Raw genomic sequence first — 144,179 nt, 5'->3', positions numbered from 1 at the left:
ATCAAGTATTATGTATATACAAGACCGCTGATCTGCTGTGCTTTACTGCTCTCCTGTGGGTTTCAGTACAGGGGCCGTTCAATGCTTATGTAGTCATTTACCCGTTATTGAGTTGATTTCATTTTATAGTTAGAATTCAGAGTCTTTTTAATTAAGAAGAATTACAAAGGAAATAGCCTACCACTGCCTGGTTAGTACTGGTTAGTACTGAGTATAATGAATGAGGGATGGAGAGGAAAAGGAAAATACACAATTAGAGGTAAAGAGAGATCACAGCTGCTGCCATTGTGAACAGTGACATATTGGAGATTACAGCTACTGCCATTATGAATGGCTCATAAAAAAAGCCAACTGACATTTATTCCTGATTATTATTTGACCATGCTTGTCACTTATGAACACTTTGAACATCTTGGCCATGTTCTGTTATAATCTCCACCCGGCACAGCCAGAAGAGGACTGGCCACCCCTCATAGCCTGGTTCCTCTCTAGGTTTCTTCCTAGGTTTTGGCCTTTCTAGGGAGTTTTTCCTAGCCACCGTGCTTCTACACCTGCATTGCTTGCTGTTTGGGGTTTTAGGCTGGGTTTCTGTACAGCACTTCGAGATATTAGCTGATGTACGAAGGGCTATATAAAATAAACTTGATTTGATTTGAACAGTGATGTATTGGAGATTACAGCTACTGCCATTATGAACAGTGACATATTGGAGATTACAGCTACTGCCATTATGAACAGTGACATATTGAAGATTACAGCTACTGCCATTATGAACAGTGACGTATTGGAGATTACAGCTACTGCCATTATGAACAGTGACATATTGGAGATTACAGCTACTGCCATTATGAACAGTGACATATTGGAGATTACAGCTACTGCCATTATAAACAGTGACATGTTGAAGATTACAGCTACTGCCATTATGAACAGTGACGTATTGGAGATTACAGCTACTGCCATTATGAACAGTGACATATTGGAGATTACAGCTACTGCCATTATGAACAGTGACATATTGGAGATTACAGCTACTGCCATTATGAACAGTGACGTGTTGGAGATTACAGCTACTGCCATTATGAACAGTGACATATTGAAGATTACAGCTACTGCCATTATGAACAGTGACGTATTGGAGATTACAGCTACTGCCATTATAAACAGTGACATATTGGAGATTATAGCTACTGCCATTATAAACAGTGACATATTGGAGATTACAGCTACTGCCATTATGAATGGCTCATAAAAAAAGCCAACTGACATTTATTCCTGATTATTATTTGACCATGCTTGTCACTTATGAACACTTTGAACATCTTGGCCATGTTCTGTTATAATCTCCACCCGGCACAGCCAGAAGAGGACTGGCCACCCCTCATAGCCTGGTTCCTCTCTAGGTTTCTTCCTAGGTTTTGGCCTTTCTAGGGAGTTTTTCCTAGCCACCGTGCTTCTACACCTGCATTGCTTGCTGTTTGGGGTTTTAGGCTGGGTTTCTGTACAGCACTTCGAGATATTAGCTGATGTACGAAGGGCTATATAAAATAAACTTGATTTGATTTGAACAGTGATGTATTGGAGATTACAGCTACTGCCATTATGAACAGTGACATATTGGAGATTACAGCTACTGCCATTATGAACAGTGACATATTGAAGATTACAGCTACTGCCATTATGAACAGTGACGTATTGGAGATTACAGCTACTGCCATTATGAACAGTGACATATTGGAGATTACAGCTACTGCCATTATGAACAGTGACATATTGGAGATTACAGCTACTGCCATTATAAACAGTGACATGTTGAAGATTACAGCTACTGCCATTATGAACAGTGACGTATTGGAGATTACAGCTACTGCCATTATGAACAGTGACATATTGGAGATTACAGCTACTGCCATTATGAACAGTGACATATTGGAGATTACAGCTACTGCCATTATGAACAGTGACGTGTTGGAGATTACAGCTACTGCCATTATGAACAGTGACATATTGAAGATTACAGCTACTGCCATTATGAACAGTGACGTATTGGAGATTACAGCTACTGCCATTATAAACAGTGACATATTGGAGATTATAGCTACTGCCATTATAAACAGTGACATATTGGAGATTACAGCTACTGCCATTATGAACAGTGACATATTGGAGATTACAGCTACTGCCATTATGAACAGTGACGTATTGGAGATTACAGCTACTGCCATTATGAACAGTGACATATTGAAGATTACAGCTACTGCCATTATGAACAGTGACATATTGAAGATTACAGCTACTGCCATTATGAACAGTGACATATTGAAGATTACAGCTACTGCCATTATGAACAGTGACATATTGAAGATTACAGCTACTGCCATTATGAACAGTGACGTATTGGAGATTACAGCTACTGCCATTATGAACAGTGACATATTGGAGATTACAGCTACTGCCATTATGAACAGTGACGTATTGGAGATTACAGCTACTCCCATTATGAACAGTGACATGTTGAAGATTACAGCTACTGCCATTATGAACAGTGACATATTGGAGATTACAGCTACTGCCATTATGAACAGTGACATATTGAAGATTACAGCTACTGCCATTATGAACAGTGACGTATTGGAGATTACAGCTACTGCCATTATGAACAGTGACATATTGAAGATTACAGCTACTGCCATTATGAACAGTGACATATTGAAGATTACAGCTACTGCCATTATGAACAGTGACGTGTTGGAGATTACAGCTACTGCCATTATGAACAGTGACATGTTGGAGATTACAGCTACTGCCATTATGAACAGTGACGTATTGGAGATTACAGCTACTGCCATTATGAACAGTGACATATTGGAAATTACAGCTACTGCCATTATGAACAGTGACATATTGGAGATTAAAGCTACTGCCATTATGAACAGTGACGTATTGGAGATTACAGCTACTGCCATTATGAACAGTGACGTATTGGAGATTACAGCTACTGCCATTATGAACAGTGACGTATTGGAGATTACAGCTACTGCCATTATGAACAGTGACGTATTGGAGATTACAGTTACTGCCATTATGAACAGTGACATATTGGAGATTACAGCTACTGCCATTATGAACAGTGACATATTGGATATTACAGCTACTGCCATTATAAACAGTGGCATATTGGAGATTACAGCTACTGCCATTATGAACAGTGACGTATTGGAGATTACAGCTACTGCCATTATGAACAGTGACATATTGAAGATTACAGCTACTGCCATTATGAACAGTGACATATTGAAGATTACAGCTACTGCCATTATGAACAGTGACATATTGAAGATTACAGCTACTGCCATTATGAACAGTGACATATTGGAGATTACAGCTACTGCCATTATGAACAGTGACGTATTGGAGATTACAGCTACTGCCATTATGAACAGTGACATATTGGAGATTACAGCTACTGCCATTATGAACAGTGACGTATTGGAGATTACAGCTACTGCCATTATGAACAGTGACGTATTGGAGATTACAGCTACTGCCATTATGAACAGTGACATGTTGGAGATTACAGCTACTGCCATTATGAACAGTGACATGTTGGAGATTACAGCTACTGCCATTATGAACAGTGACGTATTGGAGATTACAGCTACTGCCATTATGAACAGTGACGTATTGGAGATTACAGCTACTGCCATTATGAACAGTGACATATTGGAGATTACAGCTACTGCCATTATGAACAGTGACGTATTGGAGATTACAGCTACTGCCATTATGAACAGTGATGTATTGGAGATTACAGCTACTGCCATTATGAACAGTGACGTATTGGAGATTACAGCTACTGCCATTATGAACAGTGATGTATTGGAGATTACAGCTACTGCCATTATGAACAGTGATTTGTATTTGTATTTATTATGGATCCAAGCAGCTACTCTTCCTGGGGCAAAATGAAGGCAGTTAAACAATTTTAAAAACATTACAACACATTTACCACAGAATTCACAACGCACTAAGTGTGTGCCCTCAGGCCCATACTCCACTTCCACATATCTACAACACTAAATCCATGTGTACGTGTGTGTATAGTGTGCATGTTATCATGTGTTTGTATGTATGTGTCTGTGCCAATGTTTGTGTTGCTTCACAGTTCCCAATGTTCCATAAGGTATATTTTTTCCTGCTTTTTAAATTTAATTCTACTGCTTGCATCAGTTACCTGATGTGGAATAGAGTTCCATGTACTCATGGCTCTATGTAGTACTGTGCGTCTCCAATAGTCTGTTCTGGACTTGGGGACTGTGAAGAGACCTCTGGTGGCATGTCTTGTGGGTGGGTTATGCATGGGTGTCAGAGCTGTGTGCTAGTATTTTAAACAGACAGCTCGGCCCGTCAGGAAGTCCAGGATGCAGCTGCAGAGGGAAGTGTTTAGTCCCAGGGTCCTTAGCTTAGTGATGAGCTTTGTGGGCACTATGGTGTTGAACGCTGAGCTGTAGTTAATGAATAGCATTCTCATTTAGTGGTTCCTTTTGTCCAGGTGGGAAAGGGCAGTGTGGAGTGCAATAGAGATTGCATCATCTGTGGATCTGTTGGGGCGGTATGCAAATTGGAGTGGGTATAGGGTTTCTGGGATATTGGTGTTGATGTGAGCCATGACCAGCCTTTCAAAGCACTTCATGTCTACAGACGTGAGTGCTACGGGTCGGTAGTCATTTAGGCAGCTTACCTTAGTGACAGGGACTATGGTGGTCTGCTTAAAACATGTTGGTAATACAGACTCAGTCAGGGAGAGGTTAAAAATGTCAGTGAAGACACTTGCCAGTTGGTCAGCGCATGCTCAGAGTACATGTCCTGGTAATCCATCAGGCCTTGGAGCTTTGTGAATGTTGACCTGTTTAAAGGTCTTACTCACTTCGACTGTGCAGAGCATGGTCACACAGTCGTCCAAAACAGCTGATGCTCTCATGCATGTTTCAGGGTTACTTGCCTCGAAGCGAGCATAGAAGGTATTTAGCTCGTCTGGTAGGCTTGTGTCACTGGGCAGCTCTCGGCTGTGCTTCCCTTTGTAGTCTAATAGTTTGCGTCGGAGCCGATGTAGTACGATTTATTCTTAGTCCTGTATTGATGCTTTGCCTGTTTGATGGTTCGTCGGAGGTCATAGCGAGATTTATTATAAGCTTCCAGGTTAGAGTCCCACTCCTTGAAATCGGCAGCTCTACCCTGTAGCTCAGTGTGGATGTTGCCTGATTCTGGTTGGGGTATGTACGTACAGTCACTGTGGGGATGACGTTATGGATGCACTTATTGATGAAGCCAGTGACTGATGTGGTGTACTCCTCAATGCCATCAGAGAATCCCGGTACCCACACTACCGGTCAAAAGTTTTAGAACAACTACTCATTCAAGAGTTTTTCTTTATTTGTACTATTTTCTACATTGTAGAATAATAGTGAAGACATCAAAACTATGAACTAACACATATGGAATCATGTAGTTACCAAAAAAGTGTTAAACAAATCAACATATATTTTATATTTGAGATTCTTCAAATAGCCATCTTTTACCTTGATGACAGCTTTGCACAGTCTTGGCATTCTTCAACCAGCTTCATGAGGGAGTCACCTGGAATGCATTTCAATTAACAGGTGTGCCTTCTTAAAAGTTAATTTGTGGAATTTCTTTCCTTCTTTTGAGCCACTCAGTTGTGTTGTGACATGATAGGGGTGGTATACAGAAGATAGACTTATTTGGTAAAAGACCAAGTCCATATTATGGCAAGAACAGCTCAAATAAGCAAAGAGAAATGACAGTCCTTCATTACTTTAAGACATGAAGGTCAGTCAATATGGAACATTTCAAGAACTTTGAACGTTTTTTTAAGTGCAGTCGCAGAAAACCATCAAGAGCTATGAAGAAACTGGCTCTCATGAGGACCACCAAAGGAATGGAAGATCCAGAGTTTCCTCAGCTGCAGAGGATAAGTTCATTAGAGTTACCAGAATCAGAAATTGCAGCCCAAATAAATGCTTCACATTTAACAGACACATCTCAACATCAACTGTTCAGAGGAGACTGAGTGAATCAGGCCTCGAATTGCTGCAAAGAAACCACTACTAAAGGACACCAATAAGAAGAAGAGACTTGCTTGGGCCAAGAAACATGAGCAATGGATATTAGACCGGTGGAAATTTGTCCTTTGGTCTGGAGTCTAAATTGGAGATTTTTGGTTCCAACCGCAGTGTATTTGTGAGACACAGTGTGGGTGAACGGATGGTTGATGATCGCTGCATGAGTATTTCCCACCGTAAACATGGAGGAGGTGGTGTTATGGTGTGGGGGTGCTTTGCTGGTGACACTGTCTGTGATTTATTTAGAATTCAAGGCACACTTAACCAGCATGGCATACAAAGCATTCTGCAGTGATACGCCATCCCATCTGGTTTGGGCTTAGTGGGACTATCATTTGTTTTTCAATAGGACAATGACCCAACACACCTCCAGGCTGTATAAGAGCTATTTTACCAAAAAGGAGAGTGATGGAATACTGCATCAGATGACCTGGCCTCCACAATCACCCGACCTCGACCAAAACCTTTGAACGGTACTGTATTCCAGCCGGTGCTGCATCAGATGACCTGGCCTCCACAATCACCCGACCTCAACCAAAACCTTTGAACGGTACTGTAAAACAGTCCTGTAGCTTAGCAACTGCTTTATCTGACCACTTTTTTATTGACCGAGTCACTGGTGCTTCCTGCTTTAGTTTTTGCTTGTAAGCAGGAATCAGGAGGATAGAATTATGGTCAGATTTGACAAATGGAGGGCGAGGGAGAGCTTTGTACGCGTCTCTGAGTAAAGGTTGTCTAGAGTTGTTTTCCCTCTGGTTGCACATTTAGCATGCTGGTAGAAATGAGGTAAAACTGATAGAGTGCTAAGGAAAAAAACACAATGTTATATCCGGTCACAACTCGTGGACTTGTTTACGTGCTGCTGTGCGGTTTGTTGCTAACGTTACTTTGCTACCTGCCAACTTTACGATTTTTAATTACCGTTTTATATTTAAAAATTTTCGCTCAACTTTTTCATCATCATCTGCACATCTATCACTCCAGTGTTAATGTGAAATTGTAATTATTTCGCCACTATGGCATATTTATTCCCTTACCTCCCTAATCTTGCTACATTTGCACACTCTGTACATACATTTTTCTATTGTGTTATTGACTGTCCGTTTGTTAATGTGTAACTCTGTGTTCTTGTTTGTGTCGCACTGCTTTGCTTTATCTTGGCCAGGTCGCAGTTGTAAATGAGAACTAGTTCTCAACTGGCCTAGCTGGTTAAATAAAGGTGAAATAAAAATGTTAAAAAATGTACAACTTTTTCACTCTGGACGCTTTATCTGGACGTGGTTCATCAGGACCTCCACCAGCCAAAGCTAAGTAGTAACATTATCAGGATGCCTTCTAATTGCAGTTGCTGTACTCATAATAAATCAAATCAAATCAAATCAAATTGTATTAGTCACATACACATGGTTAGCAGATGTTAATGCGAGTGTAGCGAAATGCTTGTGCTTCTAGTTCCGACAATGCAGTAATAACCAACAAGTAATCTAACCTAACAATTCCACAACTACTACCTTACACACACACACAAGTGTAAAGGGATAAAGAATATGTACATAAAGATATATGAATGAGTGGTGGTACAGAACGGCATGGCAGATGCAGTAGATGGTATAGAGTATGGTATATACATATGAGATGAGTACTGTAGGGTATGTAAACATAAAGTGGCATAGTTTAAAGTGGCTAGTGGTACATGTATTACATAAAGATGGCAAGATGCAGTAGATGATATAGAGTACAGTATATACATATGAGATGGGTAATGTAGGGTATGTAAACATTATATTAAGTGGCATTGTTTAAAGTGGCTAGTGGTACATTTTTACATAATTTCCATCAATTCCCATTTTTAAAGTGGCTGGAGTTGAGTCAGTATGTTGGCAGCGGCCGCTAAATGTTAGTGGTGGCTGTTTAACAGTCTGATGGCCTTGAGATAGAAGCTGTTTTTCAGTCTCCCGGTCCCTGCTTTGATGCACCTGTACTGACCTCGCCTTCTGGATGATAGCGGGGTGAACAGGCAGTGGCTTGGGTGGTTGTTGTCCTTGATGATCTTTATGGCCTTCCTGTGACATCGGGTGGTGTAGGTGTCCTGGAGGGCAGGTAGTTTGCCCCTGGTGATGCGTTCTGCAGACCTCACTACCCTCTGGAGAGCCTTACGGTTGTGGGCGGAGCAGTTGCCGTACCAGGCGGTGATACAGCCCGACAGGATGCTCTCGATTGTGCATCTGTAGAAGTTTGTGAGTGCTTTTGGTGACAAGCCGAATTTCTTCAGCCTCCTGAGGTTGAAGAGGCGCTGCTAATATACAGGAGAACGATCGCCTTATGGCGAGGGTAGCTGTGCTGCAAGCCCAGCTTCAGACGCAATCGTTAGGCAAGGGTAATTTCAGTGTAGGAAAGGATGAAACAGCATCTGCGCCACCAGTAAGTACAGATAGTAGTATAAATCCCCTCGCACAGTCCCCACAGACGGAAAACTTTCTCATGGCTTCTGGAGGCACAGTCCCCACAGCCGGACAACTTTCTCATGGCTTCTGGAGGCACAGTCCCCGCAGCCGGAAAACTTTCTCATGGCTTCTGGAGGCACGGTCCCCGCAGCCGGACAACTTTCTCATGGCTTCTGGAGGCACAGTCCCCGCAGCCGGAAAACTTTCTCATGGCTTCTGGAGGCACGGTCCCCGCAGCCGGAAAACTTTCTCATGGCTTCTGGAGGCACGGTCCCCGCAGCCGGAAAACTTTCTCATGGCTTCTGGAGGCACGGTCCCCGCAGCCGGAAAACTTTCTCATGGCTTCTGGAGGCACGGTCCCCGCAGCCGGAAAACCTTCTCATGGCTTCTGGAGGCACAGTCCCCGCAGCCGGAAAACTTTCTCATGGCTTCTGGAGGCACGGTCCCCGCAGCCGGAAAACTTTCTCATGGCTTCTGGAGGCACGGTCCCCGCAGCCGGACAACTTTCTCATGGCTTCTGGAGGCACGGTCCCCGCAGCCGGAAAACTTTCTCATGGCTTCTGGAGGCACGGTCCCCGCAGCCGGAAAACTTTCTCATGGCTTCTGGAGGCACGGTCCCCGCAGCCGGAAAACTTTCTCATGGCTTCTGGAGGCACGGTCCCCGCAGCCGGAAAACTTTCTCATGGCTTCTGGAGGCACGGTCCCCGCAGCCGGAAAACTTTCTCATGGCTTCTGGAGGCACAGTCCCCACATCCGGAAAACTTTCTCCTGGCTTCTGGAGGCACGGTCCCCGCAGCCGGAAAACTTTCTCATGGCTTCTGGAGGCACGGTCCCCGCAGCCGGAAAACTTTCTCATGGCTTCTGGAGGCACGGTCCCCGCAGCCGGAAAACTTTCTCATGGCTTCTGGAGGCACAGTCCCCACAGCCGGACAACTTTCTCATGGCTTCTGGAGGCACGGTCCCCGCAGCCGGAAAACTTTCTCATGGCTTCTGGAGGCACAGTCCCCACAGCCGGAAAACTTTCTCATGGCTTCTGGAGGCACGGTCCCCACAGCCGGAAAACTTTCTCATGGCTTCTGGAGGCACGGTCCCCGCAGCCGGAAAACTTTCTCATGGCTTCTGGAGGCACGGTCCCCGCAGACGGACAACTTTCTCATGGCTTCTGGAAGGAAATGCTGTAGGAATGCTCAACCGGTGTCGCTCATTCAGCCGATATAAACTTTAATCCAGTTCTCCCCATTAAGCAACGAGTCGGAGTCAGAGGCCGAGCCTTCTCTGGTCTCTCCTCCATCCGTTACAGGGTCTGAGATGCTGAAGCCTCCCACCATTAGCTCTGACAAATTGAAAAGCCTAGTCATTGGTGACTCCATTACCCGCAGTATTAGACAAAAAAATAAATAATAATAATTATCCAGTGATCATACACTGTTTACCAGGGGGCAGGGCTACCGTTGTTAAGGCTAATCTGAAGATGGTGCTGGCTAAGGCTAAAACTGGCGAGTGTAGAGAGTATAGAGATATTGTTATCCACGTCAGCACCAACGATGTTAGGATGAAACAGTCAGAGGTCACCAAGCGCAACATAGCTTCAGCGTGTAAATCAGCTAGAAAGATGTCGACATCAAGTAATTGTCTCTGACCCCCTCCCAGTTCGGGGGAGTGAACTGTTTTCTACAGCAGAGTCTCACAACTCAATCGCTGGATGAAAACTGGATGAAAACTGTCGAAAGCCAATCACCGTATTCTTATCGGCAGACTCAATAGCCTTGGTTTCTCAAATGACTGCCTCGCCTGGTTCACCAACGACTTTGCAGACAGAGTTCAGTGTGTCAAATCGGAGGGCCTGTTGTCCGGACCTCTGGCAGTCTCTATGGGGGTACCATAGGGTTAAATTCTCGGGCTGACTCGTTTCTCTGTATATATCAACGTTGTCGCTCTTGCTGCTGGTGATTCCCTGCTCCACCCCTACGCAGGCAACACCATTCTGTATACATCTGGCCCTTCTTTGGACACTGTGTTAACTAACCTCCAGATGAGCTTCAATGCCATACAACACTCCTTCCGTGGCCTCCAACTGCTCTTAAACACTAGTAAAACCAAATGCATGCTTTTCAACCATTCGCTGCCCGCACCCCCGACTAGCACCACCACTCTGGACGGTTCTGACCAAGAATATGTGGACAACTACAAATACCTAGGTGTCTGGCTAGTCTGTAAACTCTCCTTCCAGACTCATATTAAACATCTCCAATCCAAAATCAAATCTAGAATCGGCTTCCTATTTCGCAACAAAGCCTCCTTCACTCACTCCGCCAAACTTACCCTTGTAAAACTGACTATCCTACCGATCCTCGACTTCGGCGATGTCATCTACAAAATAGCTTCCAATACTCTACTCAGCAAACTGGATGCAGTCTATCACAGTGCCATCCGTTTTGTTACCAAAGCACCTTATACCACGCACCACAAATGCAAACTGTATGCTCTCGTGGGCTGGCCCTCGCTACATATTTGTCTCCAAACTCACTGGCTCCATCTATAAGTCTTTGCTAGGTAAAGCACCGCCTTATCTCAGCTCACTGGTCACCATAGCAACACCCACCCGTAGCACGCGCTCCAGCATGTATATCTCACTGGTCACCCCCAAAGCAAATTGTTCCTCTGGCCGCCTCTCCTTCCAGTTCTCGCCTTTCCTTCCAGTTCTCTGCTGCCTATGACTAGAACGAACCGCAAAAATCACTGAGGCTGGAGACTCATATCTCCCTCACTAGCTTTAAGCACCAGCTGTCAGAGTAGCTCACAGATCACTGCACCTGTACATAGCCCATCTGTAAATAGACCATCCAACTACCTCATCCCCATTCTGTATTTATTTATCTTGTTCCTTTGCACCCCAGTATCTCTACTTGCACATTCATATATATATATACAGTGGGGAGAACAAGTATTTGATACACTGCCGATTTTGCAGGTTTTCCTACTTACAAAGCATGTAGAGGTCTGTAATTTTTATCATAGGTACACTTCAACTATGAGAGACGGAATCTAAAACAAAAATCCAGAAAATCACATTGTATGATTTTTAAGTAATTAATTTGCATTTTATTGCATGACATAAGTATTTGATACATCAGAAAAGCAGAACTTAATATTTGGTACAGAAACCTTTGTTTGCAATTACAGAGATCATACGTTTCCTGTAGTTCTTGACTAGGTTTGCACACACTGCAGCAGGGATTTTGGCCCACTCCTCCCTACAGATCTTCTCCAGATCCTTCAGGTTTCGGGGCTGTCGCTGGGCAATATGGAGTTTCAGCTCCCTCCAAAGATTTCCTATTGGGTTCAGGTCTGGAGACTGGCTAGGCCACTCCAGGACCTTGAGATGCTTCTTACGGAGCCACTCCTTAGTTGCCATGGCTGTGTGCTTCGTGTCGTTGTCATGCTGGAAGACCCAGCCACGACCCATCTTCAATGCTCTTACTGAGGGAAGGAGGTTGTTGGCCAAGATCTCGCGATACATGGCCCCATCCATCCTCCCCTCAATACGGTGCAGTCGTCCTGTCCCCTTTGCAGAAAAGCATCCCCAAAGAATGATGTTTCCACCTCCATGCTTCACGGTTGGGATGGTGTTCTTGGGGTTGTACTCATACTTCTTCTTCCTCCAAACACGGCGAGTGGAGTTAGAGCAAAAAGCTCTATTTTTGTCTCATCAGACCACATGACCTTCTCCCATTCCTCCTCTGGATCATCCAGATGGTCATTGGCAAACTTCAGACAGGCCTGGACATGCACTGGCTTAAGCAGGGGGACCTTGCGTGCGCTGCAGGATTTTAATCCATGACGGCGTAGTGTGTTACTAATGGTTTTCTTTGAGACTGTGGTCCCAGCTCTCTTCAGGTCATTGACCAGGTCCTGCCGTGTAGTTCTGGGCTGATCCCTCACCTTCCTCATGATCATTGATGCCCCACGAGGTGAAATCTTGCATGGAGCCCCAGACCGAGGGTGATTGACCGTCATCTTGAACTTCTTCCATTTTCTAATAATTGCGCCAACAGTTGTTTCCTTCTCACCAAGCTGCTTGCCTATTGTCCTGTAGCCCATCCCAGCCTTGTGCAGGTCTACAATTTTATCCCTGATGTCCTTACACAGCTCTCTGGTCTTGGCCATTGTGGAGAGGTTGGAATCTGTTTGATTGAGTGTGTGGACAGGTGTCTTTTATACAGGTAACGAGTTCAAACAGGTGCAGTTAATACAGGTAATGAGTGGAGAACAGGAGGGCTTCTTAAAGAAAAACTAACAGGTCTGTGAGAGCCGGAATTCTTACTGGTTGGTAGGTTTTCAAATACTTATGTGATGCAATAAAATGCAAATTAATTATTTAAAAATCATACAATGTGATTTTCTGGATTTTTGTTTTAGATTCCGTCTCTCACAGTTGAAGTGTACCTATGATAAAAATTACAGACCTCTACATGCTTTGTAAGTAGGAAAACCTGCAAAATCTGCAGTGTATATATACAGTGGGGAGAACAAGTATTTGATACACTGCCGATTTTGCAGGTTTTCCTACTTACAAAGCATGTAGAGGTCTGTAATTTTTTATCATAGGTACACTTCAACTGTGAGAGACGGAATCTAAAACAAAAATCCAGAAAATCACATTGTATGATTTTTAAATAATTAATTTGCATTTTATTGCATGACATAAGTATTTGATCACCTACCAACCAGTAAGAATTCCGGCTCTCACAGACCTGTTAGTTTTTCTTTAAGAAGCCCTCCTGTTCTCCACTCATTACCTGTATTAACTGCACCTGTTTGAACTCGTTACCTGTATAAAAGACACCTGTCCACACACTCAATCAAACAGACTCCAACCTCTCCACAATGGCCAAGACCAGAGAGCTGTGTAAGGACATCAGGGATAAAATTGTAGACCTGCACAAGGCTGGGATGGGCTACAGGACAATAGGCAAGCAGCTTGGTGAGAAGGCAACAACTGTTGGGGCAATTATTAGAAAATAGAAGAAAATAGAAGAAGTTCAAGATGATGGTCAATCACCCTCGGTCTGGGGCTCCATGCAAGATCTCACCTCGTGGGGCATCAATGATCATGAGGAAGGTGAGGGATCAGCCCAGAACTACACGGCAGGACCTGGTCAATGACCTGAAGAGAGCTGGGACCACAGTCTCAAAGAAAACCATTAGTAACACACTACGCCGTCATGGATTAAAATCCTGCAGCGCACGCAAGGTCCCCCTGCTCAAGCCAGCGCATGTCCAGGCCCGTCTGATGTTTGCCAATGACCATCTGGATGATCCAGAGGAGGAATGGGAGAAGGTCATGTGGTCTGATGATTCAAAAATAGAGCTTTTTGGTCTAAACTCCACTCGCCGTGTTTGGAGGAAGAAGAAGGATGAGTACAACCCCAAGAACACCATCCCAACCGTGAAGCATGGAGGTGGAAACATCATTCTTTGGGGATGCTTTTCTGCAAAGGGGACAGGACGACTGCACCGTATTGAGGGGAGGATGGATGGGGCCATGTATTGCGAGATCTTAGCCAACAACCTCCTTCCCTCAGTAAGAGCATTGATGATGGGTCGTGGCTGGGTCTTCCAGCATGACAACGACCCGAAACACACAGCCAGGGCAACTAAGGAGTGGCTCCGTAAGAAGTATCTCAAGGTCCTGGAGTGGCCTAGCCAGTCTCCAGACCTGAACCCAATAGAAAATCTTTGGAGGGAGCTGAAAGTCCGTATTGCCCAGCGACAGCCCCGAAACCTGAAGGATCTGGAGAAGGTCTGTATGGAGGAGTGGGCCAAAATCCCTGCTGCAGTGTGTGCAAACCTGGTCAAGAACTACAGGAAACGTATGATCTCTGTAATTGCAAACAAAGGATTCTGTACCAAATATTAAGTTCTGCTTTTCTGATGTATCAAATACTTATGTCATGCAATAAAATGCGAATTAATTACTTAAAAATCATACAATGTGATTTTCTGGATTTTTGTTTTAGATTCCGTCTCTCACAGTTGAAGTGTACCTATGATAAAAATTACAGACCTCTACATGCTTTGTAAGTAGGAAAATCGGCAAAATCGGCAGTGTATCAAATACTTGTTCTCCCCACTGTATATATATATATTCTGCACATCTACCATTCATCTGGAGGTTAGTTAAAACAGTGTCCAACGAAGGGCCAGAGGTATACAGAATGGTGTCGTCTGCGTAGAGGTGGACCAAAGAATCACCAGCAGCGAGAGCAACATCATTGATGTATACAGAGAAGAGAGTCGGCCCGAGAATTGAACCCTGTGGCACCCCATAGAGACTGCCAGAGGTCCAGACAACAGGCCCTCCGATTTGACATACTGAACTCTATCGGAGAAATAGTTGGTGAACCAAGTGAGGCAATCATTTGAAAAACCGAGGCTGTTGAGTCTGCCAATAAGAATGTGGTGATTGACAGAGTCAGAAGCATTAGCCAGGTCGATGAATACGGCTGCACAGTAATGTCTCTTATCGATGGCGGTTATGATATCATTTAGGACCTTGAGCGTGGCTGAGGTGCACCCATGACCAGCTTTGAAACCAGATTGCATAGCGGAGAAGGTACGGTGGGATTCGAAATGGTTGGTAATCTGTTTGTTAACTTGGCTTTCATAGACCTTAGAAAGGCAGGGTAGGATAGATATAAGTCTGTTGCAGTTTGGGTCAAGAGTTTCCCCCCCTTTGAAGACGATACAAAAGAGAGGTTGAACAGGCTAGTAATAAGGGTTGCAACAATTTTGGCTGATCATTTTAGAAAGAGAGGGTCCAGATTGTCTAGCCCGGCTGATTTGTAGGGGTCCAGATTTTGCAGCTTTTTCAGAACATCAGCTATCTGGTTTGGGGGAGGTTTGGGCGAGTTGCTGTGGGGAGCGCAGGGCTGATGACCGGGGTAGGGATAGCCAGGTGGAAAGCATTGCCAGCCGTAGAAAAATGCTTATTGAACTTCTCAATTATTGTGGATTTATCGGTAGTGACAGTGTTTCCTGGCCTCAGTGCAGTGGGCAGCTGGGAGGAGGTGCTCTTATTCTCCATGGACTTTAGTGTCCCAGAACTTTTTTGAGTTTGTACTACAGGATGCAAATTTCTGTTTGAAAAAGCTTGCCTTAGCTTTCCTAACTGCCTGTGTATATTGGTTCCTAACTTCCCTGAAAAGTTGCATATCATGGAGGCTATTCGATGCTAATGCAGAACGCCACAGGATGTTTTTGTGCTGGTCATGGGCAGACAGGTCTGGATTGAACCAAGGGCTATATCAATTCCTGGTTCTAAATTTTTTGAATGGAGCATGGTTATTTAAGATGGTGAGGAAGGCACTTTTAAAGAATATCCAGGCATCCTCTGACGGGATGAGGTCAATGTCATTCCAGGATACCCCGGCCAAGTCGATTAGAAAGGCCTGTTCGCTGAAGTGTTTTAGGGAGCGTTTGACAGTGATGAGGGGTGGTCGTTTGACCACAGACCCATTACGGATGCAGTGATCGCTGAGATCTTGGTTGAAAACAGCAGAGGTGTATTTGGAGGGCGAGTTAGTTAGGATGATATCTATGAGGGTGCCCGTGTTTACGGATTTGGGGTTGTACCTGGTAGGTTCATTGATAATGTGTGAGATTGAGGGCATCAAGCTTAGATTGTAGGATGGCCGGGGTGTTATTAAGCATGTCCCAGTTCAGGTCACCTAGCAGCACGAGCTCAGAAGATAGATGGGGGACAATCAATTCACATATGGTGTCCAGGGCACAGCTGGGGACACAGGGTGGTCTATAGCAAGCGGCAACAGTGAGAGACTTGTTTCTGGAAAGGTGCATTTTTAGAAGTAGAAGCCCGAATTGTTTTGGCACAGACCTGGATAGTAAGATAGAACTCTGCAGGCTCTCTGCAGTAGATTGCAACACCGCCCCCTTTGGCAGTCCTTGGCGGAAAATGTTATAGCTAGGGATGGAAATTTCAGGGTTATTGGTGGCCTTTCTAAGCCAGGATTCAGACACGGCTAGAACCTCCGGGTTGGCAGAGTGTGCTAAAGCAGTGAATAAAACAAACGTGGGGAGGAGGCTTCTAATGTAAACATGCATGAAACCAAGGCTTTACAGTTACAGAAGTCAAACAATTAGAGCACCTGGGGAGTAGGAGTGGAGCTAGGCACTGCAGATCCTGGATTAACCTCTACATCACCAGAGGAACAGAGGAGAAGTAGGATAAGGGTACGGCTAAAGGCTATAAGAACTGGCCGTCTACCACGTTCGGAACAGAGAGTAAAGGGAGCAGGTTTCTGGGCACGATAGCATAGATTAAAGGCATAATGTACAGACAAAGGTATGGTAGGAAGAGAGTACATTGGAGGTAAACCTAGGCATTGAGTAATGATGAGAGAGATATATAGTCTTTAGAGACGTTTAAACCAGGTGATGTCATCGCATATGTGGGAGGTGGAACAACATAGTTGGTTAAGGCATCTTGAGCAGGGCTATAGGCTCTACAGTGAAACAATACAGTAATCACTAACGGACAAGGCATATTGATATTAGGGAGAGGCATGCATAGCCAAGTGATCGTATGGGTCCAGTGAGTGGTTGGGCTGGCTTGGGACACGGCGAATCAGACAGTTAGCAGGCCAGGGCTAGCAAGCTAGCAGTTAGCAGACCGGGGCTAGCAAGCTAGCATAAGGGCCTTAAAGGACGTCGCGATGGGGGAAAGTCTGTTTTTGCCTCCTTGTTCGGTGACGTCGATAGACCAGTCGTGGAATTAGTAGGGTTCCAAGTAGCAGATGGGTCCAATTGGTAAAATGGGTATAGTGGTCCAAGAAACTGGCCGATGGATCAGCTGACAGTACAACTAACAGTACAATATGCTCTAGATAGCTAGCAGGCCGCGGTTAGAAGAATGGGCCTTCAGGGGACGTCGAGCCTGAGGGGCCTGTTGGGATCCTCGGGCAGATTCTGTCGGTATTCCAGTCGTGAAGGATCGGCGGGGTCCCGTGTCCCGTACCGGCAGTAGAAGGGGTCCGGATTTTGTTGCCGAGGAGTGGGCTTCAGGAGGAGCCCTAGCCGGGAGATGGGTCTAGCATGGGCTAGCTCCAGGACAGAAACATTAGCCAGGAGTAGTCAACCTGGGTTGCGGTTAGCTAGCTGCGATGATCCAGATGAAAAGGTTTAGAGTTTGCAGTAGGAATCTGGGGATATGGAGAGAAAAATAGGTTCGGTATGCTCTGGTTTGAAACGCGTTGTACGAACTGGCGAAAGCTTTCCGAGCTTAAGGTTAGCTGATGACAGTTAGCAGTGGTTAGCTGACTAATAGCTGGTAGCTTGTTAGCTTCAGTTGAGGTATTCCAGTTCGGAGGTAAATAGAAATACTTTAGGAAAAAAACAGATCCACACCACATTGGGTGAGGTGGGTTGCAGGAGAGTATTTTGAAGTTGAAGTTTAGGAAAAATATAAAAAAGAATGCGAAGAAAAATATATAAAAATATATATACATGGGACAAGACAAAGACAAAGACGTCTGACTGCTACGCCATCTTGGATTTTTATTTAAATCTTGACTGGCTATCATCAAGCTGCCCACTCAAGAAAAAGCTTCAAACTGTAACCAGTGGCTGCAACCTGGTTCAGGTTATCAGTCAACCTACCAGGGTAGTTACAAACAGCACAGGAATGAAATCATCAACATGTATTGATCACATCTTTACAACAAGAAGTGTTGTAGTAATTCCTATGTTACTGATGTAAAGAAGATCAACACACCTCCAAAGAAGATCTGTTGGTCCGTGGTGTGTAATGAGGACCAGACACGGCACTTGACACATTAATGAAAATGCTTATTCCAGTTGCTAATAACCATGTGCACCCATTAAGAAAATGACTGTAAAAACTGTTATATCCCCGTGGATTGATGAGAAATTGAAAAATTGTATGGTTGAGAGGGATGAGGCAAAAGGAATGGCAAATAAGTCTGGTTGCACAACCGATTGGCAAACTTATTGCAAATTGAGAAATCATGTGACTAAACTGAATAAAAAGAAGAAGAAACTACACTATGAAACAAAGATAAATAAAATAAAGAATTATAGTAAAAAGCTTTGGAGCAAATTAAATGAAATTCTGGGAAAAAAGGCAAACTCAGCTCCATCATTCATTGAATCAGATGGCTCATTCATCACAAAACTAACAGATATTGCCAACTACTTTAATGATTTTTTCATTTGCAAGATTAGCAAATAGGCATGAAACTTAGGGATGACATGCCAGCAACAGATGCTTACACGACACATCCAAGTATACCAAATTATGAAAGACAAGCATTGTGATTTTAAATTCCGTAAAGTTAGTGTGGAAGCGGTGAAAAAATTACTTAGGATAATAGCGGAAAATATCACCACTCCTATTTGCCATATTTTCAATTTAAGCCTACTAGAATGTGTGTACCCCCAGGCCTGGAGGGAAGCAAAAGTCATCCCACTACCTAAGAATAGTAAAGCCCCATTTACTGGCTCAAATAGCTGACCAATCAGCCTGTTACTAACCCTTAGTAAACTTTTGAAAAAAATTGTGATACAATGCTATTTTACAGTAAAGAATTTGACAACACTTTCAGCATGCTTATAGAGAAGGACATTCAACAAACACCGCACTTACACATTTTTACTGATGATTGGCTGAGAGAAATTGATGATAAAAAGATTGTGGGGCTGTTTTGTTAGACTTCAGTGCGCCTTTGACATTATCGATTATAGTCTTCTGCTGGCAAAACTTGTGTTATGGTTTAAAAACTTAATATGGCTGCAATCCCGGTAACGGGATCGATATGACAACAGCCAGTGAAAGTGCAGCGCGCCAAATTCAAACAACAGAAATCTCATAATTAAAATTCCTCAAACATACATGTGTCTTATACCATTTTAAAGGTAATCTTGTTGTTAATCCCACCAAAGTGTCGATTTCAAATAGGCTTTTCAGCAAAAGCACCACAAACAATTATGTTAGGTCACCACCAACTCAAAGAAAAATTCAGTCATTTTTCCAGCCAAAGAGAGGAGCCCCAAATAGAGATAAAATGAATCACTAACCTTTGATGATCTTCATCAGATGACACTCATAGGACTTCATGTTACACAATACATGCATGTTTTGTTTGATAAAGTTAATATTTATATAAAAAAATCTGAGTTTACATTGGCGCGTTACATTCACTAGTTCCAAAAACATACAGTGATAGTGCATAGCCACATCGTTTCAACAGAAATACTCATCATAAATGTAGATGATAATACAAGTTATACACATGGAATTATAGATATACCTCTCCTTAATGCAACCGCTGTGTCAGATTTAAAAAAAACTTTACGGAAAAAGCAAACCATGCAATAATCTGAGACGGAGCTCAGAACAAGAGTCAAATTAGCCGCCATGTTGGAGTCAACAGAAACCAGAAAATACATGATAAATGTTTCCTTACCTTTGATGAACTTCATCAGAATGCAGTCCTAGGAATCCCAGGTCCACAATAAATGCTTGATTTGTTCGATAATGTCCGTTATTTATATCCAATTAGCTACTTTTGTTAGCGGTTTGATAAACAATTCCAAAGTCACAAAGCGCGTCCACTATAACGTGACGAAATGTCCAAAAGTTCCGTAACAGTCAGTAGAAACATGTCAAACGATGTACATACATCTTGAATAACGTTCCAACCGGAGAATTACATTGACTTCAGTTGAGCGATGGAACGGAGCTGCCTATCACGTGAACGCGCATGTTGAAGGTCAAAGCTTGGCACCTCATGGCTTTGGTTACTCATTCCTGTCTTGCGCCCCTTCACAGCAGAGTCATCAGACAAAGTTCTATTGACTAGTGGAAGCCGTAGGAAGTGAAAACTCATCCATATCTCACTGTAATTTCAATGAGAGCTTGGTTGAAAAACTACCAGCCTCAGAAAAATTCCAAACAGGAAGTGGAACTTCTCAGGTTTTTGCCTGCCATATCAATCAATCAATCAAGTTTATTTTATATAGCCCTTCGTACATCAACTAATATCTCGAAGTGCTGTACAGAAACCCAGCCTAAAAATGCAGGTGTAGAAGCACGGTGGCTAGGAAAAACTCCCTAGAAAGGCCAAAACCTAGGAAGAAACCTAGAGAGGAACCAGGCTATGAGGGGTGGCCAGTCCTCTTCTGGCTGTGCCGGGTGGAGATTATAACAGAACATGGCCAAGATGTTCAAAATGTTCATAAGTGACAAGCATGGTCAAATAATAATCAGGAATAAATATCAGTTGGCTTTTCATAGCCGATCATTAAAAGTTGAAAACAGCAGGTCTGGGACAGGTAGGGGTTCCATAACCGCAGGCAGAACAGTTGAAACTGGAATAGCAGCAAGGCCAGGTGGACTGGGGACAGCAAGGAGTCATCATGCCCGGTAGTCCTGACGTATGGTCCTAGGGCTCAAGTCTTAAATTCACACAGGATATGAGTTCACACATATGAGTTCTGTTATACTCACAGACATAATTCAAACAGTTTTAGAAACTTCAGAGTGTTTTCTATCCAATACTAATAATAATATGCATATATTAGCAACTATGACTGAGGAGCAGGCCGTTTACTCTGGGCACCTTTCATCCAAGCTACTCAATACTGCCCCTGCAGCCATATGAAGTTAACACCCCCTGCTATATTGTGGATAAAGAGTTACCTGTCTAACATAACACATAGGGTGTTATTTAATGGAAGCCTCTCCAACATAATCCTGAATCAGGAATTCCCCAAGGCAGCTGTTGAGGCGCATTATTTTTTTCAATCTTCACTAAAACCTAAACCTCAACTAAATCTTGTAATAAATAATGTGGAAATTGAGAAAGATGAAATTACTAAACTGCTTGGAGTTACCCTGGATTGTAAACTGTCATGGTCAAAACATATTGATACAACAGTAGCTAGCACCTGACCTAGAATTCCTTACAATCAAATGCCGACCACATAATCTACCAAGAGATATCTTTTCGATTATAATCAGAGTCGTGTAAATCCCCCCAAAGCAGACACCTCGATGGCCCTGAAAGAACTTAATTGGACTCTTTGTAAACTGGAAACCACATAACCTGAGACTGCATTTATTGTAGATGGGGATTTTAACAAGGCTAATCTGAAAACAAGGCTCCCTAAATTTTATCAGCATATCGATTGCGCGACCCGGGCTGGCAAAATTCTGGATCATTGTTACTCTAACTTCCGCGATGCATACAAAGCCCTCCCTCGCCCTCCTTTTGGCAAAACTGACCACGACTCCGTTTTGGTGCTCCCAGCCTATAGACAGAAACTAAAACAGGAAACGCCCGTGCTCAGGTCTGTTCAACGCTGGTCCGACCAATCTGATTCCACGTTTCAAGATTGCTTCGATCACGTGGACTGGGATATGTTCTGGATAGCGTTGAACAACAGCCTTGATGTATACGCTGATTAGGTGAGCGAGTGTATTAGCAAGTGCATCAGTGATGTTGTACCCACGGCGACTATTAAAACCTTCCCCAACCAGAAACTGTGGATTGATGGCAGCATTCGTGCAAAACTGAAAGCGCGAACCACTGCTTTTAATCAGAAACATGACCGAATACAAACAGTGCAGCTATTCCCTACGCAAGGCAATCAAACAAGCTAAGCGTCAGTATAGAGTAGAGTCGCAATTCAACGGCTCAGACACGAGAGGTATGTGGCAGGGTCTACAGTCAATCACGGACTACAAAAAGAAAACCAGCCCCATCGCGGACCAGGATGTCTTGCTCCCAGACAGACTAAACAACTTCTTTGCTCGCTTTGAGGACAATACAGTGCCGCTGACACGGCCCGCTACCAAAACCTGCGGGCTCTCCTTCACTGCAGCCAAGGTGAGTAAAACATTTAAACGTGTTAACCCTTGCAAGGCTGCCGGCCCAGACGGCATCCCTAGCCGCGTCCTCAGAGCATGCACAGACCAGCTGGCTGGTGTGTTTACGGACATATTCAATCAATCCCTATCCCAGTCTGCTGTTCCCACATGTTTCAAGAGGGCCACCATTGTTCCTGTTCCCAAAAAAGCTAAGGTAACTGATCTAAACGACTATCACCCCGTAGCACTCACTTCCGTCATCACGAAATGCTTTGAGAGACTAGTCAAGGACCATATCACCTCCACCCTACCTGACACCCTAGACCCACTCCAATTTGCTTACCGCCCCAATAGGTCCACAGACAACGCGATCGCAATCACACTGCCCTAACCCATCTGGACAAGAGGAAAACCTATGTCAGAATGCTGTTCATCGACTAAAGCTCAGCATTTAACACCATAGTACCCTCCAAACGCGTCATTAAGCTCGAGACCCTGGGTCTCGACCCCGCCCTGTGCAATTGGGTCATGGACTTCCTGACGGGCTGCCCCCAAGTGGTGAGGGTAGGAAACAATATCTCCACCCCGCTGATCCTCAAGACTGGGGCCCCACAAGGGTGCGTTCTTAGCCTTCTCCTGTAATCCCTGCATGGCCATGCACGCCTCCAACTCAATCATCAAGTTTGCAGACGACACTACAGTGGTAGGCTTGATTACCAACAACGACGAGGCGGTCTACAGGGAGGAGGTGGGGGCCCTCGGAGTGTGGTGTCAGGAAAATAACCTCACACTCAATGTCAACAAAACAATGGAGATGATCGTGGACTTCAGGAAACAGCAGAGGGAGCACCCCCCTATCCACATCGACGAGTCAGTAGTGGAGAAGGTGGAAAGTTTTAAGTTCCTCGGCGTACACATCACGGACAAACTGAAATGTTCCACCCACACAGACAGTGTGGTGAAGAAGGCGCAACTGCAAAGGCTGAAGAAATTCAGCTTGTCACCAAAAACACTCACAAACTTTTACAGATGCACAACCGAGAGCCTGGTACGGCAACTGCTCCGTCCACAACCGTAAGGCTCTCCGGAGGGTAGTGAGGTCTGCACAACGCATCACCGGGGGCAAACTACCTGCCTTTCAAGACACCTACACCACCCGATGTCACAGGAAGGCCAAAAAGATCATCAAGGACAACAACCACCCGAGCCACTGCCTGTTCACCTCGCTATCATCCAGAAGGCGAGGTCAGTACAGGTGCATCAAAGCTGGGACCGAGAGACTGAAAAACAGCTTCTGTCTCAATGCCATCAGACTGTTAAACAGCCATAACTAACATTGAGTGGCTGCGGCCAATATACTGACTCAAATCTCTAGCCACTTTAATAATTTAAAATTGGATGTAATAAATGTATCACTAGCCACTTTAAACTATGCCACTTCATATAATGTTTACATACCCTACATTACTCATCTCATATGTATATACTGTACTCTATACCATCTACAGCATCTTGCCTATGCCGCACGCCATCGCTCATTCATATATTTATATGTACATATTCTTATTCAAACCTTTACACTTGTGTGTATAAGGTAGTTGTTGTGAAATTGTTAGATTACTTGTTAGATATTACTGCATGGTCGGAACTAGAAGCACAAGCATTTCACTACACTCGCATTAACATCTGCTAACCATGTGTATGTGACCAATAAAATTTGATTTGATTTAAGATGGGGAGAAGTCTGTCTATAATAATGCGATGCTCTGCCTTAACAACACTGTCAACAAGGTCCTACAGACTAGTCTTGTCACACCTGGACTACTGTTCAGTCGTGTGGTCAGGTGCTACAAAAAAGGACTTAGGAAAATTGCAATTGGTTCAGAACAGGGCAGCCTGGCTGACCCTTGGATGTACACAGAGAGCTAATATTAATAACATGCATGTCAATCTCTCCTGGCTCAAAGTGGAGGATAATAAACCCCAGGAAGAGTAGCTGCTGCCTTGACAGGAACTAATGGGGATCCATAATAAACCCCAGGAAGAGTAGCTGCTGCCTTGGCAGGAACTAATGGGGATCCCTAATAAACCCCAGGAAGAGTAGCTGCTGCCTTGGCATGAACTAATGGGGATCCCTAATAAACCCCAGGAAGAGTAGCTGCTGCCTTGGCAGGAACTAATGGGGATCCATAATAAACCCCAGGAAGAGTAGCTGCTGCCTTGGCAACAGGAACTAATGGGGATCCATAATAAACACCAGGAAGAGTAGCTGCTGCCTTGGCAGGAACTAATGGGGATCCATAATAAACCCCAGGAAGAGTAGCTGCTGTCTTGGCAGGAACTAATGGGGATCCATAATAAACCCCAGGAAGAGTAGCTGCTGCCTTGACAGGAACTAATGGGGATCCATAATAAACCCCAGGAAGAGTAGCTGCTGCCTTGACAGGAACTAATGGGGATCCATAATAAACCCCAGGAAGAGTAGCTGCTGCCTTGGCAGGAAATAATGGGGATCTATAATAAATACAAAAGGTTTTTCTAACACCTACAGTGGGGAGAACAAGTATTTGATACACTGCCGATTTTGCAGGTTTTCCTACTTACAAAGCATGTAGAGGTCTGTCATTTTTATCATAGGTACACTTCAACTGTGAGAGACGGAATCTAAAACAAAAATCCAGAAAATCACATTGTATGATTTTTAAGTAATTAATTTGCATTTTATTGCATGACATAAGTATTTGATCACCTACCAACCAGTAAGAATTCCGGCTCTCACAGACCTGTTAGTTTTTCTTTAAGAAGCCCTCCTGTTCTCCACTCATTACCTGTATTAACTGCACCTGTTTGAACTCGTTACCTGTATAAAAGACACCTGTCCACACACTCAATCAAACAGACTCCAACCTCTCCACAATGGCCAAGACCAGAGAGCTGTGTAAGGACATCAGGGATAAATTGTAGACCTGTACAAGGCTGGGATGGGCTACAGGACAATAGGCAAGCAGCTTGGTGAGAAGGCAACAACTGTTGGCACAATTATTAGAAAATGGAAGAAGTTCAAGATGACGGTCAATCACCCTCGGTCTGGGGCTCCATGCAAGATCTCACCTCGTGGGGCATCAATGATCATGAGGAATGTGAGGCATCAGCCCAGAACTACACGGCAGGACCTGGTCAATGACCTGAAGAGAGCTGGGACCACAGTCTCAAAGAAAACCATTAGTAACACACTACGCCGTCATGGATTAAAATCCTGCAGCGCACGCAAGGTCCCCCTGCTCAAGCCAGCGCATGTCCAGGCCCGTCTGAAGTTTGCCAATGACCATCTGGATGATCCAGAGGAGGAATGGGAGAAGGTCATGTGGTCTGATGAGACAAAAATAGAGCTTTTTGCTCTAAACTCCACTCGCCGTGTTTGGAGGAATAGAAGGATGAGTACAACCCCAAGAACACCATCCCAACCGTGAAGCATGGAGGTGGAAACATCATTCTTTGGGGATGCTTTTCTGCAAAGGGGACAGGACGACTGCACCGTATTGAGGGGAGGATGGATGGGGCCATGTATCGCGAGATCTTGGCCAACAACCTCCTTCCCTCAGTAAGAGCATTGAAGATGGGTCGTGGCTGGGTCTTCCAGCATGACAACGACCCGAAACACACAGCCAGGGCAACTAAGGAGTGGCTCCGTAAGAAGCATCTCAAGGTCCTGGAGTGGCCTAGCCAGTCTCCAGACCTGAACCCAATAGAAAATCTTTGGAGGGAGCCGAAAGTCCGTATTGCCCAGCGACAGCCCCGAAACCTGAAGGATCTGGAGAAGGTCTGTATGGAGGAGTGGGCCAAAATCCCTGCTGCAGTGTGTGCAAACCTGGTCAAGAACTACAGGAAACGTATGATCTCTGTAATTGCAAACTAAGGTTTCTGTACCAAATATTCAGTTCTGCTTTTCTGATGTATCAAATACTTATGTCATGCAATAAAATGCAAATTAATTACTTAAAAATCATACAATGTGATTTTCTGGATTTTTGTTTTAGATTCCTTCTCTCACAGTTGAAGTGTACCTATGATAAAAATTACAGACCTCTACATGCTTTGTAAGTAGGAAAACCTGCAAAATCGTCAGTGTATCAAATACTTGTTCTCCCCACTGTATTGACCCGGGGAGTAGAATACTTATGCATTGACTATACTCTAGTTACACATTTTTTCCCCACATACATTTTAACACAATGTGAAGAAATCCAAGGGGTCTGACTTAGGGATGCACGATATGTAGGTTAACACATCGGAATCTAGTTTAAGGTTGTATTGGACATGTGAGGCATGCACTTCCATGTTTCTGTTCCACTCTCCGTATCTATCTTACCCTGATAACATGACCTTTAACCCGTTAGATATGAATGAAGCCAGGGATATCAACCCTGATAACATGACCTTTAACCCGTTAGATATTAATGAAGCCAACGATATCAACCCTGATAACATGACCTTTAACCCGTTAGATATTAATGAAGCCAACGATATCAACCCTGATAACATGACCTTTAACCCGTTAGATATTAATGAAGCCAACGATATCAACCCTGATAACATGACCTTTAACCCGTTAGATATTAATGAAGCCAACGATATCAACCCTGATAACATGACCTTTAATCCGTTAGATATTAATGAAGCCAACGATATCAACCCTGATAACATGACCTTTAACCCGTTAGATATTAATGAAGCCAACGTTATCAACCCTGATAACATGACCTTTAACCCGTTAGATATTAATGAAGCCAACGATATCAATCCTGATAACATGGTCTTTATCCCATTAGATATTAATGAAGCCAACGATATCAACCCTGATAACATGACCTTTAACCCGTTAGATATTAATGAAGCCAACGATATCAACCCTGATAACATGACCTTTAACCCGTTAGATATTAATGAAGCCAACGTTATCAACCCTGATAACATGACCTTTAACCCGTTAGATATTAATGAAGCCAACGATATCAACCCTGACTAAGGAGTGGCTCCGTAAGAAGCACCTCAAGGTCCTGGAGTGGCCTAGCCAGTCTCCAGACCTGAACCCAATAGAACATCTTTGGAGGGAGCTGAAAGTCCGTATTGCCCAGCGACAGCCCCGAAACCTGAAGGATCTGGAGAAGGTCTGTATGGAGGAGTGGGCCAAAATCCCTGCTGCAGTGTGTGCAAACCTGGTCAAGAACTACAGGAAACGTATGATCTCTGTAATTGCAAACAAAGGTTTATGTACCAAATATTAAGTTCTGCTTTTCTGATGTATCAAATACTTATGTCATGCAATAAAATGCAAATTAATTACTTAAAATCATACAATGTGATTTTCTGGATTTTTGTTTTAGATTCCATCTCTCACAGTTGAAGTGTACCTATGATAAAAATTACAGACCTCTACATGCTTTGTAAGTAGGAAAACCTGCAAAATCGGCAGTGTATCAAATACTTGTTCTCCCCACTGTATCTCTCAACATCATCCATTTTGGATTTCTATTTGCCATATATTTTTCAACTGTGCTGTGATGCTTCACACAAGTACTGAACCTTTCTATTCTCATAGCTTCTACAGATTGTAAATAAAAAATTTAAATTTTTGCTAAAATAATTATTATATTATTGATTGATTGACTATGGCTTTTCAAATCACCCAGTATTGCTATCTGCAGCGTTAGTTCTCGGCAAATGTTGCAATTCTTCAGCCATTCCTGGACCTGTGACCAAAAACGAGCTACATATGGACAATACCAAAATAAATGATCTAATGACTCTGTCTCCTCACAGCAGAATATGCTGAGCTGGGAAGATTGTATCCCCCATATATATAACATTCTATTGGTTGCAATAATTTTTTATAGTAATTTAAATTTAAAAAAATAGAAGTTTTGAATCCGGCGTTGTTTTGGTATCAATTCATAAACCATGTGCCATGGAATGGGTACATCGACAATCTCTTCCCAACTATTTAGCAATTTATATGGCACAGCTGTCAGTTTTTGGTCCTTAAATGAAATTGGTATATGTTTTTATTTATCACACTTTTCTTTAACCATTTATGTTCTTTAATATAGGGCCGACATACAAGTTCCTTACTTTTTCCCCTTCTATTTGCCTCTTCCATTTTTGTGGTAATGCTGCAATTAATTGGTTGTAGTTTTGGGTAGAGCAGACATTTCCATATGTCTGTGTTAGCTACATGTGTGACATAACTCCACCAGTCCTATTTATGATATCATTCACTAAAATTATACTTTTTTTTTTTTATTCTTAGAAAAATAAGTTTTTTTAATCAATTAGTATATTTGAGTTTAACCACAATATTTGTTGTATTATTTGTTCTGTCTTTTCAGGTGGATTAAACTGAAATCGCAACCAACTTTCTAAGGCTTGTTTAAAAAAATAAAGATATTTTGGAGATTATTTCCTTTTCAAACAACCGAAAGTGAGCAGGTGTAATCTGAATAAAGGGGAAAAGGCCCTTCCCTTCTTGAACATAGGATGAGACATTCTTACCAATTTACTAGAGAACCCGTTTGGATTTAAGTATAACTTTTGTACGACTGATGCCTTTAGTGAGATGTCTAATGCTTTAATATTAAATCATTTCTGCCCTCCGAATTAATATTCGTTATATAAATAGGCCCTTTTAATTTTGTCTGGCTTGCCGTTCCAAATAAAATTGAATATTTTTTGTTCATATAATTTAAAAAGCAGGTCACTAGGTGTAGGCAAAACCATAACCAAATAGGTAAAACTGTGATATGACTAGAGTTAATCAGTGTGATTTTTCCACAAATAGACAGGTATTTTCCTTTCCGTGGTAGCAAGATCTTATCTATTTTTGCTAACTTTCTATCCATTTTTGGGGGAGTGAGATCATTTCTTTCTTTTGGGATTTGTATACCGAGTATGTCCACATCTCCGTCAGACCATTTAATTGGTAAACTACATGGTAATGTAATTTGTCATACTTATCACACTTATCATAATTTGGTTTTAATCCAGAGAGGAAAAGTATCTAGATCCTCTAAGAGGCCGTGGAGAGATTCTAATTGTGGTTTAAAAAGAAAACATGAATCATCAGCGTACAACGACACCTTAGTTTTTAAGCCACGGATTTCTATTCCCTTAATATTATTATTTCCATCACTCATCTTGAGGCTTACCTTCAACTCTTTTATATCGTTACTGACTAATTAAAGTATACCCAGTTTGTCATTTATTGATTTTAACAGATCGGTTTCGACCTTTACCATTCCCAGGGGTGAAAATATTAAATCGTCTGTCTGTAGAAGAGTCAAGTTTGCGTTTTGAAATCGGTTCCCCTGTACTCTCCGTCATGTTTGGGTGTTGCTTGTCTTCGTAATATTTGTCGATAAATGTCTCTCGTCTTAAGATTTGTTTTGTGTTATTATCCAGATTGAAAGTTATCACCCACCAGATTGTTTAGTACTAATATTTTATTCTAACTTTCCGATACTGAATATTACGTTTTTATCTTGAGGTGCTCTACATAACTTCGTTCAGTCCACCATTACCTGTCTCAGTCCACCCTTACCTGTCTCAGTCCCGCCTCCAAAGAATGCATCTTTGTTTGTGTTTGCGTGAGAGCAAACATTCAACAACAATGAAACATTCCCTGTCTTAGGTCAGTTAGGATCACCACTTTATTGTAAGAATGTGAAATGTCAGAATAATAGAAGACAGAATCATTTATTTCAGCTTTAATTTCTTTCATCATATCCCCAGTGGGTTAGAAGTTTACATACACTCAATTAGTATTTGGTAGCATTGCCTTTAAATGGTTTAACTTGGGCCTACAAGCTTCCCACAATAAATTGGGTGAATTTTGGCTCATTCCTCCTGACAGAGCTGGTGTAACTGAGTCAGGTTTGTAGGCCTCCTTGTTCGCACACTTTTCCAGTTCTGCCCACAACTTTTCGATGGGGTTGAGGTCAGGGCTTTGTGATGGCCACTCCAATACCTTGACTTTGTTGTCCTTAAGCCATTTTGCCACAACTTTGAAAGTATGCTTGTGGTCATTGTCCATTTGGACAATGACCACAACTCATCCAGAACGCCGCAGCCCGTCTGGTGTTCAACCTTCCCAAGTTCTCTCACGTCACCCCGCTCCTCCGCTCTCTCCACTGGCTTCCAGTTGAAGCTCGCATCCGCTACAAGACCATGGTGCTTGCCTACGGAGCTGTGAGGGGAACGGCACCTCCGTACCTTCAGGCTCTGATCAGGCCCTACACCCAAACAAGGGCACTGCGTTCATCCACCTCTGGCCTGCTCGCCTCCCTACCTCTGAGGAAGTACAGTTCCCGCTCAGCCCAGTCAAAACTGTTCGCTGCTCTGGCACCCCAATGGTGGAACAAACTCCCTCACGACGCAAGGTCAGCGGAGTCAATCACCACCTTCCGGAGACACCTGAAACCCCACCTCTTTAAGGAATACCTAGGATAGGATAAAGTAATCCTTCTAACCCCCCCCCCCCTTAAAAGAGTTAGATGCACTATTGTAAAGTGGTTGTTCCACTGGATATTATAAGGTGAATGCACCAATTTGTAAGTCGCTCTGGATAAGAGCGTCTGCTAAATGACTTAAATGTAAATGTAATGGAAGACCCATTTGCGACCAAGCTTTAACTTCCTGACATAATTTTCCTCCGTCATGATGCCATCTATTTTGTGAAGTGCACCAGTCCCTCCTGCATCAAAGCACCCCCACAACATGATGCTGCCACCCCCGTGCTTTACGATTGGGATGGGCTTGCAAGCCTCCCCCTTTTTCCTCCAAACATAACGATGGTCATTATGGCCAAACAGTTGTATTTTTGTTTCATCAGACCAAAGGACATTATTCCAAAAAGTATGATCTTTGTCCCCATGTGCAGTTGCAAACCGTAATCTGGCTATTTTACGGCGGTTTGGGAGCAGTGGCTTCTTCCTTGCTGATCGGCCTTTCAGGTTATGTCGATACAGAACTCGTTTTACTGTGGATATAGATACTTTGTACCTGTTTCCTCCAGCATCTTCACAAGGTCCTTTGCTGTTGTTCTGGGATTGATTTGCACTTTTTGCACCAAAGTACGTTCATCTCTAGGGGATAGAACGCGTCTCCTTCCTGAGCGGTATGACGGCTGTGTGGCCCCATGGTGTTTAAACTTGCGTACTATTGTTTGTACAGATGAACGTGGTACCTTCAGCCGTTTGGAAATTGCTCTCAAGGATGAACCAGGTTTTTGGAGGTCTCCATTTTTTTTCTGAGGTTTCGTCTGATTTTCCAATGATGTCAAGCAAACAGGCACTGAGTTTGAAGGTAGGCCTTGAAATATATCCACAGGTACACCTCCAATTGACTCAAATTATGTTAATTAGCATATCAGAAGCCATTACATAATTTTCTGGAATTTTCCAAGCTGTTTAAAGGCACAGTCAACTTAGTGTATGTAAACTTCTGACCCACTGGAATTGTCATACAGTGAATTATAAGTGAAATAATCTGTCTGTAAACAATTGTTGGAAAAATTACTTGTGTCATGCACAAAGTAGGTGTCCTAACCGACTTGCCAAAACTATAGTTTGTTGACAAGAAATTTGTGGGGTGGTTGAAAAACGAGTTTTAATGACTCCAACCTAAGTGTATGTAAACTTCCGACATAAACGGTATATCAATAACCTTACTGCTGTGTCTTCTACCATTCCATACTAATCTATATCAATAACCTGACTGCTGTGTCTTCTACCATTCCATACTAATCTATATCAATAACCTGACTGCTGTGTCTTCTACCATTCCATACGAATCTATATCAATAACCTGACTGCTGTGTCTTCTACCATTCCATACTAATCTATATCAATGACCTTGTTGCTGTGTCTTCTACCATTCCATACTAATCTATATCAATGACCTTGTTGCTGTGTCTTCTACCATTCCATACTAATCTATATCAATAACCTTGTTGCTGTGTCTTCTACCATTCCATACTAATCTATATCAATAACCTGACTGCTGTGTCTTCTACCATTCCATACTAATCTATATCAATAACCTTGTTGCTGTGTCTTCTACCATTCCATACTAATCTATATCAATAACCTTACTGCTGTGTCTTCTACTGTACTTCTCATTGTCTTTGCTGATGACACCAATTAGATTTTATAACACAATTTTGAATCACTAATTAATAAAGCTAACTCAGGCATTGCCAAATTTTCTGAATGGTTCCAAATACACAATTCATCTTTACATGTTAAAAAATCCTACATTATTGTATTCACTAGTAAGAATAAGAAATATTGTTAAAAAAAGAGCCAGAATCTCATTTGGTTGGAATGAAATGGAACAAGTCACATCCACTAGATTCCTCAGTTTTAATTGATGAAAAGTTATCCTGGAAAGATCACATTCAGTCTGCAGTAAAGTGATGAAGTGTGTTGATATCAGATAGATGAGTGGTTTGGTTCATCAGGCCTCCTAACTCTATACTAGAGCTTCATTTACTCATATCTCATTTATTGTAATATTGTCTGGGCCAGTAGATATGCCTTCTACCTACACAAATTACTCATCATACAAAAGAAATGTGCAAGACTAGCCACCTCCTCTAATTACCTGGCTCTATCTGCACCTTTGTTTAAGAAACTCAATATCTTGTCTATTTAGGACATTAATGTACACCAATTATGCACTTTCATCAATACTCATATCTCCCAGACAGTTGACCTAAACCCTTCAATGGATTCTTCCAGGTCCCAGTTTACCTAAACCCTTCAATGGATTCTTCCAGGTCCCAGACAGTTGACCTAAACCCTTCAATGGATTCTTCCAGGTCCCAGACAGTTGACCTAAACCCTTCAATGGATTCTTCCAGGTCCCAGTTTACCTAAACCCTTCAATGGATTCTTCCAGGTCCCAGTTTACCTAAACCCTTCAATGGATTCTTCCAGGTCCCAGTTTACCTAAACCCTCAATGGATTCTTCCAGGTCCCAGTTTACCTAAACCCTCAATGGATTCTTCCAGGTCCCAGACAGTTTACCTAAACCCTTCAGTGGATTCTTCCAGGTCCCAGTTTACCTAAACCCTTCAATGGATTCTTCCAGGTCCCAGTTTACCTAAACCCTTCAATGGATTCTTCCAGGTCCCAGTTTACCTAAACCCTTCAATGGATTCTTCCAGGTCCCAGACAGTTTACCTAAACCATTCAATGGATTCTTCCAGGTCCCAGTTTACCTAAACCCTTCAATGGATTCTTCCAGGTCCCAGTTTACCTAAACCCTTCAATGGATTCTTCCAGGTCCCAGTTTACCTAAACCCTTCAATGGATTCTTCCAGGTCCCAGTTTACCTAAACCCTTCAATGGATTCTTCCAGGTCCCAGTTTACCTAAACCCTCAATGGATTCTTCCAGGTCCCAGTTTACCTAAACCCTTCAATGGATTCTTCCAGGTCCCAGTTTACCTAAACCCTTCAATGGATTCTTCCAGGTCCCAGTTGACCTAAACCCTTCAATGGATTCTTCCAGGTCCGAGTTTATCTAAACCCTTCAATGGATTCTTCCAGGTCCCAGTTTACCTAAACCCTTCAATGGATTCTTCCAGGTTAATTCTGAAATCCATCTATATAACACAGCGATAACGTTCACCCTCCCCACTGTCGCATCTCATTTATTCAATTCTCTATCAGATACAGAGGTACCATACTCTGGAATTCTTATCTTCACATTGCCAAAACATCATCATCCCTCAATAACTTCAAGTGAAGACTGTGGATCAGTCTGATGAACCAAACTACTCAGTAATCTCCTCCATGAAGACTGTGGATCAGTCTGATGAACCAAACTACTCAGTAATCTCCTCCATGAAGACTGGGGATCAGTCTGATGAACCAAACTACTCAGTAATCTCCTCCATGAAGACTGGGGATCAGCCTAATGAACCAAACTACTCAGTAATCTCCTCCATGAAGACTGGGGGTCAGCCTAATGAACCAAACTACTCAGTAATCTCCTCCATTGAAGACTGGGGGTCAGCCTAATGAACCAAACTACTCAGTAATCTCCTCCATAAAGACTGGGGATCAGTCTGATGAACCAAACTACTCAGTAATGTCCTCCATGAAGACTGGGGATCAGTCTGATGAACCAAACTACTCAGTAATCTCCTCCATGAAGACTGGGGATCAGTCTGATGAACCAAACTACTCAGTAATCTCCTCCATGAAGACTGGGGATCAGTCTGATGAACCAAACTACTCAGTAATGTCCTCCATGAAGACTGGGGGTCAGCCTGATGAACCAAACTACTCAGTAATCTCCTCCATGAAGACTGGGGATCAGTCTGATGAACCAAACTACTCAGTAATCTCCTCCATTGAAGACTGGGGGTCAGCCTAATGAACCAAACTACTCAGTAATCTCCTCCATAAAGACTGGGGATCAGTCTGATGAACCAAACTACTCAGTAATGTCCTCCATGAAGACTGGGGATCAGTCTGATGAACCAAACTACTCAGTAATCTCCTCCATGAAGACTGGGGATCAGTCTGATGAACCAAACTACTCAGTAATCTCCTCCATGAAGACTGGGGATCAGTCTGATGAACCAAACTACTCAGTAATGTCCTCCATGAAGACTGGGGGTCAGCCTGATGAACCAAACTACTCAGTAATCTCCTCCATGAAGACTGGGGATCAGTCTGATGAACCAAACTACTCAGTAATGTCCTCCATGAAGACTGGGGGTCAGCCTGATGAACCAAACTACTCAGTAATCTCCTCCATGAAGACTGGGGATCAGCCTGATGAACCAAACTACTCAGTAATCTCCTCCATGAAGACTGGGGGTCAGCCTGATGAACCAAACTACTCAGTAATGTCCTCCATGAAGACTGGGGATCAGTCTGATGAACCAAACTACTCAGTAATCTCCTCCATGAAGACTGGGGGTCAGCCTGATGAACCAAACTACTCAGTAATGTCCTCCATGAAGACTGGGGATCAGTCTGATGAACCAAACTACTCAGTAATCTCCTCCATGAAGACTGGGGGTCAGCCTGATGAACCAAACTACTCAGTAATGTCCTCCATGAAGACTGGGGATCAGCCTGATGAACCAAACTACTCAGTAATCTCCTCCATGAAGACTGGGGATCAGTCTGATGAACCAAACTACTCAGTAATCTCCTCCATGAAGACTGGGGATCAGTCTGATGAACCAAACTACTCAGTAATGTCCTCCATGAAGACTGGGGGTCAGCCTGATGAACCAAACTACTCAGTAATCTCCTCCATGAAGACTGGGGATCAGTCTGATGAACCAAACTACTCAGTAATGTCCTCCATGAAGACTGGGGGTCAGCCTGATGAACCAAACTACTCAGTAATCTCCTCCATGAAGACTGGGGATCAGCCTGATGAACCAAACTACTCAGTAATCTCCTCCATGAAGACTGGGGGTCAGCCTGATGAACCAAACTACTCAGTAATGTCCTCCATGAAGACTGGGGATCAGTCTGATGAACCAAACTACTCAGTAATCTCCTCCATGAAGACTGGGGGTCAGCCTGATGAACCAAACTACTCAGTAATGTCCTCCATGAAGACTGGGGATCAGTCTGATGAACCAAACTACTCAGTAATCTCCTCCATGAAGACTGGGGGTCAGCCTGATGAACCAAACTACTCAGTAATGTCCTCCATGAAGACTGGGGATCAGCCTGATGAACCAAACTACTCAGTAATCTCCTCCATGAAGACTGGTGATCAGCCTGATGAACCAAACTACTCAGTAATGTCCTCCATGAAGACTGGGGATCAGTCTGATGAACCAAACTACTCAGTAATCTCCTCCATGAAGACTGGGGGTCAGCCTGATGAACCAAACTACTCAGTAATGTCCTCCATGAAGACTGGGGATCAGTCTGATGAACCAAACTACTCAGTAATCTCCTCCATGAAGACTGGGGGTCAGCCTGATGAACCAAACTACTCAGTAATCTCCTCCATGAAGACTGGGGATCAGCCTGATGAACCAAACTACTCAGTAATGTCCTCCATGAAGACTGGGGATCAGCCTGATGAACCAAACTACTCAGTAATCTCCTCCATGAAGACTGGTGATCAGCCTGATGAACCAAACTACTCAGTAACCCATTCCATATAGCCCAACTCTGACATGCACATTTAAACAAAACAAATATATGTATTTATTTGTTTCATGATTACATTCATAATTAGTAGGTTTTGTTATCTGTTTAATTGTTCTACTTCTGTATTGTATATTATTTTTGGGAGGTGTGGTTCTTAAATCAGCCCTTCCAACCTGCACACCATTTATTATTGATTTGGTTTCATCTGTATTGTTGTCTGTCACTTGTTTTCTTTGGTATAAATAAATGAAACCTAAAGAAGTAGGGTGGAGGGTGGTCAGGTAGGGTGGTCAGGTAGGGTGGAGGGTGGTCAGGTAGGGTGGTCAGGTAGGGTGGTCAGGTAGGGTGGTCAGGTAGGGTGGAGGGTGGTCAGGTAGGGTGGTCAGGTAGGGTGGAGGGTGGTCAGGTAGGGTGGAGGGTGGTCAGGTAGGGTGGTCAGGTAGGGTATAATATAGTCAGGTAGGGTATTGATCAGCAGGGGCTGAAGGTAAAAAATCTTCATCAAAATCTTCACCTGTTGCATGAGTGACAGTTAAAGACTAACCAGGAGATGGAACTTTTAACTTTGTTAAGCTTATACTAACGTCTAGTGTCAGCTGTAAGCAGTGAGCAGCACAGCCGGGTTCTGTGGTAGTTGGCTGTGACGGATGCATTCTAGAGGCTTTCTCTCAGCTGGTACAGTGGGGTGTCACGCCTTTCACTTCCACAGAGAGAGGTTAGTTATCCACTCAGGACATTCAGAGTTCAGAACTTCTGTCCCTGATGAGCTGTTAAACAAAACCAGTGGTGGAGAGGTGGCCACTTTCCTGTTTTAGGAACCCTGCATTGCCCCTTTAAATACATGGTAATCATCACAGACATTTGATCAGTCAAGAGAGAGAACGGAGCAGAGAAAAGTAAATGTCAAAATGTCAGCATTCACTTCTGCAACTCTTTCAAAGAAGAGAAATCAGTGTTGAGTGGAGAATATGTTCTGCTCATTATAATACTGGTAAAACAATCAGGGAGAACATGTTCTGCTTGTCCTAATACTGGTAAAACAATCAAAGTGATTCACATTGAGTTGTGAGTGATAGAGCAACACAAACCCAGATACTAAAGCACCATTCAGCACCAGTAGAACCCCCTCCTGATAGTGTCCAGGCAGGACAACAAGAGAAGCGAGAGAGAGAAAAAGAGCGATAGATAGACAAACCAAGGGAGAAGAAAACTCCAATCCAGACCAGATCAAAATGTTACTGTAAAAACAGACAGGCAGACAGCCTCCAGGTCTTCAGGTCCAGTAGATTCAAACAGCCCTGGCAGGTAGAGAACCAGACCTAGGGCAACCAGACAGCCCTGGCAGGTAGATAACCATACCTAGGGCAACCAGACAGCCCTGGCAGGTAGAGAACCAGACCTAGGGCAACCAGACAGCCCTGGCAGGTAGAGAACCAGACCTAGGGCAACCAGACAGGTTCTGATCTAGAACTAAGAGAAACATGGTTTTACTGACAGGACTTCAGAGCGTTAAGGTTCTGGTGGAGTCAGCCCTGATACTTAAGGTTCTGGTGGAGTCAGCCCTGATACTTAAGGTTCTGGTGGAGTCAGCCCTGATACTTAAGGTTCTGGTGGAGTCAGCCCTGATACTGCTGGAGCTCTGTGCTGTTGGTTAAGGTCAGACCGTAGGGTTCTCTGCCTGGTTCTAGTAGTGTCAAAGGCCAGCTCAGAAGGTGGATCATCTTCTGGTACTATGACAGCCCAGCTAGCTCTGGGTCAGTTCAGCCCTGGTACTGTGGTATCTCTGGGTCAGTTCAGCCCTGGTACTGTGGTATCTCTGGGTCAGTTCAGCCCTGGTGTTCTGGTACTGTGGTATCTCTGGGTCAGTTCAGCCCTGGTACTGTGGTATCTCTGGGTCAGTTCAGCCCTGGTGTTCTGGTACTGTGGTATCTCTGGGTCAGTTCAGCCCTGGTGTTCTGGTACTGTGGTATCTCTGGGTCAGTTCAGCCGTGGTGTTCTGGTACTGTGGTAGCTCTGGGTCAGTTCAGCCCTGGTCTTCTGGTACTGGGGAGGGTACCAGTCCAGATTAGCCGTGAGAGGAGAAGATAGGTCTGCTGATGTTACTGTTGGTGGTCATGGCGTTCAGCTCCCACCTTAAAAAGAGACAGTGACAGTTAGAGACACAGGCTGTCCTGCTGTGGGACTGAGGGTTAGGAGCAGGGAGGGAGTGTTTTAGGCTGAGTGTCCTGCTGTGGGACTGAGGGTTAGGACCAAGGAGGGAGTGTTTTAGGCTGAGTGTCCTGCTGTGGGACTGAGGGTTAGGAGCAGGGAGGGAGTGTTCTAGGACTGAGGGTTAGGACCAAGGAGGGAGTGTTTTAGGCTGAGTGTCCTGCTGTGGGACTGAGGGTTAGGACCAGGGAGGGAGTGTTTTAGGCTGAGTGTCCTGCTGTGGGACTGAGGGTTAGGACCAAGGAGGGAGTGTTTTAGGACTGAGGGTTAGGACCAAGGAGGGAGTGTTTTAGGCTGAGTGTCCTGCTGTGGGACTGAGGGTTTTAGGCTGAGTGTCCTGCTGTGGGACTGAGGGTTAGGACCAAAGAGGGAGTGTTTTAGGCTGAGTGTCCTGCTGTGGGACTGAGGGTTAGGACCAAGGAGGGAGTGTTTTAGGCTGAGTGTCCTGCTGTGGGACTGAGGGTTAGGACCAAAGAGGGAGTGTTTTAGGCTGAGTGTCCTGCTGTGGGACTGAGGGTTAGGACCAGGGAGGGAGTGTTTTAGGCTGAGTGTCCTGCTGTGGGACAGAGGGTTAGGACTAGTGAGTGAGTGTTTTAGGCTGAGTGTCCTGCTGTGGGACTGAGGGTTAGGACTAGGGAGGGAGTGTTTTAGGCTGAGGTTTGGGACCAAGGAGGGAGTGTTTTAGGCTGAGTGTCCTGCTTTATGGCTGAGGGTCCTGTTGTATGGCTGATGGTCCCGTTGTATGGCTGAGGGTTTTAGGCTGAGGGTTAGGACCAGGGAGTGAGTGCTTTAGGCTGAGGGTCCTGTTGTATGGCTGAGGGAGGTTGAAACATGAGAAGCAGAGAGCAGGCTGAGGACGAAGACGAGACTAGAGGGGCTGAGGGCCATCGAGGGACGCTGATGGAGACTGATGTCCAGGAAGGGAAGCTTATGGAGACTAGAGGGGCTGAGGGTTACAGAGGAAGAGTAGATGGTCTTAGGGTTAGAGAGGAAGACTGATAGAGACTAGAAGGGTTGAGGGTCACAGAGGGAGACTGATGGAGAAAAGAGGGGTTGAGGGTCACAGAGGGAGTCTGGTGGAGACTAGAGGAACTGAGGGTTAGAGAGGGAGAATGATGATTAGAACATTAGTAGTAGTGGTAACAGCTGACATGCAGAACATTATCAGAACATTATCAGAACATTAGTAGTAGTGGTAGCAGCTGACATGCAGGACATTATCAGAACATTATCAGAACATTAGTAGTAGTGGTAGCAGCTGACATGCAGGACATTATCAGAACATTAGTAGTAGTGGTAGCAGCTGACATGCAGGACATTATCAGAACATTAGTAGTAGTGGTAACAGCTGACATGCAGAACATTATTAGAACATTAGTAGTAGTGGTAACAGCTGACATGCAGGACATTATCAGAACATTAGTAGTAGTGGTAACAGCTGACATGCAGGACATTATCAGAACATTATCAGAACATTAGTAGTAGTGGTAACAGCTGACATGCAGAACATTATCAGAACATTAGTAGTAGTGGTAGCAGCTGACATGCAGAACATTATCAGAACATTATCAGAACATTAGTAGTAGTGGTAACAGCTGACATGCAGAACATTATCAGAACATTAGTAGTAGTGGTAGCAGCTGACATGCAGAACATTATCAGAACATTATCAGAACATTAGTAGTAGTGGTAGGAGCTGACATGCAGATCATTATCAGAACATTATCAGAACATTAGTAGTAGTGGTAACAGCTGACATGCAGATCATTATCAGAACATTATCAGAACATTAGTAGTAGTGGTAGCAGCTGACAAGCAGAACATTATCAGAACATTAGTAGTAGTGGTAGCAGCTGACAAGCAGAACATTATCAGAACATTAGTAGTAGTGGTAGCAGCTGACATGCAGAACATTATCAGAACATTAGTAGTAGTGGTAGCAGCTGACATGCAGAACATTATCAGAACATTATCAGAACATTAGTAGTAGTGGTAGCAGCTGACATGCAGAACATTATCAGAACATTAGTAGTAGTGGTAGCAGCTGACATGCAGGACATGATCAGAACATTATCAGAACATTATCAGAACATTAGTAGTAGTGGTAGCAGCTGACATGCAGGACATGATCAGAACATTATCAGAACATTATCAGAACATTAGGAGTAGTGGTAGCAGCTGACATGCAGAACATTATCAGAACATTAGTAGTAGTGGTAGCAGCTGACATGCAGAACATTATCAGAACATTAGTAGTAGTGGTAACAGCTGACATGCAGAACATTATCAGAACATTAGTAGTAGTGGTAGCAGCTGACATGCAGGACATTATCAGAACATTATCAGAACATTAGTAGTAGTGGTAGCAGCTGACATGCAGAACATTATCAGAACATTATCAGAACATTAGTAGTAGTGGTAGCAGCTGACATGCAGAACATTATCAGAACATTAGTAGTAGTGGTAGCAGCTGACATGCAGGACATGATCAGAACATTATCAGAACATTATCAGAACATTAGTAGTAGTGGTAGCAGCTGACATGCAGGACATGATCAGAACATTATCAGAACATTATCAGAACATTAGTAGTAGTGGTAGCAGCTGACATGCAGGACATGATCAGAACATTATCAGAACATTATCAGAACATTAGTAGTAGTGGTAGCAGCTGACATGCAGAACATTATCAGAACATTAGTAGTAGTGGTAGCAGCTGACATGCAGAACATTATCAGAACATTAGTAGTAGTGGTAACAGCTGACATGCAGAACATTATCAGAACATTAGTAGTAGTGGTAGCAGCTGACATGCAGGACATTATCAGAACATTAGTAGTAGTGGTAGCAGCTGACGAATAGAACATTATCAGAACATTAGTAGTAGTGGTGGCAGCTGACATGCAGAACATTATCAGAACATTAGTAGTAGTGGTAGCACCTGACATGCAGGACATTATCAGAACATTAGTAGTAGTGGTAGCAGCAGGCATGCAGAACATTATCAGAACATTAGTAGTAGTGGTAACAGCTGACATGCAGAACATTATCAGAACATTAGTAGTAGTGGTAACAGCTGACATGCAGAAAATTATCAGAACATTATCAGAACATTAATAGTAGTGGTAGCAGCTGACATGCAGGACATTATCAGAACATTAGTAGTAGTCGTAGCAGCTGACATGCAGAACATTATCAGAACAATAGTAGTAGTGGTAGCAGCTGACTTGCAGAACATTATCAGGACATTATCAGAACATTAGTAGTAGTGGTAGCAGCTGACATGCAGAACATTATCAGAATATTATCAGAACATTAGTAGTAGTGGTAGCAGCTGACATGCAGGACATTATCAGAACATTAGTGGTAACAGCTGACATGCAGAACATTATCAGAACATTATCAGAACATTAGTAGTAGTGGTAGCAGCTGACATGCAGAACATTATCAGAACATTAGTAGTAGTGGTAGCAGCTGACATGAGGAACATTATCAGAACATTATCAGAACATTAGTAGTAGTGGTAACAGCTGACATGCAGGACATTATCAGAACATTAGTAGTAGTGGTAACAGCTGACATGCAGGACATTATCAGAACATTAGTAGTAGTGGTAACAGCTGACATGCAGAACATTATCAGAACATTATCAGAACATTAGTAGTAGTGGTAGCAGCTGACATGCAGAATATTATCAGAACATTATCAGAACATTAGTAGTAGTGGTAACAGCTGACATGCAGAACATTATCAGAACATTAGTAGTAGTGGTAACAGCTGACATGCAGAACATTATCAGAATATTATCAGAACATTAGTAGTAGTGGTAACAGCTGGCATGCAGAACATTATCAGAACATTAGTAGTAGTGGTAGCAGCTGACATGCAGGACATTATCAGAACATTAGTAGTAGTGGTAACAGCTGACATGCAGAACATTATCAGAACATTAGTAGTAGTGGTAACAGCTGGCATGCAGAACATTATCAGAACATTAGTAGTAGTGGTAGCAGCTGACATGCAGAACATTATCAGAACATTATCAGAACATTAGTAGTAGTGGTAGCAGCTGACATGCAGAACATTATCAGAACATTAGTAGTAGTGGTAGCAGCTGACATGCAGGACATGATCAGAACATTATCAGAACATTATCAGAACATTAGTAGTAGTGGTAGCAGCTGACATGCAGGACATGATCAGAACATTATCAGAACATTATCAGAACATTAGTAGTAGTGGTAGCAGCTGACATGCAGGACATGATCAGAACATTATCAGAACATTATCAGAACATTAGTAGTAGTGGTAGCAGCTGACATGCAGAACATTATCAGAACATTAGTAGTAGTGGTAGCAGCTGACATGCAGAACATTATCAGAACATTAGTAGTAGTGGTAACAGCTGACATGCAGAACATTATCAGAACATTAGTAGTAGTGGTAGCAGCTGACATGCAGGACATTATCAGAACATTAGTAGTAGTGGTAGCAGCTGACGAATAGAACATTATCAGAACATTAGTAGTAGTGGTGGCAGCTGACATGCAGAACATTATCAGAACATTAGTAGTAGTGGTAGCACCTGACATGCAGGACATTATCAGAACATTAGTAGTAGTGGTAGCAGCAGACATGCAGAACATTATCAGAACATTAGTAGTAGTGGTAACAGCTGACATGCAGAACATTATCAGAACATTAGTAGTAGTGGTAACAGCTGACATGCAGAAAATTATCAGAACATTATCAGAACATTAATAGTAGTGGTAGCAGCTGACATGCAGGACATTATCAGAACATTAGTAGTAGTCGTAGCAGCTGACATGCAGAACATTATCAGAACAATAGTAGTAGTGGTAGCAGCTGACTTGCAGAACATTATCAGGACATTATCAGAACATTAGTAGTAGTGGTAGCAGCTGACATGCAGAACATTATCAGAATATTATCAGAACATTAGTAGTAGTGGTAGCAGCTGACATGCAGGACATTATCAGAACATTAGTGGTAACAGCTGACATGCAGAACATTATCAGAACATTATCAGAACATTAGTAGTAGTGGTAGCAGCTGACATGCAGGACATTATCAGAACATTAGTAGTAGTGGTAACAGCTGACATGCAGGACATTATCAGAACATTAGTAGTAGTGGTAACAGCTGACATGCAGAACATTATCAGAACATTATCAGAACATTAGTAGTAGTGGTAGCAGCTGACATGCAGAATATTATCAGAACATTATCAGAACATTAGTAGTAGTGGTAACAGCTGACATGCAGAACATTATCAGAACATTAGTAGTAGTGGTAACAGCTGACATGCAGAACATTATCAGAATATTATCAGAACATTAGTAGTAGTGGTAACAGCTGGCATGCAGAACATTATCAGAACATTAGTAGTAGTGGTAGCAGCTGACATGCAGGACATTATCAGAACATTAGTAGTAGTGGTAGCAGCTGACATGCAGAACATTATCAGAACATTAGTAGTAGTGGTAACAGCTGGCATGCAGAACATTATCAGAACATTAGTAGTAGTGGTAGCAGCTGACATGCAGAACATTATCAGAACATTATCAGAACATTAGTAGTAGTGGTAGGCGGACATGCAGGACATTATCAGAACATTAGTAGTAGTGGTAGCAGCTGACATGCAGAACATTATCAGAACATTAGTAGTAGTGGTAGCAGCTGACATGCAGAACATTATCAGAACATTAGTAGTAGTGGTAACAGCTGACATGCAGGACATTATCAGAACATTATCAGAACATTAGTAGTAGTGGTAGCAGCTGACATGCAGGACATTATCAGAACATTATCAGAACATTAGTAGTAGTGGTAGCAGCTGACTTGCAGAACATTATCAGAACATTAGTAGTAGTGGTAGGCGGACATGCAGGACATTATCAGAACATTAGTAGTAGTGGTAGCAGCTGACATGCAGAACATTATCAGAACATTAGTAGTAGTGGTAGCAGCTGACATGCAGAACATTATCAGAACATTAGTAGTAGTGGTAACAGCTGACATGCAGGACATTATCAGAACATTATCAGAACATTAGTAGTAGTGGTAGCAGCTGACATGCAGGACATTATCAGAACATTATCAGAACATTAGTAGTAGTGGTAGCAGCTGACTTGCAGAACATTATCAGAACATTATCAGAACATTAGTAGTAGTGGTAGCAGCTGACATGCAGGACATTATCAGAACATTAGTAGTAGTGGTAGCAGCTGACTTGCAGAACATTATCAGAAAATTATCAGAACATTAGTAGTAGTGGTAGCAGAAGACCTGCAGAACATTATCAGAACATTATCAGAACATTAGTAGTAGTGGTAACAGCTGACATGCAGGACATTATCAGAACATTATCAGAACATTAGTAGTAGTGGTAACAGCTAACATGCAGAACATTATCAGAACATTATCAGAACATTATCAGAACATTAGTAGTAGTGGTAGCAGCTGACATGCAGGACATTATCAGAACATTATCAGAACATTAGTAGTAGTGGTAGCAGCTGACATGCAGAACATTATCAGAACATTAGTAGTAGTGGTAGCAGCTGACATGCAGAACATTATCAGAACATTAGTAGTAGTGGTAGCAGCTGACATGCAGGACATTATCAGAACATTATCAGAACATTAGTAGTAGTGGTAGCAGCTGACATGCAGGACATTATCAGAACATTAGTAGTAGTGGTAGCAGCTGACGAATAGAACATGATCAGAACATTAGTAGTAGTGGTAGCAGCTGACATGCAGAACATTATCAGAACATTAGTAGTAGTGGTAGCAGCTGACGAATAGAACATGATCAGAACATTAGTAGTAGTGGTAACAGCTGACATGAGGAACATTATCAGAACATTAGTAGTAGTGGTAACAGCTGACATGAGGAACATTATCAGAACATTAGTAGTAGAGCGTGGAATATAAAAGGATGACCATATTATCGGACGAGACACTGGCAAGGCTGTGCAATAGTAACAAGAATATAAAGGCTGTGCTATAGTAACAAGAATATAAAGGCTGTGCAATAGTAACAAGAATATAAAGGCTGTGCAATAGTAACAAGAATATAAAGGCTGTGCTATAGTAACAAGAATATAAAGGCTGTGCTATAGTAACAAGAATATAAAGGCTGTGCTATAGTAACAAGAATATAAAGGCTGTGCTATAGTAACAAGAATATAAAGGCTGTGCTATAGTAACAAGAATATAAAGGCTGTGCTATAGTAACAAGAATATAAAGGCTGTGCTATAGTAACAAGAATATAAAGGCTGTGCTATAGTAACAAGAATATAAAGGCTGTGCTATAGTAACAAGAATATAAAGGCTGTGCTATAGTAACAAGAATATAAAGGCTGTGCTATAGTAACAAGAATATAAAGGCTGTGCTATAGTAACAAGAATATAAAGGCTGTGCTATAGTAACAAGAATATAAAGGCTGTGCTATAGTAACAAGAATATAAAGGCTGTGCTATAGTAACAAGAATATAAAGGCTGTGCTATAGTAACAAGAATATAAAGGCTGTGCTATAGTAACAAGAATATAAAGGCTGTGCAATAGTAACAAGAATATAAAGGCTGTGCTATAGTAACAAGAATATAAAGGCTGTGCTATAGTAACAAGAATATAAAGGCTGTGCAATAGTAACAAGAATATAAAGGCTGTGCTATAGTAACAAGAATATAAAGGCTGTGCTATAGTAACAAGAATATAAAGGCTGTGCTATAGTAACAAGAATATAAAGGCTGTGCTATAGTAACAAGAATATAAAGGCTGTGCTATAGTAACAAGAATATAAAGGCTGTGCTATAGTAACAAGAATATAAAGGCTGTGCAAAAGTAACAAGAATATAAAGGCTGTGCAAAAGTAACAAGAATATAAAGGCTGTGCAATAGTAACAAGTATATAAAGGCTGTGCTATAGTAACAAGAATATAAAGGCTGTGCTATAGTAACAAGAATATAAAGGCTGTGCTATAGTAACAAGAATATAAAGGCTGTGCTATAGTAACAAGAATATAAAGGCTGTGCTATAGTAACAAGAATATAAAGGCTGTGCTATAGTAACAAGAATATAAAGGCTGTGCAATAGTAACAAGAATATAAAGGCTGTGCTATAGTAACAAGAATATAAAGGCTGTGCAATAGTAACAAGAATATAAAGGTTGTGCAATAGTAACAAGAATATAAAGGCTGTGCTATAGTAACAAGAATATAAAGGCTGTGCTATAGTAACAAGAATATAAAGGCTGTGCTATAGTAACAAGAATATAAAGGCTGTGCTATAGTAACAAGAATATAAAGGCTGTGCAATAGTAACAAGAATATAAAGGCTGTGCTATAGTAACAAGAATATAAAGGCTGTGCTATAGTAACAAGAATATAAAGGCTGTGCAATAGTAACAAGAATATAAAGGCTGTGCTATAGTAACAAGAATATAAAGGCTGTGCTATAGTAACAAGAATATAAAGGCTGTGCTATAGTAACAAGAATATAAAGGCTGTGCAATAGTAACAAGAATATAAAGGCTGTGCAATAGTAACAAGAATATAAAGGCTGTGCAATAGTAACAAGAATATAAAGGCTGTGCAATAGTAACAAGAATATAAAGGCTGTGCAATAGTAACAAGAATATAAAGGCTGTGTAATAGTAACAAGAATATAAAGGCTGTGCTATAGTAACAAGAATATAAAGGCTGTGTAATAGTAACAAGAATATAAAGGCTGTGCAATAGTAACAAGAATATAAAGGCTGTGCAAAAGTAACAAGTATATAAAGGCTGTGCTATAGTAACAAGAATATAAAGGCTGTGCTATAGTAACAAGAATATAAAGGCTGTGCTATAGTAACAAGAATATAAAGGCTGTGCTATAGTAACAAGAATATAAAGGCTGTGCTATAGTAACAAGAATATAAAGGCTGTGCAATAGTAACAAGAATATAAAGGCTGTGCTATAGTAACAAGAATATAAAGGCTGTGTAATAGTAACAAGAATATAAAGGCTGTGCAATAGTAACAAGAATATAAAGGCTGTGCAAAAGTAACAAGAATATAAAGGCTGTGCAAAAGTAACAAGAATATAAAGGCTGTGCAATAGTAACAAGGATATAAAGGCTGTGCGATAGTAACAAGAATATAAAGGCTGTGCTATAGTAACAAGAATATAAAGGCTGTGCTATAGTAACAAGAATATAAAGGCTGTGCTATAGTAACAAGAATATAAAGGCTGTGCTATAGTAACAAGAATATAAAGGCTGTGCTATAGTAACAAGAATATAAAGGCTGTGCAATAGTAACAAGAATATAAAGGCTGTGCTATAGTAACAAGAATATAAAGGCTGTGCAATAGTAACAAGAATATAAAGGCTGTGCTATAGTAACAAGAATATAAAGGCTGTGCTATAGTAACAAGAATATAAAGGCTGTGCTATAGTAACAAGAATATAAAGGCTGTGCTATAGTAACAAGAATATAAAGGCTGTGCTATAGTAACAAGAATATAAAGGCTGTGCTATAGTAACAAGAATATAAAGGCTGTGCTATAGTAACAAGAATATAAAGGCTGTGCTATAGTAACAAGAATATAAAGGCTGTGCTATAGTAACAAGAATATAAAGGCTGTGCTATAGTAACAAGAATATAAAGGCTGTGCAATAGTAACAAGAATATAAAGGCTGTGCTATAGTAACAAGAATATAAAGGCTGTGCAATAGTAACAAGAATATAAAGGCTGTGCAATAGTAACAAGAATATAAAGGCTGTGCTATAGTAACAAGAATATAAAGGCTGTGTAATAGTAACAAGAATATAAAGGCTGTGCTATAGTAACAAGAATATAAAGGCTGTGCAACAGTAACAAGAATATAAAGGCTGTGCTATAGTAACAAGAATATAAAGGCTGTGCTATAGTAACAAGAATATAAAGGCTGTGCAATAGTAACAAGAATATAAAGGCTGTGCTATAGTAACAAGAATATAAAGGCTGTGCAATAGTAACAAGAATATAAAGGCTGTGCTATAGTAACAAGAATATAAAGGCTGTGCAATAGTAACAAGAATATAAAGGCTGTGCAATAGTAACAAGAATATAAAGGCTGTGCAAAAGTAACAAGAATATAAAGGCTGTGCTATAGTAACAAGAATATAAAGGCTGTGCAATAGTAACAAGAATAAAGGCTGTGCAATAGTAACAAGAATATAAAGGCTGTGCAATAGTAACAAGAATATAAAGGCTGTGCTATAGTAACAAGAATATAAAGGCTGTGTAATAGTAACAAGAATATAAAGGCTGTGCAATAGTAACAAGAATATAAAGGCTGTGCAAAAGTAACAAGTATATAAAGGCTGTGCTATAGTAACAAGAATATAAAGGCTGTGCTATAGTAACAAGAATATAAAGGCTGTGCTATAGTAACAAGAATATAAAGGCTGTGCTATAGTAACAAGAATATAAAGGCTGTGCTATAGTAACAAGAATATAAAGGCTGTGCAATAGTAACAAGAATATAAAGGCTGTGCTATAGTAACAAGAATATAAAGGCTGTGTAATAGTAACAAGAATATAAAGGCTGTGCAATAGTAACAAGAATATAAAGGCTGTGCAAAAGTAACAAGAATATAAAGGCTGTGCAAAAGTAACAAGAATATAAAGGCTGTGCAATAGTAACAAGTATATAAAGGCTGTGCTATAGTAACAAGAATATAAAGGCTGTGCTATAGTAACAAGAATATAAAGGCTGTGCTATAGTAACAAGAATATAAAGGCTGTGCTATAGTAACAAGAATATAAAGGCTGTGCTATAGTAACAAGAATATAAAGGCTGTGCTATAGTAACAAGAATATAAAGGCTGTGCAATAGTAACAAGAATATAAAGGCTGTGCTATAGTAACAAGAATATAAAGGCTGTGCAATAGTAACAAGAATATAAAGGCTGTGCTATAGTAACAAGAATATAAAGGCTGTGCTATAGTAACAAGAATATAAAGGCTGTGCTATAGTAACAAGAATATAAAGGCTGTGCTATAGTAACAAGAATATAAAGGCTGTGCTATAGTAACAAGAATATAAAGGCTGTGCTATAGTAACAAGAATATAAAGGCTGTGCTATAGTAACAAGAATATAAAGGCTGTGCTATAGTAACAAGAATATAAAGGCTGTGCTATAGTAACAAGAATATAAAGGCTGTGCTATAGTAACAAGAATATAAAGGCTGTGCTATAGTAACAAGAATATAAAGGCTGTGCAATAGTAACAAGAATATAAAGGCTGTGCTATAGTAACAAGAATATAAAGGCTGTGCAATAGTAACAAGAATATAAAGGCTGTGCAATAGTAACAAGAATATAAAGGCTGTGCTATAGTAACAAGAATATAAAGGCTGTGTAATAGTAACAAGAATATAAAGGCTGTGCTATAGTAACAAGAATATAAAGGCTGTGCAACAGTAACAAGAATATAAAGGCTGTGCTATAGTAACAAGAATATAAAGGCTGTGCTATAGTAACAAGAATATAAAGGCTGTGCAATAGTAACAAGAATATAAAGGCTGTGCTATAGTAACAAGAATATAAAGGCTGTGCAATAGTAACAAGAATATAAAGGCTGTGCTATAGTAACAAGAATATAAAGGCTGTGCAATAGTAACAAGAATATAAAGGCTGTGCAATAGTAACAAGAATATAAAGGCTGTGCAAAAGTAACAAGAATATAAAGGCTGTGCTATAGTAACAAGAATATAAAGGCTGTGCAATAGTAACAAGAATATAAAGGCTGTGCAATAGTAACAAGAATATAAAGGCTGTGCAATAGTAACAAGAATATAAAGGCTGTGCTATAGTAACAAGAATATAAAGGCTGTGCTATAGTAACAAGAATATAAAGGCTGTGCTATAGTAACAAGAATATAAAGGCTGTGCTATAGTAACAAGAATATAAAGGCTGTGCTATAGTAACAAGAATATAAAGGCTGTGCAATAGTAACAAGAATATAAAGGCTGTGCTATAGTAACAAGAATATAAAGGCTGTGCAATAGTAACAAGAATATAAAGGCTGTGCAATAGTAACAAGAATATAAAGGCTGTGCTATAGTAACAAGAATATAAAGGCTGTGTAATAGTAACAAGAATATAAAGGCTGTGCTATAGTAACAAGAATATAAAGGCTGTGCAACAGTAACAAGAATATAAAGGCTGTGCTATAGTAACAAGAATATAAAGGCTGTGCTATAGTAACAAGAATATAAAGGCTGTGCAATAGTAACAAGAATATAAAGGCTGTGCTATAGTAACAAGAATATAAAGGCTGTGCAATAGTAACAAGAATATAAAGGCTGTGCTATAGTAACAAGAATATAAAGGCTGTGCAATAGTAACAAGAATATAAAGGCTGTGCAATAGTAACAAGAATATAAAGGCTGTGCAAAAGTAACAAGAATATAAAGGCTGTGCTATAGTAACAAGAATATAAAGGCTGTGCAATAGTAACAAGAATAAAGGCTGTGCAATAGTAACAAGAATATAAAGGCTGTGCAATAGTAACAAGAATATAAAGGCTGTGCTATAGTAACAAGAATATAAAGGCTGTGTAATAGTAACAAGAATATAAAGGCTGTGCAATAGTAACAAGAATATAAAGGCTGTGCAAAAGTAACAAGTATATAAAGGCTGTGCTATAGTAACAAGAATATAAAGGCTGTGCTATAGTAACAAGAATATAAAGGCTGTGCTATAGTAACAAGAATATAAAGGCTGTGCTATAGTAACAAGAATATAAAGGCTGTGCTATAGTAACAAGAATATAAAGGCTGTGCAATAGTAACAAGAATATAAAGGCTGTGCTATAGTAACAAGAATATAAAGGCTGTGTAATAGTAACAAGAATATAAAGGCTGTGCAATAGTAACAAGAATATAAAGGCTGTGCAAAAGTAACAAGAATATAAAGGCTGTGCAAAAGTAACAAGAATATAAAGGCTGTGCAATAGTAACAAGTATATAAAGGCTGTGCTATAGTAACAAGAATATAAAGGCTGTGCTATAGTAACAAGAATATAAAGGCTGTGCTATAGTAACAAGAATATAAAGGCTGTGCTATAGTAACAAGAATATAAAGGCTGTGCTATAGTAACAAGAATATAAAGACTGTGCTATAGTAACAAGAATATAAAGGCTGTGCAATAGTAACAAGAATATAAAGGCTGTGCTATAGTAACAAGAATATAAAGGCTGTGCAATAGTAACAAGAATATAAAGGCTGTGCTATAGTAACAAGAATATAAAGGCTGTGCTATAGTAACAAGAATATAAAGGCTGTGCGATAGTAACAAGAATATAAAGGCTGTGCTATAGTAACAAGAATATAAAGGCTGTGCTATAGTAACAAGAATATAAAGGCTGTGCTATAGTAACAAGAATATAAAGGCTGTGCTATAGTAACAAGAATATAAAGGCTGTGCTATAGTAACAAGAATATAAAGGCTGTGCTATAGTAACAAGAATATAAAGGCTGTGCTATAGTAACAAGAATATAAAGGCTGTGCTATAGTAACAAGAATATAAAGGCTGTGCAATAGTAACAAGAATATAAAGGCTGTGCTATAGTAACAAGAATATAAAGGCTGTGCAATAGTAACAAGAATATAAAGGCTGTGCAATAGTAACAAGAATATAAAGGCTGTGCTATAGTAACAAGAATATAAAGGCTGTGTAATAGTAACAAGAATATAAAGGCTGTGCTATAGTAACAAGAATATAAAGGCTGTGCAACAGTAACAAGAATATAAAGGCTGTGCTATAGTAACAAGAATATAAAGGCTGTGCTATAGTAACAAGAATATAAAGGCTGTGCAATAGTAACAAGAATATAAAGGCTGTGCTATAGTAACAAGAATATAAAGGCTGTGCAATAGTAACAAGAATATAAAGGCTGTGCTATAGTAACAAGAATATAAAGGCTGTGCAATAGTAACAAGAATATAAAGGCTGTGCAATAGTAACAAGAATATAAAGGCTGTGCAAAAGTAACAAGAATATAAAGGCTGTGCTATAGTAACAAGAATATAAAGGCTGTGCAATAGTAACAAGAATATAAAGGCTGTGCAATAGTAACAAGAATATAAAGGCTGTGCAATAGTAACAAGAATATAAAGGCTGTGCTATAGTAACAAGAATATAAAGGCTGTGCAATAGTAACAAGAATATAAAGGCTGTGCTATAGTAACAAGAATATAAAGGCTGTGCAATAGTAACAAGAATATAAAGGCTGTGCAATAGTAACAAGAATATAAAGGCTGTGCTATAGTAACAAGAATATAAAGGCTGTGCTATAGTAACAAGAATATAAAGGCTGTGCAATAGTAACAAGAATATAAAGGCTGTGCAATAGTAACAAGAATATAAAGGCTGTGCAATAGTAACAAGAATATAAAGGGGTGATAAAACAACATATATGAGTACTGGTTGGGGGAAGAAGAGAGAAGAGAAAAGGATGAGAAGAAGAGGAGAAATGAAATAAGAAGAAGAGATATGGAGTGATGAAGAGGAGAAGAAGATATATGGAGCGATGAACAGGAGAGAAGAGATATGAGATGGCGAGAAGAAGAAAAAGAGAGATGGAGAGAAGAAGACGAGAGATGGGGAGAAGGAGAGAAGGACAAGAAGAGACAATATGTCTGGTTTCATGAGGAATGGGAGATAAGAGGAAGGGAGGGAAGATGAGGAAGAGGAAGGAGGATAAAAGGAAGGGAAGGAGAGAGAAGGACAAAAGGAAGGGAAGGAGAGAGAAGAGAGGAGGACAAAAGGAAGAAGAGTAGGAAAGAAAAGAAAGAATTACCTGATGTCGTGTGGTAGACCACCCTGGTCAAGACTGTAGTTAATAACAGCTAGCTTGCATAATGTCTTCAGATTAGGACCTGGTACAGGAGACATAAACACCTTTAAGATGATGAGTCACAGGAGGTATCATAGGGTTAGGGTTAGGAGGAGGTATCATAGGGTTAGGGTTAGGAGGAGGTATCATAGGGTTAGGGTTAGGAGGAGGTATCATAGGGTTAGGGTTAGGAGGAGGTATCATAGGGTTAGGGTTAGGAGGAGGTATCATAGGGTTAGGGTTAGGGGGAGGTATCATAGGGTTAGGGTTAGGAGGAGGTATCATAGGGTTAGGGTTAGGAGGAGGTATCATAGGGTTAGGGTTAGGAGGAGGTATCATAGGGTTAGGGTTAGGAGGAGGTATCATAGGGTTAGGGTTAGGGGGAGGTATCATAGGGTTAGGAGGAGGTATCATAGGGTTAGGAGGAGGTATCATAGGGTTAGGGTTAGGAGGAGGTATCATAGGGTTAGGGTTAGGAGGAGGTATCATAGGGTTAGGAGGAGGTATCATAGGGTTAGGAGGAGGTATCATAGGGTTAGGGTTAGGGGGAGGTATCATAGGGTTAGGGTTAGGAGGAGGTATCATAGGGTTAGGGTTAGGGTTAGGAGGAGGTATCATAGGGTTAGGGGGAGGTATCATAGGGTTAGGGTTAGGGGGAGGTATCATAGGGTTAGGGTTAGGGGGAGGTATCATAGGGTTAGGGTTAGGAGGAGGTATCATAGGGTTAGGGTTAGGAGGAGGTATCATAGGGTTAGGGTTAGGAGGAGGTATCATAGGGTTAGGGTTAGGGGGAGGTATCATAGGGTTAGGGTTAGGGGGAGGTATCATAGGGTTAGGGTTAGGAGGAGGTATCATAGGGTTAGGGGGAGGTATCATAGGGTTAGGGTTAGGGGGAGGTATCATAGGGTTAGGGTTAGGAGGAGGTATCATAGGGTTAGGGTTAGGAGGAGGTATCATAGCTCTAATATAATCATTCACACAAAGACACACAGAGAGAGTCAATTTATTTGAGCTATTAAACATCTTTAGTAGAAGGTCAGAGGGGGGGTAGAGTTCAGACTGATTCAGTAGAAGGTCAGAGGGGGGGTAGAGTTCAGACTGATTCAGTAGAAGGTCAGAGTGGGGGTAGAGTTCAGACTGATTCAGTAGAAGGTCAGAGGGGGGGTAGAGTTCAGACTGATTCAGTAGAAGGTCAGAGGGGGGGTAGAGTTCAGACTGATTCAGTAGAAGGTCAGAGGGGGGGTAGAGTTCAGACTGATTCAGTAGAAGGTCAGAGTGGGGGTAGAGTTCAGACTGATTCAGTAGAAGGTCAGAGGGGGGGTAGAGTTCAGACTGATTCAGTAGAAGGTCAGAGTGGGGGTAGAGTTCAGACTGATTCAGTCGAAGGTCAGAGGGGGGGTAGAGTTCAGACTGATTCAGTCGAAGGTCAGAGGGGGGGTAGAGTTCAGACTGATTCAGTAGAAGGTCAGAGGGGGGGTAGAGTTCAGACTGATTCAGTAGAAGGTCAGAGGGGGGGTAGAGTTCAGACTGATTCAGTAGAAGGTCAGAGTGGGGGTAGAGTTCAGACTGATTCAGTAGAAGGTCAGAGTGGGGGTAGAGTTCAGACTGATTCAGTCGAAGGTCAGAGGGGGGGTAGAGTTCAGACTGATTCAGTCGAAGGTCAGAGGGGGGGTAGAGTTCAGACTGATTCAGTAGAAGGTCAGAGGGGGGGTAGAGTTCAGACTGATTCAGTAGAAGGTCAGAGGGGGGGTAGAGTTCAGACTGATTCAGTAGAAGGTCAGAGTGGGGGTAGAGTTCAGACTGATTCAGTAGAAGGTCAGAGGGGGGGTAGAGTTCAGACTGATTCAGTAGAAGGTCAGAGGGGGGGTAGAGTTCAGACTGATTCAGTAGAAGGTCAGAGGGGGGGTAGAGTTCAGACTGATTCAGTAGAAGGTCAGAGTGGGGGTAGAGTTCAGACTGATTCAGTAGAAGGTCAGAGGGGGGGTAGAGTTCAGACTGATTCAGTAGAAGGTCAGAGGGGGGGTAGAGTTCAGACTGATTCAGTAGAAGGTCAGAGTGGGGGTAGAGTTCAGACTGATTCAGTCGAAGGTCAGAGGGGGGGTAGAGTTCAGACTGATTCAGTAGAAGGTCAGAGGGGGGGTAGAGTTCAGACTGATTCAGTAGAAGGTCAGAGGGGGGGTAGAGTTCAGACTGATTCAGTAGAAGGTCAGAGGGGGGGTAGAGTTCAGACTGATTCAGTAGAAGGTCAGAGTGGGGGTAGAGTTCAGACTGATTCAGTAGAAGGTCAGAGTGGGGTAGAGTTCAGACTGATTCAGTAGAAGGTCAGAGGGGGGGTAGAGTTCAGACTGATTCAGTAGAAGGTCAGAGGGGGGGTAGAGTTCAGACTGATTCAGTAGAAGGTCAGGGGCGGGTACAATACAATTCAGACTGATTCAGTAGAAAGTTAGCTTGTTAAAGGTGGTACCAATAGGATTTGTCATATTTTTGTATTGTATTTTCTGAAAATCAGTAATAGTGGAATGATGGTGTTTGACAGTATTACTTAACCGCCAGTGTTGTGATTGGCTGTAATATTTGGCTATTTATTTCTCCAATGCCGGAGCAGCATCTGTTGTCAAAATGAGAAAGCTGTTCTGACCTTGTGTTTGTGTCTAGTGGAAATCGCTGTAATCGCTGAAATCGCTGTAATTTCCTGGTTGCTAAAACTCTGAGAAAACAAGCACTGAATAGTGTATGGAATCATTGTACCATCTAAATTGCAGTGAAATACATTTTCAATAACAAAAAAATATCATTTTTACAGCCTTTTGAAGCTGGCGGACCAAAACAGAAAGTAAAAGCCTCAAGCGTGTGCAAGTAGAAATACTGGTGTTCAAAAGAGCAGAAAGTAAGAGCAGAAAGTAAATAAAAACAAAATGGGGATGAGGTAGGTAGATTGGGTGGGCTATGTACAGCTGCAGTGATCGTTTAGCTGCTCAGATAGCTGATGTTTAAAGTTAGTGAGGGAGATATAAGTCTCCATCCAGCTTCAGTGATTTTTGCAGTTCGTTCCAGTCATTGGCAGCAGAGAACTGGAAAGAAAGGCGGCCAAAGGAGGTGTTGGCTTTGGGGATGACCAGTGAGATATACCTGCTGGAGCGCGTGCTACGGGTGGGTGTTGTTTTTGTGACCAGTGAGCTGAGATAAGGCGGAGCTTTACCTAGCATAGACTTATAGATGACCTGGAGCCAGTGGGTCTTGCGTGACGAATATGTAGCGAGGGCCAGCCAACGAGAGCATACAGGTCGCAGTGGTGGGTAGTATATGGGGCTTTGGTGACAAAATGGATGGCACTGTGATAGTAAGAAAGTCAGTTTTACGAGGGTATGTTTGGCAGCGTGAGTGAAAGGAGGCTTTGTTGCGAAATAGGAAGCCGATTCTAGATTTCATTTTGGATTGGAGATGCTTAATATGAGTCTGGAAGGAGAGTTTACAGTCTAGCCAGATACCTAGGTACTTGTAGTTGTCCACATATTCTATGTCAGAACCGTCCAGAGTAGTGATGCTAGGTGAGTCTGCCGATAAGAATACGTTGATTGACAGAGTCGAAAGCCTTGGCCAGGTCAATGAAGACGGCTGCACAGTACTGTCTTTTATCGATGGCGGTTATGATGAAGTGCACCCGTGACCAGCTCGGAAACTGGATTGCACAGCGGAGAAGGTACGGTGGGATTCAAAATGGTCAGTGATCTGTTTGTTAACTTTGCTTTCGAATAATTTAAAAAGGCAGGGCAGGATGGATATAGGTCTATAACAGTTTGGGTCTACAGTGTCTCCCTCTTTGAAGAGGGGGATGACTGCGGCAGCTTTCCAATCTTTAGGAATCTTGGGCGATACGAAAGAGAGGTTGAACAGACTAGTAATAGGGGTTGCAACAACGGCGGCGGATCATTTTAGAAAGAGAGGGTCCAGATTGTCTAGCACGGCTGATTTGTACGGGTCCAGGATTTGTAGCTCTTTCAGAACATCTGCTAACTGGATTTGGGTGAAGAAGAAGCTGGGGGGGCTTGGGCGAGTAGCTGTGGGGGGTGCAGTGCTGTTGACCGGGGAAGGGGTAGCCAGGAGGAAAGCATGGCCAGCCGTAGCAAAATGCTTATTGAAATTCTCAATTATAGTGGATTTATCGGTGGTGACAGTGTTTCCTATCTTCAGTGCAGTGGGCAGCTGGGAGGAGATGTTCTTGTTCTCCATGGACTACAGTGTCCCAGAACTTTTTTGAGTTTGCGTTGCAGGAAGCAAATTTCTGCTTGAAAAAGCTAGCCTTGGCTTTTCTAACTGCCTGTGTATATTGGTTTCTAGCTTCCCTGAAAAGTTGCATATCACGGGGGCTGTTTGATGCTAATGCAGATAGCCATAGGATGTTTTTGTGTTGGTTAAGGGCAGTCAGGTCTGGAGAGAACCAAGGGCTATATCTGTTCCTGGTTCTACATTTCTTGAATGGGGCATGCTTATTTAAGATGGTGAGGAAGGCATTTAAAAAACATAACCAGGCCTCCTCTACTGACGGGATGAGATCAATATCCTTCCAGGATACCCGGGCCAGGTCGATTAGAAAGGCCTGCTCGCTGAAGTGTTTCAGGGAGAGTTTGACAGTGATGAGTGGAGGTCGTTTGACTGCTGACCCATTACGGATGCAGGCAATGAGGCAGTGATCGCTGAGATCTTGGTTAAAAACAGCAGCGGTGTATTTAGAGGGCAAGTTGGTTAGGATGATATCTATGAGGGTGCCCGTGTTTACGGCTTTGGGGTGGTACCTGGTAGGTTCATTGATAATTTGTGTGAGATTGAGGGCATCAAGCTTAGATTGTAGGATGGCTGGGGTGTTAAGCATGTTCCAGTTTAGGTCACCTAACAGCACGAGCTCTGAAGATAGATGGGGGGCAATCAGTTCACATATGGTGTCCAGAGCTCAGCTGGGGGCAGAGGGTGGTCTATAGCAGGCGGCAACGGTGAGAGACTTGTTTTTAGAGAGGTGGATTTTTAAAAGTAGAAGCTCGAATTGTTTGGGTACAGACCTGGATAGTAAGACAGAACTCTGCAGGCTATCTTTGCAGTAGATTGCAACACCGCCCCCTTTGGCCGTTCTATCTTGTCTGAAAATGTTGTAGTTGGGGATGAAAATGTCAGAATTTTTGATGGTCTTCCTAAGCCAGGATTTAGACATGGCTAGAACATCCGGGTTGGCAGAGTGTGCTAAAGCAGTGAATAAAACAAACTTAGGGAGTAGGCTTCTAATGTTAACATGCATGAAACCAAGGCTTTTACGGTTACAGAAGTCAACAAATGAGTGCGCCTGGGGAATAGGAGTGGAGCTAGGTACTGCAGGGCCTGGATTCACCTCTACATCACCAGAGGAACAGAGGAGGAGTAGGATGAGGGTACGGCTAAAAGCTATGAGAATTGGTCGTCTAGAACAAAGAGTAAAAGGACGTTTCTGGGTCAGTTTCTGACTGACTTGTCTAGTTAAATAAAGGTTAAGTTTAAAATAAAATCAAATAAATTGGCAAGGACTAGGGAGTTATTTTTTAGGATGAAAAGAAACGGAATAGAACGAGGCAAAATTCTAGAGAAAAACCTGGTTCAGTCTGCTTTCCACCAGACACAGGGAGACAAATTCACCTTTCAGCAAGACAATAACCTAAAACACAAGGCCAAATAGAGTTGCTTACCAAGACGACATTGACTGTTCCTGAGTGGCCTAGTTACAGTTTTGATTTAAATCGTCTTGAAAATCTATTGAATAATTGGACATGTCTGTCTAGCGATGTAGGTGTTCTGTAGGTGTTCACTAAGGCCAGGCCATTCACTCTCATTCACTCATTGTTTATTTCACTTTTGTTTATTATCTATTTCACTTTCTTTGGCAATGTAAACATATGTTTCCCATGCCAATAAAGACCTTTGAATTGAGAGAGTGAGTGAGCACGAGAAAGACAGAGGGGATACTTACTGAAGTCTAGTATGTAGAGGTCAGAATGATCCATGAGGTTAAACTCATCTCCCATCCCCTGTTCTGGACATGGGCTGTAGAGAAGAGACAACATGTTAGTTACACTGCTGCCCCAGACATGGAGCCCCTGTTCACTGTCCCTCTCTCTCCCTCAGACACACTGCTGCCCCAGACATGGAGCCCCTGTTCACTGTCCCTCTCTCTCCCTCAGACACACTGCTGCCCCAGACATGGAGCCCCTGTTCACTGTCCCTCTCTCTCCCTCAGACACACTGCTGCCCCAGACATGGAGCCCCTGTTCACTGTCCCTCTCTCTCCCTCAGACACACTGCTGCCCCAGACATGGAGCCCCTGTTCACTGTCCCTCTCTCTCCCTCAGACACACTGCTGCTCCAGACATGGAGCCCCTGTTCACTGTCCCTCTCTCTCCCTCAGACACACTGCTGCTCCAGACATGGAGCCCCTGTTCACTGTCCCTCTCTCTCCCTCAGACACACTGCTGCTCCAGACATGGAGCCCCTGTTCACTGTCCCTCTCTCTCCCTCAGACACACTGCTGCTCCAGACATGGAGCCCCTGTTCACTGTCCCTCTCTCTCCCTCAGACACACTGCTGCTCCAGACATGGAGCCCTTGAGGCTGGAGCCCCACACACACACTGGACAACACACACACGCACACACACTAGACAACACACACACGCACACACACTAGACAACACACACACACACACACTAGACAACACACACACACACACACTGGACAACAAACACACACACACACTGGACAACAAACACACACACACACTAGACAACACACACACACTAGACAACACAGACACACACACACTGGACAACAAACACACACACCACACCAGACAACACACACACACACAAACACAGGACAACACACACACACACAAACACAGGACAACACACACACACACAGGACAACACACACACACACACAGGACAACACACAGGACAATACACACACAGGACAATACACACACAGAACAACACACACACACACACACACACACACACACACACACACACACACACACAGGAAAACAAACACACACACACACACACACTGGACACAACTACTACTACTACTACTACTACTACTACTAAACACAACTACTACTATTACTAAACACAACTACTACTACTATGTGTACTACAAACTACTACTACACACCACACACCACTACTACTACACACTACTACTACTAGTATGTGTACTAAACCCTAGTACATGTACTAAACACTACTACTACTACTACTACGTGTACGAAACAATACTACATGTACTAAACACTATATTTAACTACTACTACTAAAACACGACTACTCTGTGTACTAAACAATACTACCACTATGGGTACTAAACACCACTACTACTAAACACAACAACTACTACTACTACTACTACTACTAAACACAACTACTACTACTACTAAACACAACTACTACTACTACTACTACTACTAAACACAACAACTACTACTACTACTACTAAACACAACAACTACTACTACTATTACTAAACACAACTACTACTACTATGTGTACTACAAACTACTACTACTACTATGTGTACTACAAACTACTACTACACACCACTACTACTACTACTAGTATGTGTACTAAACACTACTACATGTACTAAACACTACTACTACTACTACTACTACGTGTACTAAACAATACTGCATGTACTAAACATAATATTTAACTACTACTACTGCTAACTACTATTACTACTAAACACCACTACTACTACCAATACTACTACTACTAAACACTAATACAACTACTACTATTAAAAACAACTACTACTACTACTGTACATAGCCCATCTATAATTTAGCCCAAACAACTACCTCTCCCCCTACTGTATTTATTTATTTATTTTGCTCCTTTGCACCCCATTATTTCTATTTCTACTTTGCATATTCTTCCACTGCAAATCTACCATTCCAGTGTTTTACTTGCTATACTGTATTGTATTTATTTCGCCACCATGGCCTTTTTTTGCCTTTACCTCCCTTATCTCACCTCACTTGCTCACATTGTATATAGACTTATTTTTCTACTGTATTATTGACTGTATGTTTTGTTTATTCCATGTGTAACTCTGTGTTGTTGTTTGTGTCGAACTGCTTTGCTTCATCTTGGCCAGGTCGCAGTTGTAAATGAGAACTTGTTCTCAACTAGTCTACCTGGTTAAATAAAGGTGAAATACATAAAAACAATAAAAATAAACACTACTACTACAACGTGTACAAAAACTACTACTATAAACTATACACTACTACAACAACACAACATCATACTACTACTACTACTCACCACTACTACACACCACTACTACGCACCACTACAACTACTACTACTAATACAGACCACTACACGGCACTACTACTACTACTACCACTACACACCACTACTACTACTACACACCACCACACACCACTACTACTACTACTACTACACGGCACTAATACACGGCACTACTACTACCACTACACACCACTACTACTACTACTACTACTACTACTACTACACGGCACTACTACTACTACTACCACTACACACCACTACTACTACTACTACTACTACTACTACTACTACACGACACTACTACTACTACACGACACTACTACTACTACTACTACTACTACTACTACTACTACTACTACTACTACTACACGGCACTACTACTACCACACGGCACCACTACTACTACACGGCACCACTACTACTACTACACACCACTACTACTACTACTACTACTACTACTACACGGCACTACTACTACTACACACCACTACACACCACTACTACGCACTACTACTACTACTACTACACACCACTACTACTACAAATACACACCACTACTACTACTAATACACACCACTACTACTACTACACACCACTACTACACGGCACCACTACTACCACTACACACCACTACACACCACTACTACTACTACTACTACTACACACCACTACTACTAATACACACCACTACTACTACTAATACACACCACTACTACCACTAGACACCACCACTACTACACACCACTACTACTACTACACACCACTACTACTACTACTACTACACACCACTACTACTACTACTACTACACACCACTACTACACACCACTACTACACACCACTACTACTACTACACGGCACTACTACTACTACTACACACCACTACTACTACTAATACACACCACTACTACTACTACACACCACTACTACTAATACACTACCACTACCACTACTAAACACCACTACTACTACACACTACTAAACACTACTAATACTACTACACACTACTAACACTATCACACAATACTAAACACTACTAATATTACGTGTACAACACACTACTACCACTGATATGTGTACTAAGCACTAATAACACTATGTGTACTAAACACTACTACTACGTGTACTAAACACTACTACACACTACTCCTACTACTATGTTTACTAAACACTACTATGTGTACTAAACAAAACTACTACTACATGTACAAAAATGACAACCACTACTAATGTGTGTACTTAACACTAATACGTGTACAAAACACTACTACCACTAATATGTGTACTAAGCACTAATACCACTATGTGTACTAAACACTACTAACACTAAGGGTACTAAACACTACTACTACTACTATGTGTACTAAACACCACTACTACTAAGGGTACTAAACAATACTACTACTACTAGTAGTACTAAACACCACTACTAGTAGTACTAAACACAACTACTACTACTACTACTACGACTACCAATATGTGTACTAAACACTACTACTACATACTCCTTCTACTACTATGTGTGCTAAACACTACTACGTGTACTAAACACTAATTCTACTGTGTGTACTAAAAACAACTGCTGCTACTACTACGTTACTAAACAATACTACTACTACTACATGTACTAAACACTACTACTACTACCACGTGCACTAAACACTACTAACACGTGAACTAAACACTTCCACTACGTGTACAAAACACTACTACAGCTATTAATATGTGTACTAAACACTACTACTACTACGTACACTAAACACTACTACGTGTACTAAACACTACTATGACTACTAAGGTTCATAAACACTACTACTACTGTGTGTACTAAACACTACTACTACTAAGTGTACTAAACACTACTACTACGATGTATACTAAACACTACAACGTGCACTAAACACTACTACGACTACGTGTACTAAACACTACTACTATGTGTACTAAACACTACTACTACTACTAGGTATACTAAACACTACTACGTTACTAAACACTATTATGTGTACTAAACACTACTACGACTATGTGTACTAAACACTAGTACTACTATGTGTACTAAACACTACTACTACTATGTGTACTAAACAATACTACTACTACTAGTACTAAACACTACTACTACTAGTACTAAACACTACTACTATGTGTACTAAACAATACTACTACTAATACGTGTACTAAACCCTACTACTACTACTAGGTATACTAAACACTACTAGGTATACTAAACACTACTATGTGTACTAAACACTACTACGGCTATGTGTACTAAACACTACTATGGCTACATGTACTAAACACTACTATGGCTACATGTACTAAACAATACTACTACTATTACGTCTACTAAACACTACTACTACTAGGTATACTAAACACTAATATGTGTACTAAACACCACTACGGTTACGTGTACTAAACACTACTACTACTATGTGTACTAAACACTACTACTACTATGTGTACTAAACACTTCTACTACTATGTGTACTACACACTAATACTACGTGTACTAAACACTGCTACAACTACGTGTACTAAACACCGCTGAAACAATGTGTACTAAACACTACTACTACTATGTGTACTAAACACTACTACTACTATGTGTACTAAACACTTCTACTACTATGTGTACTACACACTAATACTACGTGTACTAAACACTGCTGCTACTACGTGTACGTAACACTACTACTACCACTGATACGTGCACTAAACACAACAACTACTATGTGTACTAAACACTACGTGCACTAAACACAACAACTACATGTACTAAGCACTAATACCACATGCACTAAACACTACTACTACTACTACTACGTGTACTAAAAACTACTACTACGTGTACTAAACACAACAACTACTACTATATGTACTACGCACTAATACCACATTCACTAAAAACTACTACTACTACGTGTACTAAACACTACTACTACTACACACTACTATTGCACAACACTACCACTACTACTACCACTACTAATATAAACACTACAACTACTATGTGTGCTAAAAACGAGAACTATGTGTACTAAACACAACCATTACTACTACGTGTACTAAACACTACTATGTGTACTAAAAAGTACTAATATGTGTACTAAACACTACTACTATGTGTACTACACACCGCTACTACTACGCACTACTACTACTAAATACCACTACTACTACTACTACACACAGCTAAAAACCTAAACACTACTATGTGCACTAAACACAACTACTATAACTGGTACTAAATACCACTACTATTACTATTACTACGTGTACTAAACACTATTAATACTATGTGTGCTAAACACTACTACTACTAGTACTACCACTACGTGTACTAAAACGACTACTACCAGTACTACTACTACGTGTACTAAACACTACTAGTACTACTACGTGTACTAAACAATACTACTACTACTACTAAGTGTACTAAACACGACTATGTGTACTAAACACTACTACTACCACGTGTACTAAACACTACTACTACTACTACTACTACTACTACTACTACTACCACCACGTGTACTAAACACCACAAGGTGTACTAAACACTACTACTACGTTACTAAACAATACTACTACTATGTGTACTAAACACTACTACGTGTACTAAACACGACGACTACTACTACTACTATGTGTACTACATTTACATTACATTACATTTAAGTCATTTAGCAGACGCTCTTATCCAGAGCGACTAACACTACTACTACGTGTACTAAACACTACTACGTGTACTAAACACTACTACTACTACATGTACTAAACACTACTACTACTACTATTACTATGTGTACTCAACACTACTACCACGTTACTAAACACTACTACTACCACTACTACATTACTAAACAGTACTACTACTAATACGTGTACTAAACACTACTACTACGTTACTAAACACTACTAATATTACTATGTTACTAAACACTACTACGTTTACTACTACTACTATGTGTACTAAATACTACTACTACTATGTGTACTAAACACTACTAAGTGTACTAAACTCTACTACTACATGTACTAACCACTACTACTACTACTACTACTACGTGTACTAAACACAACTACGTGTACTAAACACTACTACTATCACTACAACGTTACTAAACAGTACTACTACGTTACTAAACACTACTACTATTACTATGTTACTAAACACTACTACTACTACTACTACTACTACTACTATGTGTACTAAACAATACTACTACTAATACGTGTACTAAACCCTACTACTACTACTAGGTATACTAAACACTACTAGGTATACTAAACACTACTATGTGTACTAAACACTACTACGGCTATGTGTACTAAACACTACTATGGCTACATGTACTAAACACTACTATGGCTACATGTACTAAACAATACTACTACTATTACGTCTACTAAACACTACTACTACTAGGTATACTAAACACTAATATGTGTACTAAACACTACTACTACTATGTGTACTAAACACCACTACGGTTACGTGTACTAAACACTACTACTACTATGTGTACTAAACACTACTACTACTATGTGTACTAAACACTTCTACTACTATGTGTACTACACACTAATACTACGTGTACTAAACACTGCTACAACTACGTGTACTAAACACCGCTGAAACAATGTGTACTAAACACTGCTGCTACTACGTGTACGTAACACTACTACTACCACTGATACGTGCACTAAACACAACAACTACTATGTGTACTAAACACTACTACTACGTGCACTAAACACAACAACTACATGTACTAAGCACTAATACCACATGCACTAAACACTACTACTACTACTACTACGTGTACTAAAAACTACTACTACGTGTACTAAACACAACAACTACTACTATATGTACTACGCACTAATACCACATTCACTAAAAACTACTACTACTACGTGTACTAAACACTACTACTACTACTACTACACACTACTATTGCACAACACTCCCACTACTACTACTAATATAAACACTACAACTACTATGTGTGCTAAAAACGAGAACTATGTGTACTAAACACAACCACTACTACTACGTGTACTAAACACTACTATGTGTACTAAAAAGTACTAATATGTGTACTAAACACTACTACTATGTGTACTACACACCGCTACTACTACGCACTACTACTACTAAATACCACTACTACTACTACTACACACAGCTAAAAACCTAAACACTACTATGTGCACTAAACACAACTACTATAACTGGTACTAAATACCACTACTATTACTATTACTACGTGTACTAAACACTATTAATACTATGTGTGCTAAACACTACTACTACTAGTACTACCACTACGTGTACTAAAACGACTACTACCAGTACTACTACTACGTGTACTAAACACTACTAGTACTACTACGTGTACTAAACAATACTACTACTACTACTAAGTGTACTAAACACGACTATGTGTACTAAACACTACTACTACCACGTGTACTAAACACTACTACTACTACTACTACTACTACTACTACCACGTGTACTAAACACCACAAGGTGTACTAAACACTACTACTACGTTACTAAACAATACTACTACTACGTGTACTAAACACTACTACGTGTACTAAACACGACGACTACTACTACTACTACTACTATGTGTACTAAACACTACTACTACTACTACGTGTACTAAACACTACTACGTGTACTAAACACTACTACTACTACATGTACTAAACACTACTACTACTACTATTACTATGTGTACTCAACACTACTACCACTACTACGTTACTAAACACTACTACTACCACTACTACATTACTAAACAGTACTACTACTAATACGTGTACTAAACACTACTACTACGTTACTAAACACTACTAATATTACTATGTTACTAAACACTACTACGTTTACTACTACTACTATGTGTACTAAATACTACTACTACTACGTGTACTAAACACTACTAAGTGTACTAAACTCTACTACTACATGTACTAACCACTACTACTAATACTACTACTACTACTACGTGTACTAAACACAACTACGTGTACTAAACACTACTACTATCACTACAACGTTACTAAACAGTACTACTACGTTACTAAACACTACTACTATTACTATGTTACTAAACACTACTACTACTACTACTACTATGTGTACTAAAAACTACTACTACTACTACTACTACTACTACGTGTACTAAACACTACTACTACTACCACGTGCACTAAACACTACTAACACGTGAACTAAACACTTCCACTACGTGTACAAAACACTACTACAGCTATTAATATGTGTACTAAACACTACTACTACTACGTACACTAAACACTACTACGTGTACTAAACACTACTATGACTACTAAGGTTCATAAACACTACTACTACTGTGTGTACTAAACACTACTACTACTAAGTGTACTAAACACTACTACTACTACGTGTACTAAACACTACTACTACGATGTATACTAAACACTACAACGTGCACTAAACACTACTACGACTATGTGTACTAAACACTACTACTATGTGTACTAAACACTACTACTACTACTAGGTATACTAAACACTACTACGTTACTAAACACTACTATGTGTACTAAACACTACTACGACTATGTGTACTAAACACTAGTACTACTATGTGTACTAAACACTACTACTACTATGTGTACTAAACAATACTACTACTACTAGTACTAAACACTACTACTACTAGTACTAAACACTACTACTATGTGTACTAAACAATACTACTACTAATACGTGTACTAAACCCTACTACTACTACTAGGTATACTAAACACTACTAGGTATACTAAACACTACTATGTGTACTAAACACTACTACGGCTATGTGTACTAAACACTACTATGGCTACATGTACTAAACACTACTATGGCTACATGTACTAAACAATACTACTACTATTACGTCTACTAAACACTACTACTACTAGGTATACTAAACACTAATATGTGTACTAAACACCACTACGGTTACGTGTACTAAACACTACTACTACTATGTGTACTAAACACTACTACTACTATGTGTACTAAACACTTCTACTACTATGTGTACTACACACTAATACTACGTGTACTAAACACTGCTACAACTACGTGTACTAAACACCGCTGAAACAATGTGTACTAAACACTACTACTACTATGTGTACTAAACACTACTACTACTATGTGTACTAAACACTTCTACTACTATGTGTACTACACACTAATACTACGTGTACTAAACACTGCTGCTACTACGTGTACGTAACACTACTACTACCACTGATACGTGCACTAAACACAACAACTACTATGTGTACTAAACACTACGTGCACTAAACACAACAACTACATGTACTAAGCACTAATACCACATGCACTAAACACTACTACTACTACTACTACGTGTACTAAAAACTACTACTACGTGTACTAAACACAACAACTACTACTATATGTACTACGCACTAATACCACATTCACTAAAAACTACTACTACTACGTGTACTAAACACTACTACTACTACACACTACTATTGCACAACACTACCACTACTACTACCACTACTAATATAAACACTACAACTACTATGTGTGCTAAAAACGAGAACTATGTGTACTAAACACAACCACTACTACTACGTGTACTAAACACTACTATGTGTACTAAAAAGTACTAATATGTGTACTAAACACTACTACTATGTGTACTACACACCGCTACTACTACGCACTACTACTACTAAATACCACTACTACTACTACTACACACAGCTAAAAACCTAAACACTACTATGTGCACTAAACACAACTACTATAACTGGTACTAAATACCACTACTATTACTATTACTACGTGTACTAAACACTATTAATACTATGTGTGCTAAACACTACTACTACTAGTACTACCACTACGTGTACTAAAACGACTACTACCAGTACTACTACTACGTGTACTAAACACTACTAGTACTACTACGTGTACTAAACAATACTACTACTACTACTAAGTGTACTAAACACGACTATGTGTACTAAACACTACTACTACCACGTGTACTAAACACTACTACTACTACTACTACTACTACTACTACTACTACCACCACGTGTACTAAACACCACAAGGTGTACTAAACACTACTACTACGTTACTAAACAATACTACTACTATGTGTACTAAACACTACTACGTGTACTAAACACGACGACTACTACTACTACTACTACTATGTGTACTAAACACTACTACTACTACTACGTGTACTAAACACTACTACGTGTACTAAACACTACTACTACTACATGTACTAAACACTACTACTACTACTATTACTATGTGTACTCAACACTACTACCACGTTACTAAACACTACTACTACCACTACTACATTACTAAACAGTACTACTACTAATACGTGTACTAAACACTACTACTACGTTACTAAACACTACTAATATTACTATGTTACTAAACACTACTACGTTTACTACTACTACTATGTGTACTAAATACTACTACTACTATGTGTACTAAACACTACTAAGTGTACTAAACTCTACTACTACATGTACTAACCACTACTACTAATACTACTACTACTACTACGTGTACTAAACACAACTACGTGTACTAAACACTACTACTATCACTACAACGTTACTAAACAGTACTACTACGTTACTAAACACTACTACTATTACTATGTTACTAAACACTACTACTACTACTACTACTACTATGTGTACTAAACAATACTACTACTAATACGTGTACTAAACCCTACTACTACTACTAGGTATACTAAACACTACTAGGTATACTAAACACTACTATGTGTACTAAACACTACTACGGCTATGTGGACGAAACACTACTATGGCTACATGTACTAAACACTACTATGGCTACATGTACTAAACAATACTACTACTATTACGTCTACTAAACACTACTACTACTAGGTATACTAAACACTAATATGTGTACTAAACACTACTACTACTATGTGTACTAAACACCACTACGGTTACGTGTACTAAACACTACTACTACTATTTGTACTAAACACTACTACTACTATGTGTACTAAACACTTCTACTACTATGTGTACTACACACTAATACTACGTGTACTAAACACTGCTACAACTACGTGTACTAAACACCGCTGAAACAATGTGTACTAAACACTGCTGCTACTACGTGTACGTAACACTACTACTACCACTGATACGTGCACTAAACACAACAACTACTATGTGTACTAAACACTACTACTACGTGCACTAAACACAACAACTACATGTACTAAGCACTAATACCACATGCACTAAACACTACTACTACTACTACTACGTGTACTAAAAACTACTACTACGTGTACTAAACACAACAACTACTACTATATGTACTACGCACTAATACCACATTCACTAAAAACTACTACTACTACGTGTACTAAACACTACTACTACTACTACTACACACTACTATTGCACAACACTCCCACTACTACTACTAATATAAACACTACAACTACTATGTGTGCTAAAAACGAGAACTATGTGTACTAAACACAACCACTACTACTACGTGTACTAAACACTACTATGTGTACTAAAAAGTACTAATATGTGTACTAAACACTACTACTATGTGTACTACACACCGCTACTACTACGCACTACTACTACTAAATACCACTACTACTACTACTACACACAGCTAAAAACATAAACACTACTATGTGCACTAAACACAACTACTATAACTGGTACTAAATACCACTACTATTACTATTACTACGTGTACTAAACACTATTAATACTATGTGTGCTAAACACTACTACTACTAGTACTACCACTACGTGTACTAAAACGACTACTACCAGTACTACTACTACGTGTACTAAACACTACTAGTACTACTACGTGTACTAAACACGACTATGTGTACTAAACACTACTACTACCACGTGTACTAAACACTACTACTACTACTACTACTACTACTACCACGTGTACTAAACACCACAAGGTGTACTAAACACTACTACTACGTTACTAAACAATACTACTACTACGTGTACTAAACACTACTACGTGTACTAAACACGACGACTACTATGTGTACTAAACACTACGTGCACTAAACACAACAACTACATGTACTAAGCACTAATACCACATGCACTAAACACTACTACTACTACTACTACGTGTACTAAAAACTACTACTACGTGTACTAAACACAACAACTACTACTATATGTACTACGCACTAATACCACATTCACTAAAAACTACTACTACTACGTGTACTAAACACTACTACTACTACACACTACTATTGCACAACACTACCACTACTACTACCACTACTAATATAAACACTACAACTACTATGTGTGCTAAAAACGAGAACTATGTGTACTAAACACAACCACTACGTGTACTAAACACTACTATGTGTACTAAAAAGTACTAATATGTGTACTAAACACTACTACTATGTGTACTACACACCGCTACTACTACGCACTACTACTACTAAATACCACTACTACTACTACTACACACAGCTAAAAACCTAAACACTACTATGTGCACTAAACACAACTACTATAACTGGTACTAAATACCACTACTATTACTATTACTACGTGTACTAAACACTATTAATACTATGTGTGCTAAACACTACTACTACTAGTACTACCACTACGTGTACTAAAACGACTACTACCAGTACTACTACTACGTGTACTAAACACTACTAGTACTACTACGTGTACTAAACAATACTACTACTACTACTAAGTGTACTAAACACGACTATGTGTACTAAACACTACTACTACCACGTGTACTAAACACTACTACTACTACTACTACTACTACTACTACCACCACGTGTACTAAACACCACAAGGTGTACTAAACACTACTACTACGTTACTAAACAATACTACTACTATGTGTACTAAACACTACTACGTGTACTAAACACGACGACTACTACTACTACTACTACTATGTGTACTAAACACTACTACTACTACTACGTGTACTAAACACTACTACGTGTACTAAACACTACTACTACTACATGTACTAAACACTACTACTACTACTATTACTATGTGTACTCAACACTACTACCACGTTACTAAACACTACTACTACCACTACTACATTACTAAACAGTACTACTACTAATACGTGTACTAAACACTACTACTACGTTACTAAACACTACTAATATTACTATGTTACTAAACACTACTACGTTTACTACTACTACTATGTGTACTAAATACTACTACTACTATGTGTACTAAACACTACTAAGTGTACTAAACTCTACTACTACATGTACTAACCACTACTACTAATACTACTACTACTACTACGTGTACTAAACACAACTACGTGTACTAAACACTACTACTATCACTACAACGTTACTAAACAGTACTACTACGTTACTAAACACTACTACTATTACTATGTTACTAAACACTACTACTACTACTACTACTACTACTATGTGTACTAAACAATACTACTACTAATACGTGTACTAAACCCTACTACTACTACTACTAGGTATACTAAACACTACTAGGTATACTAAACACTACTATGTGTACTAAACACTACTACGGCTATGTGTACTAAACACTACTATGGCTACATGTACTAAACACTACTATGGCTACATGTACTAAACAATACTACTACTATTACGTCTACTAAACACTACTACTACTAGGTATACTAAACACTAATATGTGTACTAAACACTACTACTACTATGTGTACTAAACACCACTACGGTTACGTGTACTAAACACTACTACTACTATTTGTACTAAACACTACTACTACTATGTGTACTAAACACTTCTACTACTATGTGTACTACACACTAATACTACGTGTACTAAACACTGCTACAACTACGTGTACTAAACACCGCTGAAACAATGTGTACTAAACACTGCTGCTACTACGTGTACGTAACACTACTACTACCACTGATACGTGCACTAAACACAACAACTACTATGTGTACTAAACACTACTACTACGTGCACTAAACACAACAACTACATGTACTAAGCACTAATACCACATGCACTAAACACTACTACTACTACTACTACGTGTACTAAAAACTACTACTACGTGTACTAAACACAACAACTACTACTATATGTACTACGCACTAATACCACATTCACTAAAAACTACTACTACTACGTGTACTAAACACTACTACTACTACTACTACACACTACTATTGCACAACACTCCCACTACTACTACTAATATAAACACTACAACTACTATGTGTGCTAAAAACGAGAACTATGTGTACTAAACACAACCACTACTACTACGTGTACTAAACACTACTATGTGTACTAAAAAGTACTAATATGTGTACTAAACACTACTACTATGTGTACTACACACCGCTACTACTACGCACTACTACTACTAAATACCACTACTACTACTACTACACACAGCTAAAAACCTAAACACTACTATGTGCACTAAACACAACTACTATAACTGGTACTAAATACCACTACTATTACTATTACTACGTGTACTAAACACTATTAATACTATGTGTGCTAAACACTACTACTACTAGTACTACCACTACGTGTACTAAAACGACTACTACCAGTACTACTACTACGTGTACTAAACACTACTAGTACTACTACGTGTACTAAACACGACTATGTGTACTAAACACTACTACTACCACGTGTACTAAACACTACTACTACTACTACTACTACTACTACTACTACTACCACGTGTACTAAACACCACAAGGTGTACTAAACACTACTACTACGTTACTAAACAATACTACTACTACGTGTACTAAACACTACTACGTGTACTAAACACGACGACTACTACTACTACTACTATGTGTACTAAACACTACTACTACTACTACGTGTACTAAACACTACTACGTGTACTAAACACTACTACTACTACATGTACTAAACACTACTACTACTACTATTACTATGTGTACTCAACACTACTACCACTACTACGTTACTAAACACTACTACTACCACTACTACATTACTAAACAGTACTACTACTAATACGTGTACTAAACACTACTACTACGTTACTAAACACTACTAATATTACTATGTTACTAAACACTACTACGTTTACTACTACTACTATGTGTACTAAATACTACTACTACTACGTGTACTAAACACTACTAAGTGTACTAAACTCTACTACTACATGTACTAACCACTACTACTAATACTACTACTACGTGTACTAAACACAACTACGTGTACTAAACACTACTACTATCACTACAACGTTACTAAACAGTACTACTACGTTACTAAACACTACTACTATTACTATGTTACTAAACACTACTACTACTACTACTACTATGTGTACTAAAAACTACTACTACTACTACTACTACGTGTACTAAACACTACTACTACTACGTGTACTAAAAACTACTACTACTACTACTACTACTACTACTACTACGTGTACTATACGCTACTGCTACTACGTGTACTAAAAACAACCATTACTACGTGTACTAAACACTACTAATACTACTACTATGTGTACTAAACACTACTACTACTACTACTACTACGTTACTAAACACTACTACAACTACGTGTACTAAACACTACTACTACTACTACTACTACTACGTTACTAAACACTACTACTACATGTACGAAACACGACTATGACTACGTATACTAAACACTGATACTACTACATGTACTACTACTAGGTGTACTAAACACTACTACCACTACTATTACGTTACTAAACACCACTACATGTACTAAACACTACTACTACTACTACTACTACTACTACTATGTGTACTAAACACTGATACTACTACGTATACTAAACACTACTACGTTACTAAACAATACTACTACTACATGTACTAAACTACTACTACTACGTTACTAAACACTACTACGACGACATATACTAAACACGACTACGAATACGTGTACTAAACACTACTACTATGTGTACTAAACACTACTACTACTACTACGTGTACTAAACACTACTACCACTACTATTACGTGTACTAAACACTGCTACTACTACGTGTACTAAACACTGCTACTATGTGTACTAAACACTACTACTATGTGTACTAAACACTACTACTATGTGTACTAAACACTACTACTATGTGTACTAAACACTACTACTACTACTACTACTATGTGTACTAAACACTACTACTACTACTACTACTATGTGTACTAAACACTACTACTACTACTACTACGTGTACTAAACACTGCTACTACTACGTGTACTAAACACTACTGCTAACTGCTACTACTACTACTGCTAACTGCTACTACTACGCCGTGTACTAAACACTACTACTACCACATGTACTAAACACTGCTAACTACTACAACTACTGCTAACTACTACTACTACACCGTGTACTAAACACTACTACTACCACTACTACATGTATTAAACACTGCTAACTACTACAACTACTGCTAACTACTACTGTAAACACTACTACACCATCTTACCTGGTTCCTCCAAACAGGATGACCCGATCTCCCACCATGCAACAGCACTGTCTTCTCCTGGGGCACGGCCCTTTACCCTGCGGCTCTACCTTCTTCCACGAAAACGTCTCTGGAGGACATGTGTTCACGCACAAGCACACACAAAACACACACACACACACACGAACAAATACATTTAAACACAGACAAACATACACAATCACGTGTAGACATTAATATATAGTTAAACATTGTATATCCACTACACCATGCCATTTCAGTGGGAGGTGGGTCTCAATAAAACATCTACAGCTATATTCTATGTAAATGTATAAATAGCTACAATGCTGCTCTGGTTAAGGTCAGGGCAAAAGGTGTTGTATCCCTATATGGCTGTAGACAACCTCAGGTAGTTATATATATATATGAGAAAGAGATGAAGAGAGAGAGACAGACAGACACTTGTTTTGGCAATGTAAACTTGCTTTGACAATGTAAACATGTGTTTCCCATGCCAATAAAGCCCCTTAAATTGAAATTGAATTGACAGGGAGAGACAGAAAGAGAAGGTCAGAGAGAAAGACAGAGACATGGAGAGGAAGAGAGACAGGGAGGGAGAGAGGGAGAAGGTTAGAGAGTGAAAGAGAGGGAGAAGGTTAGAGAGTGAAAGAGAGGGAGAAGGTTAGAGAGTGAAAGAGAGGGAGAAGGTTAGAGAGTGAAAGAGAGGGAGAAGGTTAGAGAGTGAAAGAGAGGGAGAAGGTTAGAGAGTGAAAGAGAGGGAGAAGGTTAGAGAGTGAAAGAGAGGGAGAAGGTTAGAGAGTGAAAGAGAGGGAGAAGGTTAGAGAGTGAAAGAGAGGGAGAAGGTTAGAAAGTGAAAGAGAGGGAGAAGGTTAGAGAGTGAAAGAGAGGGAGAAGGTTAGAGAGTGAAAGAGAGACAGAGTCAGAGAGAGACAGACAGGGAGAGAGACGGGGAGAAGGTTAGAGAGTGAAAGAGAGGGAGAAGGTTAGAGAGTGAAAGAGAGACAGAGAGAGACAGACAGGGAGAGAAAAACAGAGCGACAGAACAGCCAGGAGGACAAAATGAGTTTATTAATAACATAGAACTTTGAGGATCTGTGTGGCTGCCAGGAGAGTGACTGCTGAATGTCGATGTGTTCAATCATCCCTTATAAGACAGCACCATGGACACCCACTTAGACTGGCTAGCTATGCAATCACTACGACAACATGGTGTTCAGGCCATGTAGTGCATTACATAGATACAGACAATGGAATATGGATGGAACAGGTTATACTGCCATCTAGTGGACATATTTAGAACAGCAGATGGCTTAGTGACAGTCAAATCTAATCCCCCAAAAATCCAACTATTTGGCTTGAGGGGATAAGCGGTTCATGGTCCTGTCGGTTCCAGACTTGGCCTTCCAGTGCCGCTTGCCGTGCGGAAGATTGACCAACCCAACACCAGCTCCCTGCCTGTCCTACCAACCCAACACCAGCTCCCTGCCTGTCCTACCAACCCAACACCAGCTCCCTGACTGTCCTACCAACCCAGCACCAGCTCCCTGACTGTCCTACCAACCCAGCACCAGCTCCCTGACTGTCCTACCAACCCAACACCAGCTCCCTGCCTGTCCTACCAACCCAACACCAGCTCCCTGCCTGTCCTACCAACCCAACACCAGTTCCCTGCCTGTCCAACCAACCCAGCACTAGTTCCCTGACTGTCCTACCAACCCAACACTAGCTCCCTGACTGTTTACCAACCCAGCACCAGTTCCCTGCCTGTCCAACCAACCCAGCACTAGTTCCCTGACTGTCCTTCCAACCCAACACTAGTTCCCTGACTGTTTACCAACCCAGCACCAGTTCCCTGACTGTCCTACCAACCCAGCACCAGTTCACTGCCTGTCCTACCAACCCAGCACTAGTTCCCTGACTGTCCTACCAACCCAACACTAGTTCCCTGACTGTCCTACCAACCCAGCACCAGTTCCCTGACTGTCCTACCAACCTAGCACTAGTTCCCTGACTGTCCTACCAACCCAACACTAGTTCCCTGACTGTCCTACCAACCCAGCACTAGTTCCCTGACTGTCCTACCAACCCAACACTAGTTCCCTGACTGTCCTACCAACCCAACACTAGTTCCCTGACTGTCCTACCAACCCAACACCAGCTCCCTGCCTGTCCTACCAACCCAGCACTAGCTCCCTGACTGTCCTACCAACCCAACACTAGCTCCCTGACTGTCCTACCAACCCAACAATAGTTCCCTGCCTTTCCTACTAACCCAGCACCAGCTTCCTGCCTGTCCTACCAACCCAACACCAGCTCCCTGCCTGTCCTACCAACCTAACACCAACTCCCTGACTGTCCTACCAACCCAACAATAGTTCCCTGCCTTTCCTACTAACCCAGCACCAGCTCCCTGCCTGTCCTACCAAACCTCACATTTTAAAATGGATGTACATATCATTTTATATATTTTTTATCACCTGGGTTGAACGTCCAGAGGTCGTTGAAGTGTCGGTCCAGACGAGCGTTGTAGCCCCCGAATATATACAGCTCCCCGTTGTAGGAAACTGGAGGAGAAAGGAAAATGAATAGAACATGACCATTTAGGAGATCTGTCTTTTTGTTTTAGAAAAATAATATATCAAATGGTGAGTAACAAAGGAAGAAGCACATAAAGACACCATAACAGGAACAGTGGGGCCCTATAGACACCCCAACAGGAGCAGTGGGGCCCTATAGACACCCCAACAGGAGCAGAGGGGCCCTATAGACACCCCAACAGGAGCAGAGGGGCCCTATAGACACCCCAACAGGAGCAGAGGGGCCCTAAAGACACCTCAACAGGAGCAGTGGGGCCCTAAAGACACCTCAACAGGAGCAGTGGGGCCCTATAGACACCTCAACAGGAGCAGTGGGGCCCTACAGACACCTCAACAGGAGCAGTGGGGCCCTAAAGACACCTCAACAGGAGCAGTGGGCCCCTATAGACACCCTAACAGGAAAAGTGGGGCCCTATAGATACCTCGACAGAAGCAGTGGGGTCCTATAGACACCCTAACAGGAAAAGTGGGGCCCTATAGACACCTCGACAGAAGCAGTGGGGCCCTATAGACACCCCAACAGGAGCAGTGGGGCCCTATAGACACCCCAACAGGAGCAGTGGGGCCCTATAGACACCTCAACAGGAGCAGTGGGGCCCTATAGACACCGCAACAGGAGCAGTGGGGCCCTATAGACACCTCAACAGGAGCAGTGGGGCCCTATAGACACCCCAACAGGAGCAGTGGGGCCCTATAGACACCCCAACAGGAGCAGTGGGGCCCTATAGACACCTCAACAGGAGCAGTGGGGCCCTATAGACACTGCAACAGGAGCAGTGGGGCCCTATAGACACCGCAACAGGAGCAGTGGGGCCCTATAGACACCGCAACAGGAGCAGTGGGGCCCTATAGACACCACAACAGGAGCAGTGGGGCCCTATAGACACCCCAACAGGAGCAGTGGGGCCCTATAGACACCCCAACAGGAGCAGTGGGGCCCTAAAGACACCCCAACAGGAGCAGTGGGGCCCTATAGACACCCCAACAGGAGCAGTGGGGCCCTATAGACACCCCAACAGGAGCAGTGGGGCCCTAAAGACACCCCAACAGGAGCAGTGGGGCCCTATAGACACCCCAACAGGAGCAGTGGGGCCCTAAAGACACCCCAACAGGAGCAGTGGGGCCCTATAGACACCACAACAGGAGCAGAGGGGCCCTACAGACACAAACACACCCTAACAGGAGCAGAGGGGCCCTATAGACACAAACACACCCCAACAGGAGCAGTGGGGCCCTCACCCCCAATGTGAAAGGGAGACTGAAAGGTCACACAGGAGAGAACTGCAGTCAACAGAACATAATTACAGAAAAGAAAGATGGAACATTTGAATTCAGACAGTTTTCCTATAATGAATGCATTGACATGAGCCTTTTATTCAACACTGCCATTAAACTACATTACAAGATAAAGGGTTGAAAAATGCAACGAGTGTTTGTGTGTGTCTATCTCTTACAGGCTGAGTGGCTACGTCGTCCCTCTGGTAGGAGCTGGGTAGTAGCAGTGTTCAGCCAGCTGTTGGTCTCTGTATCAAACACCTTTATCTTGTTGCAGTAGATCTCATTATTAGAGTGGAACGGACCGAAGCGATCTGCTCTGCCTCCAAACACAAACATCTTAGTGCCAACGATAGTGGCAGAGTGGAAGTCCCTCCAACGAGCTGGAGTACCCTGAGAGAAGACAGGAAAGGAGAGAGGAGAGATTTAGTGGTGATGGAGTACCCTAGAGAGAACAGAGAGAAGAGGAGAGAGGGGAGGAGAGAGACTTAGTGGTGATAATGGTGGCCAAGTGGAAGTCCCTCCAATGAGCCTAAAGAGGAGAGAGAGAGAGAAGAGGGGAGAGGAGAGATGGAGAGGAGAGCGGAGAGGAGAAGGTGGCAGAGTGGCAGGAGTACCCTGGGGAGAGGAGTTGGGAGAGGGGGAGAGGGTTTGGAGAGGGGGAGAGGGTTGGTGATGATGGTGGCAGCAGTACCCTGGGGAGAGAAGTTGGGAGAGGGGGAGAGGGTTGGGAGAGGGGGAGAGGGTTGGTGATGATGGTGACATGAGTACACTGAGGAGAGGAGTTGGGAGAGGGGGAGAGGAGTTGGGAGAGGGTTGGTGATGATGGTGACAGGAGTACACTGAGGAGAGGAGTTGGGAGAGGGGGAGAGGAGTTGGGAGAGGGTTGGTGATGATGGTGACAGGAGTACACTGAGGAGAGGAGTTGGGAGAGGGGGAGAGGGTTGGTGATGATGGTGGCAGGAGTACACTGAGGAGAGGAGTTGGGAGAGGGGGAGAGGGTTGGTGATGATAGTGGCAGGAGTACACTGAGGAGAGGAGAGGGAGAGAGGGTTGGGAGAGGGTTGGTGATGATAGTGGCAGGAGTACCCTGGGGACAAATCTAGCCTATTGTCAATGTCATCTGATGATGTATGGATTAATAGCAACATTGAATGTCCACCAAGTGACTATATCTTTGCTCATGAAAAATATGATGAAAACACTTGGATATCCAATGCATGTCCCCCCACATCCAGTGTGCAAAAACAGTGCAATTACCACATTCGGACACTTTGGAGAGGTTGAAAGGACACGAATGTACCCTGGTATGGTAGAAATTGTGTTTTTATACTGAACAAATAGAATTTAGGGATTGCAGATATGTAATAGCACTGGAACTTTCTAATTTACAAACATATGAAACTTTGGAGAGGTTTAGGGGCACCTCGTCCCGTGACCACACCTGACACCACTTACTACAACATCTGCCCATTTCTAGTTGTTAGGTCTATCGATCCCATATTTTTTCACATTGTTCACATGTTGTGGAAGCCAGCTCTGGGCATCAATAATTCACTTAGTCTGGGTGGCCATTTGATGATGAATTGTTCAGCAGTCTTATGGCTTGGGGGTAAGAAGCTGTTAAGGAGCCTTTTGATCCTAGACTTGGCGCTGCGGTACTGCTTGCCGTGCGGTAGCAGAGAGAAGAGTCCATGACTTCAGTGACTGGAGTCGTTGACAATTTTTGGGGCCTTCCTCTGACAACGCCTAGTATATAGGTCCTGGTTGGCAGTAAGCTTGGCCCCAGGGATTCAATTGGCCATACGCACTACCCTCTAACGCCTTACTGTCGGATGCTGAGCAGTTGCCATACCAGGCGGTGATGCAACCGGTCAGGATGCTCTCGATGGTGCAGCTGTAGAACGTTTTGAGGATCTGGGGACACATGCCAAATCTTTTCAGTCTCCTGAGGGGGAGAAGGTGTTGTCGTGCCCTCTTCACGACTTTCTTGGTGTGTTTGGACCATGATAGTTTGTTGGTGATGTGGTCACCAAGGAACTTGAAACTCTCCCCCTGCTCCACTACAGCCCCATCGATGTGGGCGTGTTCGGCCCTCCTTTTCCTGTAGTCCACGATCAGCTCCTTTGTCTTGCTCACGTTGAGGGAGAGGTTGCTGTCCTGGTATCACAACGCCAGATCTCTGACCTCCTCCCAATAGGCAGTCGTGTGTGAACAGGGAGTACAGGGGGGGACTGAGCACGCACCCCTGAGGGGCCCCAGTGTTAAGGATCCGCGTTGCAGATGTGTTGTTGCCTACCCTTATCACCTGGGGGCGACCCGTCAGGAAGCCCAGGATCCAGTTGCAGAGAGAGGTGTTTAGTCCCAGGGTCCTTAGCTTAGTGATGAGCTTTCAGGGCACTATGGTGTTGAACGCTGAGCTGTAGTCAATGAACAGCATTCTCACATAGTGGTTCCTTTTGTCCAGGTGGGAAAGGGCAGTGTGGAGTGCGATAGAGATTGCGTAATCTGTGGATCTGTTGGGGCGGTATGCAAATTGGAGTGGGTCTAGGGTTTCCGGGATGATGCTGTTGATGTGAACCATGACCAGCCTTTCAAAGCACTTCATGGCTACAGACTTGAGTGCTACGGGTCGGTAGTCATTTAGGCAGGTTACCTTCGCTTTCTTGGGCACAGGGACTTAAAACATGTCGGTATTAGAGACTCGGTCAGGGAGAGGTTGAAAATGTCAGTGAAGACACTTGCAAGTTGGTCCGTGCATGCTCTGAGTACATGTCCTGGTAATACATCTGGCCCCGCGGGCTTGTGAATGTTGACCTGTTTAAAGGTCTTACTCACATCGGCTACGGAGAGCATGATCACACAGTCGTCCAGAACAGCTGATGCTCTCATGCATGTTTCAATGTTGCTTGCCTCGAAGCGAGCATTAAAACGCATTACGACACCAGTCTAGAGTGTAAATACACAATGAGCACGGTCAGGGTGAAAACTAAAACCCTACAGGGTAGGGTCAGGGTGAAAACTAAAACCCTACAGGGTAGGGTCAGGGTGAAAACTAAATCACTACAGGGTAGGGTCAGGGTGAAAACTAAATCACTACAGGGTAGGGTGAACACTAAATCACTACAGGGTAGGGTCAGGGTGAAAAATAAATCACTACAGGGTAGGGTGAGGGTGAAAACGAAATCACTACAGGGTAGGGTCAGGGTGAAAACTAAATCACTACAGGGTAGGGTCAGGGTGAAAACTAAATCACAACAGGGTAGGGTCAGGGTGAAAACTAAATCACTACAGGGTAGGGTGAAAACTAATTCACTACAGGGTAGAGTGAAAACTAAATCACTACAGGGTAGGGTCAGGGTGAAAACTAAATCACTACAGGGTAGGGTCAAAACTAAATCACTACAGGGTAGGGTGAAAAACTAAATCACTACAGGGTAGGGTCATGGTGAAAACTAAATCACTACAGGGTAGAGTCAGGGTGAAAACTAAATCACTACAGGGTAGGGTGAGGGTGAAAACTAAATCACTACAGGGTAGGGTCATGGTGAAAACTAAATCACTACAGGGTAGGGTCAGGGTGAAAACTAAATCACTACAGGGTAGAGTGAGGGTGAAAACTAAATCACTACAGGGTAGGGTCAGGGTGAAAACTAAATCACTACAGGGTAGGGTCACGGTGAAAACTAAATCACTACAGGGTAGCGTCATGGTGAAAACGAAATCACTACAGGGTAGCGTCATGGTGAAAACGAAATCACTACAGGGTAGGGTGAAAACTAAATCACTACAGGGTAGGGTCAGGGTGAAAACTAAATCACTACAGGGTAGGGTCAGGGTGAAAACTAAATCACTACAGGGTAGGGTCAGGGTGAAAACTAAATCACTACAGGGTAGGGTCAGGGTGAAAACTAAATCACTGCAGGGTCAGGGTGAAAACTAAATCACTGCAGGGTCAGGGTGAAAACTAAATCACTACAGGGTAGAGTCAGGGTGAAAACTAAATCACTACAGGGTAGAGTCAGGGTGAAAACTAAATCACTACAGGGTAGTGTCATGGTGAAAACTAAATCACTACAGGGTAGGGTCATGGTGAAAACCAAATCACTACAGGGTAGGGTGAAAACTAAATCACTACAGGGTAGAGTGAAAACTAAATCACTACAGGGTAGGGTCAGGGTGAAAAATAAATCACAACAGGGTAGGGTGAAAACTAAATCACTACAGGGTAGGGTCATGGTGAAAACTAAATCACTACAGGGTAGTGTCAAAACTAAATCACTACAGGGTAGGGTGAAAAACTAAATCACAACAGGGTAGGGTCAGGGTGAAAAACTAAATCACAACAGGGTAGGGTCAGGGTGAAAACTAAATCACTACAGGGTAGGGTGAAAACTAATTCACTACAGGGTAGAGTGAAAACTAAATCACTACAGGGTAGGGTCAGGGTGAAAACTAAATCACTACAGGGTAGGGTCAAAACTAAATCACTACAGGGTAGGGTGAAAAACTAAATCACAACAGGGTAGGGTCAGGGTGAAAACTAAATCACTACAGGGTAGGGTCATGGTGAAAACTAAATCACTACAGGGTAGAGTCAGGGTGAAAACTAAATCACTACAGGGTAGGGTGAGGGTGAAAACTAAATCACTACAGGGTAGGGTCATGGTGAAAACTAAATCACTACAGGGTAGGGTCAGGGTGAAAACTAAATCACTACAGGGTAGAGTGAGGGTGAAAACTAAATCACTACAGGGTAGGGTCAGGGTGAAAACTAAATCACTACAGGGTAGGGTCAGGGTGAAAACTAAATCACTACAGGGTAGGGTCACGGTGAAAACGAAATCACTACAGGGTAGGGTGAAAACGAAATCACTACAGGGTAGGGTGAAAACGAAATCACTACAGGGTAGGGTCAGGGTGAAAACTAAATCACTACAGGGTAGGGTCAGGGTGAAAACTAAATCACTACAGGGTAGGGTCAGGGTGAAAACTAAATCACTACAGGGTAGGGTCAGGGTGAAAACTAAATCACTACAGGGTAGGGTCAGGGTGAAAACTAAATCACTACAGGGTAGGGTCAGGGTGAAAACTAAATCACTACAGGGTAGGGTCAGGGTGAAAACTAAATCACTACAGGGTAGGGTCAGGGTGAAAACTAAATCACTACAGGGTAGGGTCAGGGTGAAAACTAAATCACTACAGGGTAGGGTCAGGGTGAAAACTAAATCACTACAGGGTAGGGTCAGGGTGAAAACTAAATCACTACAGGGTAGGGTCAGGGTGAAAACTAAATCACTACAGGGTAGGGTCAGGGTGAAAACTAAATCACTACAGGGTAGGGTCAGGGTGAAAACTAAATCACTACAGGGTAGGGTCAGGGTGAAAACTAAATCACTACAGGGTAGGGTCAGGGTGAAAACTAAATCACTACAGGGTAGGGTCAGGGTGAAAACTAAATCACTACAGGGTAGGGTCAGGGTGAAAACTAAATCACTACAGGGTAGGGTCAGGGTGAAAACTAAATCACTACAGGGTAGGGTCAGGGTGAAAACTAAATCACTACAGGGTAGGGTCAGGGTGAAAACTAAATCACTACAGGGTAGGGTCAGGGTGAAAACTAAATCACTACAGGGTAGGGTCAGGGTGAAAACTAAATCACTACAGGGTAGGGTCAGGGTGAAAACTAAATCACTACAGGGTAGGGTCAGGGTGAAAACTAAATCACTACAGGGTAGGGTCAGGGTGAAAACTAAATCACTACAGGGTAGGGTCAGGGTGAAAACTAAATCACTACAGGGTAGGGTCAGGGTGAAAACTAAATCACTACAGGGTAGGGTCAGGGTGAAAACTAAATCACTACAGGGTAGGGTCAGGGTGAAAACTAAATCACTACAGGGTAGGGTCAGGGTGAAAACTAAATCACTACAGGGTAGGGTCAGGGTGAAAACTAAATCACTACAGGGTAGGGTCAGGGTGAAAACTAAATCACTACAGGGTAGGGTCAGGGTGAAAACTAAATCACTACAGGGTAGGGTCAGGGTGAAAACTAAATCACTACAGGGTAGGGTCAGGGTGAAAACTAAATCACTACAGGGTAGGGTCAGGGTGAAAACTAAATCACTACAGGGTAGGGTCAGGGTGAAAACTAAATCACTACAGGGTAGGGTCAGGGTGAAAACTAAATCACTACAGGGTAGGGTCAGGGTGAAAACTAAATCACTACAGGGTAGGGTCAGGGTGAAAACTAAATCACTACAGGGTAGGGTCAGGGTGAAAACTAAATCACTACAGGGTAGGGTCAGGGTGAAAACTAAATCACTACAGGGTAGGGTCAGGGTGAAAACTAAATCACTACAGGGTAGGGTCAGGGTGAAAACTAAATCACTACAGGGTAGGGTCAGGGTGAAAACTAAATCACTACAGGGTAGGGTCAGGGTGAAAACTAAATCACTACAGGGTAGGGTCAGGGTGAAAACTAAATCACTACAGGGTAGGGTCAGGGTGAAAACTAAATCACTACAGGGTAGGGTCAGGGTGAAAACTAAATCACTACAGGGTAGGGTCAGGGTGAAAACTAAATCACTACAGGGTAGGGTCAGGGTGAAAACTAAATCACTACAGGGTAGGGTCAGGGTGAAAACTAAATCACTACAGGGTAGGGTCAGGGTGAAAACTAAATCACTACAGGGTAGGGTCAGGGTGAAAACTAAATCACTACAGGGTAGGGTCAGGGTGAAAACTAAATCACTACAGGGTAGGGTCAGGGTGAAAACTAAATCACTACAGGGTAGGGTCAGGGTGAAAACTAAATCACTACAGGGTAGGGTCAGGGTGAAAACTAAATCACTACAGGGTAGGGTCAGGGTGAAAACTAAATCACTACAGGGTAGGGTCAGGGTGAAAACTAATTCACTACAGGGTAGGGTCAGGGTGAAAACTAAATCACTACAGGGTAGGGTCAGGGTGAAAACTAAATCACTACAGGGTAGGGTCAGGGTGAAAACTAAATCACTACAGGGTAGGGTCAGGGTGAAAACTAAATCACTACAGGGTAGGGTCAGGGTGAAAACTAAATCACTACAGGGTAGGGTCAGGGTGAAAACTAAATCACTACAGGGTAGGGTCAGGGTGAAAACTAAATCACTACAGGGTAGGGTCAGGGTGAAAACTAAATCACTACAGGGTAGGGTCAGGGTGAAAACTAAATCACTACAGGGTAGGGTCAGGGTGAAAACTAAATCACTACAGGGTAGGGTCAGGGTGAAAACTAAATCACTACAGGGTAGGGTCAGGGTGAAAACTAATTCACTACAGGGTAGGGTCAGGGTGAAAACTAATTCACTACAGGGTAGGGTCAGGGTGAAAACTAAATCACTACAGGGTAGGGTCAGGGTGAAAACTAAATCACTACAGGGTAGGGTCAGGGTGAAAACTAAATCACTACAGGGTAGGGTCAGGGTGAAAACTAAATCACTACAGGGTAGGGTCAGGGTGAAAACTAAATCACTACAGGGTAGGGTCAGGGTGAAAACTAAATCACTACAGGGTAGGGTCAGGGTGAAAACTAAATCACTACAGGGTAGGGTCAGGGTGAAAACTAATTCACTACAGGGTAGGGTCAGGGTGAAAACTAATTCACTACAGGGTAGGGTCAGGGTGAAAACTAAATCACTACAGGGTAGGGTCAGGGTGAAAACTAAATCACTACAGGGTAGGGTCAGGGTGAAAACTAAATCACTACAGGGTAGGGTCAGGGTGAAAACTAAATCACTACAGGGTAGGGTCAGGGTAAAAACTAAATCACTACAGGGTAGGGTCAGGGTGAAAACTAAATCACTACAGGGTAGGGTCAGGGTGAAAACTAAATCACTACAGGGTAGGGTCAGGGTGAAAACTAAATCACTACAGGGTAGGGTCAGGGTGAAAACTAAATCACTACAGGGTAGGGTCAGGGTGAAAACTAAATCACTACAGGGTAGGGTCAGGGTGAAAACTAAATCACTACAGGGTAGGGTCAGGGTGAAAACTAAATCACTACAGGGTAGGGTCAGGGTGAAAACTAAATCACTACAGGGTAGGGTCAGGGTGAAAACTAAATCACTACAGGGTAGGGTCAGGGTGAAAACTAAATCACTACAGGGTAGGGTCAGGGTGAAAACTAAATCACTACAGGGTAGGGTCAGGGTGAAAACTAAATCACTACAGGGTAGGGTCAGGGTGAAAACTAAATCACTACAGGGTAGGGTCAGGGTGAAAACTAAATCACTACAGGGTAGGGTCAGGGTGAAAACTAAATCACTACAGGGTAGGGTCAGGGTGAAAACTAAATCACTACAGGGTAGGGTCAGGGTGAAAACTAAATCACTACAGGGTAGGGTCAGGGTGAAAACTAAATCACTACAGGGTAGGGTCAGGGTGAAAACTAAATCACTACAGGGTAGGGTCAGGGTGAAAACTAAATCACTACAGGGTAGGGTCAGGGTGAAAACTAAATCACTACAGGGTAGGGTCAGGGTGAAAACTAAATCACTACAGGGTAGGGTCAGGGTGAAAACTAAATCACTACAGGGTAGGGTCAGGGTGAAAACTAAATCACTACAGGGTAGGGTCAGGGTGAAAACTAAATCACTACAGGGTAGGGTCAGGGTGAAAACTAAATCACTACAGGGTAGGGTCAGGGTGAAAACTAAATCACTACAGGGTAGGGTCAGGGTGAAAACTAAATCACTACAGGGTAGGGTCAGGGTGAAAACTAAATCACTACAGGGTAGGGTCAGGGTGAAAACTAAATCACTACAGGGTAGGGTCAGGGTGAAAACTAAATCACTACAGGGTAGGGTCAGGGTGAAAACTAAATCACTACAGGGTAGGGTCAGGGTGAAAACTAAATCACTACAGGGTAGGGTCAGGGTGAAAACTAAATCACTACAGGGTAGGGTCAGGGTGAAAACTAAATCACTACAGGGTAGGGTCAGGGTGAAAACTAAATCACTACAGGGTAGGGTCAGGGTGAAAACTAAATCACTACAGGGTAGGGTCAGGGTGAAAACTAAATCACTACAGGGTAGGGTCAGGGTGAAAACTAAATCACTACAGGGTAGGGTCAGGGTGAAAACTAAATCACTACAGGGTAGGGTCAGGGTGAAAACTAAATCACTACAGGGTAGGGTCAGGGTGAAAACTAAATCACTACAGGGTAGGGTCAGGGTGAAAACTAAATCACTACAGGGTAGGGTCAGGGTGAAAACTAAATCACTACAGGGTAGGGTCAGGGTGAAAACTAAATCACTACAGGGTAGGGTCAGGGTGAAAACTAAATCACTACAGGGTAGGGTCAGGGTGAAAACTAAATCACTACAGGGTAGGGTCAGGGTGAAAACTAAATCACTACAGGGTAGGGTCAGGGTGAAAACTAAATCACTACAGGGTAGGGTCAGGGTGAAAACTAAATCACTACAGGGTAGGGTCAGGGTGAAAACTAAATCACTACAGGGTAGGGTCAGGGTGAAAACTAAATCACTACAGGGTAGGGTCAGGGTGAAAACTAAATCACTACAGGGTAGGGTCAGGGTGAAAACTAAGCATCGCTGTGGAACGCTTTCAACATCTTGAGTCCATGTCCCGACAAATTGAGGCTGTCCTAAGGGCTAAAGGTGTTCCTAACGTTTTGTACTGTGTATAATCTTCTCTCCAGGCTTTTAGTGCCTGTCTCCCAACGGATGGTGAAGGGCCTCTGTTATATCTGCTCAATAAGACCAATGCACTGGACTAGTAATGCCAAGAAATTGAAATCTGACACTCTTGGATGCAGCAACAGAAAATATGATGGATCATCTCTGAGCCGTGTGTGTGTATGGTGCTGTGCACAGTAAGCCAGGTGTAACATGGCGGTCTCCTCTTAGGACAACAGCTATTCAAATGGTGGCCTCTCTATGTAAGGTGTAAGGTAACTCACCCTTGCATTGATTAGTGACCAGGCCATGGTTGTGGTGTCCAGCTTGTGGATGTCATTGGAGAAGCAGTCAGCCTGGAACAGGAGAATGTCATGGTAACATCATACAGAGGAAACAGAAGTGAGACATTCACTGCCATGTTGTGCAGAGAGAATAGACATATGCATCTATGGTTCAGATAGTACTCGTACTAGCTACTGGTGAGCGATTAGTGATATGAGGTCGTTTCGGTTAGATTATTGAAAAAAGGTTTTCTGTTCCAATAAAAAAAAATGGACATGAAATGCACTGTGGGTTGAATGCTGTAACACAGAATACAACTATTAATACAAGTCCCATGATGCTGACTGCTGATTAACCATCATTAATTCACATCACTTTAATCAGATATTTGTTTTATTTGATGACTATTATTTCATTCCAAGTCATCATCTCATCTCTAATGAGCTGCTGCTGTCTGTCAAAATCACTATTTTACTAGTTCTTCAACGTAAATAAGACACCGTTTGTATTTAGCAGTCATAAAAGTATCAAGATCAACTGCTTTCTATCTCTCTCAATCGTGCGTTCGCACTTCTCTCATGCCCCGTTTACATCGTGACGTATATTAGTGCTGAGCGATTAACCGAAATGTTGGTTATTTTTCGGTTTTAAAATAACTTACCGACCGACGTCTGTTCAATTATTTTAATTCCATTTCGTAGTTTTTTTTCTGTGAGCTCGATGTGCAGTTTCTGTAGAGAAAAATCTGATCAAGCCTGAACTGTGCGATGTAGTAGGGAGTTGTAGTTTCCAACAGGTCAATATTCTACATCCTGTAGTTTAGCTCAGAAAATGTGGTAATTAACTACAATGACCATGATCCATTGCGCGGCCGCTTAAACATGTCCAGTCTGTGCGAGCAAGAATCATGCCCCGTTTACATCGTGATGTATTTCATTACGCCGTTTGTCATCTTTACAGAGTCTTGCCCCGCAACTGTAGTGTCTGTAACACAAGATGGAGGAGAGCCTGTCTCTCGTCAGAGATCGCAAAATATGACATTTTCATTCAAGACAGGATAAATACATTGTTTCAGGTGATAAACCATGTTTTGTTACTTTTTCCTCAACTTGTTACTCTAACTTTATAGCAAGTCAAGCTAACTTGCACTGCAGAGCAGCTAGCTGGCTAAAAGCTATGCTAGGTTGAAGATAGATTGTAGCTAGCGACCTCCACCTAATGATTATTATAAACAAACGTCATTAACATCACAATAAACTTAAACAGGAGGCGACAGTCATATCATATAATTGGCCTAACAGCCCATGTGTATTGTTTAACAGAGGCTCCGAGCCTCGTTCACATTACCAATAAGCACTCAGTTACGTTGTGCTGGATGTCATGCATTTAAATGGAGAAATCCACTATGGAGTGACAACGCAACAGCCCTGTGCAGTTGAAGGCTCCGTTGCGAGACGGACACTGCAATGTTCAACTTTGCGTCGTCTTCAGTCCAGCCTGAGTCCGTCAAAGAATAAGAAGTTACCGAAACTGAGAATATGAAAATTTATTTATCAGTGATGGCTTTATGGAATAGCTAGCAACTTTGAAACAATTACCAATTCCTATAAGTGAAGGCTATTTTAATAGTAATTTTTTTAAATCCACATTGGCTGTTAGGCCAATTATATGATATGACTGTTGCCTCCTGTTTAAGTTTGTTGTGATGGTAATGTCGTTTGTATTTGATGATAGTTATTAGGTGGCGGTCGTTAGCTACATGGTATCTTCAACCTAGCCTAGCTTTTAGCTAGCTACATGGTATCTTCAACCTAGCCTAGCTTTTAGCTAGCTACATGGTATTTTCAACCTAGCCTAGCTTTTAGCTAGCTACATGGTATCTTCAACCTAGCCTAGCTTTTAGCTAGCTACATGGTATCTTCAACCTAGCCTAGCTTTTAGCTAGCTACATGGTATTTTCAACCTAGCCTAGCTTTTAGCTAGCTACATGGTATCTTCAACCTAGCCTAGCTTTTAGCTAGCTACATGGTATCTTCAACCTAGCCTAGCTTTTAGCTAGCTACATGGTATTTTCAACCTAGCCTAGCTTTTAGCTAGCTACATGGTATCTTCAACCTAGCCTAGCTTTTAGCTAGCTACATGGTATCTTCAACCTAGCCTTTCGCTAGCTGCATGGTATCTTCAACCTAACCCAGCTTTTAGCTCGCTAGCTGCTCTGCAGTACAAGCTAACTTGACTTGCTATAAAGTTAGAGAAACAAGTTGAGGAAAAAGTAACTAAACAAAACATTTTTTATCACCTGAAAGAATATACTTATATGTCTTGAATGAAAATATCATATTTTGCGATCTCCCAAAATAAATATGATATCTCACGAGAGACATGTTCTCCTCCATTTGGCGTTACAAAAACTACAGTTGTCCGTTCCGTCGAGAGGCAAGACTGTGAAGATGACGTATGGTGAAATGAAATACATCACGGTGTAAACGGGGCATGATTCTTGCTCGCACAGACTGGACATGTTTAAGCGGCCGCGCAATGGATCATGGTCATTGTAGTTGAAAACTACGTTTTCTGAGTTAAAACTACAGTTTGTAGAATATTGGCCTGTTGAAAACTACAACTCCCTACTACATCGCACAGTTCAGGCTTGATCTGATTTATCGCTACAGAACTGCACAAAGCTCACAGAAAAAAACTCAATGAAATGGAATTCAAATAATTGAACTGACGTCGGTCAATTAGTTGTTTAAAAAAGGAAAAATAACCAAAATCTTGGTTAATTGCTCAGCACTAGTACCAGCTGCTCATACCCTCCAAAGACGTACATGGCCTTTACCAGGACAAAGGGGTCAGGGTTAAAGGTCAGGACTCACCAGCTGCTCGTATCCTCCAAAGATGTACATGGCCTTCCCCAGGATGCAGGCTGAGTGGCCATCCCTCGCCCCCGGAACTGTCCCAGAAATCTTAGGGGTGAACCACCGGTGGTTGTCTAAAGTTCAAAACAGACACATTAACCTCACACAGAGAAACACATCATCACAGACAGACATACAGAGAGAGAGACAGACAGAGCTAGCTCCACTGGAAACTAGACTGCTTTATTCTTCATAAAATGCATCTTCACTTACAAAACAAACTGACCCAAAGTAAAGCCTCCTAGAACAATGATAAGGCCTGTTTGGTACATCTGGTGTAGCCTCCTAGAACAATGATACGGCCGGCAAAAAGGTTAATAGGGATTGCAAAAGTGCAATCTTTGTCAAATAAAATTGATGACCTACACGGAAGATTAAACCACCAACGGAACATTCAAATCTGTAAAATCTTATGCTTCATGGAGTCATGGCTGAACGACGACATTATCAACATACAGCTGGCTGGTTATACGCTGTAGGACGGAACAGAGGCAAAAATTAAAGCAGGGAGCACCAGTGACTGGATCAATAAAAAAGTAGTCAGATGAAGCAGATGCTAAGCCACAGGACTGTTTTTCTAGCACAGACTGGAATATGTTCCGAGATTCTTCAGATGGCATTGAGGAGTACACCACATCAGTCATTGGCTTCATCAATAAGTGCATCGATGATGTCGTCCCCACAGTGACCGTAATGACATACCAACCAGAAGCCATGGATCACAGGCAACATCCGCACTGAGCTAAAGACTAGATCTGCCACATTCAAGGAGCGAGACTATAACCCGGAAGCTTATAAGAAATCCCGCTTTGCCCTTCGACGAACCATCAAACATGCAAAGCGTCAATACAGGACTAAGATCGAATCGTACTGATGCTCGTCGGATGTGGCAGGGCTTGCAAACTATTACAGACTACAACGGGAAGCACAGCTGAGAGCTGCCCAGTGACACGAGCCGACCAGACGAGCTAAATTACTTCTATGCTCGCTTCAAAGCAAATAACACTGAAACATGCATGAGCGCACCTGAAGTTCCGGAAGACTGTGTGATCACTCTCTCCGCAGCCGATGTGAGTAAGACCTAACAGATCAGCATTCAAAGGCCGCAAGGCCAGACGGATTACCAGGACGTGTACTCAGAGCATGTGCTGACCAACTGGCAAGTGTCTTCACTGACATTTTCAACCTCTCCCTGTCCGAGTATGTAATACCAACATGTTTTAAGCAGACCACCATAGTCCCTGTGCCCAAGAACACTAAGGTAACCTGCCTAAATGACTACCAACCCGTAGAACTCAAGTCTGTAGCCATAAAGAGCTTTGAAACGCTGGTCATGGCTCACATCAACTCCATTATCCCATTAACACTAGACCCACTCCAATTTGCATACCGCCCCAACAGATCCACAGATGATGCAATCTCTATTGCACTCCACACTGCCCGTTCCCACCTGGACAAAAGGAACACCTATGTGAGAATGCTGTTCATTGACTACAGCTCAGCGTTCAACACCATAGTGCCCTCAAAGCGCATCAATAAGCTAAGGACCCTGGGACTAAACACCTCCCTCTGCAAGTGGATCCTGGACTTCCTGACGGGCCGCCCCCAGGTGGTGAGGGTAGGAAACAACAAACCCGCCACGCTGCTCCTCAACACAGGGGTCCCTCAGGGTTGCGTGCTCAGTCCCTTCCTGCACTCCCTGTTCACTCATGACTGCATGGCCAGGCACGACTTTAACACCATCATTAAGTTTGCCGATGACACAACAGTGGTAGGCCTGATCACCGACAATGATGAGACAGCCTATAGGGAGGTCAGAAACCTGGCCGTGTGGTGCCAGGACAAGAACCTCTCCCTCAACGTGATCAAGACAAAGGAGATGATTGTGGACTACAGGAAAAAGAGGACCGAGCACACCCCTATTCTCATCGACGGGGCTGTAGTGGAAGAGGTTGAGAGCTTCAAGTTCCTCACATCACCAACAAACTATCATGGTCCAAACACACCAAGACAGTCGTGAAGAGGGCACGACAAAACCTCTTCCCCCTCAGGAGACTAAAAAGATTTGGCATGGGTCCTCAGATCCTCAAAAGGTTTTACAGATGCACCATCGAAAGCATCGGGTTTCAGGTTGCATCGGGTTCGGGTTGACGGGTTGCATCACTGACTGGTATGGCAACTGCTCAGACTCTGACCGCAAGGCTCTACAGAGGGTAGTGCATACGGCCCAGTACATCACCGGGGCCAAGCTTCCTGCCATCCAGGACCTCTACACCAGGCGGTGTCAGAGGAAGGCTCTAGAAATTGTCAGACTCCAGCCACTGTAGTCATAGACTGTTCTCTCTGCTACCTCACAGGAAGCGGTACCGGAGCGCCAAGTCTAGGTCCAAGAGGCTTCTAAAACAGCTTCTACCCCCAAGCCATAAGACTCTTGAACATCTAATCAAATGGCTAACCAGACTATTTGCATTGTCCCCCCTGCTGTTTTATACCGCTGCTACTCTCTGTTGTCATCTATGCATAGTCACTTTAATAACTCTACCTACATGTATATTATACCTCAACTAACCAGTGCCCCCGCACAATGACTCTGTTTTGGTACCCCCTGTATATAGCCTCGCTATTGTTATTTTACTACTTCATTTGTACTTTTATTTCTCATTCTTACTCATATTTTCTTTTAAACAGCATTGTTGGTTAGGGGCTCGTAAGTAAGCATTTCACTGTAAGGTCTACACCTGTTGTATTCGGCGTATACAACTAATACATTTTGATTTGATGAATACCATGACTCTCCCATCCCATGGAATGTCCACCGCCCTCATGTGACATGTCTGCTAAAATGTTATCTGGTTCTTCGATGATAGACGGGAGAGACAAGGTTAACTGAGTTTAAACAAGTAAAGACCAACAAAATACATGGAATGTTCACAGGCTTCATGTAGGGGTAAAAAAAGCATATGGTTTTCGAAGACTTAGAGATTGTCAGTAGATGTGGTTTTCCTGCAAGAGTTACATTTAAAAAAGGATAAATGTAACATTTAAAGAGGAGCTGGGTTGGAGAGGCCTATGCTGCCACCTACTGTACTAACATCAGAGGTGTAGGCATCCTGATAAATAACACCATGTTCTCATATATCCCAGCACATGGACCAAGAAGGCCGTTTTCTTATGTTAAATTATACCATACATGGTGAAAAATACACATCGATTTCATTGTATATCCCCCAAGGGGCAAATATGGTGTTGTTTTTTGTGTATAGAATTTAAGCTATATTTGATGAAATCCAGGCAGGAACTATTATCTTAGGTGACCAAAATCATACAAAATCAATAAGATTGACAGACGTAGCAATAAAAAAGGCAAATTCAAGGAGCATCCAACGAGGATGAAAAATTTCATCTCTACAAATAATTTCCAGGACACCTGAGATTACTATTCCCAACTATAAAAGACTACACCATTTTTTTCTCTCAAAGTAAGAAAAGCTATTCAAGATTTGACTACATTTTTTCCCCAAAAATAATGCTCAACAATTTACTGTGTTAAAATAAAATCATGATATTTTGATATCACATCATTCTCCAGTATCATGCTTAATTACACCAATAGTAATATCAGATCATTCTCCAGTATCATGCTTAATTACACCAACAGAAAATGCACTGAGCGACAGAATATGGAGAATAAACAGCACATTGTCAAGACCCGAAATCTATTAAATATGAAACAAACAAAAAATAATAATCTTCACCATTACAAATGTAGACATGTAGGACAGAGAAAAGCCCCGATATAATTTGGATGCTTTTAAGGCACGTGTCAAACTCATTCCATGGAGGGCCGAGTATCGGCGGGTTTCCACTCCTCCCTTGTACTTGATTAACGAAATAAGGTCACTAATTAGTAAGGAACTCCCCTCACCTGGTTGTCTAGGTCACTAATTAGTAAGGAACTCCCCTCACCTGGTTGTCTAGGTCACTAATTAGTAAGGAACTCCCCTCACCTGGTTGTCTAGGTCACTAATTAGTAAGGAACTCCCCTCACCTGGTTGTCTAGGTCACTAATTAGTAAGGAACTCCCCTCACCTGGTTGTCTAGGTCACTAATTAGTAAGGAACTCCCCTCACCTGGTTGTCTAGGTCACTAATTAGTAAGGAACTCCCCTCACCTGGTTGTCTAGGTCACTAATTAGTAAGGAACTCCCCTCACCTGGTTGTCTAGGTCCCTAATTAGTAAGGAACTCCCCTCACCTGGTTGTCTAGGTCACTAATTAGTAAGGAACTCCCCTCACCTGGTTGTCTAGGTCACTAATTAGTAAGGAACTCCCCTCACCTGGTTGTCTAGGTCACTAATTAGTAAGGAACTCCCCTCACCTGGTTGTCTAGGTCCCTAATTAGTAAGGAACTCCCCTCACCTGGTTGTCTAGGTCCCTAATTAGTAAGGAACTCCCCTCACCTGGTTGTCTAGGTCACTAATTAGTAAGGAACTCCCCTCACCTGGTTGTCTAGGTCACTAATTAGTAAAGAACCTCCCTCACCTGGTTGTCTAGGTCCCTAATTAGTAAGGAACTCCCCTCACCTGGTTGTCTAGGTCACTAATTAGTAAGGAACTCACCTGGTTGTCTAGGTCACTAATTAGTAAGGAACTCCCCTCACCTGGTTGTCTAGGTCACTAATTAGTAAGGAACTCCTCACCTGGTTGTCTAGGTCACTAATTAGTAAGGAACTCCTCACCTGGTTGTCTAGGTCACTAATTAGTAAGGAACTCCTCACCTGGTTGTCTAGGTCTTAACTGAAAGAAGAAAAAAAAAATACAGACACTAGGATGAGTTTGACACCCCTGTTTTTAGGCGTACATTAGGGGAATGATAATTTCATACCCTGCTAAAGTTAAATATGAGTTTGAAATTAAAATGTAAGAAAAATCCATAAGCAGGAATAAACTGTAACTTAACAAAATGTGGAAAAAGTCAAGGGGTTTGAATACTTTCTGAATGCACTGTAAGTCTAGTTACCACATGTATTTAACATTTTGGCTCTGGCAAACAGGGAACAGGCCACTTGGCATGTCGCCCTGCTGTGTGCTCACTGCGCTGCACTGTTGTGTGCTGCCAGACGCCAGCGGTGCAGTCAAGTTCAAATATGCCAAACCATCATTTGTGATATCTCGATGTTGTCACCATCAACGATGGCTGATAGACGAAGCAATCGCTGAAGTGTACTTACTGATGTCAAAGGCATAGAGGACGTTGCAGGCCCCCTCCGTGTCGTTACGACCCCCCCAGATGTAGATGGTATCTTCCAGCAGTACGGCTGTGTGACCGTAACGCATGTAGGGGACATCCCTGGCATGTTCCCTACCACCTGTTCTCACTGGAGGCAACTTCATCCACCGCAGAGAAACTAGAGAGGAGACCGAGACACTGGTATTACTAAAGAGACACTGGTATTACTACAGAGAGACACTAGTATTACTACAGAGAGACACTAGTATTACTACAGAGAGACACTAGTATTACTACAGAGAGACACTAGTATTACTACAGAGAGACCGGTATTACTACAGAGACACTGGTATTACTACAGAGAGACACTAGTATTACTACAGAGAGACACTAGTATTACTACAGAGAGACACTAGTATTACTATAGAGAGACACTAGTATTACTATAGAGAGACACTAGTATTACTACAGAGAGACACTAGTATTACTACAGAGAGACACTAGAATTACTACAGAGAGACACTAGAATTACTACAGAGAGACACTAGAATTACTACAGAGAGACACTAGAATTACTACAGAGACACTAGAATTACTACAGAGACACTAGTATTACTACAGAGAGACTAGTATTACTACAGAGAGACACCAGTATTACTACAGAGAGACACCAGTATTACTACAGAGAGACACCAGTATTACTACAGAAAGACACCAGTATTACTACAGAGAGACACCAGTATTACTACAGAGAGACACTAGTATTACTACAGAGAGACACTAGTATTACTACAGAGAGACACTAGTATTACTACAGAGAGACACTAGTATTACTACAGAGAGACACTAGTATTACTACAGAGAGACACCAGTATTACTACAGAGAGACACTAGTATTACTACAGAGAGACACTAGTATTACTACAGAGAGACACCAGTATTACTACAGAGAGACACCAGTATTACTACAGAGAGACACCAGTATTACTACAGAGAGACACCAGTATTACTACAGAGAGACACCAGTATTACTACAGAGAGACACCAGTATTACTACAGAGAGACACTAGTATTACTACAGAGAGACACTAGTATTACTACAGAGAGACACTAGTATTACTACAGAGAGACACTAGTATTACTACAGAGAGACACTAGTATTACTACAGAGAGACACCAGTATTACTACAGAGAGACACCAGTATTACTACAGAGAGACACTAGTATTACTACAGAGAGACACTAGTATTACTACAGAGAGACACTAGTATTACTACAGAGAGACACTAGTATTACTACAGAGAGACACTAGTATTACTACAGAAAGACACCAGTATTACTACAGAGAGACACCAGCATTACTACAGAGAGACACCAGCATTACTACAGAGAGACACTAGCATTACTACAGAGAGACACTAGTATTACTACAGAGAGACACTAGTATTACTACAGAGAGACACTAGTATTACTACAGAGAGACACTAGAATTACTACAGAGAGACACTAGAATTACTACAGAGAGACACTAGTATTACTACAGAGAGACACTAGTATTACTACAGAGAGACACTAGTATTACTACAGAGAGACACTAGTATTACTACAGAGAGACACTAGTATTACTACAGAGAGACACTAGTATTACTACAGAGAGACACTAGTATTACTACAGAGAGACACTAGTATTACTACAGAGAGACACTAGTATTACTACAGAGAGACACTAGTATTACTACAGAGAGACACTAGTATTACTACAGAGAGACACTAGTATTACTACAGAGAGACACTAGTATTACTACAGAGAGACACTAGTATTACTACAGAGAGACACTAGTATTACTACAGAGAGACACTAGTATTACTACAGAGAGACACTAGTATTACTACAGAGAGACACTAGTATTACTACAGAGAGACACTAGTATTACTACAGAGAGACACTAGTATTACTACAGAGAGACACTAGTATTACTACAGAGAGACACTAGAATTACTACAGAGAGACACTAGAATTACTACAGAGAGACACTAGTATTACTACAGAGAGACACTAGTATTACTACAGAGACACTAGTATTACTACAGAGAGACACTAGTATTACTACAGAGAGACACTAGTATTACTACAGAGAGACACTAGTATTACTACAGAGAGACACTAGTATTACTACAGAGAGACACCAGTATTACTACAGAGAGACACCAGTATTACTACAGAGAGACACCAGTATTACTACAGAGAGACACCAGTATTACTACAGAGAGACACTAGTATTACTACAGAGATACACTAGTATTACTACAGAGAGACACTAGTATTACTACAGAGAGACACCAGTATTACTACAGAGAGACACCAGTATTACTACAGAGAGACACCAGTATTACTACAGAGAGACACCAGTATTACTACAGAGAGACACTAGTATTACTACAGAGAGACACTAGTATTACTACAGAGAGACACTAGTATTACTACAGAGAGACACTAGTATTACTACAGAGATACACTAGTATTACTACAGAGATACACTAGTATTACTACAGAGAGACACTAGTATTACTACCGAGAGACACCAGTATTACTACAGAGAGACACCAGTATTACTACAGAGAGACACCAGCATTACTACAGAGAGACACTAGTATTACTACAGAGAGACACTAGTATTACTACAGAGAGACACTAGTATTACTACAGAGAGACACTAGTATTACTACAGAGAGACACTAGTATTACTACAGAGAGACACTAGAATTACTACAGAGAGACACTAGTATTACTACAGAGAGACACTAGTATTACTACAGAGGACAGAGAGAAACTAGTATTACTACAGAGAGACACTAGTATTACTACAGAGAGACACTAGTATTACTACAGAGAGACACTAGTATTACTACAGAGAGACACTAGTATTACTACAGAGAGACACTAGTATTACTACAGAGAGACACTAGTATTACTACAGAGAGACACTAGTATTACTACAGAGAGACACTAGTATTACTACAGAGAGACACTAGTATAACTACAGAGAGACACTAGAATTACTACAGAGAGACACTAGTATTACTACAGAGAGACACTAGTATTACTACAGAGAGACACTAGTATTACTACAGAGAGACACCAGTATTACTACAGAGAGACACTAGTATTACTACAGAGAGACACCAGTATTACTACAGAGAGACACCAGTATTACTACAGAGACACTAGTATTACTACAGAGAGACACCAGTATTACTACAGAGAGACACCAGTATTACTACAGAGACACTAGTATTACTACAGAGATACACTAGTATTACTACAGAGAGACACTAGTATTACTACAGAGAGACACTAGTATTACTACAGAGAGACACTAGTATTACTACAGAGAGACACTAGTATTACTACAGAGAGACACTAGTATTACTACAGAGATACACTAGTATTACTACAGAGAGACACTAGTATTACTACAGAGAGACACTAGTATTACTACAGAGGACAGAGAGACACTAGTATTACTACAGAGAGACACTAGTATTACTACAGAGAGACACCAGTTTTACTACAGAGAGACACCAGTATTACTACAGAGAGACACTAGTATTACTACAGAGAGACACTAGTATTACTACAGAGAGACACTAGTATTACTACAGAGAGACACTAGTATTACTACAGAGAGACACTAGTATTACTACAGAGAGACACTAGTATTACTACAGAGAGACACTAGTATTACTACAGAGAGACACTAGTATTACTACAGAGAGACTAGTACTACTACAGAGAGACACTAGTATTACTACAGAGAGACTAGTACTACTACAGAGAGACACTAGTATTACTACAGAGACACTAGTATTACTACAGAGAGACACTAGTATTACTACAGAGAGACACTAGAATTACTACAGAGAGACACTAGAATTACTACAGAGAGACACTAGTATTACTACAGAGAGACACTAGTATTACTACAGAGAGACACTAGTATTACTACAGAGAGACACTAGTATTACTACAGAGAGACACTAGTATTACTACAGAGAGACACTAGTATTACTACAGAGAGACACTAGTATTACTACAGAGAGACACTAGTATTACTACAGAGAGACACTAGTATTACTACAGAGAGACACTAGTATTACTACAGAGAGACACTAGTATTACTACAGAGAGACACTAGTATTACTACAGAGAGACACTAGTATTACTACAGAGAGACACTAGTATTACTACAGAGAGACACTAGTATTACTACAGAGAGACACTAGTATTACTACAGAGAGACACTAGTATTACTACAGAGGACAGAGAGACACTAGTATTACTACAGAGAGACACTAGTATTACTACAGAGAGACACCAGTATTACTACAGAGAGACACCAGTATTACTACAGAGAGACACTAGTATTACTACAGAGAGACACTAGTATTACTACAGAGAGACACTAGTATTACTACAGAGAGACACTAGTATTACTACAGAGAGACACTAGTATTACTACAGAGAGACACTAGTATTACTACAGAGAGACTAGTACTACTACAGAGAGACACTAGTATTACTACAGAGAGACTAGTACTACTACAGAGAGACACTAGTATTACTACAGAGAGACACTAGTATTACTACAGAGACACTAGTATTACTACAGAGAGACACTAGTATTACTACAGAGAGACACTAGAATTACTACAGAGAGACACTAGTATTACTACAGAGAGACACTAGTATTACTACAGAGAGACACTAGTATTACTACAGAGAGACACTAGTATTACTACAGAGAGACACTAGTATTACTACAGAGAGACACTAGTATTACTACAGAGAGACACTAGTATTACTACAGAGAGACACTAGTATTACTACAGAGAGACACTAGTATTACTACAGAGAGACACTAGTATTACTACAGAGAGACACTAGTATTACTACAGAGAGACACTAGTATTACTACAGAGAGACACTAGTATTACTACAGAGAGACACTAGTATTACTACAGAGGACAGAGACACACTAGCATTACTACAGAGAGACACTAGTATTACTACAGAGAGACACCAGTATTACTACAGAGAGACACCAGTATTACTACAGAGAGACACTAGTATTACTACAGAGAGACACTAGTATTACTACAGAGAGACACTAGTATTACTACAGAGATACACTAGTATTACTACAGAGAGACACTAGTATTACTACAGAGGACAGAGAGACACTAGTATTACTACAGAGAGACACTAGTATTACTACAGAGAGACACCAGTATTACTACAGAGAGACACCAGTATTACTACAGAGAGACACTAGTATTACTACAGAGAGACACTAGTATTACTACAGAGAGACACTAGTATTACTACAGAGAGACACTAGTATTACTACAGAGAGACACTAGTATTACTACAGAGAGACACTAGTATTACTACAGAGAGACTAGTACTACTACAGAGAGACACTAGTATTACTACAGAGAGACTAGTACTACTACAGAGAGACACTAGTATTACTACAGAGAGACACTAGTATTACTACAGAGACACTAGTATTACTACAGAGAGACACTAGTATTACTACAGAGAGACACTAGAATTACTACAGAGAGACACTAGTATTACTACAGAGAGACACTAGTATTACTACAGAGAGACACTAGTATTACTACAGAGAGACACTAGTATTACTACAGAGAGACACTAGTATTACTACAGAGAGACACTAGTATTACTACAGAGAGACACTAGTATTACTACAGAGAGACACTAGTATTACTACAGAGAGACACTAGTATTACTACAGAGAGACACTAGTATTACTACAGAGAGACACTAGTATTACTACAGAGAGACACTAGTATTACTACAGAGAGACACTAGTATTACTACAGAGGACAGAGACACACTAGCATTACTACAGAGAGACACTAGTATTACTACAGAGAGACACTAGTATTACTACAGAGAGACACTAGTATTACTACAGAGACACACTAGCATTACTACAGAGAGACACTAGTATTACTACAGAGAGACACTAGTATTACTACAGAGAGACACTAGTATTACTACAGAGAGACACTAGTATTACTACAGAGAGACACTAGTATTACTACAGAGAGACACTAGTATTACTACAGAGAGACACTAGTATTACTACAGAGAGACACTAGTATTACTACAGAGAGACACTAGTATTACTACAGAGAGACACTAGTATTACTACAGAGAGACACTAGTATTACTACAGAGAGACACTAGTATTACTACAGAGAGACACTAGTATTACTACAGAGAGACACTAGTATTACTACAGAGAGACACTAGTATTACTACAGAGAGACACTAGTATTACTACAGAGACACTAGTATTACTACAGAGAGACACTAGTATTACTACAGAGAGACACTAGTATTACTACAGAGGACAGAGAGACACTAGCATTACTACAGAGAGACACCAGCATTACTACAGAGAGACACTAGTATTACTACAGAGAGACACTAGTATTACTACAGAGAGACACTAGTATTACTACAGAGAGACACTAGTATTACTACAGAGAGACACTAGCATTACTACAGAGAGACACTAGCATTACTACAGAGGACAGTGAGACACTAGTATTACTACATAGTTGAGACACACTAAGTATTACTACAGAGGACAGAGAGACACTAGTATTACTACAGAGGACAGAGAGACACTAGTATTACTACAGAGGACAGAGAGACACTAGTATTACTACAGAGGACAGAGAGACACTAGTACTACTACATAGTTGAAACACACGAGTATTACCACAGAGGACAGAGAGACACTAGTAATACTACATAGTTGAGACACATTAAGTATTACTACAGAGGACAGAGAGACACTAGTACTACTACATAGTTGAGACACTAACATTACTACAGAGACACTAGTAACAATACAGAGGACAGCAACACTATACACTACTGTATTTAATCTATTGAACTAGGCTACTGTATTTAATGTATTGAACTAGGCTACTGTATTTAATGTATTGAACGAGGCTACTGTATTTAATCTATTGAACTAGGCTACTGTATTTAATATATTGAACTAGGCTACTGTATTTAATCTATTGAACTATGCTACTGTATTTAATCTATTGAACGAGGCTACTGTATTTAATCTATTGAACGAGGCTACTGTATTTAATCTATTGAACTAGGCTACACAATTTAATCTATTGAACTGGGCTACTGTATTTAATCTATTGAACTGGGCTACTGTATTTAATCTATTGAACTGGGCTACTGTATTTAATCTAATGAACTAGGCTACTGTATTTAATCTATTGAACTAGGCTACTGTATTTAATGTATTGAACTAGGCTACTGTATTTGATCTATTGAACACGGCTACTGTAATTAATCTATTGAACGAGGCTACTGTATTTAATCTAATGAACGAGGCTACTGTATTTAATATATTGAACTATGCTACTGTATTTAATCTATTGAACTATGCTACTGTATTTAATCTATTGAACTATGCTACTGTATTTAATCTATTGAACGAGGCTACTGTATTTAATCTATTGAACTACGCTACTGTATTTAATCTATTGAACTATGCTACTGTATTTAATCTATTGAACTATGCTACTGTATTTAATCTATTGAACTATGCTACTGTATTTAATCTATTGAACTATGCTACTGTATTTAATCTATTGAACTATGCTACTGTATTTAATTTATTGAACTATGCTACTGTATTTAATCTATTGAACTAGGCTACTGTATTTAATCTATTGAACACGGCTACTGTATTTAATCTATTGAACTATGCTACTGTATTTAATCTATTGAACGAGGCTACTGTATTTAATTTATTGAACTATGCTACTGTATTTAATCTATTGAACACGGCTACTGTATTTAATCTATTGAACACGGCTACTGTATTTAATCTATTGAACTATGCTACTGTATTTAATCTATTTAACTAGGCTACTGTATTTAATCTATTGAACGCGGCTACTGTATTTAATCTATTGAACGAGGCTACTGTATTTAATCTATTGAACTATGCTACTGTATTTAATCTATTGAACACGGCTACTGTATTTAATCTATCGAACTATGCTACTGTATTTAATCTATTGAACTATGCTACTGTATTTAATCTATTTAACTAGGCTACTGTATTTAATCTATTGAACGCGGCTACTGTATTTAATCTATTGAACGAGGCTACTGTATTTAATCTATTGAACTATGCTACTGTATTTAATCTATTGAACACGGCTACTGTATTTAATCTATCGAACTATGCTACTGTATTTAATCTATTGAACGAGGCTACTGTATTTAATCTATTGAACTAAATCAAACAGGTAAAGGATAAACTCTGGTCAGGATAACGTGTGTTAGTGATTTAGGCCTATCAGAAATCATATATGAAGATTAACTGGTTTCTATATAGTTTCCTGAACTACCTTCTTCACAGTAGAATTTCCATCGACCTACCTGTGTTGAAGACATCTATCTGTGTCAGTGTATCCTAGTCCTCCTCAGTCCCCACACATTATCCACAGTTGTACTGATGTAGCCCTAGACAGTCATACCAGTACTTTAGCAAGTCTATAACAGTAACCTACCTGTGTTGAAGATGTGCACATCTATCTGTCTCAGCGTCTCGTAGTCGTCTCCAGAGCAGTACCCTCCGAAGGAGTACACCTTGTGTCCCACGGAGACGGCAGCATGGTTCACCCTCCGCGGCCCTCCGTCCAGGTGAGTCGTCCAGCGTAACATCCCACACTAACAGCGTTCCGCTAGCAGCTAAAGCTCCAATAGCACCGCTCCTCACCTGTCCTCCTCTCGGCTCCCTGGCAGCCTGTCACCCTGTACTAGTCCATTACCTCTCTTCTGCTGTCACCCCATCCACCCTCAAACAGACCTGGGGAGAGATCAGACAGAGAGATCAGAGTAGTAGGAGAGATCAGACAGAGAGATCAGAGTAGTAGGAGAGATCAGACAGAGAGAGAGATCAGAGTAGTAGGAGAGATCAGACAGAGAGAGAGATCAGAGTAGTAGGAGATCAGACAGAGAGAGAGATCAGAGTAGTAGGAGATCAGACAGAGAGAGAGATCAGAGTATTAGGAGAGATCAGACAGAGAGATCAGAGTAGTAGGAGAGATCAGACAGAGAGATCAGAGTAGTAGGAGAGATCAGACAGAGAGGTCAGAGTAGTAGGAGAGATCAGACAGAGAGAGAGGTCAGAGTAGTAGGAGAGGTCAGAGAGAGTTCAGAGAAGTAGGAAAGGTCAGATGCATAGCAGAGGTCAGATGTATGGGAGAGGTCAGATGCATAGGAGAGGTCAGATGTATAGGAGGTCAGATGTAGAGGAGAGGTCAGATGTAGAGGAGAGGTCAGATGTATAGGAGAGGTCAGATGCATAGGAGAGGTCAGATGTAGAGGAGAGGTCAGATGCATAGGAGAGGTCAGATGTAGAGGAGAGGTCAGATGTATAGGAGAGGTCAGATGCATAGGAGAGGTCAGATGTAGAGGAGAGGTCAGATGCATAGGAGAGGTCAGATGTAGAGGAGAGATCAGATGTAGAGGAGAGGTCAGATGTAGAGGAGAGGTCAGATATGTAAGGAAATGGTTAGGCCTAGCTCTAACAGAAAAGGACACTGAGGAGGACGACGCAGCATGCAGACAGAGGGGAACTCAGCTCTGTTCTGCTGTTGACAGCTCCTCAGGACCCTGCATTATCTCTGCTAGGTTATTTTAGGAGGTGGTCACTAGGGTTGGGCGGTATCTATATTTTCATACTGTCATACCGTATTAACGGAAGTGCACACAAGGGCCGGTATTTATTTATTTTATTTTTCGCACAAAACATTTTAGGCAGCACGTATCTCGATCCAAGAGGGGGTTGATTGTCGCTGCTGTAACCAAGAAGCTTGATCTTGACATCTAGCCGCTTGCCTAGCAAGTTAGCAAACCAAATACATAGTTGGAGCCCTGAGCTGAATATCATTTATTTGACAAATCTTAGATAGTTAACTTATAGTTATAAGCAGTGACGGAGCAATCACCCCCCGCGAGACAAGGGAGCCCCCATCTCAAATGATAAAAATATATATTTCACAGTGCCTTCGGAAATAATTCAGACCCCTTGACTTTTTCCACATTTTGTTAGGTTACAGCCTTATTCTAAAATGTATTAAATTGTTTTTTTCCCCTCATCAAACTACACACAAAAAAGAAATATTAAATTTACATAAGTATTCAGACCCTTTACTCAGTACTTTGTTGAAGCACCTTTGGCAGTGATTACAGCCTTGAGTCTTCTTGGGTATGATGCTACAAGCTTGGCACACCTGTATTTGGGGAGTTTCTCCCATTCTTCTCGGGCAGGTGGTTAGAGCGTTGGGCCAATAATCGAAAGGTTGCTAGATTGAATCGCTGAGCTGACAAGGTAAAAATCTGTCATTCTGCCGCTGAACAAGGCAGTTAACCCACCGTTCCGAGGCCGTCATTGTAAATAAAAATGAGTTCTTAACGGACTTGCCTAGTTAAATAAAGGTTAAATATACAATTCTCTGCAGATCCTGTCAGCTCTGTCAGGTTGGATGGGGAGCGTTGCTGCACAGCTATTTTCAGGTCTCTCCAGAATGTTTGATCGAGTTCGAGTCCGGGCTCTGGCTGGGCCACTCATGGACATTCAGAGACTTGTCCCAAAGCCACCCCTGCGTTGTCTTGGCTGTGTGCTTAACGTCATTGTCCTGTTGGAAGGTGAACCTTTGCCCCAGTCTGAGGTCCTGAGCACTCTGGAGCAGGATTTCATCAACAACCTCTGTACTTTGCTCCGTTCATCTTTCCCTCGATCCTGACTAGTCTCCCAGTCCCTGCCTCTACAAAACATCCCCACAGCATGCTGCTGCCACCACTATGCTTCACCGTAGTCATGGTGCCAGGTTTCCTACAGACATGAGGCTTGGCATTCAGGCCAAAGAGTTCAATCTTGGTTTCATCAAACCAGAGAATCTTGTTTCTCATGATCTGAGTCCTTTAGGTGCCTTTTGGCAAACTCCAAGCAGGCTGTCATGTGCCTTGTACTGAGGAGTGACTTCTGTCTGGCCACTCCATCATAAAGGCCTGATTGGTGGAACGCTGCAGAGATGGTTGTCCTTCTGGAAGGTTCTCCCATCTCCACAGAGGAACTCTGGAGCTCTGTCAGAGTGACCATCGGGTTCTTGGTCACCTCCCTGACCAAGGCCCTTCTCCCCCGATTGCTCAGGTTGGCCCGGAAGACAGCTCTAGGAAGAGTCTTGGTAGTTCCAAACTTCTTCCATTTAAGAATGATGGAGGCCACTATGTACTTGGGGACCTTCAATGCTGCAGAAATGTTTTGGTACCCTTCCCCAGATCTGTGCCTCGACAGAATCCAGTCTGGGAGCTCTACGGACAATTCCTTTGACCTCGTGGCTTGGTTTTTGCTCTGACATGCACTGTCAGCTGTGGGACCTTCTATAGAATAGAGGTCGACCGATTAATTAGGGTCGATTTCAAGTTATAACAATCAGTAATCTGCTTTTTTGGACGCCGATTACGGCCAATTACATTGCAATCCACGAGGAAACTGCGTGGCCGAACACCTGTTACGCGAGTGCAGCATCAAAAGGACCTTGTGGCTGCAAGGAGCCAAGGTAAGTTGCTAGCTAGCATTAAACTTATCTTATCAAAAACAATCAATCCTCACATAATCACTACTTAACTACACATGGTTGATGATATCCCTAGGTTAACTACACATGGTTGATGATATCCCTAGGTTAACTAACTTGTCCTACGTTGCATATAATCAATGCGGTGCCTGATCATTTATCATTGAATCACAGCCTACTTCAACTTTGCCAAACAGGTGATGTTTTAACAAAAGCACAAATGTACCTAAACATAAACATCAATGCCTTTCTCAAAATCAATACACAGAAGTATATTTTTTTAAACCTGCATATTTAGTTAGTTGGATAGGGGGAGGTGCTCCCTCTGCTGTTTCCTGAAGTCCACGATCGTCTCCTTTGTTTCGTTGACGTTGAGAGAGAGGTTGTTTTCCTGACACCACACTTCGAGGGGTCTCACCTCCTCCCTGTAGGCTGTCTCGTCATTGTTGGTAATCAAGCCCACTACTGTTGTGTCGTTTGCAAACTTGATTAAGTTGGAGGCGTGCATGGCCACGCAGTCGTTGGTGAACAGGGAGTACAGAAGGGGACTGAGCACGCACCCTTGTGGGGCACCTGTGTTGACGTTCAGCGAAGTGGAGATGTTTTTTGTACCTTCACCAGCTGGGGGGCGGCCCGTCAGGAAGTCCAGGACCCAATTGCACAGGGCGGGGTTGAGACCCAGGGCCTCCAACTTGATGAGCTTGGAGGATACAATGGTGTTGAATGCTATAGTCCATGAACAGCATTCTTACATAGGTATTCCTCTTGTTCAGATGGGATAGGGCAGTGTGATGGCGATTGCATCGTCTGAGGACCTGTTGGACGGGATGCAAACTGAAGCGGGTCTAGGGTGTCAGGTACGGTAGAGGTGATATGATCCTTAACTTGCCTCAAAGCACTTCATGATGACAGAAGTGAGTGCTACGAGGCGGTAGTCATTTAGTTCAGTTCTCTTTGCCTTCTTGTGTACAGGAAGAATGGTGGCCATCTTGCATCTGGGGACAGCAGACGGGGATAGGGAGCGATTGAATATGTCCGTAAACACTCCAGCCAGCTGGTCTGCACATGCATTATGGGCTATTGTGTGTAGGTTGAAGAAATACATTAATTAATTAAATAAATGTAACAAAATGTGGAAGGGGTCTGAATACATTCCAAATGCACTGTGTATATATACACACACACAGTACACACCTACTCATTCAAGGGTTTTTATTTTTTAATATTCTCTACATTGTAGAATAAGTGAAGACATTAAAACTATGAAATATAACTATGAAGTATAACAGAACTCATATGGCAGGTAAAAACCTGAGAAAAAGATCCAACCAGGAAGTGGGAAATTTGAGATTTGTAGGTTTTCAACTCATCGCCTATCGAATACACAGTGGGATATGGGTCCGTTTGCACTTCCTACGGCTTCCACTATAGATGTCAACAGTCTTTAGAACCTTGTCTCATGCTTCTACTGTGAGGTGGGCCGAAGGAGGGGAATGAGTAAGGGCTGCCATGACCTGAACATGCACTGACCATGCGCGTTCATGTGAGAGCGAGCTCTGTTCCATCGCACTTCTGAAGACAATGGAATTCTCCGGTTGGAACATTGAAGATTTATGTTAAAAACATCCTAAAGATTGATTCAATACATCGTTTGACATGTTTCTGACTGTTACGGAACTTTTTGACATTGTCTGCTTTTAGTGAACGCGCTTCGTGACTTTGGATTTGTTTACCAAACACGTTAATTAACAAAAGTAGCTATTTGGATATAAATGATGGACATTACCAAACAAAACAAACATTTCTTGTGGAAGTGGGAGTCCTGGGAGTGCATTCCAACAAAGATCAGCAAAGTGAAGATTTATGTTATTTATGACTTTTGTTGACTCCACAATATGGCTTGCTTTTGTGCCTGAACGCTGTTCTCAGATTATTGAATATTGTGCTTTTGCCGTAAAGCTTTTTTGAAATCTGACACAGCGGTTGCATTAAGAACAAGTGTATCTTTAATTCTATGTAAAACATGTATCTTTCATCAAAGTTTATGATGAGTATTTCTGTTATTTGACGTGGCTCTCTGCAATTTCTCCGGATATTTTGGAGGCATTTCTGAACATGGCGCCAATGTAAACTGAGGTTTTTGGATATAAATATGAACTTTATCGAACAAAACATATATGTATTGTGTAACATGAAGTCCTATGAGTGTCATCTGATGAAGATCATCAAAAGTTAGTGATTCATTTTATCTCTATTTCTGCTTTTTGTGACTCATGTCTATGGCTGGAAAAATGGCTGTATTTTTCTGTGATTTTGCGGTGACCCAACAATCGTTTGTGGTGCTTTCGCTGTAAAGCATTTTTGAAAGCGGACACTGTGGTGGGATTAACAAGAAGTGTATCTTTAAAATGGTGTGAAATACTTGTATGCTTGAGGAATTTTTATGAGATTTCTGTTGTTTGAATTTGGCGCCCTGAACTTTCACTGGCTGTTGTCATATCGATCCCGTTAAGAAGTTAACAGGTGTGCTTTGTTTAATGTTAATTTGTGGAATTTATTTGACATTACTCCTAAAGTGTTGAGCCAATCAGTTGTGTTGTGACAAGGTAGGGATGGTATACAGAAAATAGCCCTATTTGGTAAAAGACAAAGTCCATTTTATGGCAAGAACAGCTCAAATAAGCAAAGAGAAACGACAGTCCATCATTACTTTAAGAGATGAAGGTCAGTCAACACGGAAAATGCCAAGAAGTAGAGGTGTTTCATTATGACAAGAAATTATATTCATGTTTTATTAGTTATAAATACGAATCAAATCACTATAACAGCCACGCAAATCCATACCATAAATTGTATTGCACACCAAATCAAAGTAATCAAGATTTATTGACCAAAATAACCTTTTCAGATGCAACAAAACAGCTTTTGGTAAAGGTGGTACAGAGCACCAAACAACTCTTCAAGTCTTTATAGACAGAGAGTCATATCTTGTTGGGGGATCTCAGAGCTGCTCTTAACCTGCAGGAAAATACAATGTCAGTACGTATCAAACACAGCAATAACAATATCACCTCTAACCTGCCATTTTCTTGTACCTTAATTGTGAATAGCTCACCTGAAGCAGAATGTCGTCCACGAGGGCTGCTTGACATGAATCAGTTAAGCACACTGTCCTCACTTGTATTTTCTGGGTGACAGCTGATGTCTTCCATCCTCATATCCTGTCAAAAGAAAAATAGTACATGTTCACTACACAATAACTATCAAAGCACATGTAAAAGGAAGACGCAGATAAGCATCCAGTCTTACCTTAGACTATCCATGTAGAGAGGTCAGCAGTCAGATAAGTCCAGTCTACTCTGCAGCACGAGGTTGGCATCCTGACCAATACATGCATCAGCTATTTATCAAATGTATTTTAGGCATATATCTCACACACACACAGTACCAGTCAAAGGTTTGGACACCTACTCATTCCAGGGTTGCTTTATTTTTACTATTTTCTACATTGTAAACTATTAAAGAACACATATGGAATCATGTTGTAAGCAACAAAAAAAAGTGTACGCAGAGGAGACTGCAGCAATTCGACCATGAAGGCCTGATTCACGCAAAGAAGCCACTACTAATGGTCACCAATAATAAGAAGAGACTTGCTTGGGCCAAGAAACACGAGTAAATGACATTAGACCTGTGGAAATCTGTCCTTTGGTCTGAATCCAAATTGGTATTATTTGTTTCCAACCGCCGTGTCTTTGAGAAACAGTAGGTGAACGGATGATCTCTGCATGGCACACTTAACCAACATGGCTACCACAGCATTATGCAGCGATACGCCATCCCATCTGGTTGGCACTTAGTTGGACTATCATTTGTTTTTCAGCAGGACAATGACCCAACACACCTCCAGGCTGTCTAAGGGCTATTTGACCAAGGAGAATGATGGAGTGCTGCATCAGATGACCTGGCCTCCACAATCCCCCGACCACAACCCAATTGAGATGAGTTGGACCGCAGAGTGAAGGAAAAGCAGCCAACAAATACTCAGCATATGTGGGAACTCCTTCAAGACTATTGGAAAAGCATTCCAGGTGAAGCTGGTTGAGAGTGCCAAGAGTGTGCAAAGCTGTCATCAAGGCAAAGGGTAGCTCCTTTGAAGAATCTAAAATATATTTTGATTAGTTTAACATTAGTTTTGGTTACTACATGATTCCATGTGTGTTATTTCATAGTTTTGATGTCTTCACTATTATTCTACAATGTAGAAAATTGAAAAATAAAACAAAAACCCTTGAATGAGTAGGTCTGGAAATGTTTTACTGGATCTGTCTGTCTATAAAACACACACAGAGTTGAACTCGTATTTCAACCACTCCACAAATTTCTTGTTAACAAACTATAGTTTTGGCAAGTCGGTTAGGACATCTACTTTGTGCATGACAAGTCATTTTTCCAACAATTGTTTACAGAGATTATTTCACTGTATCACAATCCCAGTGGGTCAGAAGTTTACATACACTCAATTAGTATTTGGTAGCATTGCCTTTAAATGGTTTAACTTGAGTCAAACATTTCAGGTAGCCTTCCACAAGCTTCCCACAATAAGTTGGGTGAATTTTGGCCCATTCCTCCTGACAGAGCTGGTGTAACTGAGTCAGGTTTGTAGGCCTCCTTGCTCGCACACGCTTTTTCAGTTCTGCCCACAAATTTTCTACAGGAATGAGGTCAGGTCTTTGTGATGGCCACTCCAATACCGTGACTTTGTTGTCCTTAAGCCATTTTGCCACAGCTCTGGAAGTATGTTTGGGGTCATTGTCCATTTGGAAGACCCATTTGCGACCAAGCTTTAACTTCCTGACTGATGTCTTGAGATGTTGCTTCAATATATCCACATAATCTTCCATCCTCATGATGCCATCTATTTTGTGAAGTGCACCAGTCCCTCCTGCAAAGCACCCCCACAACATGACGCTGCCACCCCGTGCTTCACGTTTTACTGTGGATATAGATACTTTTGTACCTGTTTCCTCCAGCATCTTCACAAGGTACGTTGCTGTTGTTCTGTGATTGATTTGTACTTTTCACACCAAAGTACGTTCATCTCTAGGAGACAGAACGTGTCTCCTTCCTGAGCGGTATGACGGCTGCGTGGTCCCATGGTGTTTATACTTGCGTACTATTGTTTGTACAGATGAACATGGTACCTTCAGGCATTTGGGAATTGCTACCAAGGATGAACCAGACTTGTGGAGGTCTACAATTTTTTTTTCTGAGGTCTTGGCTGATTTCTTTTGATTTTCCCATGATGTCAAGCAAAGAGGCACTGAGTTTGAAGGTAGTCCTTAAAATACATACACAGGTACACCTCCAATTGACTCAAATTATGTCAATTAGCCTATCAGAAGCTTCTAAAGCCATGACATCATTTTCTGGAATTTTCAAAGCGGTTTAAAGGCACAGTAAACTTAGTGTATGTAAACTTCTGACCCACTGGAATTGTGATACAGTGAATTATAAGTGAAATAATCTGTCTGTAAATAATTGTTGGAAAAATTACTTGTGTCATGCACAAAGTAGATGTCCTAACCGACTTGCCAAAACTATAGTTTGTTAACAAGAAATTTGTGGAGTGGTTGAAAAACTAGTTTTAATGACTCCAACCTAAGAGTATGTAAACTTCCGAATTCAACTGTATATATAGATATTTTTTGGTAAGATTTAGATGTAGTCTATTTAATAAAACTGCACAGAAAAGACCAGAATTACATATTAAAATGCTTTGCTTGCTTACCTCAAGTAGAAAAAAAACATTTGTAAATCCTCCAGGTTTGACAGATTGTTGTTTTTGTGTCTTGCATCAACTGTGAGTTAACTGAAGAATGTTCCATGAATTTCAAAATTTCCAACATTCCTAAAATGTCTCAAGACATAGCACTATTTGACATTAGTGTCTTGAAGACACACAAAATGTCTCAGGACATTGCATTGACATGTCTTCAAAATGTTTAAGATGATAGACATCTTGAGACGTCTCAATTGCATGTCTCAAGACCAAGGTGATGGGTAAAATGTCTGTGTCCAGTTGCAGGTAGTTCGTTTGAATTTAGAAAATGCTCTGAAAACGCTCCATGAAGTAATCCAACAAGGTGTACACTGCTGTTTTGACGATTTCCAACCTTTGATCGAGACAGGTGGGTCCACCCCAAAGTGCCACGTCATGATAACAAATCACCTGTTTCAATCAATGAAAGAAGTCAGAGGAAGACGTGAAGCAAGAGGTTTTCCTCTGCCCATGAAAAATAAGCTTACAAAATTAAGAATTTTTGTATGGAGGTCGATGAGAGTGTGAATTAGGTCAACAAAATGATTTAACTTCTAATATGCTACGAAGGCCTGGGGGAAGTTATAGCCGACAGGGTACAAAGGCCTGGGGGAAGTTATAGCCGACAGGGTACGAAGGCCTGGGGGAAGTTATAGCCGACAGGGTACGAAGGCCTGGGGGAAGTTATAGCCGATAGGGTACAAAGGCCTGGGGGAAGTTATAGCCGTCAGGGTACGAAGGCCTGGGGGAAGTTATAGCCGACAGGGTACGAAGGCCTGGGGGAAGTTATAGCCGACAGGGTACGAAGGCCTGGGGGAAGTTATAGCCGACAGGGTACGAAGGCCTGGGGGAAGTTATAGCCGTCAGGGTACGAAGGCCTGGGGGAAGTTATAGCCGACAGGGTACAAAGGCCTGGGGGAAGTTATAGCCGTCAGGGTACGAAGGCCTGGGGGAAGTTATAGCCGACAGGGTACGAAGGCCTGGGGGAAGTTATAGCCGACAGGGTACGAAGGCCTGGGGGAAGTTATAGCCGACAGGGTACGAAGGCCTGGGGGAAGTTATAGCCGACAGGGTACGAAGGCCTGGGGGAAGTTATAGCCGACAGGGTACAAAGGCCTGGGGGAAGTTATAGCCGTCAGGGTACGAAGGCCTGGGGGAAGTTATAGCCGACAGGGTACAAAGGCCTGGGGGAAGTTATAGCCGACAGGGTACAAAGGCCTGGGGGAAGTTATAGCCGACAGGGTACGAAGGCCTGGGGGAAGTTATAGCCGTCAGGGTACGAAGGCCTGGGGGAAGTTATAGCCGACAGGGTACGAAGACCTGGGGGAAGTTATAGCCGTCAGGGTATAAAGGCCTGGGGGAAGTTATAGCCGACAGGGTATAAAGGCCTGGGGGAAGTTGTATAATTCAAATAAAACCAGAGAGGAAGAAGAGGCCAACTTTAGGCTACTTACTGAATTTACAAGGCATGCAATACATTGCGAGATGCAGATTACCAAAACATGAGCAGGCTTCTGCCTTCCTCTCCCTCGCACTGGCCTCGTGCTCTCCACTAATGGTGCCAGGTCTCTCCACTAATGGTGCCAGGTCTCTCCACTAATGGTGCCAGGTCTCTCCACTAAAGCCTAGTAAAATCCATTACTAGGCAACCAGAACTGTCAATCAAATAATCTTGAGCTGCTGCGTGCAGCCTGATTGCACGCAGACCAATCTCCTAAAAAAGTACTTCAAAGTCTCAAAGTACCATGACTTACCAAGACATTTAGTAGAAATAAAACACATCTAGCTATCATACCATAAAAAAATACTATAGAAAACACAGCAGCGACATTTGTTGTTATCAAGGAAACCCTACAGAACATTTTACACAAGAGCAGAATTCTGTCTGAAAAAGATCTGATGCAGCACTGTTTTTAATTGTCTGAAAAGATATCAAATGTCACTATTGACATGTTACTGTAACTGCGTTCTGTCTGTGAAGGGTTGAGGTAGACGTAATTTCATCGTCCAACCCTAGAGGTCAAACATAGGTAACAGGATCAATATTCTGCATTGTAAATTGATGTGGAATTGTATGATTTTTTATTTTTTAAATCATGGTCAATCGAGTATCTTGTCACTATAATAGACCATCTTTAGAGAAGATTGAATATAGACAAGGCAGCGTATTACACATTGTTTAATTAATTCATGGAGCAAAAAACAAATATTTATTTTAGAGTTCTAAATTCCAAAGAACCACCTGAAACTGGACACAGCCATTTTAGAAGATACATTTGAGAAGGAAGATAGCATTGCCAAGTTAAAGTTGGTTGAAAATTATTTGTGGTACACTGTAAGGGTAATGGGAAACCACAACTGTAGCTTTGGTCCTCTCAACCAGTGTGTCTGCTGTTCCAGTCACCTATAACCTTAAACAGCGCTCATAAATAAACCCTCTGAGGACTAATAATGCACACCCTTCTATTTCCAGATGACCTCAAGGAGAAAGGCCCCTACCACAGGACACATGCTAAAGCACTACTACCTACTGATTTCAGAAAATAATATGGTTCCTTAGGTAGCTAGCTAGCATGATTGTGAGAAATATATGATCTAGCCAGATAGCTGCTAGCTAAGATTTGAGTTTCTGTAACTAGCTGGCTAAAAGTCTGTGTCAAAGCAACATACTACAAAGCATAATCAATGAGTCAGCCACCTAACTTGCCTAAATATTCTGACATATTTAACCTTTATTCAATCAATTGGCATGGTCTAATTGACTCAACCAAATACATAAGTTTATATTTCTTAGTTAATCAGATAATCAATAGTTATTGATGGTTGTTTAGCTATCAAAGTTAGCTGGCGAACTCATTGATCCTGTTTTGTAGCGTACCCGTGCTGCTAGTTAACAAATATAGCTAGCTAAGTAGTTAACGTTAGCTAACGTTACCTGGCTAGAGTAGCAAACCAGCCAACTAGGTTTATTTTACTGATTAAATACATGTCCACACATTGGAATAACACATTTAAACACATCTTCTGAATAACAATGTTCACATCTTTATAATGTCCACGCAGCTTAGTTGACGACTATAGTAACGCTAGTACGAATAAACTGTCAACTATGCAAATGTCCCTAGCTAACTAATAACCTCTAGCTAGTTAGCTAGCTAAGTTAACTAGCATACCAGATGTAGGGGAGTTCTCTTAGCAAACACCTCAAACTGTATCAATAGAAGCCAGATAGCTTAGAAAAGTTGCATACGTTGCGCTACCCCGCCAGCTAGCTTCGTAAACCAGCTAGTTAGCCAACTTAAATAACTACCATTAATCTTAGTTCGGATATAGCGGATATAGCTAATGTGAGACATTGAACGCGACTAAAAACTAGTTAGATAGGAAACGTATTGTAACGACCCTGGGTTTAGACAGTATATACAACTTTGGCCAACTGTAAAGTAGCTTCTTTGGGGCTAGCTAACGTTAGCAATATCGTTGGGCTAGCTAAATAGACAGCAATCCAAACGATGGTACGCAAACTAGCTAACGTTTGCTATCAAACTTGGCAGCTAACGACCCACACGAGATCTATTAAACAATTGAAATCACCAACTTCCACAGGTGAGCCAGATATATGTATTTTAATCAAAGCTGTAACTCAAAGTATACGCAAACATGTACGTTTGTTAGCCGACGTTACCTTGGACGCTGGATCCACTTTCTTCTCGGCCCTCGAAAAGTAATGTTTACTTCTTCTTCTGTGAGGTTTAACTTCTTCTTCTTCTCTGAGGTTTAACGGCAGTTGGCATTCAATTTGTTGCATTACCGCCACCTACTAGACTGGAGTACAACTCCCTATACTTTACTTGAAAAATACAAATGTGCTAAATAAATAGCCTACCATCTAACACTACACTCACTCATTTCAGAATTATACAAAATAAAATGAACACCCCCCTACTCCACTAATTAAATGTATTTATTCCTACCTTATTCCATCACCCTGAAAGGATGGGACATCACCACTTAACACATCCTGTAACTCTTCTGCTATCAAGTCTCGCACACCCAAATACCTCTCTGCAGCTGCCACCACAACCTCAACTTCCGATCCATCCCTGCAGTACAGTTGATAACCATTGGCTATAAATGCTAAAAATCCAATCTTACTGAAACTTATATCACTTTTTGACCTATCCCTCTGTACTGGTATATCTTTACTACTCTCACCACTCCTCCCCCTTAACCCATCTTCCTCTACTTTCTCCACTACCTCAGCATATGACAACTTCTGCACTACTTTGACCCTGGAAACCTCAACCTGCCTCTCTCACACGGGATATTTCTGATCCCCAGCTCTATGGGAACCCCTACAATTAACACATACCACTACTTTCCACGATACTACACATTCCCTTGTCTCATGCCGTTCTGCACATTTCTCACACCTTGGACCCTCCGTCCTACACACTGCTGCCACATGCCCATAAGCTTGACACCTATAACATCATAATGTATTCGGCACATACACTCGTACAGGATAACTTATATATCCTAACTTCACTTTGTCAGGCAAAGACTCATCTTCAAAACTCAAAAGAACAAACAATGACTCTTCTGTTTCCCCACTCTGCGTCTGCGTCGCATCAAACGACAAGCATCACATACACAGAGAATCTTTCCCCTCAGCTGGTCAACATTTATATCTACTCCTACCCCAGTTATCACTCCTTTCATTGGTGCCCTTTTCTTGAGAACGAAACAATTCACTTGTCTTGCTCCCATTCGTTTTATTCCGAGTGCCTTCTTCCCCTGACCAACAGAAACACAAAAATTATCACTAGACCACTTCTGGTTACCCTCACTGATTCCACATTACCCAACTCTTTTTTCACCCACTGTAAATCCACAAATGGATCAGCCAAAAGGCAAGGGTCCACTTTTTCCATAAACTTCACTCCTACTGTCACAGACTCAACTTTTTCCTGATCCTCGGTGCAAGCCTCGGGCTCCGAGAACTTCACCACACCGACCACCTCCGATACTTCACCCTCATTCACTTCCATTTCTCCTTCTGTCTTCAGCTCCCTCTGCTTACACTTTCTACCATTCTTCTTTAACAAACCATCTCCCTTTTTTCCACCATCTTGATCTTGCTTTCTCTAGGGACTCCATTTCCGCCGAGGCGTCCGCCCTCGACCCGGGTACCTTGGCCACCGACAAGTAATGTTTATGGTGTCAAAAGCCGTGTTCGAGAGCACAACCGTGATGTATCATGGGTAAATTCTAATCATGGATCTTGACTTCTAAATTCAAGGAATGACTTTACATACAGTATATGGGATGCAACAATGAACACAACCTAGCTAGCGTTTAGTAAAGCGAATTATCTGTCTTGTACAGTCATCAAATTGTATTTGTCACATGCTTCGTAGACAACAGGTGTAGACTGACAGTGAAGTGCTTACTTATGAGTACTTTTCCAACAATGCAGAGTTAAACATAAGATAAAACATAGAAATAGTGGCACAGAGAAAAACTATTAAAAATAACATGGCTATACAGTTTATAAGGAGTAGAAAAGAACATGACTATATACAGAGAGTACCTGTACCAAGTCGATGTGCAGGTGTACGGGGTAATTGAGGTAGCTATGTACTGTACATATACAGTACCAACCAAAAGTTTGGACAAATCTAGTCATTCCAGGGTTTTTCTTTATTATTTAACAATTTTCTACATTGTTGAAAGTAGTGAAGACATCAAAACTATGAAATAACACATATGGAATCATGCAGTGGTGACCAGTCATTCAGGTTTTTGGGGGGGGCTTTCTTGTTTTGCATGTTATTTTGGCATTAATATGTGTCACATATCAGTATGCAAACAATGGGGATAAAGATATGTCATTGAGTTAATTAAGCCGCATACAAACATGGTCTCTTTTTTGCTTTCTTGAGTAAGGCAGCTCCAAAATGCAGGTGTTTCAGCTCAGTGCTTTCTATGGTGGTGGGGCAAGCCATCAGAAAAATATGCAGTGTTGCGCCGTGATTGGCTCAGTGTTCTGTCACTCATGGGGACACTACGTCACCGCCAAGTCTAAGGGTAGACATAGAAAATTCGAGCCCCTTGGGTGCTGCCATAGAGTTACATTAGAAGTGCCCATCCAAGAAGGCTCAAGCTCATTGGCCACAGATAAAATGATGTCAAATCACATTATATCTACAGTAGCTTTGATTGGACTGATCATGTCAACATCATACTTTCTAAATATTAGCAGTCAGTCATCATGAATCAAGTCGACAATCTACTGGCAAATCCTTTTTGATCCATGTCATATGAAGAGACATAATGTAGAGAAATTATAGACAAAACATACCGGTGCTCATTGGCTATTGGACATAAACATTACACAACAAGTTGGAAATCGCAAATTCAACAATGACTGGTTTGGAAGGAATCAGTGGCTAACTGCAAGCATCGCAAAGCAATCATTAGCCTGCTATTCAGTGGAGTGGCTGTGTGGTCCAAAGATTAAGGGTCTCTTTTCCTAGCTTAAAATTATAAACATTCAACATTGACCATGCTGTCAATGAAGCACGATTTGTTTCGCGCTCAAAACAACTGTTAACTCTGAACTGCAAAATCTGACTTTAGTGAGTTCAAGACAACTGGGAACTTGGGAAAAACGAGCTACGACTGGGAAAATACGTTTTGAACTTTCATCCAACTCGGAATTGTACATTCAGAACTCGTGCCTCTTTCTAGAGCTACGACCTGAAGATCACTGACATCATCATGATTCAATTTGTTTTAATTCTTCGAGTTCCCAGTTGTCTTGAGAATGCCAGACTTTGATGACAAAGTTTGACGACAAAATTTTCCCACGAAGGACCGCCGCACCACCTTCCTGTTCAAGTGAGCACAGCACAACAAAATGAGTCCAAAAATGTATTTTATATTGCTGCATAAATGATGTAATATGCCAGGGATATATTTATACTGTAGCTAAGAAAGTAATACTAAGTCTATGTTGTGTAGTAAGCTGTTAGTAGCCCATGTGCCTCACCCTAATAATTTGGTCTATTTTCACCTCTTAATTTCGCCAACTGTGGTGGTGCACATGTAGCCTATATGTCACGCCTGTTCCCGCTCTCCCTCTCTGGCACTCGAGGGTGCCAGACTGCCTTCAATTTCGCACCCCTGTCACCATTGTTATGCGCACCTGTGCTTCATCACCGGTCACCATCACGTGCAGCAGCGCATCATTGGACTCACCTGGACTTCATTACCTTGTTGATTGCACCTCCTATCGCTGTCTGTTTCTTTGGTTCGAGCAGAATTAATGTTTTTGTCATTTCTCCTGTCCAGACACTGTCCGTATTCTGTTCCTGTTTTGTTTCATGTCAGTCATTCATTAAATGTTCACTCCCTGTACCTATTTCCTGTCTCCAGCGTCGATCCTCACACTATAACCTGTTTTTGAGAAATGTAATCATTGAATATAGTAAGAGCTTTCATTGTCTGCTTATATGCCCCCTTTATTTGTCCTACGGTTCTGACTTGGTGTACAGAGAGAACACTGTAAGAACGGCCCATGTTCTGAATTCTGTTGCTGTACATTTCAAAAGTGCTGAACAAATAGTTATATTGACTATGTCCGTCCTAGCTCGCTCATTAATATCATATCATCAATATGGAGACTCATATCTCCCTCACTAGCATTAAGCACCAGCTGTCAGAGCAGCTCACAGATCACTGCACCTGTACATAGATGGGCTGTTTACAGATGGGCTATCTACCTATCTCATTCCCATACTGTATTTATTTATTTATCTTGCTCCTTTGCACCCCAGTATCTCTACTTGCACATTCGTCTTCTGCACATCTACCATTCCAGTGTTTAATTGCTATATTGTAATTACTTCGCCACCATGGCCTATTTATTGCCTTACTCCCTTATCTTACCTCATTTGCACTCACTGTATATAGATGTTTTGTTTTCTTTTGTTCTACTGTATTATTGACTGTATGTTTGTTTATTTCATGTGTAGCTCTGTGTTGTTGTTTGTGTCAAACTGCTTTGCTTTATCTTGGCCAGGTCGCAGTTGCAAATGAGAACTTGTTCTCAACTAGCCTACCTGGTTAAATAAAGGTGAAATAAAAAAATAAATAGAAACCAGATTTGTTTAAACAAGTCAGCCATATCAGCTATGTTTTTTTTAAAGGCAGTAAATGAGGCTGAATGAATTGCTTCGCTGCCAGGCAGGACTCCGCTGATAGCCAGGTGTAGCAGTGGTAAGGTGTTGGGACAGCTTTATGTAGGCCCTAACAGTTTGTGGGCACCGTTTGTCACCGTTATAGTGCAATTAACGTAATAGACCTTACGCGCTATTTGACCAAGAAGGAGAGTGATGGAGTGCTGCATCAGATGACCTGGCCTCCACAATCCCCCGATCTCAACCCAATTGAGATGGTTTGGGATGAGTTGGACCACAGAGTGAAGGAAAAGCAGCCAACAAGTAGGAACTCCTTCAAGACTGTTGGAAAACCCTTCTAGGTGAGGCTGGTTGAGTGTCATCAAGGCAAAGGGTGGCTACTTTGAAGAATCAATGTTGATATACATTGCCAGTCAAAAGTTTGGACACACCTACTCATTCAAGGGTTTTAATTTATTTGACTATTTTCTACATTGTAGAATAATAGTGAAGACATCAAAACTATGAAATAACACACATGGAATCATGTAGCAACAGACACACAGTCAGACAGGTTGGCAGTCAGACATACAGAAAGAAAGGCAGACAGGCATACTGACAGGCAGACAGTCAAACAGAAAGACAGACAGACAGACTGACAGTCAGACAGGCTGTCAGACAGACAGAAAGACAGGCAGACAGACTAAGAAAGACAGGCAGACAAACTAAGAAAGACAGGCAGGCAGACAGACTAAGAAAGACAGGCAGGCAGACAGACTAAGAAAGACAGATATAACCTGCTGACTGGAGCAACTGGGAGTGTGCCAGAGAGCCCAATCCCAGACCTTTCCTCCTCCTCCTCCAGCTGTCCCAGGATCTGCTCCCTCCTCCAGCTGCCTCTGGCCCTGCCTGCTCTGCTGCCCAGGTCAGAGAACTTAGCCTGGCTGTTATTATTAATTGTGTGGAGGGAGGGAGGAATTCATTCAACATGCCAACTGCAGCCTGCAGCCTGGCCCAGGCAGGACAATGAGGACATTTTCTTGTCCTCATGGTCTGACCTGCCCAGCAACAGCTGCCCCAGCCTTGCCCATAATGTCTTCTCTTCAGGCTGGTCTTTGCTCCACTCTCCATGCAAAGTCTACTACTCTACAGTCACTAACCACAGAAGTGGACGGACGGGTGGACAGACAGACAGGACAGACAGACAGTCACGATCGTCTTCAGGTGAAAGAGTGGACCAAGGCGCAGCGTGATATGAATACATCTTCTTTTAATATAACGAAGACGAAAACTGAAGAACACTGACAAACAACAAACAATCGTGACGCTATACAAACTACGTGCACACATGCGACATAGACAATTACCCACAACCTGTCTAATGCCTATGGCTGCCTAAATATGACTCCCAATCAGAGACAACAATAGACAGCTGTCTCTAATTGAGAACCAAACTAGGCAACCATAGACTTACCTAAACACCTACACTGAACACAACCCCATAAACTCTACAAAACCCCCTATACAATACAAACACCCTAGACTAGACAAAAACACATACATCCCCCATGTCACACCCTGACCTAACTAAAATAATAAAGAAAACAAAGATAACTAAGGCCAGGGCGGGACACAGACAGACAGACAGACAGACAGACAGACAGACAGACAGACAGACAGACAGACAGACAGACAGACAGACAGACAGACAGACAGACAGACAGACAGACAGACAGACAGACAGACAGACAGACAGACAGACAGACAGACAGACAGACAGTTATATCAGGAAATTGAGTTTTTAAACTTTGGAACCATCTCTATAATCTCTTCTGCTCATAAAACATGTAATGAGGAGCTGTTGCTTTTCAGTCTGTGAATATGCAATTTATTAAAGCAATACCAAATTTACACCTAAAAGTATAGACCACAAAATGGTCTCAGTATGGGACAGACAGAGACAGAGACAGAGACAGACAGACACACACACACGGACAGAGAGAGAGAGAGAGAGAGAGAGAGAGAGAGAGAGAGAGAGAGAGAGAGAGAGAGAGAGAGAGAGAGAGAGAGAGAGAGAGAGAGAGAGAGAGAGAGAGAGAGAGAGAGAGAGGGACGGACGGACGGACGGACGGACGGACGGACGGACGGACGGACAGACGGACAGACAGACAGACAGAGAGACTATATATGTAGAATCTTAATAGAACTCACCAGCTTGTAGTCGGTAAACCCGGACTTGAGTTACCTCTGGTTTGTTCAGCCATTCCTATGGGGATCTCATACATTTTATTTTATGAGATTATATCAGTCAGCTGACATTGCCTTTTTTTTTATTATGAAGCCTTCATGTGTTTGTTTTGATTACATAAACGCTTTCAAATTCACAAAAATTGGTGTTAGCTGTTGAACATTATCTCATAGACAAAACGTATCAGATCTCCTAAGCCTGTGTTAACCACAGACCTTATTTTAGGGTTTATCCCCCCCCAAAATACAAAAAACTCCTTCCTTTCCCCAGGCTTTTGCCAACCAGCCATGGCGGAGTTAATGCCTAAAAAAATACACCATTACTATTGCTCTGTATTTGAGCCAGTTTGCTCCAGCAGGACATTTGAATTATCATGTGGATTATGATTCATGTACATGTTTGTAGGGGTTGATATATTTTTTGTAAGGGAAACGCAAGTCTGAAATTTCAAAGTGGATATGACAAACTTCAGAAGCCTTTTTTAAACCTCAAATACACTACAAGTTAAACATTTCCTGCATTGTTCTCCTGAAACAGGTTGATCAAATTAAGATACTACATCTGGACTTTTTTCTGAATCATTATCTTAGTGGTATGTTTTACACTCTTTATACCCCTAACACATGTGATTGGTGTCTGCTCTGCTCTGTCGCCTGACACTCAAAAGTAGTGTGCTATAATAGGGAATAGGGTGTCATTATGTAGTGCACAATATAGGGAATAGGGTGTCATTATGTAGTGCACTATATAGGGAATAGGGTGTCATTTGGGACAGATTCAGCCAAACTGTTACAAACAGACTTACAGGAAACGTCAAACGTGTACTGTATTTGAGGTTTTAAAAGGCTTCTGAAGTTAGCAATTTCCACTGACATTTTAGACTAGATGTTCCCTTATGAAAAATGGATCAACCCCTACAACATATTTATTTTTTACAGCCTAACACGTGGTGTGTGTCCGTCTGCTGCTCTGCCACTTGATACACCCAACAGCAGGTGTCCAACTGCAGCATAGCTCTGCTAGTCAGTAACAACTGGTAAACAACCAACTGTTGTTCTGGAAGCTTGGGCCCTGGGCAGGACCAGTGATGGCAGAGTTTAGCAATGCTTTGTTGGTAGCGGAAAGTATAGCCTCTCCTTCTGAGTGGTCAGGCTGGTTAACCCTCCTACCGCCCACGGAGAGGACAGGAAGGAACCCTGAGGGTTCTGACTGGTCGGGCTGGTTAACCCTCCTACCGCCCACCGAGAGGACAGGAAGGAACCCTGAGGGTTCTGACTGTTCGGGCTGGTTAACCCTCCTACCGCCCACCGAGAGGACAGGAAGGAACCCTGAGGTTTCTGACTGGTCGGAATGGTTAACCCTCCTACCGCCCACCGAGAGGACAGGAAGGAACCCTGAGGGTTCTGACTGGTCGGGCTGGTTAACCCTCCTACCGCCCACCGAGAGGACAGGAAGGAACCCTGAGGGTTCTGACTGGTCGGGCTGGTTAACCCTCCTACCGCCCACCGAGAGGACAGGAAGGAACCCTGAGGGTTCTGACTGGTCGGGCTGGTTAACCCTCCTACCGCCCACCGAGAGGACAGGAAGGAACCCTGAGGGTTCTGACTGGTCGGGCTGGTTAACCCTCCTACCGCCCACCGAGAGGACAGGAAGGAACCCTGAGGGTTCTGACTGGTCGGGCTGGTTAACCCTCCTACCGCCCACCGAGAGGACAGGAAGGAACCCTGAGGGTTCTGACTGGTCGGGCTGGTTAACCCTCCTACCGCCCACCGAGAGGACAGGAAGGAACCCTGAGGGTTCTGACTGGTCGGGCTGGTTAACCCTACTAGTGCCCACGGAGAGGACAGGAAGGAACCCTGGGGGTTTTGACTGGTTAACCCTCCTACCGCCCACCGAGAGGACAGGAAGGAACCCTGAGGGTTCTTACTGGTTAACCCTCCTAGTGCCCACGGAGAGGACAGGAAGGAACCCTGAGGGTTCTGACTGGTCGGGCTGGTTAACCCTCCTACCGCCCACGGAGAGGACAGGAAGGAACCCTGAGGGTTTTGACTGGTTAACCCTCCTACCGCCCACCGAGAGGACAGGAAGGAACCCTGGGGGTATTGACTGGTTAACCCTCCTACCGCCCACCGAGAGGACAGGAAGGAACCCTGAGGGTTTTGACTGGTTAACCCTCCTACCGCCCACCGAGAGGACAGGAAAGAACCCTGAGGGTTTTGACTGGTTAACCCTCCTACCGCCCACCGAGAGGACAGGAAGGAACCCTGGGGGTTTTGACTGGTTAACCCTCCTACCGCCCACCGAGAGGACAGGAAGGAACCCTGAGGGTTCTGACTGGTTAACCCTCCTAATGCCCACTGAGAGGACAGGAAGGAACCCTGGGGGTTCTGACTGGTTAACCCTCCTACCGCCCACCGAGAGGACAGGAAGGAACCCTGGGGGTTTTGACTGGTTAACACTCCAACCGCCCACCGAAAGACAGGAAGGAACCCTGAGGGTTCTTACTGGTTAACCCTCCTAGTGCCCACGGAGAGGACAGGAAGGAACCCTGAGGGTTCTGACTGGTCGGGCTGGTTAACCCTCCTACCGCCCACGGAGAGGACAGGAAGGAACCCTGAGGGTTCTGACTGGTCGGGCTGGTTAAACCTCCTACCGCCCACGGAGAGGACAGGAAGGAACCCTGAGGGTTCTGACTGGTCGGGCTGGTTAACCCTCCTACCGCCCACCGAGAGGACAGGAAGGAACCCTGAGGGTTCTGACTGGTCGGGCTGGTTAACCCTCCTACCGCCCACCGAGAGGACAGGAAGGAACCCTGAGGGTTCTGACTGGTCGGGCTGGTTAACCCTCCTACCGCCCACCGAGAGGACAGGAAGGAACCCTGGGGGTTCTGACTGGTCGGGCTGGTTAACCCTCCTACCGCCCACGGAGAGGACAGGAAGGAACCCTGGGGGTTCTGACTGGTCGGGCTGGTTAACCCTCCTACCGCCCACGGAGAGGACAGGAAGGAACCCTGGGGGTTCTGACTGGTCGGGCTGGTTAACCCTCCTACCGCCCACCGAGAGGACAGGAAGGAACCCTGAGGGTTCTGACTGGTCGGGCTGGTTAACCCTCCTACCGCCCACCGAGAGGACAGGAAGGAACCCTGAGGGTTCTGACTGGTCGGGCTGGTTAACCCTCCTACCGCCCACCGAGAGGACAGGAAGGAACCCTGAGGGTTCTGACTGGTCGGGCTGGTTAACCCTCCTACCGCCCACCGAGAGGACAGGAAGGAACCCTGGGGGTTCTGACTGGTCGGGCTGGTTAACCCTCCTACCGCCCACCGAGAGGACAGGAAGGAACCCTGAGGGTTCTGACTGGTCGGAATGGTTAACCCTCCTACCGCCCACCGAGAGGACAGGAAGGAACCCTGAGGGTTCTGACTGGTCGGGCTGGTTAACCCTCCTACCGCCCACCGAGAGGACAGGAAGGAACCCTGAGGGTTCTGACTGGTCGGGATGGTTAACCCTCCTACCGCCCACCGAGAGGACAGGAAGGAACCCTGAGGGTTCTGACTGGTCGGGCTGGTTAACCCTCCTACCGCCCACCGAGAGGACAGGAAGGAACCCTGAGGGTTCTGACTGGTCGGGCTGGTTAACCCTCCTACCGCCCACCGAGAGGACAGGAAGGAACCCTGAGGGTTCTGACTGGTCGGGCTGGTTAACCCTCCTACCGCCCACCGAGAGGACAGGAAGGAACCCTGAGGGTTCTGACTGGTCGGGCTGGTTAACCCTACTAGTGCCCACGGAGAGGACAGGAAGGAACCCTGGGGGTTTTGACTGGTTAACCCTCCTACCGCCCACCGAGAGGACAGGAAGGAACCCTGAGGGTTCTTACTGGTTAACCCTCCTAGTGCCCACGGAGAGGACAGGAAGGAACCCTGAGGGTTCTGACTGGTCGGGCTGGTTAACCCTCCTACCGCCCACGGAGAGGACAGGAAGGAACCCTGAGGGTTTTGACTGGTTAACCCTCCTACCGCCCACCGAGAAGACAGGAAGGAACCCTGGGGGTATTGACTGGTTAACCCTCCTACCGCCCACCGAGAGGACAGGAAGGAACCCTGAGGGTTTTGACTGGTTAACCCTCCTACCGCCCACCGAGAGGACAGGAAAGAACCCTGAGGGTTTTGACTGGTTAACCCTCCTACCGCCCACCGAGAGGACAGGAAGGAACCCTGGGGGTTTTGACTGGTTAACCCTCCTACCGCCCACCGAGAGGACAGGAAGGAACCCTGAGGGTTCTGACTGGTTAACCCTCCTAGTGCCCACTGAGAGGACAGGAAGGAACCCTGGGGGTTCTGACTGGTTAACCCTCCTACCGCCCACCGAGAGGACAGGAAGGAACCCTGGGGGTTTTGACTGGTTAACACTCCAACCGCCCACCGAAAGACAGGAAGGAACCCTGAGGGTTCTTACTGGTTAACCCTCCTAGTGCCCACGGAGAGGACAGGAAGGAACCCTGAGGGTTCTGACTGGTCGGGCTGGTTAAACCTCCTACCGCCCAAGGAGAGGACAGGAAGGAACCCTGAGGGTTCTGACTGGTCGGGCTGGTTAACCCTCCTACCGCCCACCGAGAGGACAGGAAGGAACCCTGAGGGTTCTGACTGGTCGGGCTGGTTAACCCTCCTACCGCCCACTGAGAGGACAGGAAGGAACCCTGAGGGTTCTGACTGGTCGGGCTGGTTAACCCTCCTACCGCCCACCGAGAGGACAGGAAGGAACCCTGAGGGTTCTGACTGGTCGGGCTGGTTAACCCTCCTACCGCCCACCGAGAGGACAGGAAGGAACCCTGAGGGTTCTGACTGGTCGGGCTGGTTAACCCTCCTACCGCCCACCGAGAGGACAGGAAGGAACCCTGAGGGTTCTGACTGGTCGGGCTGGTTAACCCTCCTACCGCCCACCGAGAGGACAGGAAGGAACCCTGACGGTTCTGACTGGTCGGGCTGGTTAACCCTCCTACCGCCCACCGAGAGGACAGGAAGGAACCCTGAGGGTTCTGACTGGTCGGGCTGGTTAACCCTCCTACCGCCCACCGAGAGGACAGGAAGGAACCCTGAGGGTTCTGACTGGTCGGACTGGTTAACCCTCCTACCGCCCACCGAGAGAACAGGAAAGAACCCTGAGGGTTCTGACTGGTCGGGCTGGTTAACCCTCCTACCGCCCACCGAGAGGACAGGAAGGAACCCTGAGGGTTCTGACTGGTCGGGCTGGTTAACCCTCCTACCGCCCACCGAGAGGACAGGAAGGAACCCTGAGGGTTCTGACTGGTCGGGCTGGTTAACCCTCCTACCGCCCACCGAGAGGACAGGAAGGAACCCTGAGGGTTCTGACTGGTCGGGCTGGTTAACCCTCCTACCGCCCACCGAGAGGACAGGAAGGAACCCTGAGGGTTCTGACTGGTCGGGCTGGTTAACCCTCCTACCGCCCACCGAGAGGACAGGAAGGAACCCTGAGGGTTCTGACTGGTCGGGCTGGTTAACCCTCCTACCGCCCACCGAGAGGACAGGAAGGAACCCTGAGGGTTCTGACTGGTCGGGCTGGTTAACCCTCCTACCGCCCACCGAGAGGACAGGAAGGAACCCTGAGGGTTCTGACTGGTCGGGCTGGTTAACCCTACTAGTGCCCACGGAGAGGACAGGAAGGAACCCTGGGGGTTTTGACTGGTTAACCCTCCTACCGCCCACCGAGAGGACAGGAAGGAACCCTGAGGGTTCTTACTGGTTAACCCTCCTAGTGCCCACGGAGAGGACAGGAAGGAACCCTGAGGGTTCTGACTGGTCGGGCTGGTTAACCCTCCTACCGCCCACGGAGAGGACAGGAAGGAACCCTGAGGGTTTTGACTGGTTAACCCTCCTACCGCCCACCGAGAGGACAGGAAGGAACCCTGGGGGTATTGACTGGTTAACCCTCCTACCGCCCACCGAGAGGACAGGAAGGAACCCTGAGGGTTTTGACTGGTTAACCCTCCTACCGCCCACCGAGAGGACAGGAAAGAACCCTGAGGGTTTTGACTGGTTAACCCTCCTACCGCCCACCGAGAGGACAGGAAGGAACCCTGGGGGTTTTGACTGGTTAACCCTCCTACCGCCCACCGAGAGGACAGGAAGGAACCCTGAGGGTTCTGACTGGTTAACCCTCCTAGTGCCCACTGAGAGGACAGGAAGGAACCCTGGGGGTTCTTACTGGTTAACCCTCCTAGTGCCCACGGAGAGGACAGGAAGGAACCCTGAGGGTTCTGACTGGTCGGGCTGGTTAACCCTCCTACCGCCCACGGAGAGGACAGGAAGGAACCCTGAGGGTTCTGACTGGTCGGGCTGGTTAAACCTCCTACCGCCCACGGAGAGGACAGGAAGGAACCCTGAGGGTTCTGACTGGTCGGGCTGGTTAACCCTCCTACCGCCCACCGAGAGGACAGGAAGGAACCCTGAGGGTTCTGACTGGTCGGGCTGGTTAACCCTCCTACCGCCCACCGAGAGGACAGGAAGGAACCCTGAGGGTTCTGACTGGTCGGGCTGGTTAACCCTCCTACCGCCCACCGAGAGGACAGGAAGGAACCCTGGGGGTTCTGACTGGTCGGGCTGGTTAACCCTCCTACCGCCCACGGAGAGGACAGGAAGGAACCCTGGGGGTTCTGACTGGTCGGGCTGGTTAACCCTCCTACCGCCCACGGAGAGGACAGGAAGGAACCCTGGGGGTTCTGACTGGTCGGGCTGGTTAACCCTCCTACCGCCCACCGAGAGGACAGGAAGGAACCCTGAGGGTTCTGACTGGTCGGGCTGGTTAAACCTCCTACCGCCCAAGGAGAGGACAGGAAGGAACCCTGAGGGTTCTGACTGGTCGGGCTGGTTAACCCTCCTACCGCCCACCGAGAGGACAGGAAGGAACCCTGAGGGTTCTGACTGGTCGGGCTGGTTAACCCTCCTACCGCCCACTGAGAGGACAGGAAGGAACCCTGAGGGTTCTGACTGGTCGGGCTGGTTAACCCTCCTACCGCCCACCGAGAGGACAGGAAGGAACCCTGAGGGTTCTGACTGGTCGGGCTGGTTAACCCTCCTACCGCCCACCGAGAGGACAGGAAGGAACCCTGAGGGTTCTGACTGGTCGGGCTGGTTAACCCTCCTACCGCCCACCGAGAGGACAGGAAGGAACCCTGAGGGTTCTGACTGGTCGGGCTGGTTAACCCTCCTACCGCCCACCGAGAGGACAGGAAGGAACCCTGAGGGTTCTGACTGGTCGGGCTGGTTAACCCTCCTACCGCCCACCGAGAGGACAGGAAGGAACCCTGAGGGTTCTGACGGTCGGCGGACCCCCTCCGCCCCGGGCGGAGCCCTGGGGTCTGACGGTCGGCTGGACCCTCCTACCGCCCACCGAGAGAACAGGAAAGAACCCTGAGGGTTCTGACTGGTCGGGCTGGTTAACCCTCCTACCGCCCACCGAGAGGACAGGAAGGAACCCTGAGGGTTCTGACTGGTCGGGCTGGTTAACCCTCCTACCGCCCACCGAGAGGACAGGAAGGAACCCTGAGGGTTCTGACTGGTCGGGCTGGTTAACCCTCCTACCGCCCACCGAGAGGACAGGAAGGAACCCTGAGGGTTCTGACTGGTCGGGCTGGTTAACCCTCCTACCGCCCACCGAGAGGACAGGAAGGAACCCTGAGGGTTCTGACTGGTCGGGCTGGTTAACCCTCCTACCGCCCACCGAGAGGACAGGAAGGAACCCTGAGGGTTCTGACTGGTCGGGCTGGTTAACCCTCCTACCGCCCACCGAGAGGACAGGAAGGAACCCTGAGGGTTCTGACTGGTCGGGCTGGTTAACCCTACTAGTGCCCACGGAGAGGACAGGAAGGAACCCTGGGGGTTTTGACTGGTTAACCCTCCTACCGCCCACCGAGAGGACAGGAAGGAACCCTGAGGGTTCTTACTGGTTAACCCTCCTAGTGCCCACGGAGAGGACAGGAAGGAACCCTGAGGGTTCTGACTGGTCGGGCTGGTTAACCCTCCTACCGCCCACGGAGAGGACAGGAAGGAACCCTGAGGGTTTTGACTGGTTAACCCTCCTACCGCCCACCGAGAGGACAGGAAGGAACCCTGGGGGTATTGACTGGTTAACCCTCCTACCGCCCACCGAGAGGACAGGAAGGAACCCTGAGGGTTTTGACTGGTTAACCCTCCTACCGCCCACCGAGAGGACAGGAAAGAACCCTGAGGGTTTTGACTGGTTAACCCTCCTACCGCCCACCGAGAGGACAGGAAGGAACCCTGGGGGTTTTGACTGGTTAACCCTCCTACCGCCCACCGAGAGGACAGGAAGGAACCCTGAGGGTTCTGACTGGTTAACCCTCCTAGTGCCCACTGAGAGGACAGGAAGGAACCCTGGGGGTTCTTACTGGTTAACCCTCCTAGTGCCCACGGAGAGGACAGGAAGGAACCCTGAGGGTTCTGACTGGTCGGGCTGGTTAACCCTCCTACCGCCCACGGAGAGGACAGGAAGGAACCCTGAGGGTTCTGACTGGTCGGGCTGGTTAAACCTCCTACCGCCCACGGAGAGGACAGGAAGGAACCCTGAGGGTTCTGACTGGTCGGGCTGGTTAACCCTCCTACCGCCCACCGAGAGGACAGGAAGGAACCCTGAGGGTTCTGACTGGTCGGGCTGGTTAACCCTCCTACCGCCCACCGAGAGGACAGGAAGGAACCCTGAGGGTTCTGACTGGTCGGGCTGGTTAACCCTCCTACCGCCCACCGAGAGGACAGGAAGGAACCCTGGGGGTTCTGACTGGTCGGGCTGGTTAACCCTCCTACCGCCCACGGAGAGGACAGGAAGGAACCCTGGGGGTTCTGACTGGTCGGGCTGGTTAACCCTCCTACCGCCCACGGAGAGGACAGGAAGGAACCCTGGGGGTTCTGACTGGTCGGGCTGGTTAACCCTCCTACCGCCCACCGAGAGGACAGGAAGGAACCCTGAGGGTTCTGACTGGTCGGGCTGGTTAACCCTCCTACCGCCCACCGAGAGGACAGGAAGGAACCCTGAGGGTTCTGACTGGTCGGGCTGGTTAACCCTCCTACCGCCCACCGAGAGGACAGGAAGGAACCCTGAGGGTTCTGACTGGTCGGGCTGGTTAACCCTCCTACCGCCCACCGAGAGGACAGGAAGGAACCCTGGGGGTTCTGACTGGTCGGGCTGGTTAACCCTCCTACCGCCCACCGAGAGGACAGGAAGGAACCCTGAGGGTTCTGACTGGTCGGAATGGTTAACCCTCCTACCGCCCACCGAGAGGACAGGAAGGAACCCTGAGGGTTCTGACTGGTCGGGCTGGTTAACCCTCCTACCGCCCACCGAGAGGACAGGAAGGAACCCTGAGGGTTCTGACTGGTCGGGATGGTTAACCCTCCTACCGCCCACCGAGAGGACAGGAAGGAACCCTGAGGGTTCTGACTGGTCGGGCTGGTTAACCCTCCTACCGCCCACCGAGAGGACAGGAAGGAACCCTGAGGGTTCTGACTGGTCGGGCTGGTTAACCCTCCTACCGCCCACCGAGAGGACAGGAAGGAACCCTGAGGGTTCTGACTGGTCGGGCTGGTTAACCCTCCTACCGCCCACCGAGAGGACAGGAAGGAACCCTGAGGGTTCTGACTGGTCGGGCTGGTTAACCCTACTAGTGCCCACGGAGAGGACAGGAAGGAACCCTGGGGGTTTTGACTGGTTAACCCTCCTACCGCCCACCGAGAGGACAGGAAGGAACCCTGAGGGTTCTTACTGGTTAACCCTCCTAGTGCCCACGGAGAGGACAGGAAGGAACCCTGAGGGTTCTGACTGGTCGGGCTGGTTAACCCTCCTACCGCCCACGGAGAGGACAGGAAGGAACCCTGAGGGTTTTGACTGGTTAACCCTCCTACCGCCCACCGAGAAGACAGGAAGGAACCCTGGGGGTATTGACTGGTTAACCCTCCTACCGCCCACCGAGAGGACAGGAAGGAACCCTGAGGGTTTTGACTGGTTAACCCTCCTACCGCCCACCGAGAGGACAGGAAAGAACCCTGAGGGTTTTGACTGGTTAACCCTCCTACCGCCCACCGAGAGGACAGGAAGGAACCCTGGGGGTTTTGACTGGTTAACCCTCCTACCGCCCACCGAGAGGACAGGAAGGAACCCTGAGGGTTCTGACTGGTTAACCCTCCTAGTGCCCACTGAGAGGACAGGAAGGAACCCTGGGGGTTCTGACTGGTTAACCCTCCTACCGCCCACCGAGAGGACAGGAAGGAACCCTGGGGGTTTTGACTGGTTAACACTCCAACCGCCCACCGAAAGACAGGAAGGAACCCTGAGGGTTCTTACTGGTTAACCCTCCTAGTGCCCACGGAGAGGACAGGAAGGAACCCTGAGGGTTCTGACTGGTCGGGCTGGTTAAACCTCCTACCGCCCACGGAGAGGACAGGAAGGAACCCTGAGGGTTCTGACTGGTCGGGCTGGTTAACCCTCCTACCGCCCACCGAGAGGACAGGAAGGAACCCTGAGGGTTCTGACTGGTCGGGCTGGTTAACCCTCCTACCGCCCACTGAGAGGACAGGAAGGAACCCTGAGGGTTCTGACTGGTCGGGCTGGTTAACCCTCCTACCGCCCACCGAGAGGACAGGAAGGAACCCTGGGGGTTCTGACTGGTCGGGCTGGTTAACCCTCCTACCGCCCACCGAGAGGACAGGAAGGAACCCTGAGGGTTCTGACTGGTCGGGCTGGTTAACCCTCCTACCGCCCACCGAGAGGACAGGAAGGAACCCTGGGGGTTCTGACTGGTCGGGCTGGTTAACCCTCCTACCGCCCACGGAGAGGACAGGAAGGAACCCTGAGGGTTCTGACTGGTCGGGCTGGTTAACCCTCCTACCGCCCACCGAGAGGACAGGAAGGAACCCTGAGGGTTCTGACTGGTCGGGCTGGTTAACCCTCCTACCGCCCACCGAGAGGACAGGAAGGAACCCTGAGGGTTCTGACTGGTCGGGCTGGTTAACCCTCCTACCGCCCACCGAGAGGACAGGAAGGAACCCTGAGGGTTCTGACTGGTCGGGCTGGTTAACCCTCCTACCGCCCACCGAGAGGACAGGAAGGAACCCTGACGGTTCTGACTGGTCGGGCTGGTTAACCCTCCTACCGCCCACCGAGAGGACAGGAAGGAACCCTGAGGGTTCTGACTGGTCGGGCTGGTTAACCCTCCTACCGCCCACCGAGAGGACAGGAAGGAACCCTGAGGGTTCTGACTGGTCGGACTGGTTAACCCTCCTACCGCCCACCGAGAGGACAGGAAAGAACCCTGAGGGTTCTGACTGGTCGGGCTGGTTAACCCTCCTACCGCCCACCGAGAGGACAGGAAGGAACCCTGAGGGTTCTGACTGGTCGGGCTGGTTAACCCTCCTACCGCCCACCGAGAGGACAGGAAGGAACCCTGAGGGTTCTGACTGGTCGGAATGGTTAACCCTCCTACCGCCCACCGAGAGGACAGGAAGGAACCCTGAGGGTTCTGACTGGTCGGGCTGTTTAACCCTCCTACCGCCCACCGAGAGGACAGGAAGGAACCCTGAGGGTTCTGACTGGTCGGGATGGTTAACCCTCCTACCGCCCACCGAGAGGACAGGAAGGAACCCTGAGGGTTCTGACTGGTCGGGCTGGTTAACCCTCCTACCGCCCACCGAGAGGACAGGAAGGAACCCTGAGGGTTCTGACTGGTCGGGCTGGTTAACCCTCCTACCGCCCACCGAGAGGACAGGAAGGAACCCTGAGGGTTCTGACTGGTCGGGCTGGTTAACCCTCCTACCGCCCACCGAGAGGACAGGAAGGAACCCTGAGGGTTCTGACTGGTCGGGCTGGTTAACCCTACTAGTGCCCACGGAGAGGACAGGAAGGAACCCTGGGGGTTTTGACTGGTTAACCCTCCTACCGCCCACCGAGAGGACAGGAAGGAACCCTGAGGGTTCTTACTGGTTAACCCTCCTAGTGCCCACGGAGAGGACAGGAAGGAACCCTGAGGGTTCTGACTGGTCGGGCTGGTTAACCCTCCTACCGCCCACGGAGAGGACAGGAAGGAACCCTGAGGGTTTTGACTGGTTAACCCTCCTACCGCCCACCGAGAAGACAGGAAGGAACCCTGGGGGTATTGACTGGTTAACCCTCCTACCGCCCACCGAGAGGACAGGAAGGAACCCTGAGGGTTTTGACTGGTTAACCCTCCTACCGCCCACCGAGAGGACAGGAAAGAACCCTGAGGGTTTTGACTGGTTAACCCTCCTACCGCCCACCGAGAGGACAGGAAGGAACCCTGGGGGTTTTGACTGGTTAACCCTCCTACCGCCCACCGAGAGGACAGGAAGGAACCCTGAGGGTTCTGACTGGTTAACCCTCCTAGTGCCCACTGAGAGGACAGGAAGGAACCCTGGGGGTTCTGACTGGTTAACCCTCCTACCGCCCACCGAGAGGACAGGAAGGAACCCTGGGGGTTTTGACTGGTTAACACTCCAACCGCCCACCGAAAGACAGGAAGGAACCCTGAGGGTTCTTACTGGTTAACCCTCCTAGTGCCCACGGAGAGGACAGGAAGGAACCCTGAGGGTTCTGACTGGTCGGGCTGGTTAACCCTCCTACCGCCCACGGAGAGGACAGGAAGGAACCCTGAGGGTTCTGACTGGTCGGGCTGGTTAAACCTCCTACCGCCCACGGAGAGGACAGGAAGGAACCCTGAGGGTTCTGACTGGTCGGGCTGGTTAACCCTCCTACCGCCCACCGAGAGGACAGGAAGGAACCCTGAGGGTTCTGACTGGTCGGGCTGGTTAACCCTCCTACCGCCCACCGAGAGGACAGGAAGGAACCCTGGGGGTTCTGACTGGTCGGGCTGGTTAACCCTCCTACCGCCCACCGAGAGGACAGGAAGGAACCCTGAGGGTTCTGACTGGTCGGGCTGGTTAACCCTCCTACCGCCCACCGAGAGGACAGGAAGGAACCCTGGGGGTTCTGACTGGTCGGGCTGGTTAACCCTCCTACCGCCCACGGAGAGGACAGGAAGGAACCCTGAGGGTTCTGACTGGTCGGGCTGGTTAACCCTCCTACCGCCCACCGAGAGGACAGGAAGGAACCCTGAGGGTTCTGACTGGTCGGGCTGGTTAACCCTCCTACCGCCCACCGAGAGGACAGGAAGGAACCCTGAGGGTTCTGACTGGTCGGGCTGGTTAACCCTCCTACCGCCCACCGAGAGGACAGGAAGGAACCCTGACGGTTCTGACTGGTCGGGCTGGTTAACCCTCCTACCGCCCACCGAGAGGACAGGAAGGAACCCTGAGGGTTCTGACTGGTCGGGCTGGTTAACCCTCCTACCGCCCACCGAGAGGACAGGAAGGAACCCTGAGGGTTCTGACTGGTCGGACTGGTTAACCCTCCTACCGCCCACCGAGAGGACAGGAAAGAACCCTGAGGGTTCTGACTGGTCGGGCTGGTTAACCCTCCTACCGCCCACCGAGAGGACAGGAAGGAACCCTGAGGGTTCTGACTGGTCGGGCTGGTTAACCCTCCTACCGCCCACCGAGAGGACAGGAAGGAACCCTGAGGGTTCTGACTGGTCGGGATGGTTAACCCTACTACCGCCCCCCGAGAGGACAGGAAGGAACCCTGAGGGTTCTGACTGGTCGGGATGGTTAACCCTCCTACCGCCCACCGAGACTACAGGAAGGAACCCTGAGGGTTCTGACTGGTCGGGCTGGTTAACCCTCCTACCGCCCACCGAGAGGACAGGAAGGAACCCTGAGGGTTCTGACTGGTCGGGCCGGTTAACCCTCCTACCGCCCACCGAGAGGACAGAAAGGAACCCTGAGGGTTCTGACTGGTCGGGCTGGTTATCCCTCCTACCGCCCACCGAGAGGACAGGAAGGAACCCTGAGGGTTCTGACTGGTCGGGCTGGTTAACCCTCCTACCGCCCACCGAGAGGACAGGAAGGAACCCTGAGGGTTCTGACTGGTCGGGCTGGTTAACCCTCCTACCGCCCACCGAGAGGACAGGAAGGAACCCTGAGGGTTCTGACTGGTCGGGCTGGTTAACCCTCCTACCGCCCACCGAGAGGACAGGAAGGAACCCTGAGGGTTCTTACTGGTCGGGCTGGTTAACCCTCCTAACGCCCACCGAGAGGACAGGAAGGAACCCTGAGGGTTCAGACTGGTCGGGCTGGTTAACCCTCCTACCGCCCACCGAGAGGACAGGAAGGAACCCTGAGGGTTCTTACTGGTCGGGCTGGTTAACCCTCCTAACGCCCACCGAGAGGACAGGAAGGAACCCTGAGGGTTCAGACTGGTCGGGCTGGTTAACCCTCCTACCGCCCACCGAGAGGACAGGAAGGAACCCTGAGGGTTCTGACTGGTTAACCCTCCTACCGCCCACCGAGAGGACAGGAAGGAACCCTGAGGGTTCTGACTGGTCGGGCTGGTTAACCCTCCTACCGCCCACCGAGAGGACAGGAAGGAACCCTGAGGGTTCTGACTGGTCGGGCTGGTTAACCCTCCTACCCCCCACCGAGAGGACAGGAAGGAACCCTGAGGGTTCTGACTGGTCGGGCTGGTTAACCCTCCAACCGCCCACCGAAAGACAGGAAGGAACCCTGAGGGTTCTTACTGGTTAACCCTCCTAGTGCCCACGGAGAGGACAGGAAGGAACCCTGAGGGTTCTGACTGGTCGGGCTGGTTAACCCTCCTACCGCCCACGGAGAGGACAGGAAGGAACCCTGAGGGTTTTGACTGGTTAACCCTCCTACCGCCCACCGAGAGGACAGGAAGGAACCCTGGGGGTATTGACTGGTTAACCCTCCTACCGCCCACCGAGAGGACAGGAAGGAACCCTGAGGGTTTTGACTGGTTAACCCTCCTACCGCCCACCGAGAGGACAGGAAAGAACCCTGAGGGTTTTGACTGGTTAACCCTCCTACCGCCCACCGAGAGGACAGGAAGGAACCCTGGGGGTTTTGACTGGTTAACCCTCCTACCGCCCACCGAGAGGACAGGAAGGAACCCTGAGGGTTCTGACTGGTTAACCCTCCTAGTGCCCACTGAGAGGACAGGAAGGAACCCTGGGGGTTCTGACTGGTTAACCCTCCTACCGCCCACCGAGAGGACAGGAAGGAACCCTGAGGGTTCTGACTGGTCGGGCTGGTTAACCCTCCTACCGCCCACCGAGAGGACAGGAAGGAACCCTGAGGGTTCTGACTGGTCGGGCTGGTTAACCCTCCTACCCCCCACCGAGAGGACAGGAAGGAACCCTGAGGGTTCTGACTGGTCGGGCTGGTTAACCCTCCAACCGCCCACCGAAAGACAGGAAGGAACCCTGAGAGTTCTTACTGGTTAACCCTCCTAGTGCCCACGGAGAGGACAGGAAGGAACCCTGAGGGTTCTGACTGGTCGGGCTGGTTAACCCTCCTACCGCCCACGGAGAGGACAGGAAGGAACCCTGAGGGTTTTGACTGGTTAACCCTCCTACCGCCCACCGAGAGGACAGGAAGGAACCCTGGGGGTATTGACTGGTTAACCCTCCTACCGCCCACCGAGAGGACAGGAAGGAACCCTGAGGGTTTTGACTGGTTAACCCTCCTACCGCCCACCGAGAGGACAGGAAAGAACCCTGAGGGTTTTGACTGGTTAACCCTCCTACCGCCCACCGAGAGGACAGGAAGGAACCCTGGGGGTTTTGACTGGTTAACCCTCCTACCGCCCACCGAGAGGACAGGAAGGAACCCTGAGGGTTCTGACTGGTTAACCCTCCTAGTGCCCACTGAGAGGACAGGAAGGAACCCTGGGGGTTCTGACTGGTTAACCCTCCTACCGCCCACCGAGAGGACAGGAAGGAACCCTGGGGGTTTTGACTGGTTAACCCTCCAACCGCCCACCGAAAGACAGGAAGGAACCCTGAGGGTTCTTACTGGTTAACCCTCCTAGTGCCCACGGAGAGGACAGGAAGGAACCCTGAGGGTTCTGACTGGTCGGGCTGGTTAACCCTCCTACCGCCCACGGAGAGGACAGGAAGGAACCCTGAGGGTTCTGACTGGTCGGGCTGGTTAACCCTCCTACCGCCCACGGAGAGGACAGGAAGGAACCCTGAGGGTTCTGACTGGTCGGGCTGGTTAACCCTCCTACCGCCCACCGAGAGGACAGGAAGGAACCCTGAGGGTTCTGACTGGTCGGGCTGGTTAACCCTCCTACCGCCCACCGAGAGGACAGGAAGGAACCCTGAGGGTTCTGACTGGTCGGGCTGGTTAACCCTCCTACCGCCCACCGAGAGGACAGGAAGGAACCCTGGGGGTTCTGACTGGTCGGGCTGGTTAACCCTCCTACCGCCCACCGAGAGGACAGGAAGGAACCCTGAGGGTTCTGACTGGTCGGGCTGGTTAACCCTCCTACCGCCCACCGAGAGGACAGGAAGGAACCCTGGGGGTTCTGACTGGTCGGGCTGGTTAACCCTCCTACCGCCCACGGAGAGGACAGGAAGGAACCCTGAGGGTTCTGACTGGTCGGGCTGGTTAACCCTCCTACCGCCCACCGAGAGGACAGGAAGGAACCCTGAGGGTTCTGACTGGTCGGGCTGGTTAACCCTCCTACCGCCCACCGAGAGGACAGGAAGGAACCCTGAGGGTTCTGACTGGTCGGGCTGGTTAACCCTCCTACCGCCCACCGAGAGGACAGGAAGGAACCCTGAGGGTTCTGACTGGTCGGGCTGGTTAACCCTCCTACCGCCCACCGAGAGGACAGGAAGGAACCCTGACGGTTCTGACTGGTCGGGCTGGTTAACCCTCTTACCGCCCACCGAGAGGACAGGAAGGAACCCTGAGGGTTCTGACTGGTCGGGCTGGTTAACCCTCCTACCGCCCACCGAGAGGACAGGAAGGAACCCTGAGGGTTCTGACTGGTCGGACTGGTTAACCCTCCTACCGCCCACCGAGAGGACAGGAAAGAACCCTGAGGGTTCTGACTGGTCGGGCTGGTTAACCCTCCTACCGCCCACCGAGAGGACAGGAAGGAACCCTGAGGGTTCTGACTGGTCGGGCTGGTTAACCCTCCTACCGCCCACCGAGAGGACAGGAAGGAACCCTGAGGGTTCTGACTGGTCGGGATGGTTAACCCTACTACCGCCCCCCCAGAGGACAGGAAGGAACCCTGAGGGTTCTGACTGGTCGGGCTGGTTAACCCTCCTACCGCCCACCGAGAGTACAGGAAGGAACCCTGAGGGTTCTGACTGGTCGGGCTGGTTAACCCTCCTACCGCCCACCGAGAGGACAGGAAGGAACCCTGAGGGTTCTGACTGGTCGGGCTGGTTAACCCTCCTACCGCCCACCGAGAGGACAGGAAGGAACCCTGAGGGTTCTGACTGGTCGGGCTGGTTATCCC

General features: G+C 43.8%; 1 protein-coding gene across 5 annotated transcripts; it reads right to left on the bottom strand.

The window, feature by feature from the left end:
• Positions 1 to 36,719: 36,719 nt before the first annotated feature.
• Positions 36,720 to 120,134, bottom strand: klhdc3 (kelch domain containing 3). 5 transcript variants are annotated; one of them, XM_071409293.1, is made up of 14 exons: positions 120,005 to 120,038; positions 116,290 to 116,370; positions 113,808 to 113,878; positions 113,614 to 113,719; positions 107,424 to 107,722; positions 98,773 to 98,949; positions 93,503 to 93,618; positions 90,626 to 90,697; positions 80,847 to 81,060; positions 79,273 to 79,359; positions 76,796 to 76,904; positions 59,791 to 59,864; positions 53,766 to 53,844; positions 36,720 to 38,818 (listed from the first exon to the last, which is right to left on the bottom strand). In XM_071409293.1, exons 5-14 carry the CDS (start codon positions 107,575 to 107,577, stop codon positions 38,752 to 38,754), a joined length of 1,149 nt encoding a protein of 382 aa, XP_071265394.1. In that variant the 5' UTR covers positions 107,578 to 107,722; positions 113,614 to 113,719; positions 113,808 to 113,878; positions 116,290 to 116,370; positions 120,005 to 120,038; the 3' UTR covers positions 36,720 to 38,751. The 5 variants fall into 5 exon arrangements, with proteins under 5 accessions (XP_071265394.1, XP_071265395.1, XP_071265396.1 ...); XM_071409294.1 differs by lacking the exon at positions 116,290 to 116,370 and having other exon boundaries at positions 120,005 to 120,030; XM_071409295.1 differs by lacking the exons at positions 113,808 to 113,878; positions 116,290 to 116,370 and having other exon boundaries at positions 120,005 to 120,081.
• Positions 120,135 to 144,179: the final 24,045 nt, after the last annotated feature.

This window comes from Salvelinus alpinus, chromosome 7 (genome assembly GCF_045679555.1).
Source record: "Salvelinus alpinus chromosome 7, SLU_Salpinus.1, whole genome shotgun sequence".
In the NCBI taxonomy this organism is placed as follows: Eukaryota; Metazoa; Chordata; class Actinopteri; order Salmoniformes; family Salmonidae; genus Salvelinus; species Salvelinus alpinus.
Note: the sequence above shows the minus strand (reverse complement) of the source record. Positions and strands in the feature narration are given on the sequence as shown.

What these genes read in the sequence shown, in the direction of transcription:
- klhdc3 (XM_071409292.1), bottom strand. Translation starts at nt 107,577, where the DNA reads ATGTTACGCTGGACGACTCACCTGGACGGAGGGCCGCGGAGGGTGAAC. An exon ending in TGTGCACATCTTCAACACAG is followed by an intron (nt 98,950 to 107,423) that starts GTAGGTTACTGT and finishes TCTCCTCTCTAG; the next exon opens with TTTCTCTGCGGTGGATGAAG. An exon ending in ACGACGTAGCCACTCAGCCT is followed by an intron (nt 79,360 to 80,846) that starts GTAAGAGATAGA and finishes TTTCTCCTCCAG; the next exon opens with TTTCCTACAACGGGGAGCTG.